This window comes from Cavia porcellus, unplaced genomic scaffold, assembly GCF_034190915.1.
Source record: "Cavia porcellus strain 051 isolate PalLab524CR breed Dunkin Hartley unplaced genomic scaffold, mCavPor4.1 scaffold_21, whole genome shotgun sequence".
NCBI lineage: Eukaryota > Metazoa > Chordata > Mammalia > Rodentia > Caviidae > Cavia > Cavia porcellus.
The window spans coordinates 56,536,037-56,680,215 of NW_026947504.1; the positions used below are offsets into that span (position 1 = coordinate 56,536,037).

At 41.7% G+C, this 144,179-nt stretch overlaps 1 protein-coding gene and 1 long non-coding RNA gene across 5 annotated transcripts; one reads left to right on the forward strand and one right to left on the reverse strand.

The window, feature by feature from the left end:
- Window positions 1-11,579: 11,579 nt before the first annotated feature.
- Window positions 11,580-104,450, reverse strand: LOC101789122 (uncharacterized). Of its 3 annotated transcripts, XR_010041804.1 has the most exons (11): window positions 102,037-104,450; window positions 48,009-48,247; window positions 45,883-45,921; window positions 42,298-42,435; window positions 34,291-34,397; window positions 25,941-34,101; window positions 14,497-14,642; window positions 13,339-13,488; window positions 12,440-12,548; window positions 12,128-12,205; window positions 11,580-12,001 (listed from the first exon to the last, which is right to left on the reverse strand). It is a non-coding gene; the product is annotated as an uncharacterized LOC101789122 (long non-coding RNA). The 3 variants fall into 3 exon arrangements; XR_010041802.1 differs by lacking the exons at window positions 12,128-12,205; window positions 34,291-34,397 and having other exon boundaries at window positions 25,941-26,085; window positions 102,037-103,103; XR_010041803.1 differs by lacking the exons at window positions 12,128-12,205; window positions 34,291-34,397; window positions 42,298-42,435; window positions 45,883-45,921; window positions 48,009-48,247 and having other exon boundaries at window positions 25,941-26,085; window positions 102,037-103,086.
- A 2,841-nt stretch (window positions 104,451-107,291) lies between these two features.
- Window positions 107,292-111,933, forward strand: LOC100734106 (protocadherin-8). Of its 2 annotated transcripts, none has more exons than XM_003477452.5 (3): window positions 107,292-110,150; window positions 110,324-110,531; window positions 110,972-111,933. In XM_003477452.5, exons 1-3 carry the CDS (start codon window positions 107,520-107,522, stop codon window positions 111,343-111,345), a joined length of 3,213 nt encoding a protein of 1,070 aa, XP_003477500.1. In that variant the 5' UTR covers window positions 107,292-107,519; the 3' UTR covers window positions 111,346-111,933. The 2 variants fall into 2 exon arrangements, with proteins under 2 accessions (XP_003477500.1, XP_003477501.1); XM_003477453.5 differs by having other exon boundaries at window positions 107,292-109,859.
- Window positions 111,934-144,179: the final 32,246 nt, after the last annotated feature.

The window sequence follows — 144,179 nt, forward strand, 5'->3', positions numbered from 1 at the left end:
GCAGGTGCCCCTCCATGGCTTCCAGGGACATGAAAAGTCAAATCACTAAGGTTGCCAAAGACACCAAGGCTCCACGAAGGTCTACCCTTGGGTAACAGCAAGAGATTGGTAATAGCCCGTAGGGAGCCACTCCCCAAAATGTGTTCTGGATATACTTGGAAGGTGTACAGGAACTAAGGAGACATCTCAAACCCTTAAGAGTAACAATCTGACAAATTTCAGGGCATCCTTAAATATTATCAGGTTTCCAAAGTCCCAGAAACAGAATAATGACCTGGTGACTTAACTCCATAGAGCAAAGTCCCCATCAGAAAAAGCAGAGTTGAGCTGATGATGCCTTACCTATCCCACTAATGACATCTTCTTCCTTTGGAGAACATTTTCCTCTGGTTTATTTCTATTGAGCTGCCAATCACAGGCCTTCTCCAGGACATCTAGACCATGAACTTTGATGAGCAGGGAAACCAAGCAGTTATAGCTGTTAACCATCAATCACACTCTAGAGGGATCACCCAGTTGCTGAGGCACTGAGACTTGCTCTGATTTCTACCCTACCCAAAGCCCAGATGCTCAGTGCAAGCCATTTGGAAACTTCCAAAGATGCATTCTTGCTTAAATTAGTTGAAAATTGTTGTCATTGAATAATTCACTCATTTATAAAGGAAATGTGAGCCTGGTAGGAATAGTCTGTATGGTCTTGGGCTGGTCCAAGATCAAGTCCCATATGTCACTACTTGGAAGTAATATCTTGGTGGTATATCTTGCCAAACTCAAGATTTTGGGGACATTTCCAAACTCAGCAAGAACTAATGGCATATCTCCTACATGCAGTTACCATCTTGTTAGAAAACTCCATTCCAACATTGGCAAAACAGAAGTACCACTTCCTCTCTTATGCAGTGGCATTCCTCCCTCTCCACTATCTTTACACTCTCTCCAACCCTCTCCTCCTACTCCATCAAATATTACAACCTGAGCACAAGGGATCAAGATGCTTTTTCCTAGGATGGGGATGTAGTTCAGTGCAGAGTACTTGCCTATCAGCATGAAGACTAAAGAAAGCTGTATAGTATGTTCATTTTTGCAACCCTGAAAAATAGATGAAATACTCACCATTTTATCCATGGTATCTGAGCCAAAGAAACATAACTATTCAGCAGTTTGCACAGCTGGTGGTAGCCAAAGTCCAGCTGGACAATTTTTGCTACATGTATCAGGCACATCTCTGCACCTGCCCAGTCTCCCCTGCCTACCAGACCCAGCACCTCTTGCCTCACCCCAGTCATTCCCTTGATAAATCATTTCCTAAAACCTGAGTAGTGCTTCAAGATCAACCAGCCACACATCCTGTGTCCAGGATCCCCAGGTTCGATAATTCATTAGAGGATTCAGAGGACTCAACAGCTGTGACTTAAAGCAATAAGATACAGAACAAAGTCAGCAAAGATAAAAGGTACAAAGAGCAAAGTCTGGAGGAAGTCGGGCATACGCTTCTAAAAGTCCTTGCCTACGTAGAGTCCCCTGGGACTGGCTCACCTCCTCTAACAATAGATGGTAACAATACATGTGAAATGCTGTCTACCAGAAAAATGCATTAGTGACTCAGGGCCAGGGAGGCTAGTATTAGGAACTGACCACATAGGTTACCTTCCCCTTGCCAACATGTATCAAAACGTCAGACTCCCAGAAGGAAATCAAGCTTTCAGCATACACCACATTGCACCAAAGGGACACTGAACCATTCTTACTAGGGAATGGTAGGCACCCTCTTGAAATTCAAGTTCCCAGGTGCCAGCTAATGGGAGGCAGGCAGGCAGGCTTTTTGCAGGAATCGCTGTATTTTACATATGCAGTCTGTGTGAACTATCCCATCATTGTACATGGGCTTATATTTTCTGAGTGGCTTTAAAGAGTCAGATAGGGCAGACAATAAATATATGAAAATTCTCTCCGCATGGGGTTAAATTTTGACCCATGGGCAGAGGAGGAGGTGGTATATCTTCTATTATGAGACATGGCTTTCCTGTCTGATCTGCCCAGAAATATCCTGCATGGTTGAAAACGTGTATCTGTTAAGCATCTGGCTATTTGTTGGGGTTTTTTTGCTGCAGTTGATGTGGGTGATGGTGGTGTGTGAGTTTGTGCACCCACAAACACCACTGTGAAGCAGTGACCAGCACCAGAACACACCACCTTCAGTTTTCTCCCTCTGTTTTTTCTTCCTTTACTTGTTCTGCCCTAAGATTACTACCTAAACCTTTCTTCAACCTCAATTCCTAGGAAACTTTAGGACACCAGACTCTGGCAGGGATATATTATCACAATGCCAATCACCCAGTTTCATCTCACTCTGGATGGATCGCCCAGTAGGCTCAAATGGTCTGGATGTCTACCTTAAAGAAAGGTGTTTTGTACAGACCTGTCCAACCCACAGCTTGCTTCCCACATTTTAAAAATGCTATAATAGGGCCTGGGATTTAGCTCAGCGGCCTAAGTACCTGCCTGGCAAGCACAAGGTCATGAGTTCGATTCCCAGTATCAACATAAATAAATAAATAAATAATAAATAAATAAATTGCTATAATAACAAATATAAAAAATAAAGGAACTTTTGCTACTTATATACATCAACTATACTTTATATGCAAGCCAACACAATTGAGTTAAGATAACTCAGTGTAGCCCAAGAAAGCCAAAGGATGGACATGCCTGTAAGAATTACTCATTTATATTGCAAATCACCAAACTTGGCTCAAATGCCTAGCTTTGTAATGACCTTGGGGAATAACAATGAATTGGGTAGTCATAGTCCCTCCCTTGAGGATCTTTCAGGCTTGCAATGGAGAAAATTGATTAACAAGGACGTCCAAGCTTTGAGGTAAGTGCTAAGATAAAGCCTGCCACAACCTCGGTGTGATAGGAGATCTAATTTTGTCCAAAGTTGAAGAACCCTCTTGAAGTAAATGCTGCTTACATCTGCTAAGATGTAAGATGAGCAGAAATTAGCCAAGAGAAAAGCTCGTGGGAGATATCTAAGCTGGAGACATGGATTTAGGAATCTTTCCATAGATAAGTAATTGGTGTCAGGGGAGAGGTTAAGATGGTGCAGGGAAGACTGTGCCTGGCATCGATCAGGCACTTAACCGTCTCTCCCTTCTCTGATCTCCCGAGGAAATCTCTGGACTGCCAAAAATTTCTCAGTGTCCATATTTATCTGGGTTAACATTTCATCTGCATGGGTTTATGTCTGCAGCCAGGTTGTGGTCATCTTGATGACAGAGGAACCAACCGTCCCTCTACCAGTGGGAACAAGGTAAGAGGGGGATATTTGATGGTCTGACTGCCCTGGAGAGGGAAAATTCCTTGAAGGTTTGTATACTTTTACTTCTTCATTCCACTCATAAGAAAAAGGCAAACAGCAATGAAAATTTTGCCAAAGCCTAAGATTTAGCATATTGTATTACAAGTGACCTGTTTCCCTCTTGTGTTAGTCACACAACACAATGTGTTGCTGTGACAGAATAGCTGAGAAAAGGTTTATTTTGGTTTATAGTCTCACAAGTACCACTGCATGGTCACCTGGCGCTACTTCCAGGCTTATGGCAGAGAGCAGGCTTATGGTGGAGTAAGAGGGAGAGAGGAAGGGGAGTGGCCAGGAAACAAGCTGCACCCCTCAAGGACACACCCCACATAACCTACGTCCTCCAGTGAGCCCCATCTCCTAACAGTTCCACCACCATCAGTGGCACCACCAGCTGGGTGTCAAATCTTCAACCTGCACTATATACAAACCGTAACGCTCATTAACCTCTAAAAGCCACACGACGGAAGGGCTTGGCTGTATATTGCACGCTCTCACATTCCCGGACCAGCACAGTGTCCTGGCACACAGCACGTACTCTTCACGTGTTTTATGAATAAAGGAATTCCTAAGAAGCTAGTTCACACAGAACTCAAGCCAGGAAGCATGTCGTGCAAGGCTGCCCAGTGGTGCGGCCATCAAGACTCTCCCTTCCTCATCTCATGCATGAAAGAGGTAGCTTTCGGAGGCTGATAATCCTCCTGTTTGCACACCAGGCACCACATTTACCCTTCCCTGGCTGCGGCTCCAAGTTGCAGAAGTGTGATGAGAAAGTACTTTAGTCCAAGCACAACATCTAACTCTGCCCGAAAACTTGACTAGCACTATTGATTTGTGTGGGGTTTTCAGATGGAATGAGTGGCTGATTTTCTCCAAATGGCACATTTCATTCATGATGCATGATTGTAATCGTGGCTGCCTGAAGCCTGCAGTTCTCGGCTCGGCAAAAAGCAAAAAAAGAAATGGCTATTTTCTAGAGTGAATACACTGAAAGGGCAAGAAATCCATATTCATTTTTCTTGCCTCTCGGCTGGACTCTATATTTTGTAGGCAGGTGGAACAAAAATCTTTAAATATCATGCTGATCCAGGAAATGCTTGGCAGTATTTAAAGAGCTCTGTGTGCCCGCCTCGTGGCCCTCTGTGTTCACAGGCTGACCTCACGTCACCAGGCTGGACAGCCACTGCTGCTGTTACTGCGTAACCGCTCCAGACCCCGGGTCCAGATTAACTGGCACATGACCTTTACAAAGTACTGTAGTTTATAGGAATGCTGAATTTTTCAACAGCTTGGGAGGACTGGCACTAGTAGGAAGGAAGGCATGGGAAATGACTCTGGGCCATTTAAGCCTCCAAGGGGGAAAATGAACTGGCTTCGACTTTGACTTTAATTATGTCCATTGCCCTCAGAGGCGCATAAGAAAGACAATGGACTGATACCATTAATAACGACTCTGCTGCCCTCGCCCGCAATAAATAACTAGAAGGTATTCAGAATAGTTAGCTTCTTCCTCCTGCCTCCTCCAACACCGATTTAATTTTGCCTTGGCAGATGGTTGGAAATCCCTGAGCCCCCCACTCCCTTGACCTCCTGCAGATGTTGAACTCCAGATGAAGTGGGACCAAGGACTGCCAGGACAAGGCCAGAAAGAGCCTTAATGTGCCATGTCAAGGCAAGCCGTGGGGTGGCCCGCTAACTGCATTTTTATGATTGTCATTTGCAGGCTCTGATTTGGCTGCTCTTAAAGAGTGATGTCAGCAATTGTAGAGGGCCTCAAAGGGGACTGAGGCGAGTGAAGGTGAAGTGGTATAGGGAGGCAGGTCAAATGGCGATGAATAGACGACCGTGAGGAGGTGCAAACGGCCATCCTTAGGGACGCCATGACAAACTAGACATTGATGTATTGTCCTCTCTGTGATCCTCCAACAGGCCATTATGGCTCCCCTAATGAGATTATCATGCATTTCTCCTTATACTGCTATTAAAATCTTGTCTACATCTGCTGAAGTTTTCCTGGGGAGGGGCATGAGGGGTCAGCCAGAGAAAAGACACTCAGTATTTTGCTCTCTTCAGCATGATATGGCAGAAAGAGCTCTGATTGGACCTGAAAGCAGCAGACAGATCTTCCAAAGGAGCAAAGGGTGGGAGGTGGGGCTGGTCTAGAGGAATGTGGGAGGGGAGGGTCAGCAGAAGCCTTGACAAAGGACACTCCTGATCAAAGGGCCTGCTTGGGATGGCCAACAAAGTGCCACTTGTCCCATCACTTCTTTCTTACTCCAGATGGCAAAATAACACGCTCTGTGATTTTCCTTCACTCAAAAATCTCTGGATGTCAAAGTGTGGGTGGTGACCCAGCCTATTCCATTTAAAGCTGCTCTATGCGGTGCAAATACTTCATTTTTTACTACTAGATGGGGAAAGTTTGGAAGAAAAAGCACCCAGCCACATTATGATTCATTTCCATACAGGCCACAGGATTTAAAAACACTCAAGGGACCATGAGGGTGCTAGGGGAGAGTGAGAGCACCGCACGAAGACATTCACAGACTTTAGGAAAAACCTGCTTTTCAGTCTAAACTACACCCTTTCACAAGACTCCATTGCCAAAGGCCTTGCCTGAGACTCTGCCATGACGAAGCCATTTGTGCTCTCCAGTTCAGCTCTGAGATGTGTGACATTTACTGTCAGCTTCCTGGGAACAGATCTCCATGTGCACAGTTGGTTTGAGATAAAAAGCATTTATTTTTATGATTTTTCCCAACTGCAACAACCAACCACCACAAAAATGCATTTAAATATAAGCAGACTGACTCAGGATTGGTATAAAACATCGCCAAAGCAGAGTTTGTGATGAATATATCAGGTGCCTAGAAATAGCTCTGCGAGAGGTTATGCAAAGAAAGCCCTCTCTGCTCTAATGAGACAAGTTGCAATGGGTGAATACATTTCAGTACACAATCCTTCAGTGTCTGGTTTGTTTTAGAAAAACAGCAACCCTTTTCCCCTTTTCCAGGCCAAATACAACACAATAGAGCAAAGCCACATGAATCTATTATGTCTTATAGGGCTTTTAGCAGGAGTATGACTGTTTAACCAGGCAGTGACACGAGAAGAATTACTATTAGACACTCCAGATGAAAGTAGAGGTTTTATTGATTCCCCACACTGGCCTGCCTTTTTATCTTTGATTGAATGGCTTTCATGAATCCAAAAAGGTAACACTCTTGCATTGAAAGCAGCAGCAGGCAGTCCAACCCAGACTGAAACCATCTGTCAGTCTAAAAGATGAAGGTACTTCCCAAAGTACCATCTATCCATCCCTCTCCCCCAGGACCATCCATCGCCTACCCTGGTAGAGGACCCAGCCCTTCTGTCTTACAGCTCCTAAAGTCGGCTAAATCTTGACAAAGGGTTTAGTGACGAGATAAGCAAAACACACCTTTGTATAATTAGGACACTAATTGCACCCTGAGACAGAGTAATTATGTCCCCCCTTTTAGGAAAGCAGTTAGTTCTGCACATTTCCACTCTCCAGGTTTTTGTGATCATTATTTTTTATTGTTGCTGGGGTCTCATTTAGAAAACGATCGGATTTGTCTCTCTGTTTACTAAATATCAAACACGATGTACAAACATCTTTCAATTAGGTGTTCAGCGAAGAACCCACCCTCCCCCTCTCTATTTTAAACAGGACTCATTTGCATTCATGGGCAAATTAGAATGCAGAAAAGCGTATGAGCAATGTGCAGGTTTACACTTCAGTGAATATTCATAAAGTACTGATTCTCCTTGCAACCATTTTCCTGCAAATGGCCCTCCCACTATGTGCGCTGTGTTTGTCATTCAGAGGCCTTTTCATTTGTTGTAAAGTGGCAGGTTTGGAGACAACACAAATGTATTTGGGCAGGCCTTGTGAGAGCCGGAGCTGAAAGGAAATGGTATTTGTGTTTCATGCCACAACCGAGCACAGTGAATCCTCACAATTGATAACATTGCCTCTCAGTGCCAGGTATAAGGGAAATAATCCAAAGTGACAAACGGATCATGAGGGAACTAAAGGAAAGACAAGTTCTTGTTCTGCAGCACAAGCACTGTTCTCGAAACTTCTAGCAGCACAAGATCCTTAGCATGCACTATTCTAGAAGTAGGGAATCTCCCATGCATCCTTGGGCCCTGTCTTCTCCAAGTCGTGGTCATCATGGTGGCATCATTTACATAATTTGAGCTTTATAAATAAAACCCAATTCCAATTGTATTGTGGTGATCAGATAAAATATAAAGTAATTGCACAACCCGCCTCCAAATCAAATAAGATCTTTGCAATTCCAGAAAACGCAGGAATCAATAAGCAGAATTAAAGGTAGAAGCTCTATTGCAATCATCTGTACTCTGGGAAAGAAGCATATTTTTTAACTAGAGCTGTATTCCCAATCCCATAAATCCCTGCACTTAAGGGGAGGAGTCAGTGGCAAGAACAACAGGATGGGGTTGGGGACAGACTATGGGGATAAAAGCAAGACCCCATAAGAAGAATAGGGTCCTGGGCCCTAGGAGCACAGAGTGTCAGGCCACTGAACACATCCTTCTGTGTTCTAGAAGGGGGTGCTAAGCAAAAGCTTGCACAAATGTGATGCTGGCTGTGACCCTTGTAACAGCCTCCAGAAAGAATAGAGGAAAACAGCTAAAATTAAAAATTAGAGTGGGAGGAATCCAGAGAACCAAAGACCCCTGAGACACTGAGAATGTCATGGAGCTTCTGCTCGACTGCCTCTTGGCTCTCATGGGCAGTTGTCGGTCCAGAGTTGTCGGTCCACATGATAGCACCCTGGATAGAGTCCATGGCCTGCAGTCAGTGACCTGGCTACTCTGCGTGTGGTGGGGGGGGGAACCACTTAATGTGTTTTGCAGACCCACACTGGCCAATCAGTCAACCAGACTTACATCTTGGGGGTGAATCCCTGTAGGCTGCGCAAAGACTCCCACATGACCTACTACCAGATCCCCAAAGAGGAAACAGTCACTGCTAAAGGTTTTTACCAATGGACCAAGGCCACCTTCTCCTACTGCTCAGATCTCAGGGATGGCCTGAACTGGATGGATAATGCTTCCTGAACTGGTGACCCTGGATGTGCAGAGCAGCTCTCGGGGTTTGCCAGTGCTGTGCTGAGAGTCACACTGTTGGCACGGGGTGAGGAATAGAGAAGGAGAAAGGAAACACAGACATTGAAATATGAGCCACAGAGAAAAACCTGCAAACTCAGAACCCTGCAGATCCCAACTTGGGAGAGGACAAAGAGAGCCAATTGGGCTGGAATTTGTCCTTGCAGATATTCACATACCACCAGGGAACAGGGGCGTGAGATCATTTTGGAAAAATGGGACCCAGAGATATTTTCTCTCTAACATTCATTTTCCTTCCAAAGCAACTAGGAGAAATAAGATGGCATTGGGGTAACTGGATGCTGTTCTATAAAGCTGGGGTGGGCACAGTGATGTAGATGTGTCCTGGGCTGTGGTGACCTGTTCTGCGGCCCCTCGTGGGCTTGTTGCTGATGGTCTGGGGTATTTTCCTAACTCTAATCCTCATTCCAACTTGAGCCCAGCCCAGAATCTATGGTCGGCAAGCTTCATGATAACCCCACTCTCAACTTCCCCTACTTGGTCCCCCTCCAGCCTTTTAGCCACTCCTTGGACTGCACCCTGTCTCTGTGCCAGCTCCTCTGCTGTTCAACACACTGGAAACCCCAGCCCTTACCTGAGCTAAGCAACACTCCGGAGAGGCCACCTGTGCCTGCTGTACTTTCTTGGAGTCCTCAAAGTGGCTAATGCCTCTCTTCTGCACATCCCAGCATCTTGCTCCCACCAAGAGGTTGTTTGACTCCTTTGTCCTGAAAATCTCTTTTCTGCACCATCTCTCCCTCCCTTCTCTCTCTCTCTCTCTCTCTCTCTCTCTCTCTCTCTCTCTCTCTAAGGCTGTGTCCTGCCTCCTTCCCCCTCTTATGGCTACTCAGTCCCTCACCTACTCCTACATTCAACTTTCCAGCTTCTGCCAGCTCTTGACCAACTCAGCCTACACTCAGATTGTAGCATCCTGCTACCTGTTCAAGTCCTTTTTCATAGTCCTCATTTTCCTTCCTTTCCAAGTATGTTGAAAGAAGTACAGACTTCTGTTGCCTCACCAATCCATCTCTTTTATTCCTTATCTTCTGGCTGTTTTCCTTGTCTCACAGGAATGACCTCCTATACCCCACAGACAAAACCTTCCTTGCTGTTCACCTGCTGACTTCCACAGAAGATGTGACCTATGCGCCATTCTCTCCTTCTTCAGATCCTGTTGGTTTTCCTGCGGTGGCACCAACCTGGGTGTCATACCACCTCTCTTGATTACTCCCGTCTTCACCGCTTACATTGATGTCTCTTCCTCATTCCCTAAATCTGAGTGGCCCTTTCTAGTGGCCAAGCCCTTTGCCCCTCCTCTTTGCAGTAGCGTAATCATCCATCTCTGTACCTCTCTCCTCTGACTGAAGCCCCAGACCCATGTTTGCAGTCTCTTCCTGGACACTCTCACCTCGGTGGCAGCCATCTCCATCCAGAATGACAGCCCAGCTTTCTTTCAACATAATTCCTTCTGTTTAGATGTAAGGCAATGGCCTAAACACTGAAAAGAAAAAGATGAATAAGATCCAAAGCTTGCCCACGAGGCCTTCGTAATCTAAAGGAAGGGATACATATAATAGGACATTTGTAGAACAACATGGAAATACAGAGCTAGCCACAAGACACCATAAGCGTATTGAATTCGCTCAAGAGAGAAACCCAGCTTAGCCTGGGAAGGAAGGAGTCTGGCAGCCTTTTGGGAAGACAAAATGCCTTAATTGATTCCTAGAGAATAAGCATGAAGTTGTGACTATGAGAAATTCTGAGAGCATGTTATCAGAAACGTTAATATCTTATAAACTGATTATCTGTTGGCAGCAACCAAAAGAAGTTGAGGATGACACCCAAGATTCTAGTGCCTCCAATGTCCTGGGTACCTAGAACTCAAAACCTCAAACTTGGCTTCTTCTTCCCCAGTGTATTCAGTTAACAGTTCAAGAAATTATACCATTACACTGTCTCAAAAGTCATCCTTACTTGCCTGCCCTGGTGCCACCCTCTTAGCTCAAGCCGCCTCTGTGTGCTTGCCTGGTTTTCACTCTTCATCAATCTAACCCTATGCTGCTGCCTCAGTAGGCTCCTCAGGAGTAAAGCTCCTTCCTGCTAACCCTTTTATCCTTGGTCAGAAATACTCAGTGCCGCCCTTCACTCCTTGTCAGTCAAGGCCCTCTACAATGTTGTCCTAACCGTCTCTGTTCATTCTCTCTTTCTGTCTCTCTCTCTGTCTCCCTCTCTCTCTATTTCTTTCCAGATTCAGAACTTAATCCATCTGCAAAGCTTCTTCTGCCATTTGCCATCTAGGACACGTAACCACAGGTTCTGGGGACACATGTAGATGTCTGTGAGGATGAGAGAGGATTGTTCTCTCACGGGGAAGGGTGAAGGGGTGAAGAAAGAAAGAGAAAGCAGGAGAGATTCTATCCAGGTTTCAGGACTCCTCCTCCACAATGCACTTCTCAACTGGATCTTCTCTTGTCTAACTCTGAGCTCCTGGCACCATTTGCTTCTCTCTTGTGACTTTCCCTTCTCTCTTAGCACATCCAAAGCCCTCTGGGGCAGGAAATGTCCATTTCTCATTTTCCTCTGCAGCTACTCAAAGTTCTTTGTACATAGCTGGGCTTGATCATAATTGGGAAATAGGATTAAACTGCTGCAAACCTGGTTTCTCCGCCTGAGTCTGCCTTTGTGGCCTAGGCTGACAGCCTTAAGATTAACTACCTAATGAATAAAGTTGCTAAGTTTGGTCCAGCTGTGTCATCAGAGTGTGCTTGGGTTTGCTTTGCCAAATGCAAATGATTGCCCATCACCTGCGTTTTACAAACTGGACTGGCTAAGAGCTGCAGCTGCAGAGGCAGTCAGCAAGCCAGTGACTTGGGCTCACCTGCCTTGAGTGACATAAGACAAAATGACTGCAAAGCTGCCAGCAACAGGGCTGTGGAGGCCCGAAGCAAGGCTCTCACCATCACCTGCTCCGTTCCAGATGGCCTCTGTCACCCCTGCTCCCACCACTCTGATGTACAGTGGTGGAGACGCATTAATAAAGACACAGTTACACATGCTCCAAGGGTTTTTGATGTCTTTCTCATTAGTGAATCCAGAATACACACAATTTCAGAAACATCAGATCAAATATGAACACTCAAGAGGAGCCTTTGCCACACTATGAGGTTGCAGGTGCTTGATTTGAGGTCCAATAATCAGTCCTTGGAGGGAGCCCCAGGGCTGGCAGCTGGCCAGTAGGGCTAATGTCTTTGGATGAAGCTAGCCGGAAATCCCACAACAGGCAGGAAGTCATGATGAAGACGCTCCAGTGCAGTCCCTTTGACACTGAGCACAGCTCCAGAGCAGAGGACCAAAGGACCCTGCTGCTGACCTCCAGCTGGTCCCGTCTACACCCTCTCATGATCTCTCTCCTCAGCCTCTGGGCAGGGTAGAGTGCCATCACCTGGGGCCCCAGGACCCTCTTCATTGGATCTCGGTCCCCTGAGGATGAAAAGAGAAACGAGATTTCAGTGTAGTGGTACTGTGAGGCTCTTCTAAAAGAAAAACACTTCATATATTTGAGATTTGTTCATTCATTTATTTAGCAGATAGGCACTGAATGCTTACTGAGCCAGGTGCTCTTCTGGATGGAGAGGAACACTGGTGCACAAACAGAAACAAAGTCCTGCCCTCGTGGACAGGCAGCTGAAATAAAATGGGTAAATAAGGAAAATAGGTGGCATACAAGACAGCAATAAGAGCTCAAGAGAAAAGTTATACATAAAAGGTCATAAGAAGGAAGGAAAGAGCTGCAGAGCTGAAGGGGCATGGCGGGGTACTGACAGACTCTATTAATTAATGCAAAAGAAAGCTTTTAGAATCAACACTAATCCGCTTGACTTTCCAAGTCCCTGAGTCCTGCTGCTCCCAAGATTTTACCTTCCAGCTTTTGCTTTTCTTCCCAGTTTCATGGCTGCTCCACTGTTTCGACTGCCTGGGAGATGGCTCATCTGGGTTTCAGGAACTGCAACCACACACACAGGCTGAGCTGTTGAAGAAAACCATAGCACGTTTTCTGAGGATGATTCCTACTATCAGAGGAGTCAGGAAATAGCTGGCAATGCCTTTGCATAATCCATTTAGGCCCAAAGCAAAAGAAAGCTCAATGCATAAAATGCTCACCACAACACCCAAAAACCAGGAGACAACTAGGGCTCATCAAGGTGAATATGTGAAATAGGCAACTTTTCATAAAATTATGAAGTCACTACTTTATGTCACTTATGACATTTTGAGCCAGATAATTTTTTGTGGTGGTCATTGCCCGGTACATTACACAAAGAGGGATCAAAAGATACAGTGACTATTTAAATAAAAAAAAAATTACTACAGTAAAACATACATTTTCCTCAATTATTCTTAAAATATTCCCCCTTGTTTTGAACACATTGATCCCATAATTCGTGCCACTTTGTAATGAAATTCTGGAAGTTCTCTTTTGTGAATGCTTTTTAGTTGTGCTGTTGCAGTTACTTTGATGTTCTAAATCCATTCAAAATGTTTATGGCAATTTCTGTCAAATAAAAACTTTATGGTGTGTCTTCATCCAATTTAGTCACTGATTCTGGCAGCATGACCATAAAAGGTAAATGTTTGGAATAGATTCAGGGCGTTGAGGCCGCTACAACTACAGATACTCACAAAAGAGGACTCCAGGATGGCTTCAGAAAGTGGCAAGCATAACGAGACACGTATGTTCAAAGGGGAGGAGAGATTTCAAGGAGTATTTCAAGGCAATGTGTCTTTCAACATAATATTTGTTTTTAATGTATATTTACCTCATAAGCCGTGGGGCACCGTCCGCACTAGAGGTTGGCTGCTGCATCCCCTGTTCACCACAATTCAGAACGTCTGTAGACCCTGTTAACTGTTTCCTACAAGACAACATTCCTGCTAGTGAAGAGTCACTACACAATAAATATGAAGCTCTGCAGAAATACGAAAAATGAATAAAAATTACAAAAAGATGACAAAGAATTTCTCCTTAATGCACCAATTTGTTTCTACTACCTTACAAAAGCATGCAGTGAAATCACATCTTGTTGTATATTTAATTAATTTGGAAATGAGAAACAAGTGAAAACAGGATTGTTCTCAAAAATATGAATCAAACTAGAGAAAAATCATATTTTTATTATAGAAAAAACAAGCACATAACACAAGAAAATCCTAAATTATATTTAATCTTTAAATATAGTGAGATAAGAACATGAAAATCTAGAACAGTTTGATTTTCTGGGAAAGCAGGGCTGTAGTTCTCCTGCATTGGGGATGTCATTACAAAGCTATATAGAAAAATAATTACAGTTTTTATATCTCTTTCTGCAAGGAGTCTCTGTGGTGGCAGCAGTGATAGAGAGCTCTGTGTTTTGTGGGCATCAATGAGACTTTGTTCGTTACAGAATTCCATTCTTGAAACTCTGGAAACCTCACTCTCCTTCAAAAGCGACTTGCCAGGCAGCAGGAGGTACAGGGGTAAGTCTGCAGAAAAGGACTCACCACCCACCTTCAGCAAGATAAAATTCACACTGGACACAGCGATACATACCTGAAACCCCAGCCCTCGGCAAGTAGCAGGACTAAATTTGTAATCCAAACAAGGCAACGTAGCAACTTAGCTAACTTAACTAACTTAAATTTATGTATTTAAAAAATAAAACATTTTTAAAAGCTGAGGATGTAGTGTGACAGTCCTCAGTCCAATTCTAAGTACTGAAAAACAAATCTCACCCCTCAAGGTGACCCTATGGGGACTACATTGGAACACTGGGATCACATCTCCCTGGGCTCTCTAGCCAAAATCAATGTTTATTTCCTTTCATAAGTAACCCAAGTTACTCTTTCTCCTTATCTCTAGAATGAATCAAACAAACTCTTTACTAATGCCTGGGGTAACAAAATAGAAAATCATAAAACATACTAAAACTCTAGGTTACCTCACAAAATATTGCTTGCTGCTCATCAGTTGGCAGAGTACCATAATAATCACCTCCTGCATATCTCTCTGTCCCCTTAGCATGACAGCTACGCACCTCCACATCCCTCGTGCAGGGTATAATCATAGACATCAGAATTCTTCAGTCTAGCGAGTGGAGACAAAAGAAAAAGATTGAGTTCTCTCCATTCAAATGATTTTGTTTCTAAGCATCTATGTCTTTCCAAAATGGTAGCCGCCAAGAGTAATCTCACCATATGGACAAAATCATGCCTGCCAGGTGGAACTATCTGAGCCTCTCAGCCCCAGCAGAGTAGCCATGTCAGAACATCACATGACTCAGTAATCACAGGTAGCAGCAGGGTGTGGCTGCTCTGCAGCACACTGGAAAACAACCTGGCATTGTTTCTGTGCTCACAGTCCACTGGGTGTTATCACATCCTCTGGCACCTTACAGATGCTCACCACTCTCATTCCAACAGAATACCCAGCAGCAGTGAGTCACTATAGACCAGCAGTGAAACAGTGCTAGAAGGCAGGATGACATGGAGCATTCAGCACAGGGCTCACCATGACTATCCTGGAACCAAGCAGCTTGTGCTCTATCCTGCCCTCGGCCAGTTACTTAATATAATTTCACCTTTTGGTTGGCGTCTTGTTCTCAAGTGTGTAAAGTGGAACGGTGATAATTGCAGTGACAGCAATACGAGAGTTGTAGGCAACAATCAAACCATGCAAAGCCCTATAGTTTACAATTTAAATTCCGTTTTCACCAGACAACACCTTCCACTTTTGAGCCAACCCCACTGTATGATCTCATTTAAGCCATGGGCAGTTCCTGCACCCAGTTCCTTAGCTGCAAAATGAAGTGACATTCAATGCTTTCAATTGCCTTGAAGTAAATTTATAACAATCATGGTTAGACTCTACAATTAGCTCATACACTACCTAATCTAAAAGAATTCCTGTAAGAGGCCAGGGGTCTCAGTGGTGAATAACGCCCTACTTAGACATGAAGCTCACAGAGTGAGCTATCAGAAAAGACATGGAGAACAGGGAATTAAAAATACATTGCTTTTAAAAAATATATGTAGCTTTGTCTTCTAAGTACAAAGAGATTTCCAATACAATAGAGTTGGAACAACCTCCTTACTTGGTAGAGTTTTAATGCTTCTCTGTCTTGGATTTTCGTTTACCTTATCCATGCCTGTCCAAAATGTCTCCACAACTGCACATATCATCTGTCATTCTATGACACTGGACCTTGGGCCCCTCCTTATTTCAGAAAGAATCAATTTTGAGGAGGGAATTAAACTCATGTACACTGTAGTTGCAAAGACAGAAATCACAGCAGAATCACTCTAATTGTGAGTGCTTGTCACATATTCCTACCTCAGATCCCTCCCTGATTTTGGCCTTATATATAAATTCTGAGTAGTTTTAGCCTAAGCTTATCTGTCCTTGCACATAAAATCTAATAGCCATTTCTTCTGTCTGATGCTCAAACCCCTTTACCGCATTAGATGAGATAAGTCTTCCCTGTATCATATCACACGCATCTATGAGTGAGAGGCAAGTCATATGACTCCTTGTTTTGCTTTGGAATGCCAGAAGAAGAGCCACAGAAATGGCGAAGGCCACACTTTAACACACATCTCCATATCACTAAGAGTGAGGAAAAGAAGATTCTGCTTTGGCCTTCCCCAAGCAAACAAGCCCTGTGTAACTGCACAGTACAGCAAGAGACAGGCCCCCTCCTGCTGGTCTTCAATCATAATAACTCCCTGAGAGCTCCCAGAGAAAGTCTCAGCCCACCCTTTCATCTACTTCTCATCGCTTTGAGTTTATCTCTCACCCCATATCTAGTCCTTGGCTAAGTCTTTTTGGCCTTTCATGCTCACTTCTACTACCCAGGGTCGCGCCTGGACTATATGATCAATGAAAACTGCTTCAGCTTCAAAATTACTCGCTCCAGCATCTCACTTCAAGGTGAAACCACTGCTCTATCCAACCTGCTTGTTCATGGACTTCTGCAGGGCAACTTTTCAACCTCATTCAGTGCTTTTGTTTCTTTACTTCCTCCTCCTCTATCGCAGATCCATGGCCCTTCAGGGCAACAACCCTTTGTCAGAAACTTGCACTTCCTTGCCACTCTATTTTTATCACCCCCATTTTTAAAAGCCTCAGTATTCCTAAATGAATTGTTACTAGCATCTTAGGCAGGATAGCTTCTCCTGTGTAAAGCTGCTGTGCAAATCAGGGTGCTCAGCAGCATCACTGTACTTGGGTACTCAGGCTCAATATTATCCATGGTGCAGACCCTCAGCAAAGGCAGGCTGGGACTCAGGCAGGAGTTGATGCTGCTGTCTGTAGGTAGAACATCTTTCTCAGAGAAACCTGAGTTTTGCATTTAAAAGTCTTTCAACCCAATGGAGCCCAGCCAGGTTATCTGGGACCATCTTATTTACTTACAGTAAATGGATGATAAACTTGAATCACCTGTACGAAATGCTTTCACAAGGCCCTAGCTCAGTGTCACTTCTCAATCCACACTGTCTCCAACACCTATGAGTTCAATCCCCATCACTAGATGCTCAAATTCACATCTCCAGGTAAAACCTCACATCTAAGCTTCAGTCCCACATTTCCTTCTGCCTTTTCAGCACTAACTTAGATGTCTCAAAAGTTTTTAAATTCCATGTGTCTGAGTCTGAAATTATGACCTTCTCCCTCAAAAACTGGGTTTTCCTCCACGGTCCTCTGACAATGCCACTGTTATCCATCCTATCCCACTAATTAGAAACAAAGGAAGTAAGCTTTCTTTATCACTTCCTGATCCAAGTGATTTTCCAGAACAGTCTCTTGTTTCAAAATTATACCTTGTTCTAAATAGCATTGTTCTGATCTCTCACTGTGCTGTTTCATCCTGCCCTGGGGCATGAATCAGCCCTCCATCCAGTGTATTCATGCTCTATGCACTACCCTCCTTTTATCATTTAGTATCCATCTCAGTTATTGGGTCAGTTAACATGGTATTACAGTACTTGTGTCCAAGTAACCCTAATTTTAATTAGTAATTGCCCTCCAAAGACAATAGGCTGACAGTTAGGATATGCCATTGAGAAATAAGAAAGTGCTTCACACAAAAACATAAAGTTCTTGACCTAATAAGAAAAAAATCATAGACTGAGGTTGCTAAGATCTAGAATAAGAACAAGCATTCTATCTATAAAATTGTAAATAAAAGGGAAAATTCACACCAGTTTTGATGTCACATTTCAAATTGCAAATGTCATAGGCACAGTACATGATAAATGCTTATTTGAGATGAAAAACTCATCAGTTTGGCATATGTATCCATAGGAGAAAACAATATGCTTAGGTACACTAATCACTTTCTATTATTGGAACAGAATACCTACAACCCCAGAATCTTAAAAGAGAGGAGGGTTATGTTGATTTACAGTTAGAGTCCAAGATCAACTGTCTCCAAGACAGAACAACACAGCAGAAAGACGTAACAGAGGACAGCTATTCATCCTGTGGCAACCAGGAAGTGGAGGGAAAAGAAAAATAGAAACAGGAACACACCCTTCCAGGTCATGCCCCCAGGACCCAACTCCAACCAGGCCATGTCTCCTAAGAGCACATCTAACTATGAAGTCACCAATGGATGAGTCTACTGATGACCTCTATGATCCAATCACCTTCCGAAAAGCACGCCCATCTAAAATACACTAGAATTTCAGGGGAGATTATATCAACCACAACAGCAGGGTTCAGTACTGTCCATGTTCAAAATCTACTGGGGATCCCCATATATAAGCAGGGACTCCAGTACCCTCTCATAGCACCATGCTGTTAGCCATGAGGGCGGTCAATGGATTTCAGAAATATACACTCACTATAGTGCAGATACTGGATCGTCCCCTACTACACTGCTAGCTCAGAGAGATCAGGGATCATGCTTCATTTTGCATTCTTATTACTTGGCACATTGCCGGCCGAATAGCAGGCGAATAAACAAATGAATTTTAAAAAACCAACTGAATGAATAATTATTAGAAGCATTCCCTATTCATTGCCATTTTAGACAGGAAACCAAGCTGAACATGTCAAAGTGACGTGATTGCCAGCACAGCAAAGCCAGGATTCAAATCTATCTTTAGGTGTTAAATCAAACAAAATATCTTAGTGACTACACAGAGTATTACTTTTTCTGAGGCTGGTGGCATATGACTGACAGTAGAGAGAAATAGAAACATTGAAAGAGCTCTTCTCTCTGAAAATAAAAGTTCTAGACCTGGGCACTGAATTTGTACTAATACACTCCACATAAAAGATTTCCAACAGTAAGTAATAAAGGCTCAAAAGATTTCCACTCAAAAACAGTATCTCCCTTTTCAACTTAAAAATAGCTCCTCTCCGGGGCAGGTTTGGGTTTTTTTCTCTGTGGTCCCTAATATCATCTCTCTCAATCCTTTCTGAATGGAGCTCCTCCGTGGACTTCAAAAAGAACTGGGAGTTTCTGTTAGCCACAGAGGCAGAGTCGCAGAAGCCAGGGCTTGGTTTTGTAGCAGACAGCTCCCTAGCCAGACAGCTGTGTGGGTGGAATAGCCCGCCTGCCTCAGGCTGTTTGGCCAATTCTGCTGAGCCCTAAGCAGGGAATGACTTCTGAGCTACCACAGGGCATGATCAAAAAATTCAGCGAAATTTGTATTACCCTTCAAGATATTCTCCTTCTCTTGGACATGCTTATCCCGTTGTTCTTACCGCTCTCTGAAGCAGTTCTGAAAGCTCTCTTTTGTGAGTGTCCTTAATTGTGTTCTCAGTACTCTAATTCATTCAGGTCTTTTCTTTTCATGGTCATTTTGACTTGAAAGGCCCCAAAGTCCCACAGTGCTAGATCCAGGAACTAGGTGGCTCAGATACATCATCATGTTTCCATTTGACAGAACTTGCAGTAAATGTGGGATCAATGAGAAATGATCATAAAATACAGTGTTTAAATTTTGTAAATTACAGTAAAAGATGCATCACCATTAATTCCTCTCAAATCAAGAATGATTAAAAGAGATAAAGAAGGTCATTACATACTTGTTAGGGGAAAAATAAAGAGGAAGAAATCCCTCTCAAAATGCTCAGATTACTCCACCATGTTCTATTTATCCCATCTTTTTTTTTTTTTTTTTTTTTTTATCAGTACTGGGGATCGAACTCATGACCGCCTGCTTGCAAGGCAGGTGCTTATGCCGCTGAGCTAAATCCCCAGCTCCTCATCCCATCATTCTTGACAATATGTCCTTTACTGTAATTTTTTTAAGCTTAAACATTCATTTTATCTGGTGTTTTGTGTTTTGTTTTGTTTTGTTTTGTTTTGTGTGGTGTTGTTTGAGACAAGGTCTGTCTGTGTAGTTCAAGCTATCCTTGAACTCACTGTGTAACCGAGGCTGGCCGCAAACTCATGAAGATCCTCCTGCCTCAGTCTCCCAAGGGCTGGCATTACAAGTTGGTTGTATTTTTTAATTACTCCTTGTATATGTTCATTCAGAAAGTAATGGGGTGATTTCCCAAAGACTATCTCTGAGAAATAGGAAGAGCTGGGATTAATTTGTAGAAATAAAGATTTGTGGTTTGTAAATGTGCTATAGGTGGCAGGACCAATGGACTCAGGAAACCATCCTTCCAGTCCTGGCTCTGCCACTGAACCTGAGCAGCCTTGGGCAAAGCTCTTCTGCCTGCAGGATGTTGATTTTCCCTACCGTAAAATAAGGTACATAGGAAAGAAAGTTCTCTAAGAATCTAAGGTTATACTTAATAATGTGCCTTTATGTAGTAAGTTGGTGATAGCATTTCTATAGGTCCCCAGAAGTACGTTGGTATCAAAATGAATTATTGACTTAAGAATTGAGTTACTTCTATTGTTTGGGGGTGAGATGGAACCTCAAAACTATAACAGACATTGCTTATTAATCTTCATGAAAAATGGGATAATAAAAAATAGATACATATTAAGGTTGATTTAAATAATTTTATAATTTTCTCTCCATGATGGCCAAAGTTAGGGATGTCTTCCCAGTACACACCTGTTTCTCTGGTAATTTCTCCTCACTTGTAGCCTCTGGTGAAGAAGTATGTATTAGTTTCCTGTTGCTGCTATAATAAAACTTTGTAGTTTAAAGCATATAACTTTGTAGTTTAAAAAAATTTACTGTTTTATAGTCTTGGAGGTCAGAAGTCCTAAAAACCAAAGTGTTTTTGGGACTGTACTCTTCCTGGAGACCAAGGGAGAATCTGTTTCCTAGCTTTTTCCATTTTCTAGATGCTGCCTGCATTGCGTGGTTTACTGCCCTAACTTATATCTGCAAGGACCATCACACTCTGCTTCTATAATTTCTCCTACTCTCTAATTCCAGTACCCTGATCCCTCTCTCACAGGGGTCACTGTGATTACATTGGGTCCATATGAATAATCCAGGGCAATTCCTTTATCTCAAGATTTGTTATAGGTAGAATTACATCCCCTGACATTTATATGTCAAGGTTCCCAACGCCAAGACATAATGTGGTCTATCACTTGTAACTATTAAAAATGTAGTCTTATTTATGTTACTTAGAAAGAGGATCATTGAGATAAAATTAAGACAAAATCTTAACTAAAATTACAGTAACTCATGTACTGCCACTGAAGTATAGTGGGCTTCTATTCCTAAATGACTATGTATTTATAAAAAGCATCAAATTTGCATACTGACAGCCACACAGATATACACACAGTTGCAATGAGAACATGAAAGCAGGGATGTACCCACAAACCAAAGACTGCAAGCAAACCAACAGAAGCTTCAGTGTCCTCATGACCCTCAAAAAGGACAAACTTCGCCAGCATCTTGACTGTGGATTTCTAGTTTCCAAAAGTCACCCAATTTGTGCTACTACATTACACCAACCCTGAGAGACTAATACAAAATCCTTAATGTAATCACATCTGCAAAGTCGCTTTTGTCATTTAAGATAATATAGTCATGAACTTGGAGAATTAAGTCATGGATATCTTCAAGGTATATGGTGATTTAACGTATCATAACATGCTAAACATCTATTTTATATTACATGACTTTGGCCATAATTGATTGGCCCAAAGGTTGAAACATGACTCAAGAAGAGCCAACTCATTGATTTGTCAGGGACCAATCAGATTGGGTCCCTGAGAACAGAGTCAATGAACACAGAGACTAATACAGTTGGTGACTTGTGAAACATGTAAAATTATCAGGAGGCCTGGCACTTTGGCAAGGCCTACAAAAACCAAGTAGAGAAATTGAACACAGGGCAGAAAGGAAGAGCAATGAAAGACCCCAACTCTCCAACTGGATGAAAATCAGAGTGGCCTTTGGAGTATTTACTAGCCTATCTGTTCACTGCAGATCTGTTTTCACCACCCTTCACTTCTTGTCCCCCACTTGGCCCCAGGCAGAAACGCCCACTCTCTAATCAGATGAATCTACATCTCACATTACACTACCAAACACCAGTTCCCTACTGGTCCTCCTTAGTTGGTGCTCTAGGTTGACAGTAGTCTCAAAAGACACATTTACCCAAAATCTATGAATGGAACCTTATTTGGAATAAGGGTCTTTGCAAATGTAATGAAATGATCTTAAAGTGAGACCATCCTGAATTAAGGTAGAAAGTTAAACCAAATGGCAGATGTTCATACAACAGACAGCAAAGGATGAGACACAGGGAAGGAGGCTAAGCACAAGAGGCAGAAACTGGAGCTGTACCACCGCAAGCCCAGGAACATCTGGGGCTACCAGACAGTGGAAGAGGCCAAAAAGAATCCACATCAGGGCCTTCCACAAGGACATGTCCTTTCCACTCTGATTTCAGCCCGCAGGCATCTAATTTTGTGAAATATTAAGTTTCTGTTGCCTTAAGGCAATACATTTAAGGCAATTTGTTACGTCAGTGCTAGAAAACTAAAACAGTACAGACAGTGGATTTCAAATGCACCAGGATAAAAATGTAATGGAAGGACAAAGTGTGGAAAGCTGAAAGAGTCAGCATTCAAGTGGGCAGACAATCACACAGGTATGGAGACTGATTCCATGCCTGGAAGGTGTGAACCAGGTCCTGCTTCTTCCAGAAACCTGGGCCAGGAAACAATTCACCTGTGGCTCTTAAGTCTCAGGACTTCCAATGTCAGTTTCCTACATTTCTGTAAAATGCTCCTCTAAACAACAAGCTATTAGACTTTAGGGACCATGAAGTCTTACTCCACTTTGTGCTCCTGCTGTGAGTTGAATGTGCCTCCCCAAACTCACGTGTTGGAACTTACACCCCAGGGCACAGTGGTGAGAGGTGGGAGCTTTATGAGGAGCTCAGGTCATGAGGCCTCTGCCCTCATAAATGGACCACTGCCATCATGCAGACATGAGTTTCCAATAAAAGTAAAGGTTGGCTTCTTCCTCTCCTCTCCTTTCTCTCTCTTATATGCTGTCCTGCTCTTCCATGGAATCACACCAAGGTCTTTGCCAACGATGGACCCCTAGATCTTGGTTTTTTCAATCTCCAGAACTGTAAAAAATATAACTTACTTATGTATGTAAAACATGTGTTAAATAATTTGAAACAATAAATACCTAATTGGTGATAACTGCCTCAGGAAAGGAGCAGAAAGAAGGGAATTAGACTAGACATATTGGTTAAAGGGGCCCTCATTGTAATTTAGCATTTGATATCTTTTTTCAAAGACTGGGCAAAAAAGATGATAAAATGCTAAGGGATTTTAATTCTTGGCAATAAGAACATAGATATGAGTGTCTATTAAATTATTCTTTATACTTTCCTAGTTTTTTGTTCTCAAAATTAAAAACAAGCCAGGCATAGGAGTGCATGCCTATCATTCCAGCACTTGGGAGGATATGGCAGACAGCCTGCAGCAAGTTCAAGGCCAGCCTGGGCTACAGTGAGGCCCTGTTTCAAAAAAACAAAAAATTAACAACAAAGTATGGGTTCCAGGTACTAGCTCTCTATACTCTGAGGTTGGCCCTGCCTTTGTCTTTTTCTCACCAAAATGCTTCCTCCCTGCATGACCAGCCTCTGTGACTTTGCATGATTCCCTTTCCGGTGCTGCCTCCCGAGCACCACCATTTCCTGGCAGTGTCCTCTCTCATCCTTCAAGGCTCAGCCAACGGTCCCCTTCCCTTGACATGCTCTCCATCCTGCTCATACAAAGCCGGTGTCCCATTTACACCAGCCCAGTCCAGCCTCGTACTGGGCACACTGCCTGTACTCTATGGTATCCTTCAAATAAATGAAGCAATGAAACAGTGCACAGCTAGTTTCCAATAAGCATGACTTGTAAATATATATGAAATGTCAGTGAGGTCAAACAAAGCTCTCAGGGACACGAACGCCGTGGCCCCTAAGCTCTTGTGCATCAGATAAATGATTTACAAAAGACTGAAGTGGCCATCTTTGAATATATGAAAGGAATTTGAATGGTGAATTGAGAACTGTTCCATTTCTGCCAAGCACTGAGATAATGAGTTTAAATTATAGCTAAAAAGATACTGATTAGATATTGAAAAGAAATTAATAAGAGCAACATACCATACTGGGAAAAGGCATGGTTTTGGAGTTAGACAGACCTGGTAATGAATCCCAGCTCCTCTGCTTGACAGCTGTTTAACTTTGGTCATGTTACCTAATCTCAATATCCTCATTTGCAGAATGGTGATAATATTATCTTCCTTACATATTAATATGAAATTAAAAGACAAAATACGTTAAGTAGCTACTTCTGCTAGATCATCATAGAACTCAAAAGAGAGACCTCAAGAGGAGAGACCTCTCTCTTGAAATTTTTGAAGTTAGATCATGCAATGTATTTGTTTAGCAGAAGCTATTACTTGTAGAAGGAGGATATGACCCAGGTCCCCTACAGGGCACTTGGATCCCCTGCAGTCTCTGTGTCATAGAACCCTGAGGAATCCCAGAGGAAAAGGTTCTGAAATCCATCTTTAAAAGTCAGCCTCCCCTGAAACGAGGTCACTATCTGAGGTACATGATATATGTCGTGTGTGTATTTGAGGTACATGCTAGTGGCGAGGCCAGGCATTCCACAATGGTGTTTTTCTTTTATTTCTTTAAAAAGAGATGTCACTTGTGATCCTGATAACAGCCTAGGTTAAACTGTTTAGCATTTTCATTTTAAAAAGTGATACTTAAATTGTCTTTTTAAACTTTCATTACAAAAGGTGGTAGTTAAACTGTCTTCCTTCAGCCCTAACATCTACACCTTCCCTGCTCCGGTCCTGATAAGGAGCTCCAAGCTGGGATTGTGCTTCCATTTCATTTCTCTTTCTCATCGGCTTCCAGTTAGGGACACAAAGGACGATTTGATCAAGACTCTTTGAGAACTCTTCTGCTCCAATCTGTTCTTAGCCCTTAAAGATATGATATCAGATCATGGTTTGGGGGGATAATGAACCAGAAAATGAATTCATACTATGATGCTCACAGCCTTTGTTTTTAAAGAGATCTTTCACCTATGCTAAGTAGACAATCTGTCTTTCCTGGACAATAAGATCAGAATTCATCTCTAATTTAAAAAATGTATAATCCCGGATCCATAGGTTCAGCAGGGCCGGGCAGCACACCTAGATTAGGAATCTGAATGATACCCAGATGTACACCCCAGAGTGTGACCCAGCCCACCCAACTCCCTCCTGCCCCCTGCTCATCCCCTTTCTCTCTCCCATCTTCCCTAACCTGTTTTTAGCAATGGACAGAGATATTTTTCAATCACTCCCAACAATGCACTTTACAATTCGTACAGCTCTTTCCCTGTGGACTCGTAGCACTATTTACACTTGGGTCTCTCAAGGAGTCACAGAGAAGGTGCTTTTTCCTTCATGGGATGTGACAAGGTTCAATACATAATGAACAAAATGTCATAATCGCTCGATAAAGGCGTTTTGTAAAACACATGGAACAAGTAATTTTTTTAAAAAACTCTAAATGAAGATTCAATTCCAAAGGGAAGAATGCCTTTGGGTTTTTTGACAAAGCAAAATATTCTAAACTTCAATTGTTTAATAGGGTTTTCCCCAGCAGCACTTGCACATATTAATTCTCATTTCAAGGCAGCATGTTTATTTTAGTTCCAACCTATTTTCAAGGGTAGGTAATTAGAGAAACTAAAAGTGCATATCTTATTGCTTAATTTAGAGTCTACCACTGTGTTTTCAGGCCTTTCTTGGGCTATGTTTTAATGACACAGAACAATGAAAGATTTTTATTCAACTGTAAGTGCTTGAGAAAGGCAATTAATAAAAGTCAGGTTATATATTCTGATTTTTAAAAGAAATCTCATCCTATTATTTTAAATACCAGCTTTTGCGCATGCAAGCTAAGTCTTTGTGTAATAAATCTCACCAGAATTTCCCAGGGCTCCAGATATAATTGCTGCAGTCGTTTCTCTGAAGTCTGGGCACTTGTCACAGGATTCCCACAGTCACCACCAATAATAACTGTCCTCGCTGGCCAGCACAGAAGCCACACGTGCTCCTGGAGCATCTTTCTAAGGAGGAGAAACCAGAATCCACATCCAAGAATTGTAGCTGGACAATTGCCAGCTGCCCACATCAGCACAGACTCATGGGAGTCCAGGAGTCACGCGTGCCCTTCTGAACCACACGGGTAATTTTTTTAGAGTAGCCACACTTTCTAAAACTGACACTGATTTCAACAATGTACTTTAACCCAACATTTGCAACATGTCACCGGGCAGTTAATATAAAAAGTTGCTGAAATATTTTAACTTTTTCATCTAAATCCTCAAACTCTCATTTTTTCACACATCTCTTATCTGGCTGCTAAATTTTCAATTATTCAGTGAAATGCAATCCTATCAAAACGAAGCACAGTTAGTGGGAAAAAATTTTGTACTGCTTCAGTTTTTATTTTAAATTTTAATTACAGTTAAAAATTCAGTTCTTCAGTTGACCCAGCCACCTTCCCAACCACACTGCTTGGCGCATGACTAAGCTGCCTAGTGGGACGGTGCGGAGCAGTGCCCACAGACCTCTTTTACTCTGAACCTACAGCTGGGAGTCCCCCCAATCCACCCCCATCTCCCGAGAGATGACTCAGACAGTTATTAGCTCTGGTGTTTAAAAAGCTCTTTTTTACACTGAGCTGGAAACCACTGCCCTGACATTTCCATCTTCAAATCTCACATGTTTTTCACAATATCTGTCCTTCCCTGCAGAGCAATGAGAGAGAACTGACCATTCCAGCTGCTCCAGGGCTCTGGCAGCCCAGGCAATGTCAGTTCGGGTCTCTTGAGGTCTCCTCACTATAACTCTGTCTGCCCAAAGGGCACCACGTCCATCACGGAAGAGCCAGGCTGTTTTGAGAAAACTCTCTCTTGCACCAGCGTCCACTTGATGGGACAGGCAGGAGGGAAAAGAAGGGCGGTTAATAATGGCTTTTCCCCGTGGTGAAGTATTCTGCTCTTTCTCAGCTTTATGCCATAAAGAAAAGCTGCAGAGCAGTGACCTTAAATACTACAGAAAAAGAGCCCACATAAAACTGAGCGTTTGGTACCTGACACCAAGACAATTTTTCAGAGACACTTTTGGAGGAAAGATGAGCACAGTGGAACTGTTAAATTTTAATGTGCGTAAAAATATACGTTTTGTATAAATAGAGTGATCAGATAAATGCTGTTGTCATGGTACTTTACCCCATCTCACATCAGCATCTTCACCCATTTTCACAGCCCCACTCCTGAAACTCATTTTAAGAACTCAGAGTGTGTCCTATGTGTTCCTCGGGACCTATGCAGTCCAGCCCAGCCCTTTAAACACACCTATATAGTCTGAGCAGCTTGTGTTGGCTCATTCTACAGACAGACATGTTATGCACACTTTCCTGCACCTTCCTTTTCCCAATCAACTCTCGTTAAGCTGGGTTTAGAAGAGCAAAGCTTTCTGATGCTCTCCCACTGTTCTTCTGTCTCAAACTGCCACGTTGGCAGACACAAAAGGCCAGATTGCTGCTCGGTCCTTGCCACCAAAACAAAACGCACTCCCCTGGCAGAGCACAGGGCAGACCATCCCAAGCACTCCCCCGGCCTCTGGGTGACGGGTATGTGATTCCCTTGTCAGCCACAGGGCAGCCAGGCTGTCTCTGGGAACTTGGTGCCTCCTCCAGTCCCGGGTACCCGGGAGCACCTCTGCACCTAACTTTACTGTTCCATGTTGGCAAAATACACAAATGCTTCCCATCTGAGGAACTGAAAATCAAACCAGTAATTGGAAACCTAGCAGGTTTGTAGGTGTGAATGGAGGTTTTTACCAGGTATACTGACTTGACAGAAACAATTATACGCAGCAGAACCAGAGAAAGGCCTCTTCTATCTTGGAAATCACTCATCACTGTCCAGTACTTTGCTCACTTCCTTTATCCTGTCTCTATCCTTCTTCCCACACCTGAGCAGCAGCAGGACCCTCAGAGGACTGGCCCAGTCCTTTAGCACTGCATGCCCTCAGGGCAGGAGTGAGGAACTATGTTCCCCAAAATATTTCATGTTTCAGTGCCCCAAGTACGTCCAGAAATCATGGGGCAATGTTCCCTGCATCTATTTTTAATTGCTGCAGACTCTAATGACATTCTTTGGAAAATAACCACCTTCCTGAGATTTTTTCAGGCCCAAGGAGGAGGATGGTGATGTAAAGCTTTCAGCTAATAGCTTAGTTTATTCTGGTGTCATTTCTTTTATTTCCTTTCGACTTGTTATTTATGGTTTAAATTTTTTGCACCCCGGTGGTTGGCCTGCTTTCCTCAGGAGAATAATTAAAAAAAGAATTTAGATGTTCAGCCTTTTTTTTTTTTACCATTGTGTTGGAGGCAGTCGAGGTGTTTCACGGGAGTGAAGGAAATGAGAAAGGAGTAAACATCACTGCAGTCACCCCCAAAACCCCAAAATAAAATCTGTTGTCTTTAAAAGGCATTCAGGTGTTATTCTTGTGATCTGGGATGACACAACACATTATTCTGGTAGTCACTGGATTCTGTTGGCAAGTAACTAAATGACTTATGCGTGTGGCCAAATTATGGTAGAATGAATTCGTCTGTGACCAAACAGTTCTGTAACAGAAAAGGGATCAAGATTGTCCAAAGTCTGTCTCCCCTACAGCTGGCCAGATCCTGTTACATGTCTGTGAGCCTATATAAAATGAATGGAATCGAAATGGAAAGGAAACAAAAGAACACAGCTCCCATTACAGAAGAAGTGTGTTTAATCAGGCAGGGGCCATGAATTGCAACATAAATCAGAGGGGAAAAAATAAAACTTTCTTCATGAGTGATTCTTTCTACCCTTGAAGACAATGATAATGAAACTGACAAACACACCTTGGAGGCCAGCTTCAAGAATCGAATCGATTTATTTAATAATTTAGGAATCACTTCTAGCCATCTCTCCCATTAAAATCTGAGGGGCCATTGTATTCTCTATTTCCTCGGTTCCTTTCCTTTCTCTTAGTTATGCCTCACTGACTTTAATAAATAAGTAATACAGAGCGGGGAAAACACTTATCTGGAGTACCTTGCCTCCACCTTCACGCTGCAGGGCTCTCTGATTCTTTTCTACTTGTAAGTAAATGGAGTCAAGAACAAGCTTCTCCCGTAAAGGCTGGGGCAGCGGGGTTAGACCCCTAAGTATGGTCACAGCCGCTCCATGGCCTGGAGCGCTGCTCAAGTCTACAAAAGAGCAGCACAATAAATAACACGCTAGGACAAGCTCGGAGAGGCGAAGGCTCATTCCAAAAGCAGAGCAAGGGCACACAGGCGACTCTGCAGCCCGTAAACGGCAAGAATCCACGGCGACCAGCAAGGGGGAATTCCAACAGCATCAAAGTAAACTGTGATCATTTGTAGTTTATTGCTCCAAAGCGAGGGCTGCTGAACCCAGCTGCAGTTATATTTCCTCATGATGTTTGAAGAAAATGGGAAAGAGATTGCAATTACACTGTGGGTCTCAGAAAGCAAACTTGCTGATGGAGCATGGTTGTGTCCTCACTCAATAGCACCTCCTCCCAACTCTCCCCACTTTGGGCAACCAGCACCTCTTCCTCGCCTTTCTCTTCCTTTTATGGGGGACCCATAAGCCCAAAAAGCCACTGTGCACCTTTACACAGAAAAGATCTTGCTCTCTGCAGAGCCAGCCTAATGATGGAACAGGAGCCATGCTGGCGGTCTACAATGTTGACTCCATCTGCCACCCCAGCCTCAAGGACAAAACTCAAACCTTAGGCAATACCAGCATCCCCTTCCCACCTTGTCTCAGTCCTTTGGGGCCCCTCCTCAGCTCCAATGGCTTCCCCTCTTCTCGGGTCTTTTCCCTGGTCTTTTTAGGGTTTCAGGGTTACACCACTGGAAAGCACATACCTCTACTCTTCCCTATCTATCTCTAGCTAAATGATTGCTTTCTACCTTTTAGTACTTGGTTCAAGTAAGAGCCCTTGTCCCCAAGAATGTCCTCACACTGCTGCCCACATCACTAGAGGACGTGTGTGCCTGGCCCCCAATCACCTGATAATGTAACAATCGTGTTGCCCTGCCTGACTATCGTTACCACGCTGCATCTCATTAAGAACAGAAGCACGCATATCACTCAGGACACAACAGGTGTCTAACACGCACGTCAACCAAAAATTAAGGAAAGCTGTGTTGACTCATTGCTGAAAGGCAGTGGGCATTTGCCCCTGGTCTGGAACTAACTGGTGGTTCCTGGGTTTTTCAGTTAGGAGAAAGAGAAGCAAAAGGGGAGATCAAGTGCCTGTTACGCCTGGAAACTAACACCCCAAGTCTTCACCCCGAAGGCTCTGGAATGGTGACTCATTCCTGTGAGGAAAACATGCCCCACGCCATGCAGCAGCTTCTTTCCTCCACAAATTAATCATGATTCTGGTGTTAATTCCATAAATAATTCATGAAGTCAAATATAAAGTACTGCAAATACTTTCACCAACCATACAGTGCAGTTTCATTCACAGGAAAAAAATTTAAACATAAACCTGGAAGTTTCTTTGGTCTGCAGGAGTTCTTATGTGGCTACATGCACATTAAATTCCACCAAATACCCTTATTAAATAAATATTCATTAAGCTCCCTGTCTGTGCTAGGCATGGCACTGAGCAGAAATAATTAAAGAACACAGTTCCCTCTGTAAAAGACACACCTCTCCTCTACAGACAAAGAGAAACAAGGAAACACAGGTGACAAGCATTGAGGAGACACCCCATGAGGCACACAGTGTAATGGTTAAGTCTCTGTCCTCTGAAAACAGACCTGGGTCCAGCTCTGCCTCCTGTCTAAAGGCCTTTGAAGCAGTAAATGTCTCTGACCCTCAGCCTTCTCTTCTTGTATGATGACAATTATGCGACCTACCTGAGTGTTAGCCTAAGAAAAAGCAATGCAATAGGAATTAACATTATTAATAATACAATATTAATATTATAACACAGGTTAAGCATCCTTAATATGAAAATGCAAAATGCTCCAAAATGCAAAATCTTTCTGTATCTATATGATGGATTTGTAATCATTTTCTTTTTAACCCCTCAATACTAGGAGTTGAATCAAGGGCCTTTACGCTAAATTATATGCCTGCTCCACTTTTTTTTTTTTTTTTTTTTTTTTGAGATAGTCTCCTTAAATCACTAAGTTGCCTACTATGGACTTGAACTTTTGATTGTGCTGCCTCAGCCTTCCAGAGTATGGAAATGACAGGCGCACACAGACAGTAAGTCCCTGTGACTGAGACAAACACCTGACAGCTCAACACCCACTATTTCATGTATTAAAACTCCTGACACCATGCTATAAAATTTCCCACAGTTTCTGTGTATAAGATATATATGAGATGTAAAGTAATTTCATGTTGAGACCTAACCCCCTTCCTAAAATATCTCAGTATGCTTGTGTAACTATTCCACAATCCTAATCATTTCGATTTTGGAGTACATACCCAATCTACATACGACTCACTTTAGGAAAAAGTTAAAGGATTCTCGGGTAAGCTGTGCTCAAAAGCACACATGGGGAAGAATATCTAAGTTTTGGGGAAGGAATAGGCACCTGATTGGTTGAGCCCAGTCCAAAATGAATGTGCAATCCTTTTTCAAAAATTTATTAAGACATCAAGGGGAGTAATAAGAAAGCAGATGCAGCGTCCCTGGAAGAGAAGGTGCTGGGCAACCACTCATGTCAGAGCCCTGAGTTCCCTACCACTGGAAGCATGTGATTGACACATGAACTTCAGCAGAGTTTCCTAGAAACCAAATTATTAGCCTGAGCCATTTTCTAAATGGAAGATGCTTCTGTCTACAGTTTCAGAAGCATACCCTGGCTGCTAACACCAGGTTGTGCGCATGTGTAAATAATATGCATGCACCTCCCTTCCCTGTACCTCTAATGCTATCTGACATTCACAAGAAAATGCACAAGACTACTTTCCTGGCCTGAGATTCCTGGGGGGAAAAAATCACTGAGTCTGAGAATCAGGAGTGCAGATATCAGCCCCAGTTCCCTCTGCTCAAGGCAAGTAAACTGACGTCTCCAGACACCAGTGTAAATTGCAGCAATAGAGTCGCTGATCTCTAGGGTTTCTTCTGAATAGAATATTCTACATTTCTGTGCAATAGCAGCAGGAAGGAGAAAATAAAAGTCTGCAGCACCAGAGTAAAGTAATAATAATTTTAAAACAAGCTCTATGCCTGCTGACTTTTTAATATACCATTTCTGTTCTAGAAAAAAAAATCTATATTATGCAAAATAAAATGCTTTTGAAAACGCCTATAATGTCCTTGTGTGTGTTTCATTTAGCAGGTGTGGTGTATTTCATGCCATTAAGGCCTTGTGTAATAGGGTCTCGGAAACCCAATCACTGGTAACACTCCATTTAGACCACTCAGCATGGGGAGCATATATTTCCTGTACATCACTGGCTGGTTTTATTGCTTAGAACATTTGCATAAAGCCAAAGAATTATCCCCAGGGGGTAGATCATTTGCTCCTGCTTTTCCTCACCTGAAGCTGCCATCCTTCAAACCTCCTTCCTGGCATCATCTCCCTGACTCCCAGTTGTGAAATTATCTACTGAGTAACAAGCTTCAGAAACTTGCGCAGATCCCCAAAAGCCTCCAGATCTGGGGGCCTTCTTTGGAAATTCATCTAACGAATTTGGATCTTAGGACAGCCATTCTCAAGCTGCAGTATGCATGGGAATTACCTGAAAGGCTCCGTACTGAGAGGGCCAGGCTCTACTCCCAGTTCCTGACTCAGTAGGTCTGGAACAAGGCCCAAACATTTATAATTCTAACAAATTCACAGTGATGCTGATGCTGCTGGTCCAAGAACTATACTCTGCTAACCACTGTAAGCAGTAAGTTCCTACACAATAAAAAATAAAAAGATGTCTAAAATATGGTCCACAGAAAGTTTACCAGTGCAAAATGAATGAAAGGCAGAAAACTAAGAAATCCTCTGAGATTGCATCAATCTAAAATATTTCTCTGCAGAGAGGAATGTTTTCCTGTTGGCCATTCATTCCCAGATACCGGAGAGTTCATGGGGGAGAGAAACAATGGCTTGCCACTGACTGGAAGTCTTCAGACTGCTCAGGCTCCAACAGAAATACTTTTCCCCAAGGTTCCATTGTTCCTGAAATCCTGGAGCATCAGCACCACAGGGGCTGGTTAGACATGCAGAACATTAGGTTCCACCCCAGATCTACTGAGCCAGAATCTATGCTTTCTCAAGACTCTCAGCAATTTGTGGACACATTGGCGTTGCAAGGCAACTTATCCAAGTAAGTAGGAGGTGGAGAGGAGCACCACTGATACCAAGGAGACAGATCTTTTCAAGGGTGGGTCCGCATTCTTGTGGCCTAAGCCTGGTGGGAGTCTAACCCAGAGCAAGAGACAGAACATGCACATACACGAACACCTCTCTGCACCTCCCAGCCATGTCTGTCACTGCTGCCTGATGCACTTGTCAGGACCAGGACAGAAGAGGGGCTGCAAACTCAGCATGTGAGGTACCAGGCAGGGAGCTAGTGACTATGAACCAGGCCTGAGATGAGGCAAGAACCAACAGCACATTCTGTCCTAACGGCCTCTGGTTTTGGAACTCTGGAAACAAGCCAAAGAGAGGTATGAGCCACTGGGTGCTGGCCCTCAGGCTGCCCAGTTGTCCATCCCTGCCCTACAGCAGTAATATTGACTAACACGTATTGACCACTTACTTCAACACAGACTCTGTTACCGTTGTCACACCACCCGTATTTTAAGCAAAAGGCTCAGATAAGATCTGTGAAATCAACCAGGTCAGAAATGGTCTGATGAAACCTGATAAAAATCAGGCTTGATTTGGGTGGGTCTGTTACCTGGGAACGATTGCCTAGTCTTCTTCGAGAGATTCCCACAGCAACTCTTGGTCCTCCCCGCAGATACATAATATGAGTGCAGATGCCTTTTTGTTGTGTGAGGACCTCAGTCTGGGCAGCAGGTCCACGCAGGCAGTGATGCTGGGGCACGTATGGTCTTGGCTCAGCCTCTACCTTCTGCAGCTGCCGGCCACTGTCATCCCCCACAGGCCCAGCCCTCCAGATGGCATAGAAAGCCTAATTGCCATTGTTAGCACTGATGGTGCATGGCAGACAAGGAGAGAGGGACAGGCAGCAGAGGAAATCCTTCCCTCTCTGAACAGCTCCTACCTGTGCCGCTACCTGTGCCAGCTGTGTCTGAGGGACACCCTGGGCCCCTTCTTGCTGCAGAATCCAAATAGAAGCCATCGGGAAGCGTGCCCTTGACACTGATTGGCCTGACAATGGTGAAAACACATCAAAAATTAAAAAGTCTGACCAGATCAAGTATTGGTGAGTAAGGACTATAAATTGAACTATCACTTTGGAAAGCTACCTGGCATTACTTAGTAAAGTCAAAGGTATTCATTTTTGTGACCACGCAGCATTTCCAGTGAGAGGACTACCTACACCTGAGGACCTAAAAACATACTTGACCTTGTGTGCCAAGGTATACAGGTTAGAATGTTCACAGCCATGTCACTTATAGATACCACAAACTCAAAACAACCCTATTCCCACTAGCAGTAGAGCAGGGAAATAAGTTAGGGTTGGGTCAATCAATACTGTCACTATTGTTGTTACTCAGAAAGAAAAAATAAGCAATTTAGTCTTGAGCAAAAATAAAACAGACCAAAGATAGATAGTGTAGGATTAATGTTCCAAATCACCAAAAGTATTTACCACTACACCATATTATTTTGGGATATGTTTGAGTGTGGTAGCACACACTTGTAATCCCAGCACCCAGGAGGCTGAGGCAGGAGGATTGCTTTGAGTTCAAGGCCAACCTGGGCTCCATAGTGAGTTCAAGGCCAGCTTGGACTCCATAGAGAGACCTTAACTCAAAAAGACAACAACAAAAAAAATTAAAGTAAAGTAAAATAAAATAAATCAAGAAAACTATTACCCAATGTCAATATGATATAGATAATTCTAGTGAAAGAACTTATTTAAAAAGGAGAAGGATTTTATATATATATACATTGCAGGCAAGATTTGCCTTCTTGATCTGAGAAAGGTGGTCACACAGGTGTTTGCTTCTATGCATATACACTTTTGTGTATGTTTCTGTATGTTCTATTTCTCGCACGTGTGCAGCGTATGCACACACACACACACACACACACACATACACACACGAAGGAAAATGTTAAGTCATCTGCCCAGGCCTGACAGCAGCTGCCCCCTGCTGGAATCCAAGGAAAATGCAGGTTCCCTTGAGGTATTGGTGGGTGAAAAGAGATTTGAAAGGAACTAGGGAACTGCTGCTTCAGAAAAGTTATACCTAAATCTCTTCCGGAATTTTTCCAAAGTTTTATTCATGAGATGTTAACCATTTTGTTTAGCAAGTTGGTTTATCCCAGCGACCTCTGTGGTGGTGGCAGATGGCTCTAAAGAAATCCTCCTAAGTGCTACATTGGTTTGTTTGCTCACCCTCTGCTTGGTAGCAGCCCCTCTTCCCAGGGCTCAAAAAAAGTGGCCTAAGAAAGAGGAGATGGGAGGGAGGAGAGGCTGGGGCTGCAGCAGGGGCATCCTGAAGGCAGTGGTGTAACGTGGTGCTCACAACAAACAGCAGTCCAGGACTCAGTCTTTCCCTCTGCTGTACGAGCTGTGCAAATGCACAAATGTGGAAGCCTGGGAAAGACGAGCCACTAGATACATCCATCCATCGGGGCAAAAGCAGGGGTGTGCAAAAGAAAAGGGGCATGGGGAGCACTAATTTGTATGAAAATCCAGTAGAGGATTGTGTGCACATGGGGTAGGAGCCTAGAGAAAGGAGCGTTTGACACCCTGATGTTTTCAATAGTCCATCTGGTCCTCAGGGGCAGGGGGTAGATGGGGCCTTTTCCAAGCCCTGACGATTCTTCTGAAAGGGAAAAGCTAGAGCAGACGTATTCAGGGGCTTAAGTCCTGAGCAGGGCAGGGAGAAAGGGAAGGAATAAAGAAATGAAATGAGTCACATTTCTAGCCTTTAATATTTTGTAAAATGCCATAATGCAAATATTCATTTATCAGGTTGCAATGTGATTTTTCTCCATGTCTCAGATTAGTGACAACTCAATTTAATAAAAGAGAAAAAATTATAAGAGTCATCAGGTCTGGACTTGGAAGTGACACTTTTGAGTCTCTTTCTAAATTTGAAGATGTTTAGATTTTCACAGTCTAACAAAGGCCTTCCTACAGTTCCTGAAAGATTGTATCAAGGACTTCAGAAGTCATTTCTAATTTCTTGCCTTGAAATAATTATCCCCAAATAAAATGACATTTCCAAAACAAGTTTTCAGGAAACTACTCTGATTCAAAATTACTTATAAAACCAGATTGCAAAAAAAAGAATAGATCGCCTATTACCTCTCCAATTATTCAACGAATAATTATAATTGTTTGAGTACTGTATCTGTGATTCAACTAACTTTAGATAGAAAGTATTTCCTCCATAAAAATTAGTCTGCACTGAACATGTACAGATTTATTCCTTTATTCCCTAAACAATGCAGTCTAACAACTATTTACATTTATATTGTGTTGGGTGTTATGAGTAATCCAAGATGATTAAAAACATTTGGGAAAGGGGATTTAGTTCAGCAGCATGAGTGCCTGCCTGGCGATCACGAAGTTGCCAGTTCAATCCCTCATACCAAAAAAAAGTATATGGGATGATTGCAGGGGTTCCATGCCAATGCTACATTGTTCTATAAAAGGACTTGAGCATCTGAGGATCTGGATGTCCACAGAAGGTGGAGACATCCCCATCCTGCTGCTGCCACTGTAGATCAGCTGTGTTAAGTGCTGACTAGATAGCAGGCCTGGAGCTCGACACTGGTTTATGTGATCTTATGTCTGGGAGGAAGGAGAGCAGAGACACAATGTGATGTGGGGAATGAAGGGCACTGTGGGGACACTAAAGGTGTCCATCTTCCAGCCTTACAGGTTAGAAAAAGCTGCCCAAGAAACCGACACATGTTGCGATCCAGGGGAAGAGCAGAAGCTGTCCGGGAAAGAGGCAGAGAAGACCAACGCTCTGGCTGCTGAGAGGAGCGAAGGCCTGGAGAGGGAGGAAGACGGCGTGGCAAGGCTCAGAACCGGGAGCTGAGCAGTGGTGAGAAACTAAGCAAGAAGAGAGAGGTCCCCATGAGGGACCTCAAAGGTCTTTGAAGGATTCAAACTGTGTTCTAAACTCATGGAGAATCTCTACATGATGGTGGACCGGTTTTCAGATTAGAAAGATGCCATTGGCTATTGCATACAGCCTTGGATAGAGGAAAACAAGACAGATATCACGAAGACTTGTTGGGAATCTGCTCTGATGTCCTGATGGAAGATGATGTTATGTCCTGAAGGAGATGGAAATGAGGGAACCCAGAAAGGAAGAACTCAGACCTATTATGTAACTTTGCTTCCCACCCATGATGAAAAGAAATACGTGAGCACACAGAGCAGTTGTTTCCAATACAACTACGTAGATGTGACCATCCACCTAGTCTTCATCAGGCCTAGACCAGAGCTATGGATTCAGCAATGCCAATAGGATGCTTGCTAGGCCTGCAAGCATGGTAACGCTCTAGCAGACAAAGCTTCTGACATCAGACCAGCCCGCTTTCAAATTCAGCTCTACTTACTGTCTCTGACCAGAGACAAGACATTTATTGTCTCTAAATTTATTTCCCTTTTTATAAAGTAGAACAAAAGTGGCATCCTTTTAGATGGTAAAATTGAATGAATAACATGTAAAGAATATGGTACCAAGCACAAAATGGTTGCTTGCTGGTATTGTAACTGTTGGTGGTGGTGGTGATGGTGGTGATGTTACTAATAAAATTTTTCATATTGCTTCATAGTACAATTTTTCAAACCCACATTTAGCACAGCTGGTGAATGCTGTACAGGAATACAAATAAAGTTGCCTACATTTTTCCTGTGGTTTTTATACAGGTGACACTCAGTGCTGTGGTCCCAAGTGTCCAGCTGACAACACAGCACAGTTCAAAAGAACCTTGATTAGACACTCACAGGAGAGAAGATGCCACCCACACCAGGACGGCCACCTGAACATGACAATGACAATGACATCTTTGAAATATAGATAACTCTTTACTCTCAGATCTCATACCCAAGAAGAAATCCAAATGGGTCCACACAGCTTCACTGAGCTAACACGAGCCTATCTGCTAACAATAAGATGAAGAGCATACCCTGGATTGCAAGAAATGCCACACACAAGGAGCTTGAAATATTCTCCAGGAACACATTGTTGAGAGCTGCCCTGAATGCTGTTGCCTAGGCAGCAGAGCATTCAGTGATGGATGTGGAACAGGGAGACAGGAAAACAGATCAAGAAAAAATGGCATGACCTTTGGGAGCCTGAGAAGCAGAATGAGGGCAAAGCTGTATTTAGCTCCCAACTAAACCAACACTTTATAGACCAGGAGTGTCTGGCTTTCTTTTTAGCTTCACTACCTGCCTCTTTATTTTATTTTATTTTTTATTTTACCAACAACAGGTCAAAACAGAATCATCCTCAAATGCACCAACCTTAAAGCAAAGCAATCTGCAACTCAGCCCCACAGGGCTGAAACCATATGGAGGATGAAATAATAACTGCAATGTAGTAGAAAAATGTTTTGAGATATTTCAACAATATTCTCATGCTCTGCACTATCCTCATTCCCTCCGCACACGCCCCTCTCTCCCAAGGCAAATACTTCAGCTTCTAGCACTTACTGCCTCGGGAAAGCTATGCCATGGCAGAAATGCTGAGAGAAAGTCAATTTTTAGTTTGGGAGCTCCAAATTTGAAAGCCACAGCTGAGTTTAAGGCAAAGACATTTGCTTTCTAAAAGCTTAGCAGAAAACTATTGTCCCAATAGGTTGGGTGCAGTGCTCGCTTTGATAGCACATATACCAATAGGATGGGCACAGAAAAGTGAGGACAAAAATCAAGGGGGACAAAGGTAGCTACAGCCCGCTGTGTAATCCCACAACCAGCCCGAGAAAGCACCATAAAGAAAGCACAGTGAAGACCCACAGGTACTCTTAGGAGAGTAAGAGCTTTCCAAGAGAAGCCAACAAAGGGTAAGACCTTGGGGTGGGACAGCTACCTAGGAATTGTGGGCAGAGAGCGCCTTGGAAGCTTCCCTATTCAGGATAATGTGGAGAGCCACCAGATCTTCCAGGTGACCAAGGTAGGAGCGAAACCAACTTAGTAAAAAATAGAGCTGGTAAAGACTTGCAGGTCGGAAGAGAAAATGGAGCTGTCATCTTTGCAGACAGATGTGAAGGGGTGGAGATGGGAGTTGGGGAGGAAATGGGAGATCACAGCTACCAAAGACTGCGTGTCTTCTCCAGATTTAAGTGGACTGAGACCCTGAGTTCACTGAGATTAAAATTTGCACTACCTACTGAAATGGAAGCTATTGGGGAAAAAGAAGAAATTAAATCTACATGCCAAAGAATAAACCAAAAAACCTCATAGTTTACATTTCTGCACATCTCATTGTGTGGCATTAACATAATGTTAACATCACCATCATTTATCATGAAAATTACAGCTAGAGGGATCCTGGGAAGATGGTGGATTGATAGGTACCAGGGTAGAGAGCCTCTCTGAGAAGAACTCAGATGCTAGAATTTAACACCGTGGAGAAGACCAGATGAAAGGAGAGGGATTCTTACAAGCCAGGAAGAAACTGAGGAAAAAGAAAAAGGGCTGGGGATTTAGCTCAGTGGCATAAGCACTGCCTTGCAAGCACAGAGTTCTGAGTTAGATCCTCCGTACTGATTAAAAAAAAAAAAAAAAGAAAAAAAGAAAGAAAGAAAGAAAAAGAAAAAAAAATGAAGGAAGGAAAAACCTGGACAAAAGGCTGGAACCAGACACACTCTCACCGGAGCTGGTCCACACTGTATCGGGCATGCCTCGGAGTCAGACAACACATGGTCACACCGAAGTTGTGGTAGCACCAAAATTGGGGGTTGGTGAGCCCAAGGTCCTTGGTGGGAGGATGTGGAGCAATAGAGAGAGGAAGCAATGTGCAGAGCTGCACTAACCCGTGGTGAGTGCTAGGAACTGGGTCCCAAGGACAGGGTGACTGGCTGGACAATACATTGGAGTTGGGCAGAACGGGCCTGAACCCGGAACCACAGTGGCATCAGTCCACCGCTCCTGGCCCAAAGAGGACTGGTGGGATCTGCTTGGGCTGGGTCATGCCCCTGGTCAGGACCCAATAGCCAGGGACAAAACTGTCCCAAATCTGTGAGGTCTGCACAGCACAGACTAAAGGGGTGAAGGTACTCACTGGTTGACTGGCTCAGAGGAGAGATGCCAGCCAGCATCTTCCCTGCATGCACCTCAAATAACAGCAAACTGGAGAAGGCAGCAAGCCCCCAGCTAGCACGCTTTAGATAAACCGTAGGCAATACGGAGAGGGCCAGAGACCTCCACCATACACCTGTCTGAAAGCAGCCAGAAACATGACAAGAGAAAGAAACAAGAAAAAGCCTCCAGCCACTGACCCAGGATAAGTTCAGGAGATAAATAAGTCCAGGAGAGGTAAATATAGAAGAGATCAAGGACATCAAACATGTAATATCAAACACAGCATCTGCACACCTCATGACCTCATGACCTCATAAACGAACTTAAAACTGAAATTCTAATTCAAGTAAAGCAAGATATAAAAAGATTAATAAAAGAAAGGCTAAGCACCTCTCAAGAAGACACAGATGGGAGAATGGAGGAACCCAGAAAAAGGAGAAACACCTTTGATGAAGAATATAAATAAAATCTAGAATACATGAAACAACAATGTCCTCTGCCTTCCTTTTTTAGGTAGAGGACATTTTTAATAATGTATCAGGATTTAAAAGTCACATTAGTCTTATCACTCAATTTAGTTTGATTTTATTTTGTTACAGTCTGTCTACTCGTACTAGAGTTGAGGGCACAGACAGCTATCCCCAAAATAGCAGGATATACTATGGTAACTTAATTTTCTATTAACTTAATCTGAAACCCTGTGTTACTTACACTGTCTTACTATGACTGATCTTATTTGAATCTGGTTTGTTAGATTGCTGTTTTGTCTTGACTGATTTTATTCGAATTTGGTATGCTTGACAGTATCAAGTCTAAGAGTAGACACAACTACTCTGAAGATGACAAGTTGCAATAGGATACCAATTCCAGTTTGATTATTAACTGCTGTTGAAGTCCTACAATGTCTCCAATGTTTTGTTTTTATTAATATTGCTATGTAGTGCTATATTCAATTATATTATGCCTGATGATATAAACAATTCTATTGAAAATAACAAGAGATATCATAGTAACTACTGTAGATCACCTAGAATTGTGGTTTTATGTCTTTTTCGTTTCATGTTTTTCTAGGAATTTGTTTTGTTGTCTTGTGTGTGTGTGTGTGTGTGTGTGTGTGTGTGTGTGTGTGTGTTTCTTTTTTATCCGTACTGGGGATTGAACTCACGACTACACACTTGCAAGGCAGGCGCTTATACCGCTGAACTAAACCCCCAGTCCCTGTTTTGTTGTCTTGTTTTGATTTGTTTTTCTCTCTAATACAGAAAGGATAGGTATACATATAGAGATTCACACATGTGTACAACTTCTAAACAGTTTACGAGAATAGATTATATAATGCACTATGTAATGAAAAGATACTCTGAAGAAAAAGAGACACTAACATGCCCAGTGCTAATTCTGTATCATCATGATACAAAATCTAGCAATACTATTATTCTCTGTCCAGAGTGATATTAGCCTATTTTCTTTTCTTTAATTTCAACATACGTAAAGATATGGACAGCTATTTGGAAGACAAAGAGAAACATTATGGCAGCCATTGTTGACTTCCCTATTGTCTGGTCTTGAAGACCTAAAATGCCTTCATCATCCTGTTCTGATCAGTTTAGCACTATTTTGTTCGGTATGAATTCACTGTGTGAAGATATGAACAACTATTTGGAAGAAAATAAGAGACAATATGATAGGCAGTGAAGCTCTCCGGTGGTCTTGCTTTGAAATCTGTGTTTCTTAAATTGTTTTCTTATGATCTGTTTTGCTCTGTTTTGTTATGTTTATTTTTACCCCCTCTAAAATAAAAAAATAAAGAAAATTACAGCTAACCTTTGGAAATCACCTACTAAGTGCCAGCCATTGAAGTAGTGGCACATTGAACCAAGCACTTTATAAAGTTGCCCTTCTTTGGTGGCACAGTCCTGTAACCGCAGTGCTCCAGGAGACTGAAATGCTTGAGTCATGGATCTGGAAAACAATAAGCAGCAGAGGTGAGAGGAAGTGATGCAAAATCCTTAGCATGGTGAAGGCATCAGGACACCAGCAAGGGCTGTGCGCCATCCTTGACCCTCATAAACAAACTGATCCCTCGGTGGGCCAGCGCACCAATGACTCAGAGCCGGTGGGAAATGTGCCCTTGCCAGGATCTGCTATGGGTTCTGTTACTCTTCCTGTCCATCTGCACACACACACTCATGGCCAGCCAGCTGCCCAGGCATGTGCCCAGCCTTGCAAGCCTCCAAATGGCCCCGGCATCCCCACCCGGCACAGGGTCCACTCGGTGCCCAAAGTGCAGACCCAGTGGAAGTTTTATTTGTGTTCTAAACCCTATCACAAGTCCCTGCTCAATACGCCTGAGCTCTTTCTGAGTTTAGGCTTTTCCTTCTGTTGGGTGGAACTGATCATGACGACGGGCAATGCAGCAGAGCCCGTCAGGAGAGGGAGGAGACTTTCAAATGAGGAATAAGTAATCCTTCAAGTTACAAAGTTTAACTAAAAGGACAACTTCCCCTAAACTGAGTCATTTATATACATGGCTTCCACAATGCCCGTTCCGTCCTGATGAAGACCAAGATTCCAATTAGGACCTGGTTTTCCTCACCGTGGGCTATGTGAGGCCATCAGCAGGTTGGAGTCGGCCCGCATGCATTCAGTGCTTAATTGTCACTATATTTAACAGTAAATCCTTTATCTCCCAAATTAAATCCTCCTTTTTAATCCTAAAACCAATATCTTAAATCCTTGTTATTTTTTTCCGTTCTCTGCCCCCTCAAAATCCATATTATGTTGATTCTTCCTTCTCAGTAATCCCTAAAATTGTCTCTTCTCTGCTCCCTAGTTAAATCCCGCATTCAAATATAAATCTTTCTCTATAACAATCGATCTGTCCTCTGGCGTCTTGCTCCTTAGTTTCACTTCAACTTTGTAAGCAGGACAATTTTACCATCCTCCAGTGCCATCAAAGCCCAGATAAGCAAACAACCTAGTTCTAAGAAAGAAAGACAAAAGAAAAAGAAAAGAAAATTTAACATGGTGGTTTGCTTTTACAACTCCTCTATTTCCTCTGCCTTGAACTATGGATTCATTGTTGGTAAATGAAACAAATTTCCCTCCAGGATTCATAGTCCAATAATATCAGAAATATATATTGAGCACCTGCTTTGTGCTCACAGTGTTTGATGCTGGCTTTGTAAACATGCGTTAATGCCAGGATTGGCGATGGATTTTCTGGACAGCCTCACACCCCCCACGTAAGCACATAAGAGCATGCAGCCTTAAGGGAGGACTTAGGGCTCAGCCTCCAGGTGCCCCCAGTATGAGCCTACGCAGTCGCCTTACAACTGTCAGAGGACCCTCAAATATCCCAGTGAGCAGGAAAATACATCCATATTAGAATCCCACATCTTGCGAGGAGGGGAAATGCATTACAGGAGCCAATGGCTGTCTATAAATGATTCTGTTTAAGGAATATGAAAATAAAAATAAAAATAATGAAACACAAGCTTACATTTAATGTGCAGAAGATGAGAATGTTCACAACAGCCCATAAACACTTCTACCTCCAGCTCTCGCAGCTCACAAAGATAATATTCCTCACCTCTTATACTTGCATTTGTACTCACTCACAATGAACTGTAATGGTCTGTGGCTCACTTACCCCCACCGCACCCCCCGGGCATGGAGTTCCTTGGATGCAGTCACTGCTTTGTTCACTATTGAGCGCACAGTGCTGGGCACGGTGCTTTGTACCACGGAGCAAGGCTATGAATGTCGGATGGATGAATGAACAAATGAAGTGGCATAAGAGCAAATGAAGGGACTGAGGAGAGATTTAGAATAAATGAGGCCTGATAGCAGCAAAGACTTGGAAAAGTGTAAGTTCCCTGGGCATTGGTGGAGTGGCAGGTAAAAAAAACAAACACACTGATGCACTGGGTGGGTCAGTGGCAGGAGAGCAGACTGGAGAGAGTCAGGTTGTGGAGCGCTTCATGTGCTGGGGAGGTTGGATAAAATCCTGGGCAAAGAGAAGACTGGTTTTGTGTCTTCCTTGAGTCCTCCAGGCCCCTTAAATTACTCATCCTGCCAGGCACATCATCATCTAGCCACATTTTAGTAAAAAGAAAATGTGATGAGAATAAGCATACCTATGGCCTATTCAACAACAAAATACCCAATTTATAAAACCCAATTTAAAAACAGGCAAATGATTTGAAAAGCCATTCCTCAAAAAAAAAAAAAAAAAAAAAAAAAATATATATATATATATATATAGCCAATAAATTCAAGAAAGATGACGAATCCACAGGGCAAGGCCATTCAAAACCACAATGAAAGCCAGGCACGGTGGCACATGCCTGCAAGCCCATAACTCTAGAAAGCTCAGGCAACAGGATTGCAAGTTGGAGCCCAACCTGGACGAATTAGCAACTCAGTGAAAACCTGTCTCAAAGTTCAAAAAAAATTAAAAGCCTGGGGCTACAACTCAGTGTGAAGGCTAGTGCTATTAAACAAAAAAAAATAATGAGACACTACTTGACACATTTATCAAATAAACAGAAAATTGTAAGTATCGGTAGGGAGAAAAATGGTAAGGAGAAAATTGGTAAGGAGAAAAATGGAACTCTTGTGCATTGCTAGTGACAATGCCAAACAAGTAATACTACTGTTTTAATTACTTTTCTTGTTGCTGAGACAAAATATCCATTGCCCAAAGTTAAAGGAGGAAAGGTTCATACTGGCTTACAGTGTGTAGAGGTTTCAGGCCATAGTCCAGTGGCTCCAAGGAGGGGCAGCGTGGCAGAGGGACATCAGAGAGCAGAGACAGTTCACAGCATGGCAGGCAGACGGCGGCGGCAAGCACCAAGTGGATCTTCCTTCTTTTCCCCTTATATTCCAACCAAGGTGTCAGTCTATTGATTGGTGCCACCCACATCCAGGGGAGGGTGCCTATTAGCCACCCCTAGAACTCTGCTACACCAGCTACACGCCCTTAATCCCAGTACCACACACTGTAGATGCAGCCACTTCTGAAAAACCACACTTATGAGTGCATGAGGCTTTGGGGGACATCTAGACACAAACCATAATAGCGGATTCTTAAAAGTTTAATTACCATATTATCCAACAGTTCTACTTCTAGTATATACTCCAAAGAACTGAAATCTGAGACAAGAGCAGATAGTTGTGCACAAATGTTCACAGCACCATTTTTCACAAGAACTAAGAGGTGAGAACAACCCAAATATTCATTAACAGATGAAAAGACAAACAAAATGCGGCATATATATGCAATGATTCTTCCATGAAAAGGAAAGAAGAGAAAAAGGAAACTCAGATACATGCTACAACATAGAGAGAATCTTGAAAACAGTACATAAGATACAAAAGGACAATTAATTATGTGATTCCACTTACATGAGATGTTGAGAACTAAGAATCCCATACAGATAGGCACTAGGGGTAGAAAAAATGAAAAGTTATTTTTTAATAGGTACAAAGTTTCAATACAGGATGTCAAAAACTTTATGAAGATTGTGATAGTTGTACAACATTGTGAATATTCTTAATACCACTAAAATAGACACTTAAAATGGTTAGCTTTACATTATGCAGGTTTCACCTCAAAAAAATTCAAATTAAGCTCTAGTACTGAGTCAGTGCCATTCGCAGACCGTGGGGGAGCGAACGAGGCCTTACTAAACAGCAAGCCATCCCTGCGAACCAGCACCACGCGTGGGCCACTGCCAGTAGGGAGACAGCCAGACCCAAGCCCCTTCCAGTACTCGGGCTGGCAAACAAAAACCAATCCCCAATCCCCACCATCACCACCATCAGCAACTGACTGCCTGGAAAAACACAGCCTGCAATGATAGCGATTGAGGTGAAATGCAGTTCAATGCTTGTAGTGTTCTGGTGTTTCCCTGACCTTGCAAGTCTAAGGCCAGTGGACTGGTCATCTACACAAAGGATAGCGGTACACAATGTGGCATCTAGGGGGGAATCTCCTTCTGAAGGTGTAGCCATTGTTAATTTCTTGTTATGTTGTTTTGAAGTCCTGTATCATTTTCATTGTTTGATTTTGTTATATCCAATGGCAGGGCAGTTATTTCAAAGATAGCAAGATATCATATGGTAGGATTTGTATTTACTATTGTCTTGTTTTGAAGTCCTTTATTGCATTCATGGTTTGTTTTGTTTTTATTGTTTCTACTCTATTTTTTTCTGTTTGATTTTCATTATGTCTGAAGGTATCTGCAGCTATTTTGAAAACAACAAAAGGCATTATGGTAACAATTATTTCATATTTTTTGAGTCCTGTATCACTTGCACTGGTTTGTTTTGATTGGTTTTATTCTGTTTTATTTTCCTTGGTTTTATCCCCTTTAAAATAAAAAAATTAAATTTAGAAGTTCTAGTACTGTTTTCTTTGCCTCCACAAACTTAAAGAATTCCTCTCTCAAATTCAGTTTTGAACATGTTGAGTTGGATTTTTCCTCTGTCCTCCTTCCATTCTCTTTCCATGACATATTTAAATCATCCCTTACCCCTAAAAGTTTTGCTTAAGATTCAGAGTCTCCAGAAGGCCGTTATGGTTTGAATGCATCCCCTAGAGGTGTGGTTCAGGTGCTGGGAGCCCGGACCCCAATGTGGGGGTACTAAGAGGTGGGACAGCCCTAAGAACAGTCCTGCTGGGCGTGGCAGCACACACCTGTAATCTCAGCACTTGGGAGGCTGAGGCAGGAGTGTGAGCTAGTTGGGACTACATAGTGAGATCCTGTCTAAAAAAAAAAAAAAATCAAACAAAAAAGGAAGGAGGAGAGATGAGTCCAACTGGTGGAAAGTGATTAGGCTATTGGAGTCACCACCTTTGGAAGTTTTCATGAGATATCAACCAGTTCTCTCAAAAGTAGATTGTTATTTTTTAAAAAATCAGGACCAGCTTCTCTCTGTCCTGTGGGCTCCTGTTTTGCTGCATGATCATTTATGCACCCTGTGGTTTTCCTTCTTGTTTCTATGCTGTATTATAATGCAGCCACAGGGGTCCTCACCTAAGACCAAAATGACAAGGCTGCCTGGTCTTGTTTTGGGTTTTTTTTTTTTTTTTTTTTGGTACCAGGAATTGAACTCGTGACTGCGTGCTTGCAAGGCAGGCGCTTATACCACTGAGCTAAGCCCCTGGCCCTAGGCTGCTTGGTCTTACACAGTTAGCCTCCAAAATTGTGAGCTAAAGATAACAAATCCCTTTTTAAATAAAGTTCCTAGCCTCTACTATTTTGTTACAGCAACAGAAAACAGACTAATAGAGAGAAACAGCATCTCTCATGGTTAAGTTTACCTGGCTCCCACTAAGGTTTTTACCTAAATTATTACAGACATCTAAGACACTACATTGTTAGTGCATGTTTTTAAGCACATGAAAATAACAGTCATCACCTCACACACAAGAAATGTGATTTGCTTGCCTACCAGTGGGTCTAACACTATCATGAATCTGTGAAAGAAAGGCTTCTACCAACTTGTAAGAGGAAGAAAATATTCACCTTGTGCTCTCAATAAGTGCCATGTCCAGGTAAGACTTTTTTGAGAGCATGAGCCAATAATAGGACAGATAGGGAGTCCAAGAAAGACCCCTGAGGGCCAGGAGCACAACGAGGCAGTTCTCTATTCTGAGTACTTGTCAGTCACTGGTCACTGGAACACTAACGGATGTTCACCAGTATTTCCTGTAATTGCCATTCTTTTTGCCACAGAATTCTTTTCTCATTTCCTCAGGGAAGATCTGACAAGAAGAAAATGAGAGCAATAGCTTCAGAGAAAAGGTTTTTGAGTTTCAAAAGTCTAGGACTTGAGGCATAAACAACAGATTTGGAATAAAGTGTAATCAGCTGGAGCCAGTTTTCCCTGTTCCCCAGAGCTAGATAAGGGTTTCTTCTCCTGGGGAAAGGAGTAAGAATCAGAGGTTTAGAAACTGCTAAGCCTCTCCAAAGAATGCTGGTCCCTGCCCTACTCAAATCAATTGCTGCCTGTGTCCTTAGGGAGCACCAGCCCCCCATTTCATGGTAGCAGAGCCCAAAGCTGCAGGAGGACCAAGTCCCACAGCGCAGAGGCAGGATTGGAGACACTGGGGCTGCGTATAAAGGTAGGTGGTGTCAGTCTGCTTTGTGAGCTTCCTGCAGCCCTGGAGTAATCAGAGAGCAGCATTTGTGTGCAAGTACAAGGGAGAGCCTGATGGCGCCTGGAAGGGAGACCCAAACTAAGCGAGCAGATGGGTGACACACGGTCCCACGGGTAATACAGGCTGACAAATGATTGGTCACCACCTAAGGATGAGGATGACCTGGCCAGTGTATGCACAGAGGATGAGCTGGAACCAGAGCACCTCACTGCTATAACAGGGCACACAGCAGCCCTCACCCACCAGCCCAGGCTTAAACCTGGGAGACAGAGAGCAAACCGTGAAGTGACTTAGGTAGTATTTCTGCCTTGTGTGCATCACAGCTTCAACTCAGAAATTCTGCAGCTGATGGAAGGAACAAAGTAGTTGTTCCTCTTTAAAAACCTGAATTTGTGGTCTCTGATTCCTGCCTGCCACATATTGATGTGTTTGTTGCTTATTAATATCCAGTAAAATCACATTTCTCTCAAAGAATTCTAATATCAGTCCATGATGTGAAAACCACATATATTCACAATTACCCCCTGAAAAATCTCTTAATTTACTCATAAAAATGTAGTGCTGTGCCATAACTCAATTCAAAGCTGCCAGCTTCTCCTCTAGCTTTGAAACAGATTGCTACTTCTATTTTCCAATTGAGAGCCAAATATAGTAACTAGCTTTTGTTTCAAAGTATGTTGTTCAAAAACTTAAAAATAAGTGTTTATCTCTTCAAATTCACATAGTTTACGATTTCATCGCACAGAGAAACTGAGACCTGCTAAGGGTCTCACTCTGGGAAACTTCTGGTTGAATGCAATGAAAGGTGACTCTCACTCATAACCAAAACTGTCACCTCCCTTTCAGGGCGCCTGCTAAACTCACGGGGTCTTCCCACATGTGTTAGTGTCCCCTTTCAATCTCAACTTATTGAGTGCTGAGACTTGTATGAAATGAACATTCTGGAAGCCATGTCAGCTGTAACTTCACAGCTACCCTGAGGCTGGACTGACTACCACTTCACATTCACCAGAAGACCCTCTCAGGCCAGAGCATTCATCAGACATGTGTTCTGGAACATTCTATAGGTGAGTCAGAGGAGAAGTTGACTTCAGAGCTTACACAGCTTCACAGCAAAAGTCCCCATGAACATGCCTGCACAGCCTCTCTCCCTTACCACCATCCCCTGACCTGCACTTGGCCTCCAGGCTCCAGCCTCCCAGCCCTCTCCGCCCCCTTTCCACACCTCACCACTCCGCCTTTGGTGTATACTTCATAGATTCGAACTACACACACACACACACACACACACACACACACACACACACACCAACAACAACAATCAACTCAGCAAAAGGATTACCTACCACAATCCACCCCACTGAAAGGTAAAAAAAGACACATTACTATTACACATTTACTCATTCTGAATAGGATCTGAATTTAATTTAGTATCTTAACAGCTGCCACTTACGAATGAGCTAAATGCTAGACACTTTATATGTGTTGTCCCAGTAATTTCCTATAACAACCCCTGAAATGTTCTCCAGTTCACAAATAAGGGAACTAAGGGATCAGCAAAGTGAACACTAAACATTCAAGTCACAGCTCAATCTAAAATGCATAGTTTGATTTGCATCACTTTGTCTTCCACCTGAGGAGAGTGACACAATTTTCCTACCTAAATTCCTATTTCATGTTAAGACAGTCAAAGTTTGAGATAATCACCTTGGAGTAGGAATCAAAGTAAAAATACAGCCACAAACCCTAGTGTAATCATGCCCAAGAATGCAGACTACCGTCCAGCTGATCCGAGCTCACCAATACACCTTTCTGTTGGAGGGATCACGTAATACAATCCCAACCAGTGAAACATAAATGGGGTGGCACTGGATGAGGATCCTAGGAAAGCACTACATAAGGGAAAGATCAATCCTTCCTTCTTGTTCTTGTCTGAAATACAGATGCCATGCCTGGAGGTTCAGCAGAGCCATCTTGTGTCACAGAAATAAAAGCCACCCGCTAAAAGGACAACACGGAAAGTTAGACCCCTGACACATGGCAGAGACATGTTTCAACTATGATCACCTAACCCTCATCTACTCTTTAAGAAAAAAAAATAAAGTGTTGAAGAGCTGCATACTAAGGCCTTTTGCGATTTGCAGTCAAACACATTCCGTCACTTACAGCTACTAAATGGTCTCTTTCCCGCTACAGGATGCTCCACAACTGTACCCCAGCCAAAGACTGATTGCTGCCTGCTTCACTCAGACATCTATCAGAGTCTTTCCTCCTCGAATTTACAAAAGTCAAACTTGTCCTACCTGGGGACAGATAGAGCATTTAGCAAATACAAATGAGTGAATCAAAGGTACACAGGTTGGACCTTAGGGAGTGGATGATTAAAAGGATTAAAATAATCATATGCTCTTGGGGAAAGTTCTTCTCATATTTCCATATTTGGTTTTTAATAACCAACTCTACCTGGCTAGGAAATGTATCTGCTGGGTCTCAGAAAGGCTCCTGATGCCCAATGAGATCTGAAAAACGGACTTAAGGTCGGAAAGAGAAATTCTGCTGTGTCACTAAAAAAAAACCACTAAGTGAGTTCCCTAATGATTCTGGGTTAGGAGTTTTGAACATCTGAAAACCAAAGGAGACACTAAGTCTGCTGAAAACAAAGGCGCTCGTAGGTGGATTGGCAGCCACTGTTGCCCCGTGAGTGTTGGTGAGGATGTTAACAGGAGTGAATGTGACTGCAGTGGGGTTTGTCAGATTAATACCCACATTAAAAGGCACAGAAGAAGTCATGGCCTTTCTGGACCACTGTTTGTCACTTAGCAAGCAAGAGCTTCATAAAACTTGCGATGTTGCAAAAACCCCTATACGTATCAAAAATTTAGACATTAACCCCTGTTTACAACATTTGTTCACAGCATACAGCCGAGAACCTTTTTAGTAAATCACTTGAGATAAGCTGTCTGGCCCCAAATAAAAGATGTTTGCCAATTTCTTGGTAAGGCAAAAGAAGAGCTCTTTATCAAAAGCATATTAGCATATTTTGCCTCATTAATAACTTCACTGCAGCATTAATTTGCCTAATTATCACATTTGGAATTCAACATGGTGTCTAATTAATTCCAAACTCCAAAAACAAACCCAGACTCATAAAGCACACCAACATGCTCCTGCTTCAGCAGCCTCCTCTCCTTGGCGTGTGTGTCTATGTAAGCCTTCCGAGTCTGCTCGGTGAATTCATTCCTTATTGAGTCCTATGTAATAAAAATCCATTATTTTAATAAAACTGTGTCTTGTAACGAGACGATTATCCTCCAGGCCTAGCAGGTTTTGTTTTCTAAATCACCTGCAGCTCTCTTTCTCTCAGCATTTTGTTGCTGTTGCTATTTTGTTGTTGTTAGCCTTTCCTAAAGTTTGCAGGAGTATACAAGGGGTAATGGAAACATGTGAATATTTAAATTTTTAAAAATGTATTATGGTAGAAGACCCATTGCCAAGAATCATGTGTGCTCAAAATAAAGGGGCATATTTTCAGTTTGAAGGTGCTAATGGCAATGTTTTATTTACTATAATAAATTTTTAAAACATTTTTTAACATTCACTGTAATTTCTGATCACACCTCTTCTACATCAAGAACTGAGGGATCATGCTGGTTTTTGTTTTTGTTTTCTTAAAGAACTGTGTCATCTCCTTTCTTTAGCAGTCAATGCCTTCAGCACTGAGTAAACCCACAGTATTTGTTCACATTTCTCTTCCACGGAAGTCTTTCTACCCAATTTTCAGAAGCCCTGAATAAACACTAGTCAACATTATCAAAAATAAACATCGGAGCATATCTGGTGCCTCCCGAAAGGCTCAAGCTCTGTAACAAATGAAACTGAAAAATTCTGGTTTCCAGGCTCAAAACAGCACCTTTTTATTCAATAGCATCACTCTCCTTCTCCCCTGAGGCTACTTCCCATAAGAATATTTGATTGTCACAATAGACCGCATGCATCTTTCCATTATAGTGGAAAAATACAGAAAAGACCTACATCTATATTACAGGAAGGAAATAATTGTTTAAGTAAATGCTGTCTCCCATATATCAGCTTTGGGGTTATTTTTAAAGCATTAAAGTTATGGCCAAGAACAGTCATGTCGAGTTGGTATACTGGGAATATTTTAGATTCTATAAGTTGCTGATGACCACCCAATGGGAAATGCCACTTGGGAAATCTCAGACATAAAACGTGGAGACTGCCATCTTCCAGTAATTTATTCCAACTCAAAGAGCAGATATTTATAGATTACAAGGCACATTCTGTTATAGGTCAGATCCACACCAACAACAATCTTCCCTAGGCAGATAATTTTCCATATGAATGTACATTTTAAAACTCCTAAGTTTAAAATAAGCTTAGTGTTTGTCTTCCTTTAAACCACGCTTGTGAACAAGAATAGCCTGAACTCAATAATTCAGCCCATGAATGTCACCAGTGGCTGAGGGCAACGTGTAGCTGCTTTGCGAGTTAAGTTTTTCTTTTCTGGTAAACCTAGCATCAACATCACTTTGGGCCTTCTGAGACCCCTGCCAGTATACCCATTATGAATAAGCTTAAAATGAATCCAGGAAATTTTCACACTACACAATCCTATGATGGGTGGAAGACCAGTCAAGGTCTTAATATAGCTATCTTCATAGCAATGAAAGTAGATTACAAATTTCTCGTTTACAGGGAAAATCAGGCCTCAGAAAATCATCAGCCACCAAGCCTTCAAAATATAATTAATCTCTTTCAAGCCAATCTATGAAATACCACTACCATTCAGCTTCTTTTACCCTGGCCATGAGTCTGTCCATCTGTGTTGCTGACCATGGCACACCTGCCTTTACCCCTTGCCAAAAGGAAGATAGAACAGAACCAGAGACTCACTGGGCCACCAGCCTTCCCCCACTGACAGACATAAGCTTTGCCTAAATCACGGGCAAAAGAGAAAACACATGAAAAAGGTCTTTCATGTTCCTCTGAAAAGAGACACGAATCCACATCATAAAGCTGCCATGCCATCAGAAAAGATTTACTAGTTTTCCAGGAGATACAAAGGATGAGAATGACAGGGTTCTGAGGTTAAACAGAATAAGCAAGGAACTCTATGAGCAGCACTGGCCACCTCCTCTCCCTGTATTCTTACTTTTCTGAGCTCAGGAAGTGTGGAATACCTTTGCAAACCTAAAAAAAAAAAAAAAAAAAAAAAAAATTAAGTAGGAAGAAAAAAACCAAAAGCATTTTTTTAATCCTTCATGCTCAATAAAGACTGTGCAGACATAAAATCCTTCATTTAAAGGCCTGCAGTTTTAATATAAAATATATTATACAGGAAAAAGATTTTATTACCATTAAATGCTTGCTGCAATCCAACAAAAGAGGAAACTGACCTTGATTCTAAACCTCCAGCCTTTTTTCTCTTTACTATTCTTAAGTATTTACTGAACATACTTTCATTATTTCTTTTGTTTTTGGAGAAATAATGATTTTTCCCTAGAAGTTTAAAAAATGTACATTGTTTTCTCAAGACAATCCAGCACACTGTTTCAGAAAGAAATGCTAATGCAAGAATAATTCCTACTCTGGAGACTAAAGAAAGTCAATGTTGAAAAACAATGATGGAAACTGATTTCCTCTGGCCTTGCAGACTCAATTTAAGGGAGGAAAAAGGAAATTCAGAGAGCAACTGCTAAGGCAAAAGGAAGGTGAAAGATGAAAATATAACCCATCTGGAAGTTATAAATAAGAAATTCTTAGGAGAAAAAAAGAGACAAATATAGGATCATTCTTCCAGTAAAAATAGTCATGGATGGGTGTAAAACTAAGACATTATGATACATCACTAAGATTATGGATGTCAGTTAAAGTTCCAGAAGGTAACAAATGACACACTCAAACTGGACAATTGGAAATGAGTAGTGATTAGACACAGAGAGGAAAACTGTGGTGAGGGCAGGAGTTTCAGCATTCAAAAGAGAACCCATCCTGCTAGGCACGGTGGCACACAGCCATTATCCTGGCACTCCAGGAAGCCGAAGGAGGAAGATCACAAATTGGAGCCCGGCTGGGGCAACTCAGTGACACCACGTCTCAAAATAAAAATTAAAAAGAGTGGAGATCTTGGGTTCAATCCCCAGGACAACAACAACAACAACAAAAAGCGTACAGTGGAGGAGAATGGAGAGAAGATGTGTAAGGACAAAGGACACCCAGAATGTAAAGGCTGAATAGTTTAAACAAACAAAAAGTACAATTCCATCAAACCAATCATTTAGAAACCTTCATAGTAAGATGATGAATTCATGTACACCTCTGATGTCAGGTAGCTCCTGATTCCAATAGAATTCAGCTCAGCCAATAAGGGTGAAAATCTGACAATTGAGCTTGAGTGTTTCCCACTGTAAAACAGGGAAACAGTACACACTTACTTACGAATCAAGCTAGGAAAGCATTTCATAGACTCTTGATAAATACTGGTTCCTCCACCTTGCCCATTCATGCTCTTTCCCTCTCAATAGGCACAATTGAATTCATATTGCAAAGCAAGTTCAATTAAGCATTTTTGTGAGTGTAGACATAGCTGTGTGCATCAGAAAATGACTCCATTAAGTCCACTATTAATTTCCATGATTTTGCCAAGCAGAGGATTAGCCAGGCAGTGAGCCCAAAGTGGCCAACTCAGATCTTTGAGTGATTCCCTCTTGTACCATGGACTCTCAGGCAGGCTCACGGGCAGTGGGACTAGATATGGTGAAATTGCTTTCTGGCATGTCATGTGCTCAGATTACAGTACAGCTAACAGATCTGTATCCTTCTGGACTTGATTCCCTTCATCCACCTTGAATCAGAAGCAAGTGAGTACTACAGCAGAACTGATGCCAGGTTACACACAAATTCCTTCTAAGAATCTAATGGTAAGCTCTTTTTAAAAAAGAACAATTCTTACCTGTTTCCTTTAGTCTTCTGAGACACTCTACATCTCATTCCCCAGGGCCATTCCCCCAGCACAAAATTTGCTACCACCCTCTTAACTTTCATGAGACACAAGGAAAGAAACTTTACAGCTCTTCTGCACTAAAATGTAATAACTTTCTCCACACGGCTGCACAAAGGATTTCTCTGGGAACAAGGGACCAAGTTTCACAGTTGCATAAATATAAACTAAAGTAGAAATCCATCTTTGAGTATGCAGGCGTGCAGTCAGCGTTCCCACTTTTCAAGAGTCTCAAGGTTATTCTTCACTGTGTGTTCTTTCGACTCGGCTTTAAAGTTAAGCTACTTTAATAATTCATGACATCATACCCATTAAAATATGAGTATTTTCTACCAAAGGAAGCAGCATTTTCCCCTCCTTTTGTGGTAGAAGAGGCCCAGACAAGAGCCTGCAGAGAAAAACAGTGACATTCTGCTGAAGCACTGATGAAGTTTCAGAGTGAGGCTTACAATTTCGCCTGTCACTGCACACAACCAGTTTTATCATGAAAACCCAGTGCCATATGCCAGAGGAGACAGGTTAAGCCTCTTAAACGTCCCTGACAACAATGAGCTTTCATTTGTAAAAAAGTAAACATCTGTCTCATGGGGAAATAATCCACAAAACAATGGGGATGGTTATTTGTTTGATTTATTGTGATCACAAGGAAGCAAGCAAGTTTCAGACATGCACGATATGTCAAAAAATGGAAAATTTCTTAAACATTTTAAAAAACAATTTGCAATCTTCTTTCAAAGACATCATAGAGGAGCTCATGTGCTATAAATATGTAGAGAGAGGAACTGCTGACTTCAAGTAAGACCAGCATCCATGCTTTGGCTCCGCCACTGCTAGCTACACATAGGGACAAAGTATTTAACTTCTCTGGGCCATATTTGCCATATCTCTAAATGAGAGTCAAAATTAAATCTATTCTACAAGGTGAAAGTGTTATGAGGCATTGATGATTTATGACTGGAGCTCTATGTAAACTGTACAGCAAAACAAATGTTAAGACATTTTGCTCTACACTTTTAAAAGCCAATAGGCAGAAGATTTATTACTCACATAGAAAAAGAAATCTCCTCTTACTTATGGATCTTTCCTGGAGATGCCTGCAGCCCCCAGCTTATCTCACTATAGCTGAGTGTACACATGAAGATGGTCACTTGAATGTCGCTTAGAAAAGCAGGAACCAAATAATCACTGCATGCTTGGGAAGAAGTAACAACTGCCATCATCAGCATCATCATCACCACTGCCATAATCTGTGATTCACCAAACCTCATTTGGGCTCTGCACTTCCTCCCTTACCCTAGGACATGGTACACACAAGAAGGGTGAGTCTGTGCTCTGAACTCCTTCTACTGTCCCCCCAGTTGGCAGGGCCTGCAAGAAGAGTGTAAGAACACATGCATTTGGCAGGTGGGCCAAACCAGAACCCCAAGGCCCAGGGCAACAACCAGGCCCCAGTGCACAGGTGCATATATGCCTTTGGGGGGCAGAGTAATCGGTGAGACCAGAGTAAACAGTGAGATCAGTGTCTGAAGCAGTAGTGAGGAACTTGCAATTGGATTTCGGAGAACTCAACCAACAGAAGACCAGTCCCGCATATCCAGAGACCAAGATCAGCTTCATACCCAGCACATTTCCAGGTTCTAAGAGGGACACTATCAAGAACTGTACACACCAGAGGTTTTACTACTTTAAATATCCCTCATTGGTCTGATTAGGTATCCATTTCCTGTCTGGTTAGATATCATCTTGTTTTGTTTTGTATTCTGTGGTTATTTTTGTATTTGAGTTTTTTATTTTGGTTTGTTTTTCCTCTCTCCTTCCTTTTTTGGCCTCCTTTTTCTTTCTTTCTTCTTTTCTTTTTCATCCTCTTTCTCTTTCTTTTTTTCACAATTTATATCTCTTACTTTTCTTTTTAGTATTCTTCTATTGATCTTTTTTCTCTCTTTCCTCAACTACTTGTTAAATTAAACTTTCAAGCACATAACCATTGTCTTTGCCTTTTATGATTACTCTTTTGTATACTATGTCATTCTTTCCCTCTGTGTCCTCCAGTTTCCCAAAACTTGGGTGATTATCCTTTGATCTCCAGCTTTGACTCTACTATATCTGACCTCATTCACCACTTTAGTCTATCCCCTACCCTTCTTAAACCTCCCCTATCCCCACAGTAGGGTAAAATCACTCCACTAAGGGAAAAATCATTGCGTAAAAGTGCACAACACTTGTTTGATTTAGTTATATTACCTTAAAGTTTGCTCTTGTAGACAGAGGTAATAGGTTAATAGTTGCCATTTTTGTCAGTAGTTAAGCTGTGCTTGAAACTACTGTTACCACTAACTGTATCCCTTTAATCAGGATTCCATACATATTATAAACAAGTTTTCTCTCTTGCATGACAATACTATGATTATCACTGCTGTAATCACCATTGCACCCCAGTATCAAAGAGGTGGAATGTAAGCCAAATAGTAATTTTGCATGCTTTACAAATTGAGAAGATAGGTTCTTGGGATAACTATAAAGAACTACCTACATCTAGAGGACATCCCTGAAGAACAGACATCTCCCAGGGAAGCCTCAATACTAGTGATAAAGTGTGTATCAAGAGAAAATGGCAAGCATCAACATAGAAAATGAAATAAAAAAGAAAATATAAAAGGATAAGATGCAGAATAAAATTGCAAACCCAAACCCCTAGCACACCCAGGACAAGCCTAGAACTCAATGAGAAAGATGAAATTGCAAATAAAACACTGGAAATTTCTGAAATGATAGAAACAGAAGTAATTGTTTAATTACTTGTTTAAGTGGGAAACATTGCAGAGTAAATAATGTCTCCGGAACAAATAAATGATACTTAAAATCAAAGATATTAGAGAACACATGGATTAAAAAATAGATGAGCTTAGAAAAGTGATAGTAGGGCTGGGGATTTAGCTCAGCAGCATAAGCACCTGCCTTGCAAGAGTGCGGTCATGAGTTCAATCCCTGGTACTGATGAAAGAAAGAAAGAAAGAAAGAAAGAAAGAAAGAAAGAAAGAAAGAAAGAAAGAAAGAAAGAAAAGAAAGAAAAGTGATGGTAATAAAAAGTGCCCAACATAGAAAAGAGATGGAATCCATGAAACAGATTCAAACAGAAATCCAAAAGAGTAAAATCTCCATTGAAAGTATACAGAGCAGGTTGAATGAAGGAGAAGATAGAATTTCGGATCTTGAAGAAAGAATTGTAGCTAGTGATCAATAACGAGCTCTTAAAAATACCAAGAAAACATGAAAAATCAATGCAGCAGCTATAAGATGAAGCAAAGGAAAATAACATAAGATTTATTTGGGTCAATGAGAAAGCTGGAGATAGCACAAATGCCATTTAAAAAACTTCACAGAAATAATCAAAGAAAACTTCCCAAGTATGACATATGAAGTATGCTTCATTTATTTGTATTTAACATACAAATAAATGAAGCATATAGAACTCCAAACAGCCATGACCAAAAGAAAACTACACCAAGACATAACAATTGAGATTCCAGAAATTTATGACAAGAACAGAATATTAAAAGTTGTTACAGAAAAGAAAGAGGTCACCTATAAATGAAAGCTGATCAGAAGCACATGAGACTTCTCAAGAAGGAGAAGAGTTTAGAGTGAAATATTTCAAGTTCTGAAAGAAAATAACCTCCAACCCAGACTGATACACCCTGCAAAACTATCTTTCAAAATTAATGGAGAAATAAGATACTTTCATGACAAAGAACAATTAAAGAAATTATCACCACCAAACCAACTCCACAAAGATATTCTAGACAGAGATAAAAATGACAACAATTCCAAGAATAACAACAGAAAGAAACCAGTAGGCAGGGCAAACAATTAAACAGAGGGGAAGAGCAGGGGACCAACAGCAGGAAAACACCATGACAAAAGGTAAGCCAAATGTATGTCAGTTATAACCATCAGTGTAAATGGCCTCATTTCACCAATCCAGAGAAACAGACTGGCAGAAATGGATCAAGAAATAAAACCTAACAATATGATATATATAACATACTTAACTCAGAAAGAAATTCATAAACTGAAAGTTGGAGGACAGAAAACAATCTTCCATGCAACAGGAACCCAGAAAAAAAGCAGTGGTAGCAATTCTGTTTGCAGATAATATGGGCTTTAAACCATGAATGATGAAAAGAGGTAAAGAAGGTCACTACATACTGGTTAGGGGAAAACTTCAAGGGAGATAACAATCATAAACATATATGCACCAAATAGAGGAGCACCCAACTATATAAGAAAATTATTAATAAACATGAGAAATCAAATAAAGTCATAACACAGTTGTAACAATAGACCTTAATACCACACAGTCATAAAGAGATAGATCAACTAGACAAAAAATCAGCAAAGAAATACCAGAATTGAGCCAAAACTGAGAACAAATGGACCTAGGAGATGTTTTCAGTGTTACATCCAAAGTCATAAGAATGCAAGTTCTGGGGCTGGGGATTTAGCTCAGCGGCATAAGCACCTGCCTTGCAAGCAGGCAGTCGTGAGTTCGATCCCTGGTACCAGTAAAAATGGAAAAGACCAAAAAAAAAAAAAAAGAATGCAAGTTCTTCTCAACTTCACGTGGAACATATACCAGCCCACAAAACATGCTTAAGTAAATGCAAAGGATTTGAAATTATTGCATGCATATTATCTGACTATAGTGCAATTAAATAGGAAATTAATGGCAAAACAAATTACAAAAGCTCAATAAACACGTGGAATTTAAATAACACCATCCTAAACAACCAATGGATTACAGGTGAAATAAAAGAAAAAATTAAACAATATCTACAACTAAATGAGAATGCAGATACTACACACTGGAACTTACAGGACTCAGTGAAAGAAGTCCTAAGAGAGAAATCTATAACAATGAATTCTCACATCAGGTACACAGAAATGGCACAAATAAACAACCTAATGTTATGATTCAAGTTTCCAGAAAAGAAAAGAGCAAGACAAACCCAAAGCCCATACAAGTAAGGAAATTACAAAGATCAGAACAGAAATGAACACAATTGAGACCAAGAAAATAATATAAAGAATTAATGCAGCAAAAGTTGATTCTTTGAATGAATAATAAAATTGGTAAGTCCTTAGCCAACCTTATGAAAAGAGAAAGAAAAGACTCAAAATCATGCATTGAGGAACAAAAAGGGTGAAATCATTGCAGAACCAGTGAAAATTCAGAAGATCATCAATACTTTAAAAATCTTGACTCTCATAGGATGGAAAACACAGAGGAAACAGACAGATTCCTAGGTACATATGAATTGCCAAAGCTGAATCACAAAGATACAAAAAAAATTCTGAATAACCCAATATTAGTTAATGAGATTGAAAATGTAATTCAAAACTTACCTGCAAAAAAAAAAAAAAAAAAAACCCAGGTCCAGATGGATTCACTGCTGAATTCTATAAGAAATTTAGAGAGGATTTACTTCTCCTAAACAGCTTACGAGAATCAATTATATTATGTGTGATGAAATGAACAGCTATCTTGAAGAAAAAGAGACATTATGGTATCCATTTCTGATTTCCTATCATCATGTTACTAAACTCAGGAAAGCTTTTATTCTTTGTTTAGAGTGGTTTTAGTCTGTTTTGCATTATTTAATTTCAACATACATGAAGGTATGGACAACTATTTTGAAGAGAACTAGAGACATTATGTTAGCCATTGTTGATTTTCCTATTGTCTGGTCTTGAAGTCTACAATGACTTCATCACTCTGTTCTGATCAGTTTTATACTATTTTGTTTTGTATGAATTCATTGTGTATAAAGATATGAACAACTATTTAGAAGAAAACAAGAGACATTATGATAGCCATTGTAGATCTCCTGTTGTCTTGCTTTGAAATCTCTGCCACTTACATTGTTTTTTTCTGATCTGCTTTGTTCTGTTTTTTTCATATTTAGTTTTACACTCTTTAAAATAAAATTTTAAAAATAGAATTTAATGCTAATATTCCTCTAACTCTTTAATGAAATTGAAGCAATTGTCCCTAACTCATTCCTGGAAGCATGTATTACTCTAATACCAAAACCAGAGAAAGACCCAACCAAAAAAGAGAACTACAGGCCGATCTCACTAATGAACATAGATGTAAAACTCTTCAGTAAGATACTAACCAACAGAATGCAGCAAATCATCAAGATTATACATCATGCCCAAGTGAGATTCATCCCAGGAATGCAGGGATGGTTCAACATATGCAATCAATAAACATAATACATATATCAACATAATCAAAGACAAAAATCTCCTGATCATCTTAATAGATGCAGAAAAAGCTTTTGATAAAGTCTGGCATTCATTCATGATAAAAACCCTACAGAAAATCAGATTAGACTGTCTTTACCTCTGTCTGATAAAAGCCATCTATGACTAAACAATAGCTAATATGATACTAAAAAAAAACGTACATCTTTACTCTAAAATCAGGTACAAGACAAAGTTGTCCACTATTAGATGCAAACAATTCTGGAAACATTAGGAAGAGCAATTAGACAAAAGAGAGAAATATAAGGAAGAGAGATGAGAAGGTAAAAAGTTAAACTACCATTATTCACAGATTACATGATACTCTACACAGAAGACCCCAAAAACTCCTAGATTCCTAGAGTTAATAGCCAAATTCAATAGCATTCTTGTACATAAACAACAAACTCACTGAGAGAAAAATTAGGGAAACAACACCCTTCACAATAGCATCCAAAATAATGAAATACTTAGGAATCAATCTAACAAAGGAAGTAAAAGATTTATGTATTAAAAATTACAGTACTTTGGAAAAATAAGATATAAGAGGATATTACTCATGGATAGGAAGAACCAACATTGTGAAAATGGCCATCCTCCCAAAACTGTTATAATGATTTAATGCAATCCCAATCAAAATACCATTAGCATACCTTGCAGAACTAGAGAAAACATTCCTAAAATCATCTAGAAGAGACCTAGAATAGCAAAGGCAATCCTGAGCAAAAAAGGCAAAGCAGAAGGCATTACAATTTCTGACTTGAAACTATTCTACAAAGATACTATGATAAAATCAGCATTTTATTGACAAATAAAAAGCAGGTCTGAGGATCAGTAGAACAGATTAGAAAATGCAGACACAATTAAAAATACACTCATATTTGACAAAGGGCCAAAGATGTTTACTAGAAGAAAGACAACCTCTTTAATAAATGGTGCTGGAAAAACTAGCTCCCTGCATGCTGAAGACTAAAACTAGACCACCAGGCACTAAACTGAAGTCAAAAATGGTTCAAAGATCAAAATATTAAAACAGGGACTGGGGATTTAGCTCAGCGGCATAAGCACCTGCCTTGCAAGCAGGCGGTCGTGAGTTCAATCCCCAGTACCAATAAAAAAAAAAAAATTAAAACAGAAACACAAATTCTATTGGAAGAGAACATAAGCAGAAATCTTGAAGACATAGAGGTAGGCAGAGAGTTCATAAACAAAATGCATGGGAATTACTTCAAAGAATCAGCAACTTGGATCTCATCTTAGTAAAAAGTTTTTACATATCAAAAGAAATCACCAGCAGGTGGGGGGGGGGATTTAACCAACTGTCCCTCAAAGGACATGCACAGAACATATAAAGAATTGAAAGAAATAAAAAAGACCCTCCAAAATTCAAAGACCCAGTCCAAAAAATGGGCATCTGAGATAAATACACATGTCTCAGATGAAGAAATAAAAATGGCACACAAATACTTGAAAAAATGTTCAACATCATTGGTCTTTCAAGAAATGCAAATTAAAGCAATACTGAGATTCTGTCTGACCCCAGTCAAAGTGGTTATTATCAAGAAATCAGCCGATAACGAATGCTGGAGGGGCTGTGGAGAAAAGGGACCCTTCTCCACTGTTGGAGGGAATGTGGAGTGATACAATCACTATGCGAATCAGTGTGGAGATTCCTCAAAAAACCTAGGACTCGAGATTTGAGGATGACAACGTGCAATGTATGTACCATTGTTGTCCCCAATTGATGTGTTTTGAAATTTTGTTTTAGTTTTTTCTTTATTTTTTTCTTTTTATCTTTGAAATAAGAGGGATTTGAGAGGGGAGAAGAAAACAACCAGGATTGGAGGTCTTGTTTGACCCTGCTATTCCCCTTCTGGACATTTTCCCAGAAGAATTGAAAACATCATACCACAACTACATCTTGGAAACAACCCAAATGCCCATCAACTATGGAATGGATAAAAAAAGATGCAGTATATTTGTACAATGGAATACCACTCAGCTATAAAGAAGGATAAACTTGAGACATTTATAAGGAAATGGATACAACGTGAGGCCAAGGTGAAGTGAAGTAAATCAGAGTTGCCTATGTTGTAAACATCATATTGTCTTTCTAGTGTAAGAAGCTGAAAGAGTAAATAAGATCCTTTTAAATGTACAATAGCTATTATAAAGTTGGAAGAAATTATTCAAAAGGAAAGAGAAATTGGGATGGGGGAAAGGAGAGAAAAGGAAGGGAAAAGGAAAAAAAATACCCAAAAAAGTTAACACAGTTATACTATGAATTGCTGTTAGTTCACTGAAAAGAAAGGTTTGTGCTTGTTGTTTAATTTTTCTTTTGTAATCTGAGCAACTACTTTGAAGACAACAACATTGTGTACAATGTACTAACCATTGCTACTCTCCTAAAATCTTGCTTTGAAATTTTGTATTGTTGTTGTTGTTTTTCTTTAACATAAAAAAATCTTTGAGATGCCAGTCCTCTCCTGTGAGTCAGTGATATTCACATACTGCAGGGAAGGAGAAAAGTTAAAAAGAAGCTAAGGCTTCCGGGAGTTGAAGCCATGCACGGCCGACTGGGGGAGGGCCAGACACCAGCCCTCTCTTGTGAGTTGGTGCCATTCATGGACAGTTGGAAAGGCAAACAAGAAGTCAACAAGTATCTAAGACCTCCTGTGAGTCGGCACCATGTGGGGTTGACTGGGGAGAAACAAAATGAGAGCCCCTTCCAGCACGTGGGCAGAGAGACAAGAAAAGGCAATGTGTTCCCCACCACTGTAAGTGACTGGGCTGATCCAGAAAAACACAGGCTGTTACGATAGCTAAAGAGGTAAAATACAATTCAATGCTGTTTCACTGACTTTGCAGGTCTAAAGTCTGATCATCTATTCAGGAGATAACGCAATTACAGCATCTATGGGGGATCTCTATTATCTTGTTTCAAAATACTATATCAGTCTCATTGTTTTATTCGGTTGGGTTTTGTTCTGTTTTGTCTTGTTTAATTTTGTTGTATCTGATAGCATGAGCAGCTATTTCAAAGATAACAAGACATATTATGGTTACCATTTTGAATTTACTATTATCTTGTTTTGAAGTTTTTCATTGCATTCATTGTTTTGTTTTCACTGGTTCTATTCTATTTCTGTTTTGTTTGATTTTACTATGTCTGAAGGCATGGGCAGCTATTTTGAAGACAAGAGGCATTATAGTAACCACTGTTGATTTCCTGTTACTTTGTTTTGAAATCCTGTGTCACTTACACTCTCTTGTTTTGATTGTCTTTATTGTTTTATTTAGCTTGGTTTTATTCTCTCTAAAATAAAATTTTTAAAAATAAATATCTAAAACTTCTTTTAGATATTTTTAATCTGACACTCATAAAAGCTTTAAGTAGATGGCTTTATTCAGAAATGAGAAAACAGATTCAAAGAAGCTCTAGATTATACAAAGTTAACAAAAACAACACCGAAACTCAAGCCCAAGGAGAGAGAAATAGGCCCTGCTGGGCCTGTAAAAAGACCTAGCATGGCCCCTGTAACTCTCCCCCTTCCCTTCTCTGCCTGTCTCTCCTCTTTTCCATTGTGAGAGGACCTGACTCTTGATTACCTCTGACCTCTCTATCAATCCTGACACAAGCTTGGTGCACAAGTGTTCCTAAAAGAATTTGCTAAACGAATAGGAAAAGAAAGTAAAAAGTAGGAGGTAAATGATGATGTTTGGGGTCTTTTTTGTTTTTCCCCTTAACTTACCAAAAAACCTTTCTACTTTTAAATTTTCATAGGCTATGGGAACATGTCTCTCTCTTGGGCTCAATTATGGAATCTATAGTTAGTTGGAAGGAAGCTGGTGAGTGCAAGCTACATTCAGGGATGCTCCAGGCATGTGCAGCTGGTTGGGAAGTAGATATGAAAAGGGAGAAGGAAAACAGAAAAAAAAGCCTCCAGAAATAATTCCCCTCTCAGGGACACTGAAGTAAGAGCCTGCCCAACAGGGCTGCCTCAGCTAACACAAGCAGTCAACACTAAACGGGGTAAGTGAGCAAGAATGCCACAGCCTCGGAACAGCAAGTGCTCTGTGACTTAAACCTTCAAGCAGGTAATCAAATACATCTGTGCTTAATGACACCTCTGAAGGAATAAATCAGCCAGTTCAAGCAAACCATTAATTAACAGGGCATTCTGCATAAAAGGTTGCTGAGATGTAGCAAACTGCACTGGTGTATCCTTTTCCTGTGCTCTTCCCAACTACACCAATACATGATCCAGATGTATAATCTTGGTGCTTTTTTTTTTTCATTTTTCCTTTATTTGAATATGCCAAGCCTTTTGCAAAAGTATAAAAGATATAACATATCCTCATGGGCTCAGAATCTAACTCAGACATTGATTATATCATGGCCAGTTTTGTCACTCACATTCTCTCTCTCTAACCCTCCCTTGATTGTTTTGGATCAAATCCCAGACATTATTTCAGCCATAAAATCTTTCAATATAGTCAAACACAGTGGGTTTTTTTAAAAAGTCTTTTGGCTTTTTTTTTAAGGTACTAGGGATCAAACTGAGGGCCTACACTCCCAGCAATATTTTTTTTGAGACAAGGAATCTTGATAAATTGCTAATTTTTCTAGGCTGGGCTCCAACCTGTGATCCTTCTGCCTCAGCTTTCCAGAGTGCTGGATTACAGGCATGAGCCTCTATGCCCTACTGCTGGTATCATTTTTAACATTCTTAATCTGTCATATCCAGTTTATCACTAACTCAAAATAGTTATTTTGCCCATTGTGTTTTTTTCAATTTGTTTGCATTTCTACAAATCACAACCTGATCTTAGTTCTTAGCTTAGAAGACTAAAAACACTTTCTACTCAATGTGCTGACTTTTATTACCCCATGTTCAAAAATCCATGGGATTGTGAGTATAATCAAAATAGATTATATGCAGCAAGCCCCAAATTGAGTAGAATTAAAACGTGCTATAATAAAAAGGCAAAAAGAGAAAGAATCCATGGTTAGAATTTCCTTTTTGCTTGGTACTAAATTAACCATCCTGCCACAACAATTTAAAATTGGACAAAACATAAAAGGAAACTACTTTCACAAATAACATTCAAAAATTACAAAGCTAAATGGCTGAGAGATGTGAGATTGACAAGTTAGGCTTCTCCCTCTGCACCAGAGGAAAGGCTTCCAGCTGTGTGGTACTAAGCCAGAGCCCAAGCAAAGTGCAACAACCCTGTCAGCTTAGTAGGCAAAGATCATACTTTCAAGCAGCTGAAGTGAGTGGATTTCATTAGACAGAGCACAAAATTTAAGAAAGCTAAGCAGAACAGCCCGCAGAAGTCCATGTAGGGATCTCCACAGGTGCTTAGGCAAGGACTGAACAACACACATGTAAGGAGATTTATACAAGGCTAGTTAGAATGTGGTGGTTATAAGGTTGAGAACAGCGCAGATTCTAGAGGTTTAGCAATGTTTGTGTATAGTAGCTGTCCATCTCAGCAAGAGGGACTTAGCTCAATCCAACTAAAATACCAAAAATGCCACTATTTTGGATTTAGATTCATAACTCAAATAAGGCTTACAATAGCTACTCTTCCAAAATTTAAAACAGCCTAAACAAATTGAAATACCACCAAAAAAATGATTAGACATTGAACCTACAAGTTAAAAGGACTTTCCACAGCTACTCATTAGGAAAGCAAAATGCAGTACAATATGATATATAGGTAATTCAATTACCAACTTGAAAAATAAAGAACTACCAATACTCATTCATGATAAGAACCTTACAGAAAATTGGAATACAGGGTCTTTACCTCAATATGATAAAGCCTATCTATTACAGACCAACAGGCAGCATCATATTAAATGGCCAGAACTGAAGGCCTTTATCTTAAAATCAGGCACAAGACAAGGATGTCCCTTATCACCACTCCTATTCAACATAGTACTGGAAATACTACCCAGATCAATTAGACAAGAGAGAGAAATAAAAAGGGTAAAGATAGGAAAAGATGAAGTTAAATTATCATTATTTGCAGATAACATGACACTCTACATAGAAGACTCCCAAAACTCCATTGAAAGACTCTTAGATATAATAAATAAATTCAGCAATGTAGCTGGATACAAAATCAACACTCAAAAATCAACAGCATTCCTATACACTAACAAAATCATAGAGAAATAAGAGAAGCCACATCCTTCGCACTAGCATCCAAAAAAATGAAACATTTAGGAACTAATCTCATGAAAGAAGTAAAAGATCTATACAGGTAAAATTACAATACTCTGAAAAAAGAAATTGAAGATGATCTCAGAAAATGGAAAGATATCCCTTGCTCATGGATAGAAAGAATAAATATTGTGAAAATGGCCATTCTCCCAAAACTGTTATACAGGTTCAATGCAATCCCAATGAAAGTAACATCAACATACTTCATAAATCTAGAGAAATCACTCCTAAAATTCATCTGGAACCAGAAGAGACGTAGAAGAGCAAAGGCAATTCTAAGCAGCAAAGGCAAGGCAGGAGGCATAGCGATCCCTGACTTAAAGTTATACTACAAAGCTACTGTAGTACTGGAATAAAAACAGATCTGAAGATCAATGGAATAGATTAGAAGATACAACCACAACTACCAACACACTCAACCACCTTATCTTTGATAAAGGGGCCAAACATGTTCACTGGAAGAACAACAGTCTTTTTAATAAATGGTGCTGGAAAAACTGGCTCTCCATAGGCTGAAAACTAAAACTAGACCTATGCCTATCACCATATACTAAACTAAAATCTAAATGGATTAAAGATCTGAATATTAAAACAGAAACCTAAATCTGTTGGAAGACAAAGTAGGTAAAAATCTTGAAGACATAGGAGTAGGTAGAGAATTCATGAACAGGAATCAAACTGCACAGGAAATACTTCCCAGAATCAATAGCTGGGATCACATCTTATTAAAAAGTTTCTGCATGTCAAAAGAAATCTCCAGCATAGTGAAAAGAAAACCCACAAACTGGGAAAAAATCTTAGTGAACTGTCCCTCAGACAAAGGACTTCTGTCTAAAATATATAAAAAATTTTAAAAAATCAGACCCCTGAAACTCAAGGACTCAATCCAAAAATGGGTACCTGAGATGAATTCACACTTATCAGATGAAGAAATACAAATGGCACATAAATACATGAAGAACTGTTCATCATCAATAGTCATTAGAGAAATGCAAATTAAAACCACACTGAGATTCCATCTCACTCCAGAAAGAATGGCCAGAATCAAGAAAACTACCAACAACAAATGCTGGGGAGGCTGTGGGGAAAAAGGAATTCTACTGCACCATTGGTGGGAGTGTAGACTGGTGCAACCACTGTGGAGGTCAGTCTGGAGATTCCTCAAAAAGCTGGCATTGGAAGCCCCATTTGAACCAGATATTCCACTCCTAGGCATATTCCCATAAGAACCAAAAGCATCATACCACAGTGATATATGTGCACCCATGTTTACAGCAGCACAATTTGTAATAGCCAGATCTTGCAAACAACCTAAGTGTCCATCATCTGAGAAATGGACAAAAAAGTTGTGGTATTTTTATACAATGGAGTACTACTCAGCTATAAAGAATGGTCACATTGAGATATTTGTAAATAAATGGACGCAGCTTGAGACCATACTCATAAGTGAAATAAACTCACATGTATAAATATCGTAAGTCTCCCTAGTGTAAGAAGTGGTAAGAGCACATAAGAGTTTATGGTAATCACGATTCCCCATTACATTGCTTTGAAGCCTTATAATGATTGCATTCATTAGTTGGAATGGGTTTATCCTGGTTTGTTTGATTTTATTATCTGTGATGGTATGAACAGCTATTTTGAAGAAAACAAGTCATTATAATAGCCAGAGCTGATTTAATATCATCTTACTCTGAAGTCCTACCATGCTTTTGTTCTTCTGTTTCCATTGGTTCTATTATGTTGTATCTTATTGGCTGTATTATGTGTGATAATTTAAACAAATTTTCTATAGAAAATGAGATAATAGAGTAACCATTGTTCATTTTCTGTTATTTGGTCCTGAATGCCCTGTAATACTTTCATTCTCTTGAATAGTTTTATACTATTTTGTTATGTTTGATACTATTGTATATGAAGTTATGCTCATCTATTTCAAAGAAAGAGACATTATGGTAGTTACTGTTAATTACGGGTTGTCTTGTGAAGTACTGTGTTGCTTACATTGTTCTGTTCTGATCTGATTTGTTATGTTCTGTTTTGTGTCAATCTCTTTAAAATTAAAATAAATAATTAAAAATGAGGTATCACAAAATAGTCTCTATCCTGATTCACTTACAATATCCAACATGCAATAAAAAATTACTAGACCTACCAAAAGAAAAAGTAATGCATAGACAAGAAATAAAGAAGGCGTCAGGGTTATAATGCAGTGGCACTGTGCCTGCCTGATAAGCACAAGGTCCTGAGTTTGATTCCCAATACCATAAAAAAGGGAGAGAGAGGTAGCAGAAACCAACCTGAAGTATCCCATATACATAACTTACAAAAAAGGCATCATAAATACATTCAAAGAATTAGGGCACCATGCACAGGCCGCTGGGGGCAGTACCAGATGCCATCGTCTTCTGGCACACAGGCTGGGAAACCCCTAGTTCCGGCTGCAAGCAACCACCTGTTAATCAGGAGAAATGCAGGCTGTGATGATAACTATTGAGGTAAACACAGTTTAATGCTTGTACTGTTTAGTGTTTAAATGACTTTGTAGACCTAAAGCCAGTAGTCTGGTCATCTATTCAAAGGACAACAGTGTGCAATATAGCACCTATGGGGGATGTCCTTCTGAAGGTGGTGACCATTGTTAATTCCCTATTACACTGGGTTTTTTCCTATTATATTGTTTTGAAGTCCTGTATCATTCTCATTGTGTTGTTTGGTTGGGTTTGATTCTGTTTTATCTTCTTTGATTTTGTTATATCTACTGTCATGGGAAGCTACTTCAAAGATAACAGGATATATTATGGCAATCATTTGGAATTTACTCTTACCTTGTTTTGAAGTCCTGTATTGTTTTCATTTATTTTGTTGCATTAGGTTTTATTCTGCTTTGTTTTGTTTGATTTTATTTTATCTGATGGCATGGGCAGCTATTTCAAAGATAACAAGATATATTATGGTAGTCATTTTGGAGTTACCAGTATCTTGTTTTGAAGTCCTTTATTGCATTCATTGTTTTATTTTTATTGGTTCTATTCTGTTTCTATTTTGTTTGATTTTTACTATGTGTGAAGGTATCTGCAGCTATTTTGAAGACAACAAGAGGCATTATGGTAACCATTGTTGATTTCCTATTGTCCGTAAGTCCTGTGTCACACTGATTTGTTTCGATTGTCTTTATTCTGTCTTATTTTGCTTGGCTTTATTCTATTTAAAATTAAAATTAAAAGAAGCTATTTCAAATCATTAACACATGAAAAGATGACTTTCAGCAAAGAAAATGGAAAATATCAAAAATAAAATCTCTAGAATGAAAATATAACTAAAATGAAAAATTCACTACATGGGCTTTCAGTAAATTAAAGGTGGCAAAGGAAAGTTTAGTGAATTCAGAGATAAATCAATAGACTGTATACAATCTGATGAGGAGTAAAAATGAATAGTGCCTCGAAGACCTAAGGACAAAATCAAATAGAAATATTTAACTGGAGTTCTACAAGAAAAAGTTAATATTGTACCAGAAAAATTACTGAAGGAAATGTCAAAAATTTAGCTGAGCTAGGAGATGGATCTGAACTGCTAGGGACTGGAGGAGCCATATAACAATCTAAAAGTAAGAGCTAAGTCTTTAATCATATATTGTGATAGCGTAAGCAACAGCTAAAACTGTAGGCAACACTGACTCTCTTTTGTTTTATTCTGCGTGTGAACTAGCAAACCAGATGAGGCTCAGGTGGGCCAGAACAAACACAGAAATTGGTTCACTTTTGACAGCACCTAGAAAAGAAAGTCCAAGCAGTCTTACTATAGGCAACTAAGTTAGATAAAAATTAATGTACAATCAGAGAGGGACTGGGCTCTCAGGAAAATCAGCACAAAAATAAAGGCATCAGAATTATGGCTGAAGATGTATTTAAAAATGGCCAAGACCTAAAATGAAATTGCAATGACCAAGCCTATATGCCTGCCTAAAAGATAAACAATAATTTGAAATTATACTGTAAATTAGCACCACCTGGGCTGGTGGTTTAGGTTAGCAGCGTAAGTGCCTGCTTGGCAAACGCAAAGTTGTGAGTTTGATCCCCGGTACCAAAAAAGAAAAAAGAAAGAAAGAAATTAGCACCACCTAGTCTATTAAGTCCAGATAGGCTTCAATTGTCCAGGTGAGTGACCAGACTATCTAAACCCATCTCTTTCCAAAACAATGCCTTTGTTCTTTGCATGTACCCTTATGATGCGACTCGTTTCCCTAGTGAATCAATGTTAGCTGAGGAGCTACACTTGTAACTGTACAGGTTAACTGTAGTTTGATCCACATTGTGAATTTGCTACACAAATGGCCCTTGACAAAGGGCCTCAGTAGCCACCCCATTCGAGACCTCTCCTGAAAATCCAGGACCTATTCTTTGCCCCTTCCTTCCAATAAACTCTCCTAACTTTTTCCTTTGGTTCAGGATTTCATTTCTCAGTGTTGTGGGGCAACACACTCAATACATTTAATATCTAAGAGATTGGGAGTCTATTTCTCGTGTATCAGTTTTGCAGACCTGAGGGTTGGGGAAAGTGGGAAGAACTAGGAATGGAAAATTACTGAGTTGGAGTCAAGACAGCATCTCCATTGTTTCTCCCTTTTCCTCCCAAGAAGGAGGCCTCACTGGAGATGTCTGATGACGACACCGGCGCACAACTTTAAATCAAGAGACTTAGGAATGAAAGCACAGGCACAAGCACAAGGCTGCCATGGGGCAGGCAGCTTCAACTGTGAGGCCGGAGATGGCATCCTGCTCATTCATTACTTGTGATCAGGCCTGAAAAATCATATGCAGTTTTTACCCAGTAATCAAACTCTTTAGGAAGAATAGTGGAAAATTTCTCACATTTCATGAAAAACTTTTAAATCTAAGAAGCTCAGTGACCACAAGCTGGATAAATACAAAGCATATTATACCTGGATAACTCATTGTCAAAGTGTTGGAAAGGCATAGTAAAGTAGATCTCGGAGAATCAGGAGGGAGCTGATAGGAATACTAGAAATTGCAGAGAAGTTACAGAAATGGAACACAAGGCAGCAAAAAGAATGAAGCAGTCCGGGAAGTTCCTCCCAGCTACTACAGAGGTGGATCTGTCTCTGCGGACACAAGGTAAGCCTGGGGAGGGTCAGCAGTCCCAGGGAAACAGTGGACTGGGGCAGCAGCACCAACCGCAAGAAAAGGCCACAGTAATGGAACTACAAAAACAGTGTGGGCTTTTACTCTGAAAGTGATTCCTTCTTCAAGTTAGGCTAGTGATGGAGAAGAAATCCAATACAGTGCCTGCCATACCGAGGGGATTTAAGGAGATGCCATTTTGGGAAAGGATCGATTGTTTAAGATTGAAGATACTTCAGAGTTTCTGGTGTCACCCTACCACAGTAACTGGGTAAGAAATGGTTTCATTGAGGAGAAAGTCAAAACTAAAACAACTGAATTATATGAAATAAGAAGAGACCAAAGCTAATCAATGAGATCTCAGTAAGCCCAAAGATATACAACTCAACAGATAGGGACAAAATAAAACAATCAGTGAGCTTGCAGAAAACACTAGTGAAGTTATCTGGGCTAAACAAAAATTATATAAGACATGAATGGTTAATTTAGCAAATAGAGGTACCAAAGAGAAGTTAAAAAGAAAAAATTCCATTGAAAGTATGAACCGAAGTGACCGATGTGAAGACAAATTACAAGAACTAGAAAATAGGACTGATGCAACAGACCATACACTGAGAAATATCTTAAAAATAACATGAGAACATAAAAAATGGATTTATTAGCTACTAGATGACACAAAGAAGACTAATCTTAGATTAGTTGTAACTAATGAAAAATCAGAAAACAGCACAAATAGCATTCAAAAACTTGCTTATACGTATAATAGCAGAAAACATTGCAAAAATAAGGAAAGAATTTAGCATACAGATAAGTTAAATATTTAGAAACCAAGATAACCATGATCAGAAAAGAACTCCTCCATGACAAACAATCAAAATCTCAGAAGTACAAACAAGGACAGAATTTTAAAGACTGGTAGAGAAAAATAACAATCACCAATGAAGGTAAACCCACTAGAGTTAGCAAATTTCTCAAAAGAAAATCTTAAAGACTACAAGATTTGGGGTCCTGTATTTAAAGCCCTACAAGAGAATAAATTCCTACACAGATTGATATATCCTGCAAAAAAATCTTTACAAATTGATGGAAAAAGAAGATAGTGATGAAAAATACTTTAAGAAATTCATGACCACCAAAAACTAGTGCTCAAAAAAATTCTCAAGTGTATTCTACCAGGCTGAGTGAGCAGTAAAGCAGAAGAGGAAAAAAAGGAATCTGCAACAGAAAAATAACACAATGAAAGGAATAAGTCAGTAAGTCTCAGCGTGAATCATCTCAACTCCCCACTCAAAAGAAACAGATTGGCAGATGAACAAATATCCAATGGTATGCTGAATGTAAGCAACACAATTATAGCCCATGCAATGGAAGTCCAGAAACAAGAGCAGCTATCCTTTGCAGCCTAAGTGAACTTCAAGCCAAAACTGATAAGAGGCAAAGATTACTACACATTGATTAAAGAAACAATTCAACAGAAGATAACAATAATAAAAATATATGCACCAAACACCAGAGCGGCCAACTTCATAACACAAACACTACAGGACATGAAAGATCAGATAGACACCAACACAATTATAATGAGGTATCTCAATATTCCATTATCACAAGTGGAAAAATCAACTAAATGAAATAATCAAAGATATATCAGAGTTGAACTACATCTTTGAAAAAAACGGGCTTAATCAGTATCTGTGGAGTCTTCTACCCAACAATGGAATATACGTTCTTCCAGCTGCATATGAAATTTCTATAAACTATAGATGCCTCACTAACCCACAAAGCATGTTTAAGTAAATACAAAAGAATTAAAATTATTTCATGCAATGAAGTTAAAATCACTAGCACAAGGAACCACAGTAATCATGTGAATACACGGTAATTAAATAATACACTCTTTTTTTACTTTTTTAATTTTTACTAGTACACAATTGGAGTATATAATGATTATATGCATTGCAAGGATTTGCTATATGTATGTAACACATCTCAATAATTCTTTTTAGTTCCTTTTACCTCTACCCTGAATTTTTTGGCCAATGTCAGATTTATCTACTTGTTTTATGTCTTTATCAAATTATTTATTGTAAACAGATTAAACACCACACTAACAAGCTAAAAGCATATAAAACACATGAAACACATAAATCAAGAAAAACTTTAAGATACAATACTTACAAAACTGTTACACAGATTCAATGCAATCCCAATCCAAATTCCAATAGCATATCTCACAGGATTAGAGAAAACAAACCTAAAATTCATCTGGAACCAGAAGAGACCTAATATAGCAAAGGCAATCCTAGGCAAAAAAGACAAGGAGGAGGCATCACAATCGTTGACTTGAAAGTATACTTCAAAGCTACTGTTTTTAAAACAGGATGGCACTAGCAAAAAAAAAAAAGATGCAAAGATCAGTGGAACAGATTAGAAGATGCAGAAACCACTGCAGACACACTAACCCAACTTATGTTTTAGAAAGGTGTCAAACACATGCACTGAGAAAGATAGCCTTTTTAATAAATTGTGCTGGAAAAAACTGACTCTATACAAGCTGAAGATTAAAACTGGACCCATATCTTTCATCATGTACCACGCTAAAATCAGAATGGATAAAAGATCTTAATATTAAAATAGAAACATTAAATCTGCTGGAAGATAGAGTAGGTAAAGCACTTGAAGACATTGGTGTAGGCAAAGATTTTATGAACAAAATGCCAATCTAACAGGAACTCTCACAAAGAATCAATAATTGGGATCTTACCCTATTGAACAGTTTTTATACAGCAAGAGAAACCACCAACAGAGTGAAGAGACAACCCACAATGTGGGAGAAAATGTCTGCCAGCTGTACCTCAGATAAAGGATTACTATCAAGAACATATAAAGGACTCAAAAAATTCAATCCTCCCAAATTCAAAGACCCAACCTGAAAATGGGTATTTGAAAATGAGATGAATACACACTTCTCAGATGAAGAAACACAAACAGCAAATAAATATGTGAAAAAATCTTCAATGTCACTAGTTATTCAGAGATGCAAATTAAAACTACACTAATATTCCATCTCACTCTAGAAAAAATGACTATTCTCTAGAAATCAGCCAATAACAAGTTCTTCAAAGGCTGAGGGGGAAAGGAATACTTCTCCACTATTGGTGAGAATGCAGACTGGTGCGACTACTGTGGAAATCAGAGTAGAGATTCCTCAATAAACTAAAACTAGAGGTCCCATTCAACCCACCTATTCCCCTTCTGAGTATCCTTCCAAAAGAATTAAAAACATCACACCACAATGCTATATGTGCACGCATGTTTATAGTAGTGCAATTTGTAATAGCCAGATCTTGTAAGAAAACAAAAACCTAAATGCCCACTGACTGAGGAATGTATAAAAAAGATATATTTTTGTACAATGGCGTACTGCTCAGCCTTAAAGACTGATAAATTAGAGACTTTTATAAGTAAATGGATGCAATTTGAGACCATATTCATTAGTGAAATAAATAAGACCCACATGTGTAAACATTGTACTGTCTCAGAACAAGAAGCTGAAAGAAACAACATATGCATATGTGTATGCATATGTCTATGTATATGTATATAAAAATAGTTAAAAGTCAAAAAATATACTGACCATGCAAGAAAAAAAAATAATTTTTTCTCTATTTTCCCTATTGCCTGTCTTTTATTTATACTTTAACTACACATTAGGTTTCTCATGTAAGAGAAACCATGCAATATTTAAGCTTGTGTCTGTGACTTCTTTCACTTAACTTTAAGATCTCAAGGCATACACGTTTTCCTACAAATGACTCAAGTTTATCCTTCTTTATGGCAGAGTAGTACTCCATTAGCATAAATACCACATTTTCTTTATCTCTTCATCTGTTGATGTACATACAGGCTGCTTCTAAATTTAGCTATTATGAATTGTGCTGATATAAACATAGTTATGCATGTATCACTGTCATATGACATCTTTAACTATTTTGGCAAGATACCTGCAAGGGGAATACCTGGGTCAAATGTAATTTCTAATTTTAGCTTTCTAAGAAATCTCTGTACTGTTTTCTTAGTAGCTTTACCAATTTACACTCCCACCAACGAGGAAGTGTTCTTTTCCCCACACAGCCTATCCAGCATTTGATATTGGTTCATTTCTTGAAGATAGCCATTCTTTACAGAGTGAGATGAAATCTCAGCATTGTTCTCATTTGCATTCTCAAGTGGTGATTGATGTTGAGCATTTTTCATGTGTTTATTGGTCATTTGTACTTCCTTCTATGAGAAATGTCCATTCATCTTAGATGGCCATTTTTGTTCTTTAAATCTGAGGCATTGAATTCTTTTAGCTCCTTACATATACTAGATAGTAGTGCTTCCAGTAGCTTACAAAAATTTTACCATTCTATTATAAATAATACACTCTTGAATAATCCACGGCTTACATAAGAAATAAATGAAGAAATTCTATAGTTCCTAGAATCAAATGATAATGCCAGTATACTATACAAGAACTTGTGGGACACAGTGAAAGCAGTCCTAAGACGAAAATTTATAGCTGTAAATGTCTACATCAAAAAGAAGAATGATCCTAAATAAATAACCTGCTGATGCAAATAACCTCAAGGCCCTAGAAAAACAAGAAAAATGCAATTCCAAAGCTAGTACAAGGAAGGAAATTAAAAGATCAGAGCAGAAGTTAATGAAATTGAGACTAAAAATGCAAATAATAGATGAAAGAGCTGGTTCTTTGAAAGAATAAACAACATAAAGAAACACTTAGCCAATCATACAAAAAAAGGAAGGATAAGACCAGATGCAGTGCAATTAGAAATGAAAAAGGAGAAATCACAATGAACACTGCTGAAATCCCAAAGAGTATTGTAACTACTTTGAAAATTTGTACTCTAATACACTGAGAATCGAGTATCATATATATGGATTACCATTAATTACCAAGACTAAATAATAAGATATACAAACCTTGAGTAATACAGTAATAGGTGATGAAAATGAAGCAATCACAGTAATAATAATAAAACCTACCACCTAAGAAAAACCCAAGACCCAGTGGATTCGCCACTGAATTCAGCAAGAACTTCAGGAAAGATCTAATGTCAACACTTCTTAAACTAAACTCTTTAATGAAATTAAAAGGGAAAGTACACTACCAAAATCATTCCTGGAAGTTAGCATTACTCTGATTTCAAAACCAGACAAGAACCCAACTAAAATAGAGAACTACAGACCAATCTCTTTAATGAAAATAGATTGAAAAGTCTTCTCCAGAATTCTAGTAAACAATGCAACATATCATCAAAAATACTGTACATCATGACCAAGTATGCTTCATCCTACGAATGCATGAATGTTCAATATATGTAAATCAATAAATGTAATATACCATGTAAACAGAAGCAAATACAAAAATCACAAGATCATCTCAATAGAAGCAGGAAAAGCCTTTTACAAAAGTCAACATACATTCATGAAAAAAAACTAATGAAAATAGAAATAGAAAGATCTTATCTCAGGCTGATAAAAGCCACTCATGATAAACCTACTGCCAATGTCATAGGGAGAAGGCTGAAGGCTTTCCTTCTAAAACCAGAAACAAAACAAGGATGCCCACTATCACCATTTCTGTTCAATATAGTAATAAAATATCAGCAAGAACAATTAGGCAAGCTACAGAAATGAAACAGATACAAATAGGAAAAGAAGTTGAACTGGCATTATTTACAAATGACATATTCTTTTTCATAAAAGACCCCCAAAAAATCCATCAAAAGACTCCTAGAATTAAAATCAAATTCAGCAATGTATCAGGATACAAAATCAACACACAAAAACTAGTAGAGTTCCTGTACACTAATAATGAACTGATTGAAAAATCTGAAAAACAGTATTATTCTCAATAGCATCAAGAATAAATGAACACTTAGAAATTAACCTAACCAAGATGGTATAAATCATGTAGGTGAAAACCACAGTACTCAGGGCTGGGGATTTAGCTCAGCGGCATAAGTGCCTGCCTTGCAAGCAGGCAGTCATGAGTTCGATCCCTAGTACCGATAAAAAGGAAAAAGACAAAAAAAAAAAAAAACACATTATTCTAAAAAAGAAGATCAAAGTGGACATCAGAAAGTGTAAAGATATTCCCTGTTCTTGGACACAATAAGTATTGTCCAAATGGCCATACTCCCAAAACTGATATATAGATTTAATGCAATCCTAATCAAAATATAGTCAAACTTTGGATTGTGAGTAGTGTAACTTAGTCTGAGAGTGTTCTGCAAGATGGACAAATGGAGCCAAGCATGGTGGCACACACCTGTAACCCCAGCACTCAGGAGGCTGAGGCAGGAGGATTGTTGCAAGCTCAAGACCATTCTGGGCTACAAAGTGAGTTCAAGGCCAGCCTGAACTACATAGTAAGACCCAGCCTCAAAAAGAAAAAAAAAACAGATGAGTAAATGGGTCTAAGAAAATTTAACTTGACAAATGAGCAATGGCCTACAACACAAGTAGTACATGATGCCAATGTCACATAATCACAACCAGTCTCTCTCTCTGAGTCTCTTTCTCTCTCCCCCCACAACTTTGATATATGTGTTTTGGATTATGAGTAGAATTAATTTTCTCACAAACCAAGGTTTTACTCTCCCAGAAGCATTCTTCACAGAACTAGAGTAAATAATTCTAAAATTAATATGAAACCAGAGAAGATTCAGAATAGCAAAACCAAACCTGGTAACAAAAGCAAAGCAGGAGACAGCTTCAAGTTATACTACAAATCTACATCAATGAAAACAGCAAGGCACTGGAGCAAAATAGACATGTGGATCAAGGGAACAGAACAGAGCATGCCATAACAGCCCCAGGCATGTCCAATTATCTGATCTTTGACAAAAGGGACAAAAGCATACCCTACAGAACAGATAGCCTTTTAACAAACTGCATTGGGAAAACTGGCCATCCTCAAGAGATTAAATTTAGGCTCATCTCTATTGCATGGACTAAACTAAAATCAAAATGAATCAAAGACCTAATTATTAAAATAGAAGCATGCAGTATGATAAAAGATTAAACAGGTAAAACTCTTGAAGGTATAGGTACAATATAGGCAAGAACTTTTTAAACAGCATCCCAATTGCACATAAGTTATATTTTTTAAAATTAGCAAATGGGATTGTTATGGTTTGTGTTTAGATGTCCCCCAGAGCCTCGTGCAGTCGTGGAGGCAGCTGAATCTAGCATTTGTGATTGGTTCATTATCTAGCACTGGGATTGGTTGTGTGAGTGTTACACTTGCCCAATGGTGGGTAGCCACCATACAGTATAAAGGAAGGAAAGAGGCATAATTTTCCCCTTTGCCCTTTTTTTACTCTTGTCACTTGCAGCCACCATGAACAGTTGCCCCTCAGTCATGACACCCTGCCTTGGAACCAGCTGATTATAGGTTGAAACCTCCAAACACTACATGCTAAATAAACCTTTCCTTCCTTCATCTTGGATGTCAGATGTTTTGTCCCAGCAATGAGAGAAAAATAACCAGACAAGGATCACAACAAAGTAAAAAGCTTCTGAATAGAAAAGTAAAAAACCAACAAAGTGAAGGGACAGCCCATAAAGTAGGAAAAAAATTTTGCTAGCTATACCATGGGCAGAAAGCCAGTATCTAGAATAAATAATGAATTAAAAAAAATAGCCTCCTTCTTTAAATAAAAGACCCAATCAAAAAATGGGAAACTGAAATGAATAGACACTTCTCAGAAGAACTGCACATGGCCAATAAGTCCATGAAAAATATTCAGCATCTCTGGCCACTAGGGAAATACAAATTAAAAGCCTAAGATTCTGCCTTGCTCCTAAAAGAATGGTTATCATGAAGAAATCAAATAATAACAAATAAGGGTAAGGCTGCTGGGGGGATCTCCTTATAATGTTAGTGGGAATGTCAACTTGTACAATCATTAAGGAAACAGTATAGAGATTACTCAAAAATCTAAAACTAGAAATTCCATTTGACCCAGCAATTCTCCTTCTAAGTATCTTCCCAAAAGGATTAAATAGGTCATACAGCAGTGATACATGCATAGCCACATTTACAGCAGCACAATTAGTAAGAGCTAAATCTTAGAAGCAGCCTGTATGTGCACAGACATGTATGACTGGATAAAGAAAATGCGGTATTTATGCTAATGGAGTACCACTGTGCTACAAGGGAGGGTAAATTTGAAGAATTCGTAGAAAAATGGTTGCATCTTGAGACCACAACTTAGGTAAAATAAGTCAGACACACAAACTTAAATATTACATGGTTTCTCTTAAATAAGAAACCTAAAATATAAATAAAGAACACAATAAAATATATATAATAAAAAACAGGAAAGTGGAACTTTTACAAAAGGAAGGGGACAAAGAGGTGGAGGAAGAGGGGAGAAAGAGGAAGACAAGGGGGTAAAAAGAGAATGAATGTGTGTTGGGTACTTGTAACAACTCCCCCAGTGAATGTAGTCATCATGCACTGCTCATGTGTTAATTTAAAAAACTGAAAAAATTAGAAGTGAAATTAGACATTTAAAGAAAAAAAGAAAAGAAAATAGACATTTTTAAGTAAAACAAAGCTGTTAGAATTTGTGACCCGCAGATTTGCGCCATCAGAAATGCCACAGAACAGTCCTTGGGTCTTGGACAAGGTCACCAGATTAAGCAAGAATGAATGAAAGTAAATAAGCAAGAACATTTAAAACACTAGGGTTTTATTTTCTCATGATTCCTTTAAAAGAAAATGATTTAAAGCACAAATCGTAATACCACAAAGTGGAATTTACAACGTATGCAGAGGTAAAAAACATACTAACACAGTAGGAAGACAGACAGGTAAATAGGATGGGACTGACATAAGATAATCAAACGTGTGAGGTTGTAAACAGGGAGTCTGAGTGTTGGGGTGTGAAGCAGGAAGTGAGAAGTAGAAATCCGGGGAAGCAGCACAGTGCTGACTCTGACACCTGATAATCACAAGACTGCATAATAAAATTTTTAAAAGGTCTAGGCCCCCTCCAAGAATTTGTCTAACAATTCCTGAAAAGCACTGAGATTAAAAAGTATGACTCTCCTAATGAAATGGTGAGCTATGAAATTTGAAATTTGGAGCAGGAATCTCCACTAAGTCAGACAGGTGTAGGACTGCTGGCTCCACCGACAGGGGTACCAGGCCTAACTCGAGTTTATAAGTTGCTGTGATCATCAATTAGCAGAACTTCCTGGCCTTATGAGTATGAGACATACAAGAATATACTGTTTTACATTTCACTGCCTATTGTCATGTATTCTTTTGCACATTATACCTTGGTAATGCTTTATGATAATATGTTTAAAAGAATACGTATTGTATAAGTTCTCTTTTAATCAATTATACATTATTGTTCCAACTGCAGTTATCCTCAGTATTCAAGAAGAATTGGTTCCAGGATCCCCCTCAGATATTAAAATTCCGAGAGGGTCAAGACCACCATCTAATAGCATTATATCTGCACGTAATTTATGCACATCATCCTGCAGACTTTAGATCATCTCTAGATTACTTATAATATCTAACACGGTATGAATGCTATAGTTGTAAAAAATTCCTGCACTGCATTGTTTAGGGAATGAAGGCAAGAAAAATGTCTGTAGGTGCTCAGCACAAATACGATTTTTTTTGAATATTTTTGATCTATGACTCATTGAAACTGCAGATGCTAAACCCACAGACACAGAGAACCAATTATGTTAGAATCATGGCATTTTCTACTGCAAGTTTGGGGATAACAGAAAATTAGTAAACAGTGGAGCAGTCCCAAGAGCCAGCACAGAAAAGGACACCGAGGATTTTTGACGTTAGGAAGCTAAGCCTTTTACCTGATCAACATAACCTGAAAAGAACAGTGATTGGGATTAGTTGCAGTAAGTGAAGACTTGAAGAATGAAGCACTTGTAAGACGCCATGCACAGGGCACCATCTCCTCTCTTCTCCTGCTTCCTCTTCTCTTCCCTCTTCCCACGCCCATCACCTGCCTCTGTCTTGACATTCTCATGGGTCCCTTAAGTCATTTTTTTTGTACTTCCTATAAGCTTTCACTCTAAGCTCATTTGGGGCCAGGCATTATTCTTAGAGCCTGGCAGGCCCAAGTTAGTTATGAAAGCCCCATGTGATACGCCACCATGAAACAGAGATGTAGGCTTTATCATGCCACTTTACTCTCTGTCTTTGGTGACTTTCTAATTTAGAACTGGTGAATTCTAATAACAGTCTATTGATGCCTTGATGTGTTTATTGTTCTGATGGGTGAAAGAGCTACAAACACTGTATAAATAGCCCCCTTGATGTTGCCAGCTCTTAAATTCCGCAGATGTCAGGAATCCTGTTAAAATAAGTTTTGATGGCCTGAGCCTGTTATCACATGGGGCGTCAAGTTTGGACCTTTGCAAATCAGTCAGCAGGGTAGGCAGTTCCGTGTTCTCACCTTTTTAAAGCATTTTTCTGATGATACTGCCTATTTGCTCTTGCTAGAGATCTTCACACAGCATTGATATTTCTGACAGTGGCTTGTCCCCATCGTCCCCAGGCGTCTGGACAGCTGGCTAGTCAGATCTCCCACTCTGCTCTTTGTCTCCCGCTGCTTGCTGCCTCTGCTTCTGAGTCAGGCTCCTCCCAGCACAAAGAAAGATGGAGTGGAAAGAAGGCTGGCAGAAATGTCCCTTCTAATCTATGCCTCTTATTTCTTCCCTGTGCACAATGTAAACAGCCACTTCAACTCATTTTTTTCTCCTGTTCAATAATTCCCTCAAATATTTACTGAGTTCCTTGTATGCAGGGTCACTGGGTAGCAGCAAATCCTAGAATTTAAAACATACAGGGGTAAAGGGTGGCAGACATTAAACAATTATTCAATTAATGACTTAATTACACGTGTGAGAAGTATTGGATAAGAAAGATACGAGAAAGTGCAAGGAAGGACCTTATCCAGTCCTGCGTATCAGCAAAGGTTTATATGAGACACAATTTTGAGCGAAGCAAAAATTAAGGAGCAAAGTGGTTAAAGGAAGAGAGACCAAAGAAATAAGATGGGTTATCTCAGGAGACAAAAAGAAAAGTAGCCTTTGGGGACCCTTAACTATGGCACCAGGGTGATGCATGTGCAGGGGACAATCAGAGAACACCACAGGGCCAGCTGCCACGGAGCCAGCACACACGTGAAGGGTGTGAGAGGTGAAAGATTCCTAGTCATCCATGTCTTCAATTTCAAAGTCAGTTCAGCAACAGAAGGAAATAAATTCATGCACATAGAGACATTGCCCAAAATCTAAAGCCACTGATGGAGAGAACTAGACCTTTAGCATCTGCAGCTCTGAGCTCTGCTGCCCTGCCCAGGAGCATTCCCCATTGTATAACAGTAACCAAAACACTATACTCAGATATAGTGCTGCCTGACTGGACTGATTCTGGTCCAACCTTCACCAGGGATAAAGACTTCCTTCATGCAATCACCCCTCAAGAAATCTAAGTCCTCTCCTCCTATCTGCAGATACCTACCAGCATGCCGCTGCTATTTATAAATGATGAGACAGACTAACTTGGCCTCAAGATGAGCACAAAGATAGGCAAAGGCTGACAGCTGACAATGAGTGGTCCTTTCTGGGTGATAGTGACACCACCCAGGGGCTCATCTTCCATGCAACAGCCCTGGAAATAGTCCCTTGTTGAGGTGGAGACTGTGTTTCTCACTCCCTTTCATCCATATTTTTGCCACCACAGAAGTCCATATGGCTCACTCTTCTCTGGGTTCAGATCTTTTCCATCCATATCACCTTTTCAATTAGGCAGCCCTGAACCTCTACTTAAAATCACACCATATTCCATATTTGCTTTCAAGGCTCTGTTTATCTCCATACCAATTGTCAGCTTTTGACATGCTCTCTGAAGACTCACTTTGCTTATTGATTGTACACTTGCACACATTTGAATGCTTTATGACCTGTTTCCCCCTAAAATTTTTGTCTTAGTTGCTATTCTATTACCAATAACAAAAATCCAAATTTCCATAGTGGTTGTACCAGTCTCCATTCCCACCATCAGTGGAGAAGGGTTCCTTTTTCCCCACAACCCTTTTTTCCCATTTGTTATTGTCTGGTTTTTTGATGCTAGCCATTCTTTCTGGAGTAGGATAGAATCTCAGTGTAGTTTTAATCTTCATCTCTCAAATGACCAATGATGTTGAACATTTTTTCATATATTTATTTGCTATTTGTATTTCTTCACTTGAGAAATACATATTCATCTGAGATGCCCATTTTTGGATTGGGTCTTTGAATCTGAGGGAAATCAGTGTGGAAATTTCCCACCCAAAAAAAACTAGGATTGGAGGTCTCTTTGATTCAGCTATTTCCCTTCTGAGTATTTTCCCAGAAGAACCGAAAACATTATACCAGGGTGTTATACATGCACCCATGTTTACAGCAGCACAACTTGTAACAGCTAAATACTGGGGAAAATCCAAATGCTCATCAACTGTGGAATGGATAAAAAGATGTGGTATTTTTATATAATGGAGTACTACTCAGCTGTAAAAAATTAAACTTGACACTTTTATAGGTAAATGGATGCAGCTAGAGACCATCCTCACAACTGAAATAAGTCAGACTCATGTGTAAACATATTGTTTCCCTAGTATAAAAAACTGAAAGAGTATATAAGATCCAAAATGTACAATAGATATTCTGAAAATAAAATGGGAAGAAACTATTCAAAATACAATTGCGATGGAGAAAATGAGAAAAGAAAGGAAAAGATTGTATATATATGATAATTATACTACTAATCGCTATTCATCAAAAAGAACAGCTTGTACTTTCATTGTTTGATCATTTTCTCGTATCTATATCTTGTAATCTAAGCAACTACTTTACACATAACAATTTACAATATAGTAACTATTGTTAACCCCATATTATTTTTTTTGAAATTCTGTATCGTTGTTATTCTTTTTTTGTTTCAAAAAAATTTCATATGCTGTGTGTTGAACAAACAAAATTCAATTTCGAAAGGACTTTGAAGAAGGGAGGGAAGTTCCAAAACTTCTGATCTAGCTCCAGATGAAGCCACCTCTAGTCAAGCCCCACTCTGTACAAGGGTCGTCCCTCTCTGTGATGTTACGCAGAACAGGGAACATAAGCTCTGTGAGATGGTGTCATTCAGCAACACCCAGTTTGGCTGCAATTGTGGGCCACTAATGGGTTACCTTCCCTGTCTGGTCTCCACTTCAGAAGCTGAACCACACATTGGAAGAATAAAGCTCTCCTTGATCTGGGGACATGCACATGACCTCCCTGATCCTGAAAGAGGGGACACAATTTAAGCAGATATATCCATTCACACCCTATGTTTTGAAAGCTCCTGTTACTGGCTAGGCTTTGTGCCAGACACTGAGAAACCGAGGATGAATAAAATACGATCCTTTTCCTTCAGGTGCTGACATCCCACGCTGGATTCCTATGAGGTGAAAAGACATTCTCTTCTTCAGGCCACAAGCAACACACTAGACTGCCTTTGCCACCATGACAGTGTGCTACATCTCTGGATACGTAGAGAAGCTTTCTAACTCGGGACAGGCAGGTCTTGAAGCACATCTACAGAATGTATAAATCAAAGGCCTTGGCTACTGTAGTATCCTTAAGAGCCAGAAAGAGAAAGCCCAAGTTCAGTAAGTCACCAACACATCCTGGAATCAATAAAATCATCTCTTGGGCTCAGCCTCTGCAGAGTCTCTCCTGAGTAAATGATTGTTGGGCAAGGGAATGAATAAGTGAATTGCCATGACTTGTGTCTAGATGCCCCCAAAGCCTCATGCAGTCATGGGTGAGGCTTCTTCAGAGTCAGTTGGCTGTATAGTGTATGATGCTGAGATTGATTCACGGTACAATGCTAGGATCAGGAGTGTTAGTGGTACCTCCCTATGTAGTAAGGGAGGGCCACTTGTTGCCATGTTACCTTCTGCCTGCCATGAACTGTTTCTCCTCTGCAATACCTGGTCTGCCCCGCCACCCTCCCTTGGAGCCAGCCAACTATGAACTGAAACCTTTACGAACTGTGAGCTAAATAAACCTTTTCCCCTTTAACTTTGGGTGCCAGGCATTTTGCCTCAGTAACAAGAGAAACTTAAGTAACTAAGACACGAATCAATGAGAAAAAAAACAAAAGTGGTTAGGGTGAGAGCAGGTTAAAGTCACAGGTGTTTCCAATAGTCACTAGTTCTTTCCTTACTTTGAAGTATAACATTTGTACCTTTGGGACCCACGAGTCTTCTGGATGTCCGCAGAATCTGTGTTGAGCTAAAGGTAAGAGCCAAAGGAGGGTTCAATGCCAAGAGAGCGAGGTCAGTGCTGAAGAGCAGAACAGAGTATAAATCAGTAAATTTGGTCCAGATTAGCTATTTGGACACTCAAGTGTCAGTGGAACATTGATTATTCATTAGATAATGCAATTCCACTCAGCAAAAGACACAGCAAGGGCCCTGAATGGTTTTAAATAGCAGAATTGGCTATTTGTGTCCTTTGGGAGCCTCTGCTCTGTGAGAATTTAAAGGTAGTTTCTCAGGAATACTGCCTAGGCACGGCTTGTTAGGAGAGCTATCAATTTGGCCCAAAGACATCATTCTTTTCCCAGATTCTCTACTAAATTTCAGGAGCTGTCTCTACAAAGCTCGAAACTAAGAAAGAGGATCAAGGATGCAGGTTCCAGGATGGCAAAGAAGTGAGCAGGTCACCTGGGGTGGGGGGGCTTTGTCTGGTGACACACAGGCTATCTCTAGGCTGCTGATTGATGCCTCTGCTATTTTTATGAGTCATGAGCTGATAGATTCGCGTGTTCCACAGCAAAGCACTACCAGGAACCTGGTTATGAAACAACCTATAGAAATGACAATTTTCAGCACAAAGCAGGTGTGTGCTATTTCTGCCATTTCTTAAACATATGTGAAACTTACAGGGTGTCAAAACCTCAAAACCACAGCTTTAGGAGACATATTTTTTCTGATTCAGTTCTAATTCCAAAAATAATGGCTGGTACAATCCTCATGAAATCAATCCCAGAAAGCTTCTGTCAACTCCATCATAGTGGCTTTCAATCCTGACTAGGTCCAGAAAGAACACTATTTTCTTTTGAACAGTCTGCCAACTGGTCAGAGAAAAGCAGGCGTCGATCTTTTTTAAATGCCATATGTACACACAGGCTTCCCTGCCACGCCTCTCTTCCTCCTACCGTAATTTTGCGGAGAGGTTGTGGTAGTAGCTTTGTTTTGCTTTGTTTTTTTCTTCTACACAGTTGTACCCAAGAGTACTAGGAGTCAAAAGGAACAGCTATCAAAACAGAAGAAAGCTTTAATGCTTGTCATTTTATCTTGAAGGTGGGTTACGAGAACTCTCTCTTCAGGAAATCCTGTCTGTTTGAGGATTTATCTGACCCGGGAAAAACGTTCACACTGTTCTGGCAAAGGATAGAGGAAGCTGGACCCCACCCCACGCCCTGCAGAGAAACTGTGGACCGATGGCCCTGCATTATCTCCACCGTTGGCTAGCCGTACAGCCAAGCTCGCTTTGTGTGCTCCTCCATGCCTCATAAAAGCTAAAGCAAGAAGCGAGGTAAAGTATTTGTTTGTGGCCTGGGCATCACAACCATCCTGTCATTGCATTAGCTTTTCCATTTGGTGCAGGAAGGAAAATAAAACCCGAAGTCCTCAGCTATTTTTGATACACGCCAGGAATAGAAACTAGAGGGAAAACAGTCCCAGGCCTTCCCATTGCTCTTTCAGGTAGAATCCTATTACATTTAAAAGTATCCTTTGAAATTCTGATTAGCCTGAAGCCTTTGAAAGCAGATAGTTATGCAGCCCCTAGTTTGAGGCAAAATTTTCTTGCTGTCTGACAGCTCCCCAGCCTTTTGACCCTATACCCTCTGGAAGCCTCTGGCCAGCCTCCTGCCACACAGCCAGATGTTTTGGAGCCCACTGAAGTACGAGCCCCCCTGAGGGGCGTATGAAGCTGAAGGCAAAGGGCAGATCAGTCATGTTGGGAAAATAGTTACATAAATTGGTATGAGAGAACAGAAAACATCAATACAGATGCAGCCAGAATAAATTACTTCGCTGGTTCATTCATTCTATCTGAGCACCTATTATGTGTCTGGTACTCTGCTGGCTGGTCAGAATATGAGCCAAGTAAAAACAGACATAGTTCCTGCCTTCTATGAACTATACAGCCCAGCAGAGGAGACAGAAAGTAATCAAATGATCCCATAAAACGTGCACAGAAATTGCTGGAACTAAAACAACAAAGAAAGATCTCCAGGGTCCTCAGTATATTTGATAAGAACCTTCATCTAGTCAGGAAGAGTTCCAGAGGACGTATTTTTTATTTTATTTGGTGGCGGGGGGGGGGGGTGTTTGTTTGCTTGCTTGCTTGAAGCAGGGGTAGTTTCTTGCCTGAGTTCCAAAAGATGAAGATGTAAAGGAAGAATACCAGAAAAGACTTTGCAGTGGAAATTGTTCTGGTCCAAGACAGAATGGACACACAGCACCGGGTACTGGGCAAGTTGCTTCTGGAAGACCAAATGTCTGACCTGCCTGAGGACCCTGAGATCATTTCTGTTATTTCATGTCTTCTCAGCATATACACTGAGCCAGACCCTAGATCAGCCCTTTACGAAGATTAGCGCATCCATTCCTTACAGCATTCCTGGCAGGTCAGCAGGATTACAATCAACATTTCATGAAGAATGAACTAAGATGCAAAGAGGTTTAGCAACATGCCCAGGACCAACCAGCAAGCGAGAGACTGTTCTGAGGTGTGAACCCAGGTCTGTGGGATTCTGAGAGCTGCATCCTCACTGTCCACCCCACCATGCCATCTCATACACTTCTCTTTGTCTTCCCAGGATAACAGTTCATTGTTTAGAAAGCTAAGATTTTCCTCTTGAGGTCTAATCAAAATTGTTCTTATTTGAAAATAGTCCTTAAAAAAAAAAGAATCCTCTCTTCTATGAAATAGAAGCAACAATTTGCCCACAACTATCTCATTAGACACACCCACAGAGGCACACACTCTCTTTTAAATGCTTAAAAAGACAGTGTGCAAATGCACACCACCACTGGCTTTATTCTCCAGGAATAAAAACCCCACTGGCCAGGTGGGCTGGGGATTTTGCTCAGTGATTCAAGCACTTTCCTGGTAAGCATGAGGTCATGAGTTTGATCCCTGGTACCAAAGCGGGGGGGAAAAACTGTCTCTAGAGAACAGTAGTCTGTGTCCACAGCATTGCCTGGAGCACAAGCACAAACAAAGTTCCTAGCAAGGTCAGCAGCAGTGCTGTGGCCACTCTCTGGCAGGAAACATTTTTGGAGTCAGAGACACAGACACAGTGTTTTTCCATAACACCTTAATTTTCAGTTACCCCTTGTTCTTTCTGTCTGTATGAAACTCCCAAGCCTAAGAATGAGCTTGTGAATCTCCTGCACAGTCCCACCAACCCATGAGACTAAGTCATCAAAACCATTCCTCCAGAGCTGCCCAGCGTTTCCCAATAGCGCTGCTTCCAGAGACAGCTTCTGACTGACAGCCAGAAAGAAAGATGCTAAAGCTCAGTGCGCTTGCTTTGCACCTTGCGAATCTCATTAGTATGTGTCAGAGCACAGGGCGCCACTGCACAGGGCAGCACAGCCCCGCTGCTGGGGAAGCATCCGCCTGCACTGACTGTGTTAGCCCATGAACCACAATCAGTCACTGTGGCTCTCTCTACCTCGTGGCTCACAGAAAGGTCTTCTTTAAAGCTTTGCCTGTGTCCTTGGCTAATTGAGATGAGCAGACAATCCTGCAAAGTATAAAACCACATGCCTGGACAATGTAAACTTACTTCATTCCTGCTGGAGCTTTTATTTCATACTTCTCAACTTTCCAACTCTTGTGAGCTAGGTTCACATTTGCAACTGACAGGAGAATAAGCAAGATAAATACTTGTTTCTCTTGTGTAAATGAAATCCAAAGGGCCTGCAAGGCAGCTCTATAACAACTAAGAACTGAGTCTTACTGTTTCCCTGCCCTCCTCAATATATAACTTTCACCTCACGATCCAACAAGGCTGCTAGCATTCCAGCTATCACTTATGCATTCTAGACCAATGGTCTCCCATTTACCATCCACAGGCCAAATCCAATCCTCCATCTGCTTTGGTAAGTAAGGTTTTTATTGGAACATTGCCATATCCATTTGTTTGCATATAGTCAGTTGCTATTTTAGCAGTTAAACAGCAGAGTTGAGAAACTGGAATACAGAACATATGGCCCACAAAGCTAAAAGTATTTACTGTCTGGCCCTTTGCAGAAAAAGTTTGCCAATTCCTATTCTAGATGGTTAGAAGAAAGACGAATAAGGCCCCAGAAACCCAGGCCATTTTCCAAAAACATGTTGACAATTCTGTTTCCACCTCATTTTCAGAATTTACTCCCATAGCCATACCTAGCTGCAGGGAAGAATCGAAAATGTGGACTATTCTAGACGATCAGATGCCTACTGAAATTCAGTGATCTCTTCTTAAGGAAGAAGAGAGGGATTTGAGGAGGCAACTTGTTACTGAAGGGCCTTTCAGTGCTCTTGGCTCAGAACACTTTATTCCATCCCCAGATCCACAGACAGACTTGACACTCGAGTTTTAGCTCTAAGGAAGAGAAGGTATGGAAAGTGATCCACGTGAGGTCTTGTCCTCCCCTGAATGAGCACAGCAGACGTGACCTCAAAGAAGGGTTTCTTGCCGTGAACAGAGGGGTTCCCTCTGCAGGAAAGCAACCCACACCCACATGACTGCAGTACCCATGAAGGGTGGATGAGGAGAGAAGCAATCACAAAGCCGTGAATCTACAGACAGAGGCAGAAATGGGGGAGCAAGACAGAGACCTGGAGAAAGATTTAAAATACGCAGTATTTGTTCAGTTAAAAAACACACATTCTAATCCACCGCCCTACTGAGCTAGTTAAAAATGCATTGCAGTCAGTAAGGAGGCTTCCTCTTAGATACAGGCAACTGATCAGCAGGCCACACCGTACGGCCCTTTCAGATGAGGCTGGGAAACCTGAAGAACCAGAGTCCTGGGAAGTGCCACCCCTGCCCCCTGGGAGAGGGAGCACCTGTTCCTTTCCTGAGAGGAGATTCAACCAGACTCCCGCACATTCCCAGAACCATAATCCTTTCCCTGTGGCCCCCACTCCCCTTCCAGCAGCTTCTGCTGTTACCCAGTAAAACTTCTATCATCAAGAAAATACCAAGATCCTGACTAGCTATTGGAATGGAAGGTAGAAAAAGATATTTTACACATAGATAGGCAGATAAATAGGTAGGTAAAGTGCTTATATAGAGATCGAAATCTCGACACATAGGACCAGCTTTAGCCTGGTTGACCACCTGCCAGATTTGACATCTGTGTGCCTCCCAGCCTCCAATCCACTTGTGTCTCGGTAGGTCCATTTAAATCAGCACTTGGAGCTAAGTTTCCTCCTGAAGGGAGTTTCCAGGTGGATGAAGGAACAATCGAAAGGGTTGGGCCACGAGGCCATCTTGAGTGTCCCCTGGAGGCAAGTCTGCAAATAGCCTAAACCTGCTCTGATGATTATACCTGAAATGAAGCCTACCTTAAACAGTTATTTCCTTGTTACTAGTGGAAATACAGTGATTGCTAAGTATCAGAACTATTCAAATCCATGATGAGTAGAGTTGGAGCAGCCCCTCTTTAAAGAGTTCTTTAAAATGGAGTGAGCATAGTTAATGTTCAGCCTATAGGAACCGGAAGGCAGTGTCAGTGGTTAAGATGATAAAACACTGTCACCTTGCTTGGTAAAAATCCAGTGCTGTGAACCCCAAGTAGTACCCTAACATCTCCCCAATGGCCTCTCCAACTTCCCACAACTTAGCAATTAAAGGGTAAATGCGGGGTGCACAAGGCAGTTGGTGGATCCTGCTCCCAGGGTAAGACAGCGTCCATTCTGACTGGTCAGTGCCCACAACCCACACAGTGGTTGAGTACCTTGAAATCACGCTAGATGTGGGTGTTTTCAATGGGAGTCACATGTGGAGGGAGAGGAATCTCTTCCAGAGCCACCGCGTACACCGCATTGTGTAGCCTGTGTGTCACACACGGTCTCATGAGTGAGGGACCCAGTGGGAACGGAATTCCAGCCTAGAGTGTGGAACTGCAACCACCCAAAGGGAAGGGCTTTTTTCGTGTGCACAAAGGTTGTAGCAACTGGCTCACTCACAAGCCTTTTCAATCACCCAGAACTGAGTGGAAGAGGGCCTGACCTACGTCCCAGGCATAGGATGGAGAGTCAGAAATAGTGTGAATAAATTGGGGACATGACACAATCCTTTAAAAAGTATATAAAAGTCACAAGGGCTGAGGGAGAAGAAACGTAAATCTGATTCCCATCTGTGCTACTGACAGGAAAAAAGAAACAAGTTGAAAGAGCGATGGGATGCATTTTGTTCGTTGCCTGACTGGGAATTATGGGTAAGCACCCAAACGAGATATCCAGCTGCGCACTAGAGTCAGGACGCTGGAGTGCATCGGGGTGCATGTGGAGGAGACACTGGGGTCCTGCACGTGTGCACACCTTCAGGGCTTCTGAGAGAAGCCTGGGAATTAAAGCAGCCCTTCAAACAAGAGGGTGGGGAAATAGTAGCACGATCCCATGTCATGGAAAGTACGTGGGCTCCTGCTCCGTTCCACTGGAGTGCAGGCCTTCCTCACGCTCACCAGCTGGGAGCCCTTGAAGACATTAACTTCGCTGAACCTCAGTTTCTTTGAAAATTGTCATAATAAAACTTCCTTTACAGGGCTGCTAAGGGAATTAAATTAAGTATGTGAACTGCCTAGCGCAATATGTAGCAAGAAGCAAGTGCTTCAATCTGTAACCATTATTAGAAATGTTATTACTGTTACTTTTCAGCAGAAGGCTGCATTCAGGGCCTTGGAGAATGCCTACAGAGCAGGGCAGAACCAGTTAGAGGAAAAGGAGGTACAATAAGTGGCAACCCCCACCAAGATGTGTCCTAGGACTAAGCCTCTTCCTCCTGGTGTCAGAATTTATATATGAATGTGATTTTGATAAATGACCTGTAATAGGTGCTTATCTGCGAAAGCACTAGAATCACATCCCAGCTGGTTTGGGCAACAGAACAGCTGGAGGCTGGAAAGGAGGGAGGAGTGATGCCACAGAGGGCCTGATGTACAAGAAAAACTCATCAAACACCGCAAGGTTAAAGCTGCCTTGGAAGGGGCATTTGGGAAGCAGCCAGCCTTGTCTTAAAAACCCTGAGACCATCAGGGTCTCTCTGGAAAGAGAGGTCAAATGTTTCCACTTACGGAGCTCGGAGCAGGGAGAACAGGCTGAATGTTGTTCGAATCTGCATCCCTAGCATCAGGAGAGCCTAGTTGTGCTGTCCAGAGTACAGCACCCTCTTGCCGTGGCCTGGCCAACCTTGACATGCCCATGAATCTGCACTTACAAAATTACCTCTCCACTCACAGTTGCTGAAATTAAGCAAAGGCGTTCCCAGCATGCGTGCAGAGGAAGGGCACAAGTGAGGGGGATGTTATTTCAGAAGAGCTGAGATGAAGAGATCAAGAGCCTTATATTACTCCTTCATTCACTCATCCCAACACATATCAATTAGTGACCTCTTGAGGCTGCGCATTGCAGATAAAGCAGTGACATCCTCTTCTATAATCAGTGTCCAGCCTCTGGCCCACCCTGTACCCAGTACACCAAGAGCTACTCTTTTTCTTTTGCACTTTTTTTTTTCTTTTCTTTTTACCGGTACCGGGGATTGAACTCACGACCGCCTGCTTGCAAGGCAGGTGCTTATGCCGCTGAGCTAAATCCCCAGCCCTGCTTCTCTTTTTCTTTTACCACTGCCGTCCCACCCATTGTTTAAAGTCTGGGCTGCAGGTCTAGCCTCTCTCTTGCCCCCAGGTTTTTCTTACCTTGCTATCTACCACCAGCCACAGTAGTCTCCGCAACACTGGCTCAGCATCCTGTTGTTTAAGCATCCTCATCAGCAGTTCATCTTAAAGTGTATCATGCTCTATGGTCCATAAAGAGAACGAAACTCTTGCCTCAACTCCAAGAGAGAGATAGAGTAAGAATTATCCACCTCATTTAATCAACTTGGAAATGAAGTATTCCGACCAAGATACCAAAATAGCACCCCATTCTCTAAATTTTGTCTTAAAATGTTGTTTTATACATTCCTTATGCATTACCTACTAACAGAAAAAACACGAACATTACATTTATCTCTATCCAGAGTTATTTTAATCCCCAGCTTTTTTGGAAAATGGTGATTATATTAAATTCAGAAGAGCGTGAAGTATTCCAAGCCCTGAAAGAGAATAACCTCCAGCCCAGATTGACGTACCCTGAAAAAGTGTCTTAGAAATTAATGGAGAAACAAGATGCTTCCAAGATAAAAAGGAACTGGGGGAATTCGCAACCACCAATCCAACTCTCCAGAGAAAACTGCAGGGCATTCTAAAGAGAGAGCAAAGCACCAGGCTTCCAGGAACTGTAGCTGAGAGGCCCCAATGAATGGTGCAAAAAGGGAAATTAAGAAGACAAACAGACAACTAATGACAGAAAAAGAGCACAGCAAAATGAGGCAGAGAAGGTTGGATATAATTTCTAATATAGATGGTCTACATACACTAAATTAAGGGAAAAAAGAGAGAATCGCAGGCAGAGTGGATCAAGAGGTACGGTCCACCAAAATGCTCTTAATAGGAAATAAAATTAACCTGATGAAGGGTATATGGGCTGAAAATCAAATATGAGAAAACAGAACTCTATGTAATAGGAAACCAGAGAGTAATAGGAACAACTGGACCAATATTTGTAGATAGGTTGGAAAGACAAGTTTTAATAGGTAAAGGAATACAACTACAGATCAAGCCCAGGAGTGAGAAAGTTTGGAAACACTTAGGTAAATAGCAGGTTGCCCCCCAATATAAAACCGAGGGTGTTGGGGAGACCCAAAAATGCACAGCACACCCCGGGGAGTGAAAGGGGAAGAACAGTCCTAAAAAAAGACAGCAGAAGGTATTGCTAATAGTGTATCAGGAATTAAAACCCACATTATGTGCATCACTCTGCTGAGATAGAACTTATTCCGTCCCAGTTTGTATACAAGCACTAGATCTGAAGACACAGACAGCTATCCCAAAAATATCAGGATATAGCAGAGCAATCGTCTTTCATTTTCCTATTAACTTAATCTGGATCCCTGTATAACTTACACTGTTATATCATGACTGATCTTAGTTAAATGTGATTTGCTTGATTGCTGTTTGTTATTGACAGATTTTATTCAAAATTGTTAAGGTTGATAGTATCAAGTCAGAGAGTATAGACAACTATACTGAAAATGACAATGATTCACTACGTTACCCATTCTGGTTTGATTACTATCTGTTTTTGTAGTTCTACACTATCTACAAAGATTTATTAATACTGTTATGCAATTATACTTTATCTGATGATATAGGCAGTTCTATTGATGATAACAAGAGACAACTAACTCAGTAACCATGGTAGAACTCCTTGTACAGCAGTCTTATATGTCTTTTTAGTTTTATGTGTCTAAAGGAATATGTTTTGTTCTGTCCTGCTTTGTTCTGTTCCACCCTCTAATATAGAAAGGATGAAAATACATGTTAAGACTCATACTTGCGTAAAACCTATAAACAGTTTATGAGAACTGATCTTATGACACATGATGAAATGAACAAATAATTTGAAGGGAAAAAGGGTACTACAGGGCCCAAAGCTGATTCCAGAGTGTAATGATGTGAAATCCAGCAATACTATTAATCTTTGTTCAGAGTGATTTTAGTCTGCTTTGGTTTGTTTAATCTCAACATTAATGAAGATATGGATAAATGTGTGAATGTTTAAGTGTATAGGATTGATAGCCATATTACTAAGATTTTATTAGATAGTTGAACAGAACTATTTGCAGTCTCCCTGTTTGAATTCCCATCTATATGTTCCACTTTTGTATCTTGAACAATTATTTTTAAGAGGACAACATGTAAATATCAACTAGTGATTTATTACTGTTCATTTTTTTCTTTGAAAGTATGTACAATTTCTACCCGTTTATGTTTTGTTTTGTCTTTCTTTAAATAAAAATTTTTTTAAAAAGGAAAATGGTGTTTATAACAGAGCTTTGGAGCATGCACAGGGGCAACCATTCCTGCCCTATCCTTTCTCCCACAGCTGTTTCAGCCTGACAACAACCCTTCCTTCGCACAAGGAGCTCCCTGGGCCAACTCCTCCCTTTCTTAAATGGGTTCCTAAATCTGATTTACTTTCTTGAGCAAACCTCTACTTATAACTAGCCATGTTCCACTAAATTTCTACAATAGTGTGACTGCTGTCCCCACCATCTGAAACATCCTAGAGCCGCAGAATTGATGCCCCAGTGTCTAGCAGCATGAACAACACACATAGTAAGGAATTACATTCTCCTGGCTTGGTACTTCCTAGGTGCATTTCATGGTACCTTCTCTACTGAGTACCCTGAAAAAAAATTCTATTTCTCAGCCTTTCCAAAGTGCTACTATTCATACTCATGGTGTTCTCTGTATTTATTTGGTGCCTTGAATATTTCTAATCACATGATCGTGTGATATAAACTCTTAAAAGGCAGATGATTTAAACCAACTACAAAGCACTCAGCGTAGCCTCACTGCACACTCTGGAAGTTGCTTAGTTTTTGACCCTGGCGATCAGTTGGTGGTGGTAAAAATAAAAGCCATTAAGACTGTGATTCATGAAGATGCTTTATGCAAGTTTTCCCCAAGCAGAAGTGCACGGACGTGTAATCCCATTACCAATACTCAATCTTTCACTTTCAGGAGATTTCCTTACTAATTAGTCTGAAGCTGTAATTTAGCTTATACGTTAAAGAATGTGTCACATGAGGACACTTCTAATTTATTTCTGACCTTCCTTGAATTTAGAAACACATATGTCTTTGACTGGCATTTCCCCCAACTGTCATTTCTCTGTCACCAAAAAAAAGAAAGAAAGAAAGAAAGATTTGTCTAAAAACTAAGACAGAAAGGCAAGTTCACAATCCTTGTCTCAGAACTCAATTTGCCTAATGGTTTTGTCCAGCTGTCCTGCTGTTTCCTTAAGATTTTCTTGAAATGGCCAGCTTTTTACCATGTCACTAGGACTTTGAAATAGGAAGAAATGTAATCAGAAATAGGTGTAAATCTGAATGAAAATTTAAGAGTTGGTGAAAAACCTGGACACACTTTTCTTTCTACCACAGCAATGGAAAATTTCCAAAATGGTGGCCACACTATCAACCTGAGTCCTCCGCTGAAGACGGCAGGCACACATCCTCCCCAGCCAGCTTGTGGTAGACACACAGAGTAGGAAACAATAAACTGCAGTTCAAAGTTACTAGGGCCTGGGGTTATTTGTTATTGAAGCATAATTTGGCCAACCCTGAATAATGTAATTATCCTGTTAAGAAAACCCTACTCCTGACTTCACAAGGTATATTTTCCTTGAAATTTCTCTTGTGTCTTTACAGCCACTGTTGACCTCTCTGGTCCCTGCAGATTCCATGACTTTTCCTTAGAATTTCTCTCCAAAATATCCTACTCATTACATTCCACTCCTGAAAAAACTTATTGCATGCCTGTTTTTCTAAAATTCCAGCAAAAACCTCCACAGTGGTTTGATGGAAAAGTGTGTGATCTGTCACACATTCTATATTGTTCCTTCCTTCCAGCTCTCAGCCTTGAAGGATTCAGGCCCAACAGGGCCCCCTGGCCACTGAGGGAACAAGAGTCACCCAGTCACTGTGTTCCGACAGCTTGTCACATTATGTTTCCCCTTGGGGGCTCTGATCCCTCTATCTAACCTTCTTCTCAGCCCTTGAAACTACAGGCAACTATATAGGGCTCCCAAGGGAAAGCCAAGCAAGATTGATGCCCTACAAATGGCCTTGCATGGGAGGGCTCCAAGTTCAATACAGGGAACAGGCCATTCTTCCCCAACTCAAGTTCCCACACTGGACACCAAATAGGGACCAGGATGGCATGAATTCAGCCTTCGTTCATCCCCCAACACAAACAATCCAGCACACTCGCATAATCGCTCCAACTCCAGCCCTCTTGCTTTGGCTGCTCAAAATGTATTTAAAGGTGAGCCAGGCCTTTTTAGACTGTAAGATTCATACTGCTCTTTGGACAGGGGACCTACAATCAAAAGAGGATGCAAAAAAATAGGAGGAAAATACACTCATTTAAATATCAGTCAAAGGCAATTGCATCTCCTGTTCTGCATCCTAACCAAGTGTCTGTCTCTCTACTTGCCCCTATTAAAGCAAACAGTTTTGAGTGCTATAGGCCAGGAAACTCTGCTGAAGGATCATAAATTAGCATCACTGCCTATTTGCATGAACAGTTCCCTGCCCACACAGGTAAAACTTCCTAAGGGCTCAGACCTACAGTAAATGCTGCAGGACTTCTGCGGACTGTGGAGCAATACATATAAGAATGATTCCATTTAAATTCCCTGGGAGGTTTCATAGACCAAGCACCTCTGAAGGACAAAGAGACAACCGTAACATTACTTGAAAATAAATGCTTCTAAAGAATGTTGAGGGAATTCAAGGTGAGGGGAATCCAGAGGCTGATAACTAACCCATAAGCTCATTTTTTTATCCCACATCTGGACTTTTTTTCCCCAAGTCTACAGCCTGTCACTGAGCAGTTTATCAGCTGTCACTCCATCTCAATTCTAGGTGACATGAGATCAATGGCCTAAAACTCCTCTCAGAACTACAGAGAAATTTATAATGCCAGGCTCTACCATGGCCTGGGTAGGCCTGGGTCCCACAGTTCTGAGAGTGAGATAACTGCGTAGACTTCATTTCCATTTCAAAAGTGGACTGTGGCCTGCTTACACCTGAAACCTTTAGGTGCAAAGGAAGCCCTGAATCAGAAGTCTTCTGCAGTTATAGAACAATGAATTTGTTGGAGGGATGGAGCTAATCAATGTTTAAAATCTTCTCTGCCTTGAAAAGCCTCTAGCTTTCTGTTTTAATTGCTTTTAAATCCAGTGGGATTTATTAATAACAAAACCTTAAACTTGTAGCAATATATTTTGGTCTCTGAAATCAATCCATTCATTCAATTTACCTCTACAGAACTCTCGCACATGGTTTAAGCAGAGGTGTGTGGCTCCTTTGCTCCTCCCTGAGGGCTCATTTGTCTACAAATGAACTTTTCCACTATGAACTCTGTAATCTGTCCTAATTTCACCTGAGGGTACCCCTAAATCCAAGATGAAGCCTATATCCCAACATCTTCTAGCCAAAGACTCCTGGGAAATTCATGATTCTGTTCTACCAGGTACACACATGCACACACTGAATTCATGGGGCTTTAAGGGGAACATCCTGAGCCACAGACACCCCATCCCTCCATAATTTGTCCTGCACAAACGCTAAACAGACGATCCACTGAGGTGACTAGACTTATTTGTTGATGGGATCCAGAGAAATGACCACTTTCAGAGTGAAAAAAATAGCTCTTTTCCACATCTATCCATTGTATCCTCCTTGGGACTAAACACACATTAGAAGCTTCCTTGGAAGAGCTCCATTCTCCAGGAACTAGCAACTATAATGGCTTGAGCATCCCGAACCAGCAACCCTGTATTCCCTGATCCATGATGTATTCCTTGATACTGGCCCTGATCGTCTGTCTGAGGTATCGTATGACAGGTTTCTCAAGATAGCTACTCTTTGGTCCTCATCTTCACACTGAGATCTTTGGAAGGAAATCACTATATACAACCCACATTTAGAGTAGGTAGTTTTCTCTTTTCTGTTTGCTTATTTCATGCAATCATTTACTTATATTAGTATAGATCATTTGTTTTTAATCTGTATTCCCACAGCACCTCTCACAGTCTGGCAGTTAGTAGAATGACAAAGTAATGAACTAACTTCCGTCTCTCCAAATTTCATACTTTGAAGTTCCAACTTGTAGTGCCAGAAGATGTAACTGTTTAGAGACAGGACCTTCAAATAGTCAATTAAGGATAAAAGATGGCAGATATCACAATAAAAAAAATAAACTGTATGGTGCACAAGTACCAACTCTCCAAGGTGATTGTAAAATGTATATACTATAAACATTCACTAATAAAAGAAAAAAAAGAGGTCCTGAAGGATTATTCAAATCCAGTAGGATTGGTATCCTTTTAAGAAGACAAAAGAGAGCCAGGTATGTGGCACAGGCCTGTAATCCCAGCACTAGGAGGCTGAGGCAGAAGGATCGTTGCAAATTCAAAACCAGCCTGGACTACAAAGTGAGCTCAAGGCCAAACTGAACTGCATAGTGAGACCCTGTTTCAAAAAGACAAAAAAGCAGCAGGAGGAGGAGGAAAGAAGGAGAAGAGGTGCCAAGGATTCATGCACCCAGAGAAAAACCCTTCAAGGTCACAGAGAGAAAGTAGCAGACTGCAAGAGAAGGGAAGAAGTGGGGCAGCTTCAGGAATGCTGACCTCACACTTCCTGCCCGCAGAGGATCCTGCTGTTTAAACTTTTCAGGGACAGCTCTAGTGGACTGACAGAGCGGAAGCACAGGGCTCAGTGTTGGTTGCACACTGTTCAGTATAAGTTTTTGGAAGTCGCCTGATGCTCCTGGGTGTCTGTGGCCATTCATCTTGATACAGCAACTGAATTGGATTGAGAAACACAAAGAAAAGTTAGTAAAGCACACTCCGAGGTAGGTTATAGAGTTGTGGCCTTGTGCGTTACATATAGTGTCTCCCAGTTCTGTCACTGTTCCTCCCACCAGAGAAAAATAAACTAAGCATTCTTGCTCTGTTATGCCTTTCCTAAATGATGTTTCTGCCTTACAGCCAGCCAGCCATGGACTGAAGCCCCTGAAACTACGAACCACATTAAACTTCTCCTTTAATTTACGAGTGTTGGGTATTTTGACCCAGCAATGGGAACACTAACTAATATAATAGCCTACAGAAAAAACTCCTTTGGAATACCCCTGGTCCTCCAGAACTGTGGGTTGCTGTCCATCAGAACTATCTGTCTAGGTGATTTTAGGCATGATATTAGGCTTTCATCGAAATAGGTAAGGAAAAATGAAAGCTCCTTTTAGTGATCATCTCTGATCACAACTAGAGAACAGTGCATGAAAATATTTTGAAACAACCGTAGGGCAATGAGGTTACTTGAAGACTCCCATGAAAATCTTCTCCTTCCTTTAGGAACTACCTACCTAACATTATATCTACTCTCTCTAGAAAATGGGAACACAAAATCAGAAGCAAAGAAACAGACCAAAAATTAGGAGAGTTGGAGTTTTTGTTGTTGTTTTGTTTTTTGGTTGATTTGGTTTGGATTGGGTTTTTTTGAGAGAGATGGTTTAGTCCTAAACAAACCCCTCACCTATAATAAGAGGTTTAGATTACATAGTGCCTGATGTTTGTTCTTACGCTTTTAAACTTAAATAACTAACATATTCCTTAGCATCTGGTACTATATCATCTTACACACTACTCAAAACAACCTTAACAGGTACTATTATTACCACACCCCCTCCCTTTTTTTTTTTTTTTTTTTTTTTTTTGCTGATTTGGGAATTAATATACAAAGGGAACAAGTAATTAGAGAGGATTGATGATGATAATATTTGAATTCAAACAGAAGAGTTGGAAGCCCGCAGTCAACAACCCCTGCTTCTTATCAGGTGAAATAAGCCCCTTCAGTGTCTTCTGGCATAAGGAACACACAAAATGCTGTTTGGTCACGTTGTAAATGCAGCACTAGAGAGGCTGAGGCAGGGGCCATCTTGGGCTACAAAGTCAGTTCAAGGCCAGCCTGAATCACAAAGAGACCTTGTCTCAAAAAGCAAAAAGTGAAAATTAAAAATTACTTTATCCACTAAGACCTGGGAAAAGTCCAGGGTTTGTGAACATCTAACATGTGGGAACAATCCAAAATCAATGTTTGAACAATAATTACCTTCACCTCCAATTTGTCTCATTGTCTGACTGCTGAATTTGAATCAGGCTTATGGAGAATGCTGTTCTGTGGTTTAGTATAAAGTTTAAAAGGCACAATGTGGGTATTGACACCCCAGTACACACACACACACACACACACACACAACGTAAAACTTTTTTTAACCAAATATTTGAAAAGTAGGAAAGAGCTTCGTTGCATTTCTAGAGTACCAACGCTAGCAAAATCTAGAGATTTAGGAAGTCTGTGATTTTTGCAAAATGTGGTTTCTCTACAAGAACAAATTGAACGTTCCTAAAGATCTGCCTCTGTTCTTTGCTTGGCCAAGCATTAGCTGCATGCAGAGTTCCTTGCGAGGTTTATTCAACAAAACGAGAGAAAAACATGGCCCTGTGCTTTTGGTTGTTGTTGTTAAAAGGTTAAAAAATAGCCCCTTTCTCCATCCATTTTTAGAATTACACTTTTCAACGAAGTCTAGTTCCTTTTCCTGGTAGATATAATCCTAATTAAAAATAAATTACATGCTGTATAGAACTTGAAATGGAAAAGATAATCCTATTACATATGAGAATATATCCTGATTTTCTCTCCCGCTAAACTGTGGGAGATACCAGATCAGGCTGAGCCCCCCATTGTGGTCGCTTTGAAAACTTTCCTGGAGCCCTAATCCGTCACGTGACGCCCGTGTCAATCTCGGTGTCTGCACGCGAGCTGCACAATGCAGCATCAGGCTCGGGACCGCGAGCAGCTCGGCGGAGCCCGCACCATTTGCATTCCGAGGCAACGCCGGCCTTTGTGGAGCCGTTTGTTCTGGGCATTGCCAGACAGTCGCCGTGAAGTTGCTAAAACCCAGAGAAAGGGGTTCTTTGAGCCAGCCTAGGCCTTTTGGTATGGTAACGAGGCGACCCGAGCAGCTTTGTGGGGATCAGCGCCAGCCCTCCCCCACGCCCTGCTCCCCCCCTACGCCCTGCTCCCCCCCCACGCCCTGCTCCCCCCCCCACGCCCTGCTCCCCCCAGGCCCTGCTCCCCTCCCCCCCAGGCCCTGCTCCCCCCCCCCCGCCCAGCCCCCCTCCAGGCCCTGCTCCCCTCCCCCACGCCCCGCTCCCCTCCCCCACTCGCCCACCCGCACCCCGGACCGTTCTGCTCCCCTGGGGTCCCGTGGCCCGGTGCGCTGTTTCCGACCGGGTTTCCGGCGCAGTAGGCTTCGGCGAGGTGCGGGGTTCGCTGCCCCCCAGCTTCGCGCCCCCCCGGCAGCTCGGCTCCCGGTCCTCCCGGAGCTCCGCGCCCTAGCGGCGGCGCGGTGGTTGTGCCCGGGGCCTCGCGCCCCTCCTCCGGCCGCTGGGCTGCTGTGCTTACCCACTCTTCCCTTTCCTCACGCCACTGTATTTCAGTCTTTAGAATGGGCTTGCAAACGAAGAAGCGCCGAGAAAGAGGGGAGGAGGAGGGGGAGGAAGGGAAGAGGGAGGACAGAACAGAGGGAGGAAACAGCATTAACCAGCCCAGAACTTCGAGGCTCGAGGCTCGGGGGGCGCAGGGCTCAGGTTCCACGTCTCCCAGCCACCCTCGGCCGTGCTCCCTGCAGCGTCTGCTCCGGTCACTGCTGGAGACCCCCGGGCGCCACTTCCCCCCACCCCGGCTCAGCGCCACCTCCGCGTGGACCTCACTTCCCAGACCCAGCAGAGCGGAAGCGCTGCAGCCGCTGTCCAGCGGCCGAGTTCTGAACCTGTCCCCTCCGGCCACTGGGGAAAGTCGGAGGCCAGGCCTGGCCCGAAAGGGTCAAAGCACCCAGTAGGCCTGAGCCCGGTGCTGATGTTGCAGCGTTCGGGAAGAGGGCAGAAAGTTCTTTTGGCTGCATATAACTCCCACCCTAAGAATATCTCTTCGGCGAGAGCCAGATAGCAAACAGTCCTTGGAAGCAGGGGAAATGCAAGAGAAGACTGGGAACGGGGGTCCTGTAGGGGCCTTGGCGTTCCCATGTCCCCGCGTGGCTGCAAAGCCTCTTGCTTTTAACAGTCTCGGGGTGATACAAAGGAGTAGATGGTGACGGGAATCTACAGGATTTAGGGAGGCCCTAATTTACCCACAGTCTCTCCCATCCCAGGCCTAGGCGCTGTTATCTCTGGTGCCTGGCTCTGAATTTTCTGCTGCCTGTCAACTCGGGGCACCCTTTTCATCCTCCTCCACCCCACTGACCACCCAGCTTTCTGAGTGGTCTCATCACACCTGCCCCTCCTCTGAAAACACCTCAAAACACATTCCCTTGACTGTAAAGATAAGAAAAACACAGTGACACCAGGACCAAATCAGCATTCAGAAGAACGTTGGCTGGACGCGATCTGCTTATTAAACCTATCGCTTTTTTAGGTTTGGGTTGCTTTTTACATCTCTTCCTTCTCGTGTGTTTACATAGACTGTTCAATAAAGCCTTTCAGTAAGAATCAATAAGAATCTGTCTTCTTCCGGTTGACCTCTCATGGGAGGGAGATACCTGTGGACGCCACTCAGTGCCTGGCAAGCCTGACACTCGCCCAGCCCAGAATTTGGCAACGCCTGAGCTCCATGCTTTTGTAAGCAGATGGTTAAGTTCTCCCAGGTTTGTGCCAGGTTTCAACGTCATGCTGTGATTTTGTTCTTCTGAAACAGGACGAGATTTGCTTCCCAGAGAGGCCTTATTAGAACAGAAAGAAAATCCTCTAAATAGGCGGAACAAGACATCAGGAGGGAAAGTTCTCTAAATGCACTTTAATACAACCGAGTATTGTGTAGAATTCAGTGCCCAACACCGTTTAGCCCGAGAGTTATGGCAGTGATTGGGGATGAATAGAGAAACATAATGGATACATGTGGCGTTTGCTCATTATATTCAACTTAGCCCAACGTCACTGTGGAAACTGTTCAACTTTCTCTCCCCTTAGCTTGTCATATGCAAAAAAAAAAAAAAAAAATACAGACATTGGGGCCTCCAATGGGATCGCCTGCCACGCCATTCTATTTCCACTGCTAACGAGGGTTTCATAAGCCTTTGATATAGCCTGATCTTTGAAACCTTTCCAAATCTCCTAAAGCTTATGCTAAATCCTATTTGCAACCTTTTTTTTTTTTTTTTTTTTTTTTCCTTGCCAGCTAGCTCCAGGACTTAAGAAAGCCATTTGGACAGTGACATGCATACTAACATATCACAGGACTCTTTCTGAAAGGGAACTGACAGCTCTGCTAACCGAGGCTCACGCGAGCAAAACACAATTGCGTACACAAATTTGAATAAAATCAATTTTCCTTCATCCTTTGGGTTTTTTCATCGACAGGCTATTCCCGGCGCCGTGGGAAGCTGGGAGAGAAAAGGAGCAGAGCTCTGTCCACAGAGCAAGTTTGGAGCCCTGAGAGGTGCAGAATGAAGAGGCGCGGGGAGAGGGCGGGGTGGAGGATCCGAGTCCCTAGCGAACTGGTTTGCACTTAGTTTTAGCAGAGACCACTGGAGTGGGGGTACGGGCCAGACCGTGCAACTAACAAGACCACTGGCTCCTTTTATTCCTGGAGCCTTGGCCAACGCCTCCACAAGCAGAATGCTGACAGAAAGGGGGAAGAAACAGAAGGAGTTTTTAAAACAAAGAAAAGATTCCCTCGTTTCCTTTCTTGTTTTCTCCTCCTAAGCCTTTCCACATTAAAAGGATTGTCAGAGGCTGGCAGAGGAGCGGCGCTAGTGCAAAGCGACCATTGGCTGCCAGGCTCGGGTGATTTGCATAGCGGCTGCTATAAAGGCGGAGGCGGCGCGCGGCGGCGCAGCTCTTGCTCAGAGAAAAGAGGAGGAAGAGGCACGGAGTGAGGGCGGGTCTGTGCATCCTCCTCAGAATCTGCCCGAGCCGGAGCTGCAGCCAGCAGACTTCTCCCGCGCAGCGCTTGCAAAGGACCAGCTCCTGGGAACCTGGGACTCAAGACCCGACCTGCAAACCAGCCAGGACTGTTCTCCTTGGCCTTTAGGAATAACATCTGGGCTGGCGGCATGAGTCCTAAAAGGCGCTGGGGTAGCCCTTGGCTTTTTCCCTTGCAGCTCTTCAGCCTCTGCTGGGTGCTGTCACTGGCCCAGAGCAAGACAGTCCGATACAGCACCTTCGAGGAGGATGCACCCGGCACAGTCATCGGGACCCTGGCTGAGGACCTGCATATGAAAGTGGCGGGGGACACAAGCTTCCGCCTCATGAAGCAGTTCAATAGTTCTCTGCTCCGGGTGCGCGAGGGCGATGGGCAGCTGACCGTCGGGGACGCAGGCCTTGATCGTGAGCGGCTGTGTGGCCAAGCCCCGCAGTGCGTGCTGGCCTTCGACGTGGTCAGCTTCTCACCGGAGCAGTTCCGGCTGGTGCACGTGGAGGTAGAGGTGAGGGACGTCAACGACCACGCGCCGCGCTTCCCCCGGGCCCAGATCCCCGTGGAGGTGTCCGAGGGCGCGGCAGTGGGCACGCGCATCCCCTTGGAGGTGCCGGTGGACGAAGACGTGGGGGCTAACGGTCTGCAAACCATGCGGCTGACTGAGCCGAACAGCCCCTTCCGCGTGGAGCTGCAGACGCGCGCGGACGGCGCCCAGTGTGCCGATCTGGTGCTGGTGCAGGAGCTGGACCGCGAGAGCCAGGCCACCTACAGCCTGGAGCTGGTGGCCCAGGACGGCGGCCGCCCACCGCGCTCTGCCACCGCAGCGCTCAGCGTGCGCGTGCTGGACGCCAACGATCACAGCCCGGCCTTCCCCCAGGGAGCCGTGGCCGAGGTGGAGCTGGCGGAGGATGCGCCCGTGGGCTCGCTGCTCCTGGACCTGGACGCAGCCGACCCGGACGAGGGCCCCAACGGCGACGTGGTATTCGCCTTTGGCGCGCGCACCCCGCCGGAGGCGCGCCGCCTCTTCCGGCTAGACCCGCGCTCAGGCCGCCTCACTCTGGCCGGGCCGGTGGATTTCGAACGCCAGGACACCTACGAGCTGGACGTGCGAGCGCAGGACCGCGGTGCCGGGCCACGCGCTACCACTTGCAAGGTCATAGTGCGCATCCGCGACGTGAACGACAACGCTCCAGACATCTCCATCACTCCTCTGGCCGCCCCGGGCGATCCAGCCGCCTCGCCCTTTGCAGCCGCTGCCGCTGCGGCTGCCCTCGGTGGTGCGGACGCCACCTCCTCGGCGGGCCCGGGGACGCCCGAGGCCCGCGTCACCTCGCTGGTGCCCGAGGGGGCTGCGCGCGAGAGCTTAGTGGCGCTGGTCAGCACCTCGGACAGGGACTCGGGCGCCAACGGGCAGGTGCGCTGCGCCCTCTACGGGCACGAACACTTCCGGCTGCAGCCAGCCTACGCCGGCAGCTACCTGGTGGTGACCGCGGCGTCGCTAGATCGGGAGCGCATCGCAGAGTACAACCTGACGCTGGTGGCCGAGGACCGTGGCGCGCCCCCGCTGCGCACCGTGAGGCCCTACACTGTGCGAGTGGGCGATGAGAACGACAACGCGCCGCTCTTCACGCGGCCAGTCTACGAGGTGTCGGTGCGCGAGAACAACCCGCCTGGGGCCTACCTGGCCACGGTGGCCGCCCGAGACCCGGACCTGGGCCGCAATGGCCAGGTCACCTACCGGCTGGTAGAGGCCGAGGTGGGCCGTTCCGGGGACGCAGTGTCCACTTATGTCTCTGTGGATCCCGCTACTGGGGCTATTTACGCGCTGCGCAGCTTCGACTACGAGATGCTGCGCCAGCTTGACGTGCGCATCCAGGCCAGCGACAGCGGCTCCCCCCAGCTTTCCAGCAGCACATTGGTGCAAGTGCGTGTGTTAGACCAGAACGACCACGCGCCGGTCTTGGTGCACCCCGCCCCGGCCAACGGTTCCCTAGAAGTAGCGGTCCCCGGGCGCACGGCAAAGGACACGGCTGTGGCGCGCGTGCAGGCCCGGGATGCAGACGAGGGCGCCAACGGGGAGCTGGCGTTCGACCTGCAACAGCAGGAGCCCCGCGAAGCCTTCTCCATCGGCCGCCGCACGGGGGAGATCGTGCTCACCGGAGACCTCTCGCAGGAGCCCCCAGGTCGCGTGTTCAGGGCTCTGCTGGTCATATCCGACGGCGGCCGCCCGCCTCTCACCACCACGGCCACGGTCAGCTTCGTGGTGACAGCAGGCGGCGGGCGTGGGTCCGCTGCGCCTGCCAGTGCCGGAACCCCGGAGCACTCCCGCCCTTCTGGCTCTCGGCTCGGGGCTTCGGGGCCTGCAGTGCAATGGGACACACCGCTGATCGTCATCATCGTGTTGGCTGGGAGCTGCACGCTGCTGCTGGCCGCCATCATCGCCATCGCCACCACCTGCAACCGCCGCAAGAAGGAGGTGCGCAAAGGGGGGGCCCTCCGGGAAGAGCGGCCCGGGGCGGCGGGCGGCGGAGCCTCGGCTCCCGGCTCCCCGGAGGAGGCCGCCCGGGGAGCTGGGCCCAGGCCCAACATGTTCGACGTGCTCACCTTCCCTGGCAGCGGCAAAGCGCCCTTTGGCAGCCCCGCGGCCGACGCGCCCCCACCCGCGGTCGCTGCGGCTGAAATGCCGGGCTCGGAGGGCGGCAGCGCCACTGGGGAAAGCGCCTGTCACTTCGAGGGGCAGCAGCGGCTCCGCGGCGCGCACGCCGAGGTGAGGCCTTCCTTCAGCTGGGCGCCCCCCTGGGTGCTCCGCGGACAGGCTGGGGGAAGGGAGACCGGAGGTGTACGGGGTGGGCTTTCCCGGGGGGACGCCTAACTGGTCTTGGTTGCTTTTTTTTTTTTCCATGCCCAACCCTCCCGCCCCTTTCCCGTTCCCTGCTGCAGCACTACGGTGCCGCCCCGGGCTTCGGAAAGGAGCCGGCGCCCCCTGTGGCGGTCTGGAAGGGACACTCATTCAACACCATCTCTGGCCGAGAAGCAGAAAAGTTCAGCGGCAAAGACAGCGGCAAAGGGGACAGTGATTTCAACGACAGTGACTCCGACATCAGTGGCGACGCCCTGAAAAAGGATCTCATCAATCACATGCAGAGTGGTGAGGACCCTTCGTCCCTCCGACCCCCGCATTCTCCCTCTTCCTTCTCGGGTACCTGTCTCTGTGCCCAGCCCCTCCCTCTTCCCCAGCCTTTCATTCCTCAGCTGTCAGATCCCGGCCAGCCTCACACCGTCACTGTCAAAGTGCCAAGGGGAGACCATCTCCCACTCGAGTAAAACACACCCACTCCCCACCCCACCTCGGCAGAGGCGTGGGTGTCAATCTAAAGAGGCAATTCTGCTGGTCAGTTTTTTTTCCCCAGCTAAAGCACTGGGCCAACTTTTTTATAAAGGTGTCTTTCAGTTCCTAAAATCACACGTTTATCTTTGTTCACATTTTCCTTTTCAGCTGTCCTGACCCTTGCTGAGATACTAAAAGTGGAAATTTAGGTGCGTGTAATCTCGGGGATAATCATCATGCTCTTTTCGCTTCTGTGCTAGGACTGTGGGCGTGCACTGCAGAGTGCAAGATCCTGGGTCACTCTGACCGCTGCTGGAGCCCGTCCTGTGGCGGACCCAATGCTCATCCCCCGCCTCACCCGCCAGCCCAGATGTCAACCTTCTGTAAGAGCACGTCCCTGCCTCGGGATCCCCTGCGCAGGGACAATTACTACCAGGCCCAGCTTCCCAAGACAGTGGGCCTGCAAAGCGTGTATGAAAAAGTGCTGCACAGAGACTATGACAGGACGGTCACTCTGCTGTCCCCTCCCCGTCCAGGGAGGCTCCCAGACCTGCAGGAGATCGGGGTGCCCCTCTACCAGTCACCCCCTGACAGATACGTGTCCCCGAAGAAGGGAACCAATGAAAATGTGTAACCCTATGCTGCATGTCTTCACACAACAGGTCACTCTGAGAAGTCCCTAAGTTATTGACCGGTTTCAGTGTTGTATATATAAATATGCAAGATGTGCCTTAAAATGAAGCTGTTGGAAGCTATTTCCAATCACATTGGTACTGTTTGGTATTTGCAAACAAAAAAAAAAGTAGTTTATGTAATTTTTATGAAATGTGTGCAGTATTTAATTTTTCTTATCATGCTATTGATTTTAATTTCAATTGCAGCTTGCATTTTCTTAGTGTTTTTAACCTGTACATGGTGTAATGTAATGTTTGTATATAATGAAATTTTGTTATATTTTTATATAATAAAAGCTGAAGTGGAAGTTATTGCCAAAGGAACTGTCTGTAGGACAAAAAAAAAATACATTGGAATTATTTAATGGAAATTTATCTTTCACCAGAAACAACCTAGTGTTTGAGAAATTTTGCCTTGCCAAGTATAACTTGTATACCTTGAGTCTGTGGTAGATTTCAAGTTCAATGTTATTTAATTACATTTGGTTTTCTGTAAACCATGTCACTTATAAGCACAGTAATAAAGGATTTGTCATGTGTTTGAAGAATCTGCTAATTGCTTTTCACAAAGTTGCCTATGCTCAGACATTCACAAATAATTTCAGCACCAGAATTAAATCTTTTTTCAAGTGCTAATTATTTGGGCATTATAAATGTTCATGGCAATTTTGAACCTATGGAATGTCAAGTACTGCAAAATCTCACCTAAGTATTAAAAATATTGTTTGAGCTGAAGATTTATAGCTCAATGTAGAGTGCTTGTCTAGCACACTGTAATCAAATCGTTGATTCCTGGGCTCAGTCCCCAGTAACTGCACACAAAACACACACACACACACACACACACACACACACACACTCACACGTTTCATGAAATATGTAGATCTCTATATACATTGGTGACTATAAAGTCCATGCCCTCATTTATTCACTCAATAAATACTATCCTTCTAGCAAAAAGTGGAAGAAAGCTAAGTTTGGGTTTTTCACTGACTAAACAGTTGTAGAGACTTTGCTGGTGACCAGTAACCTTGCTCAGCTGGGGCTTGAGGTGAAGAAGACTGTTACAGTTTATTAGGATGTTAGTAATGACATACCTAAAAGGACTGAGGATGCTGTTTGGTGGTAAAGCACTTGCCTACCATGTGAGATGAATCCCTAGCACTACTCAAAAAGAAGACAGATTTGTGGGTGAATCGACGTGATGCTTGAGATTTGCTTTAAAATAGTCTAGGGGAAAAAGCCGTGCAGCTAAATCAGGTACAAGTGCATACACCTTGTAATCCCAGCTGCCCTGGAGGCTGAGACAAGAAAATTGCACAATTTAGTGAGAACTTATCTCAAAGTAAAATAAAAGAAGGGACTGGGGATGTTGTCCTTTCCTAACCTTCAGGAAGCCCTGGGTTCAAATCCCAGTATCTGCCCAGCATGGTGGCACGTGCCTATAATACCAGCATTGGGAGGCTGAGGGTGTAGGATCACTGCAAATATGAAGCCAGCCTGGGCCACAATGCAAGTTCAAGGCGAGCCTGAACTACATAGTGGAACTCTGTCTTAAAACAGGAGAGAGAAAGAAAGAGAGAGACAGAGAGAGGAGGGAGAAAACATGAAATAAGAAGCTATTGATAACTGTAAGCAGTGGCATGGGTACATGTGGGTGTATGTGAACTACACTAGACTCTCCATTTGTGTTTGAAAATATACACATTACAGAAGCTTTTAAAAAGACATCCAAGAGATCTTGCCTAAGACTTCTGTGCATTTCATTTGAAATTAAAATAATGATAATAATGAGAGCTAACAGATCCCAAGCTAGCTTTTAAATGAGCAGAACTTTTGGCAAAGTGCTCTGCATGAATTATCTCATTAATCTTCAGATTACATCTATATGATGCGAATTATCACTAGCTCCATTTTGCAGAAAGAGAAACAGAGGCACAAAGCAGTTAGATGAAACACTGAAAATCACACAAGTAATAAATGGCCAGTATGAAATTCAAACCTAGATTTTCCAGGACAAAAATATAAGATGAAACAATGAAAGAAGTTGTAGGTTTACTCATTTTACTTAAAAGCAACGAAGAGGTGGGAATTCTCAGGGCTCCCCCTTTACTGCCTGATTACTGTTCGGCCCTTTGTATTTGTGAGGTCTGTGCTGATTTATTACTAATGATAGAGTGTGAGGTGCTGTAATGAATAGAGGGCTCAAAGCTGCCTGCTGAAGTCATTACTGAAACCAGTGGTGGTTCCACACTGAACAGCAGGTCGGGCACACACAGTGCTTCACCCCCCCCCCCCCCACGGCCGGGGCAAGGCAGTGGCTCCTGGAAGGGACTGAGCTGCACATGCGCCTGACAAGCTTAGGGCCCAGGGCTCCGGTTTTGAAAGAAAATATGGGCTGCGGGCAGGTTCCCAGGCAGCTCCAGAGGCAGCAGGACCAGGCCCAGGGAGGGAATCCCCAAGTAGACCTCCCATTATAGCATTCGCGGCAGTTAGCTCTTAGTCAATCCCAGCAAATGCAGAACAGAGGATGAATGAACAGTGAACCCCACCTTCCATTCCCATGCAATCCAAAAGCATCTAGACTCTGAGTGTGTTTGCTGCTGCTTTGAACCTCCAAAGCTGAAATAATGTTATGGTCATTAATTTGTACTGTGCAAACTACTTTATTTTTCCAAAGCTTCAGGTTTCAAAACTTCTATGGTTTCGTTGTCATTTTCTTTCTTTCTTTCTTTCTTTCTTTCTTTCTTTCTTTCTTTCTTTCTTTCTTTCTCTTTCTTTCTTTTTCTTTTTCTTTCTTTCTTTCTTTCTTTCTTTCTCTTTCTTTCTCTTTCTTTCTCTTTCTTTCTTTCTTCCTTCCTTCCTTCCTTCCTTCCTTTCTTGTGTGTGCGTGTATATGTGTGTATGTGTGTGTGTGTCTGTGTGTGTACATGTAGCAAAATGACCACTAAAAGATCTACTTTAGTTTGGAACTTCTACAAAATCAAACACACAATTCAGTCCTTAAAACTGAAAACAAAGGGGCTGGGGGTGGCCATTTAGCTCAGTGGCATAAGCGCCTGCCTTGCAATCATGAGTTTGATCCCTGGTACCTGTAAAAAAAAAAAGGAAACTTCAAAACTGAAAACAAAAAATCTCTTCGAAAGGCCGGCAGGGAATCCCAGAGAAACAGGAACTGCACGGAGGAAATTTTCTGTTTCTCTCTAGAAATGTTACTTTCAAGTACATTTCTAAGAAAATATACTTTTATTAAATTAAACGAGATCGCATACACAATAATACAGACTACCTAGCACCGTGCCTGGCCCCCAAGAAGTTCCCACTACATCTTGGGCTACTTCTTTCTTTGTCTTCCTTTGGAGCAGGGTCTGTGACAACTCTCGGCACAGCCCGCTCACTAAGGAAGAGGAAGTCGGCCCACAACAGCTGGCCTCCTTTGAACCATATTTGCTATTTCTTCCACTTTCATCAAGTACATCAGAGCCTCATGTGTAATCAACATTGTAAAAACAAGTAAGCTGAAATGAACCACACACTCAAACTCACAAGCCTTACAAGTTTGTGATGGCAACGCAAACGCCTCTCTGGAGATGGAAGCTGACAAACAACCTTTGGGCTTCTTGGCAGTGAGCACAGTGATATGGAAAGGTCTACAGGGAGGAGAAGGTCACTTTGAAAGAGAAAGCCGAAGCCAGACTACCTGTTTCATAGCTTTGTCTCTGGCCCCATTGAATTGGATGTCCTCTACTTCTTCCTATAATAAAATATCCATCAAAGAAACCACTTCAGAAAATTAAAATGTAAGTGGTTTCAACATCTATTGAAAAGTGCATTCTGAAATAGAGCAAAAACAGGATGTATGTCTCCAAATGCAAATATATATGCCTGTGGAGACAAAAATATATGTAATCAGGATGGGTTGCATGCCATAATTAGCTAACTATCTGGCTTATTTCACTTGGCAAATGTAAGTTTATACCACCTAAAACTTCCATTTTAGAAGACGAGCAAATCCACTCTAGCACTGAATTCAGCAACAACAGTCTAATTGGAATGCCGTGTGTTTTAAAAGCAAGCTGAAGCAAAGTAATACCATATTCAACGGGCCACTGGGCTGTGCAACAACTCAGGGCAGACTTTAAAATGCTATCTTGGTTTTCAAGAGCTATGCAATAACTCAAAAGATTATTTATTATTCTCTTTCTTCAGAGGAGACAATCGGCAATAGAATTCACCAAAAAGTTCACAATCAACTAATAAGTGAACAGCAGGTAGAAAGAGACACCAGGCTACTTTAGAAGTCATCACTTAAACCACTAGATTAAAAGTGCTCTTCTAGCAGGGAGCAAAATATTCCTTCATTATCAGAGTTAGGACTTGCTTCCACAACACCCTGTTCAGGAGATTTCAACACATCAAATTGAAGCCTGCATAGTTTAGCTCAGAATTAGGAAAATTCCATTTGCCAACCCAGTATGACTCTTGGCTATGTCACTGACACTTCTGTCACAGTATGTCCAAGGGAAAATCATTTTTCCCCCATCATCCTCAACCCCAAAACTAACCATCTAGCAATTGTTTTAAACTCAATAAATAGGAGTGCAAATTCAAAAATATTAAAGTCCTTCTAAGAGTCCACCTAATTTCTTACAACACCTAAGCAACTCAACAAGACCCATAAATTCTGTCTTCTAAATATTGTTTAATTGAGCCGGATATGGTGACACATACCTGTAATCCCAGCACTTGGGAGGCTGAGGAAGGAGGATCATTGCAAATTCAAGAGTAGCCTGGGTCACTGGGCATTTAGCTCAGTGGTGTAAGTACCTGCTTGGCAAATGCAAGGTCATGAGTTCGATCCCCAGTACCAAAAAAAAAAAAGACTAGTCTAGGCTACAAAGTGAGCTCAAAAAGATGAGAGAGAGAGAGAGAGAGAGAGAGAGAGAGAGAGAGAGAGAGATTAGTTGTCCCTCACTGTAGCAGGTATGTTTCCTCTGCTGACCTCTGAGACCACCTCAGACACAGTGTACTTCAACAGCACCCATCTGGAGCACCCATCTCTGCTGCTTGAGACCCCATGTGAAACTTCTTCAGCCTATGCATAGGACACTCTGGAAATGCTGGGGATTAAGAACTGCGGTCATCTCTCAACCATCAAAAGATAGGAGCTGGCAGATAGATACCCCCCTCCCCCCCCAAATTCCCAGTGATTTTGAGTCCCAGTAGTCCCTAGCAGCAGCCACCCAGCATCACACCATTACTGGCTTTCCACCCTTTTTCTGCCTGGCTTTGCTCATTCCCTCATGTGTGCTTGCTGGGATCACCTCCAAGGCAAACTAAGCACATTGGCATTGACCAAACTGAGGACAACTGTGGCTCCAGCTGTCTTTGTTCCTTACCAGCTCCTGGCATCATAAACTGCATTTTTCATCTTTATATCCCTAGTGTGTGATCCTTGCTTCCAAGTCTGCTTTTAGGATGACTGTCCGAGCTGAGCAAGAGTTCATGTGTTGGGAGCCTGGTCTCCAGCATGGCAATGCTGGGTGTACAAATGAGACTCAGATTAAACAGGACAAATTGAATAGCAATCAATTAATATTTATTAATAATCGAGCTCTATGGCCAACAGTAGTGTCTGCTAACAATGGGCACGGTATGCTCCAAACAACTGGCCTGGAAGTGAAGCTTGCATCGCTATTTAAGGCCTAGTGGGGGGTCTGCTGGTAATATGTATAAGAAAAAGGTTTTTTTGTTTTTGTTTTTGTTTTTGTTTTACAGTTTGTCCCTCTGGAACATGTTTACCTCGGTTTCCAGGGCAGTTTTCAGGACAGATATTTCCTGTTATTTACTCCTAGACCTAGTTTTAGTACGACCTAGTTTCGGCAAGAAGTCCCTAACCACAAAGTTTAGTCACAGTTCAACATAGCAGCAATTATGCTAAGCAGACCAGTTTTATATGCTATGAAACGTAACCTATAACATGGGAAGTGATAGCGTCTCTAAGAGAAGGGACCTAGTACAAGGTAATTGGGCAACCGAACGTGCTGCCCTTGGAAGACGCCAGTTAACCCCTAAAAGGAACCTCAGTTAGTTCTCAAGAGAGTGGGCTGTTATAAAAGACCCTCTTCTTGTCCCCTACCCTGTGCTAATTTCTGTATTGCCATGTGATCTCCTCCTCTCACATGATGTCACCCTTCATGATGTGATGTGGCCAAAGGGACTCTCACCAGGGGGCAGGTCAGGTGAACCGCTCAATCTTAGACTCTCAGCCTCCAAAACTGTGAACCAAATAAACATCTTTTCTTTATGAAGTACCCAGCCCCAGATGTTTTGGTATAGCAATAGGAAATAGACTAATATAAACTGCATAAGAATAAGAATATTTATTTATTTTTAGTATGTACTGTGATCTGGTCACTTTATGGGTATTATATCAACTAATCTTCACATCCTTGCATTAAACCATCTTATATATGGGACAGCTTAGAGGTAACGTAATTGGCTGCAGATCACACAGTAATATTAAAAGAAGCGAAATTAAAACTAAAATGTATTTGGCTTCTTATCAAAATCCTCATGGCTTCTTTCCTGGGCTCCAGCACAAAGCTCCGATCTATTTCTCTGCATTCACCACTGTCCTCCTTTACTCTGACTTCTACACTGCTGCCATAAAGATCCTTTTCTACATGCCTGGTCCTACCAGGCTTCTTGCCTCCTAACTTCACATCTCCTTTAGGATAAAGTCCCAAGTGCGCTCTGCGGTATGTCAGAGCCTTCCTGCTCCGAGCTGCCTCCCTCCCCAGCCTCAGGCCAGCTGATGCCTCCTCTCCTGATCCTCTCTTCCATACATGGGTCTTCCATCAGAACGACCTACTTGTGTCTTACCTCTCCGTCTTGGTATTGCAATGGTATTGTATTTTCTCTCCTCTATACACTCCCTCTTTCTCTTCTCTTCAAAACTAGTCAAAAATCCCTTCACCAGAGAAGACTTCTCTGTGCATGCCTGCCCCAGCCCCTCCTCCCAGGCATCAGCCAGGGAGGTCAATGTGTCCCTCCTGTGCTCCTCCTCAGTAGTTACCTAACTGAAGACAATCGTCGCTTCACTCGTCTTCCCTCATCTCTCATGAACTCAAGGACTGTCTGGTTCTCTAAGTTTTACACCCCAGCATCAGGTACATTGGTTAATACACAATAAGGATTCAATAAAAAGTGCCAGATTCACAGAGCCATGCACAAAATGTCACAGTTACACATCATAGCCAAGAGACTGTACTACAAGTGACCATATCTCCCCACAGGAGGTCTATGTTAATTATGCCTCTGACTCAGACATGGCCAATAGATCCAGCATTTCATCCACCTCAGCTGCTCTAATGACTCTGGGGTATGTGGAGGAAGCAGAAACAGCATCAGTCCTGGCCCAGTATAATTATCTGCTGAAGGTCAAATCCTCCCCTGTTTCACTCTTAAGGCAGCAACACCTCAAGAGAGTCAGGCAAGTTTTTGGGCACTGTGTATCTGCAAATTCAATGTAATCTTGTCTTTTGGGTACCTAAATGCACACGGCTAACTAATCTAGATACATGCCAGATCTCCCCTTTGTTCTTTGCAAAGCACAGCAAACACTAAAGTTGATGAAAAAAATCAAATCATTTTCTATGCTAAATTTGGATACTCGTCTCTTACTTTACTGAAGCCTAATTTTAAGTAAATTTTAAGAAGGTAGCTGAAGAAGGGTGAAGATTTTCTTCTAAGGAGAATCACTAGATCATCAGAAGAAGGGCTGGGTTCCTGGGAGGACAGAAGGGAGGAGAATCTCATTTTCATTCAGTAACTGGCTTTCAGCCATCACTTAACCTCATTGTGATTCATTCTGCTTATCAGCCAAAAGCCCTTAATCACAACCCTCACTGGAGGTCTAAGAAGGGACTAATGAAGATGCTTAAGTGCCTCCAGGAATGCTAAGGACTCAGTCAGCCATCTCCTGCACTAAAGAAATTCAATGTCACCACTGTGTCACTGATATTCCTACTGGTGCAAGACACAGCACATCTCCCAAACTATGTTACATACAAAAGCTAGTTTTAAAAAAAATCACATTCTTCATAAAGATCTAGATATTCTCAGCTACACATCAGAGGCCATTTAAGTATCTTCATAAACACTTTAATTTGTCCCTTAATTTTAGCCGAGGATCTTCAGTTCTTCAGAAACTCAGTTCGAACTGAGGATTTTTCTGAAAATTACTTGCTGAGAAAGTGCTTACAGAATGTGAGAGGAGCAAGCAGCACGGGTCAAGGGAAGAAAGCTCCACAGGTTAAGGTCTTATTTTCAGCCAGGTTGATCTCTGATGCTGAAATTGGTCCTCACTTGAGGCAAAGCACTAGCCTTTTGAACTCTATCAAAGTAAAATAACTACTCTGATTTAAAGAAAATAGGAAAAATTGTTTAATTTTAGCTAAATATAAGAGACCCAAGCCCCATGAACATGGATTCAAGTTACCCTGAACGAGATATTCTTCAGTGGAAGAGGTTACATGGGCTTTATAGCCACAGAATAAAGAAAGTCATAAATCAATACGTTCAGTGAGTATATTGCTGGAGAGCCAGGCTGGGTGGTACATGCTTGTACCACACTTGGGAGATTGAGAAAAGAGGATCATTGTATGTTCAAACCAGCCTGGGCTACAAAGTGAGTTCAAGGCCAGCCTGAACTGCACAGTGAGACCCTATCTCAAAAAGACAAAAAAAGAAATAAAGGATTTCTGGGGGGATTTGGTAGGCAGACTACAGCAGAGTGGGAAATTTTTTCTATCAGCTTCCGATGTTACTTTATATCATTTCTAGCCTTAAGATTGATGGGAGTTATAGGTCAGTACATTTTAGAATAATTTCCAAGAGATTTACCTATTTGGTCAGATACAGAGGTTGAAGGTAAATGATCATTAAAGAAACTAAGGTAGTCCAAGATATTTTTGATTCTCAATTTATAACACTCCATACCTCTATAATTAAGATGCTCAAGTCAGTCAAGGTCAAACAGTTGGCAGGGTCTTTCATATATAGGCAATTTCTTAGAGAACTTAAATTCACACCACATCAGTCACTGGCCTGTAGATTCCAGTGAGAGGTAGAAAACACTGCATTGCATTACCTTCCCTGGAAAGGGCTTCCTTGTCCACCTAATGCAATTCTCCCAGGAAAGAAGCCACCAATATCATTGGCAACTAGTGTTCACAGTAGCTAGGAAGAAGTTCAGAGGTGCCTTGGGTGCATGTAGCTAAAACAACAGCAGCATCTGTTCTACCAGTGGCTCTCAAATCACAACCACCTAGAAGTGTTAAAACACAGAATGCACGAGTTTCTCATACAATGGGTTTAGGGTGTGGGAGTTAACCAAACTCAGAACCTATCACTTGCTAGGCAGGCACTTATGCTTCTGAGCTAAATCCTCACCCTAGAATTTGTATTTCTAATGAGTTCCTAGATGATGTTTATATTGCTAGTCCATTAACCAACCTTTGCAAACTACTGTGCTGTGGAGACTATGCACTCTGGGCCAATACATACCTTCTGGCCTCTATTGATTTGGTCAGATTTTACCCAAAAATATTTCAGCTATATAATATAGTCTTCAATCACTGTCTCTAGAATGCTTGACTCTGGGTTTGCTATAAATACGATGACGAGGCATAAAACACCTAAGTACAAAGGAAGTAAAATGGTGAGTGGGAACTTTAGAGTTTAAAAGACAAAGTCTGTGTCTCTTCTACCTAAGCATCCTCAACTCCACAGTCCTGCCTCTGCGCTCCTCTCTCTGATACCTGCTCCCTACCACAGTATGCAGGCGGAGGAATGGGAGGAGATAACAGAAGCATGGAGAGAGTCTAATGGTAAGCAGTCCTCTCTTTTACACGATGGTCAGGCCCCTTATGGACAGCCTTGAGTGGTTCACCTTGTCAGAGAATCAGTCCAGAGAGAACAGATGAGGAGACCAGGGACTAGATTCAGTCGTGTGTACTGGGACAGACTTGGTAAACAACTGATGATACAAGATGCTTAAAATTGAGATGGACTCCCCGAAGAGGTGGCCATTCCCTATGACTGGAAACTTTCAAGCAAAGGCTACGTAATCAGCTGATGGGATGACAGGGAGGGAGGAATCCAGATTGGGAGTTGGATCAGGTGGCTTCTAAGTTTCCTCCCAAACCCAGGATAGTGGTAGGGTCATCTTGACTGAGCTGAGGAATGACCAGCCAGATAGTGAAATATTATCCGTGGCTGTGTCTCTGAGGGTGTCTCTGGAATAGATAATGAATCAGCTGACTGGTCAAAAAAAATCCACCATTGCCAACAAAGGCTGAATTCAATCCCTTCAGGGCTCGAATACATCGTGGTGGCGCAAGAAGGGCAAATTGTCTCTTCGTAAACTAGAACATCCCTTTTCTCCTGCCTGAGAATCTCAGAGCTCCCGGTTCTTACATAGAGGGCACTTGCCACACACCCCACACTTAGAATCACACCCCACCTTCAGACCTTCAGTCTCAAGTTTCTCAGATCCCGTGGTCACTTGAGGCAATAATAATTTCATAGTAAATTTCCTCTTAAACATGTATCTGCAATCAGCTACATAATATAATCTTTAATCATTGTCTCCAGAATGTTTGATTCTGTGTTATTACAAACACAAAGACCAGGGACAGAACACCTGAGTAGAAAGGAAGTAAAATGGTGAGTGGGAACTTCAGAATTTAAGACAGGGCCTTTGTCAGGGATGTGTATGTATCCATCACCCACTGGTTCTGCTTCTCTGCAAAATGAGTAATGCAACAACTATGTGCAAATTCTTGCCGGCCCCCTCTTCCACTCTGTAGGTGGCTTGGCAACCTGATCCTGCTTTACCTGGCTCTCTCAAATGATAGAAAATTTCTCTAGCTTTTAATCTACTTGGCTCGGAAGAGCCCCTAGATTCAGCTCAGTTTTCTGAAAAGAGTAACAATAATACGTGTTTCCCTGGTTGGATGCTTAACTGATCTAAGAAACTAAGTTTGTTATTTTCTCTCTCTGTGGTAGAAATCCCAATTCTTTCCCTGTGAAATTGGCTTTCATAACAAGATATTTTCCAAGCCACTTCCAGTCGCTTCTAAGACATTCTGCTCACAACAGTCTTGCAGAGGGGAAAACTGAGACCAGGTGATTATCAAGGTCAGGTTGCTTCCGGTTCCTTCCTTAGCCCGTCCTCCTCACCTCTCCCTTTAATGCTTATTAAATAGAGATAGTTATTCAGTGAAGGCTTTGAACTTATGTTCACTGTAAATCATTTAAGGACTGAGTCACCAGGGCTGTGTTTTGGCCGACCTCCCTCATTCACTCACCTTAGACTGATGCTCTGGAATACAGAGGTGCTGTGATTCATTTCTGTTCTTCAGTGTCACTGATCTGAGAAGCCCATTGCTCTTGCCACTCGCTGAGTGACAGAAGGGAAATTTCTAGGCTGAGGGTGTTAGATTCAGATGCAGCTTTTTAAAAGAAAATGTCACTAGGGGTCTGATTTACTATGCTGTAGAGATGGGGGAGCAAAACTAGATTATTTGTGCTTGCGTTTCCTCCTGAAGCTATGGGCACAGATAATCATCATTTGCTGGACCGAGTCATCCACGTGAGAACTGTGAGGCTCACACATCTGTAGCCAGACAAGCAGAGATGGAAAACTAATTTGGAAAGAGTATCCAGACCCCACGAAATGCAACTCAGTCCTGAAAGATCATCATTTCCGCAACTCTCCTGTGTGTGATTGGCATATTGGAGGAGGGCAGAGATGGGGAGAGGGCTGGTTACTAACGCTGCCTCTGAGAGGCAAGGGGATAGTCTGCCCATGCATTGTGCTGCTTTTGTTTGCTGAATGGGCAAGCAAGTGTGAGGAAAGCTGAAATGCTGGGAAATGGAGCGATTATTCTCCTCTGCCCTTTCCTCGTATAGAGCTCCACCATTCTTCAAACTAAATATGAAATGAATATTTAAAGAATATAGGCTTAGGAGACTTGAATCTTATTTGTAATGCTTTATTTCCTTTCTTTAAATAGGTCTACAACAAAAATGACAAAGAATAACATCTGTCAATTCTGGTTTGTGGGTGCACAAGTGCTTGTTATATTGTCTTTATTTTTCTACATTAACTACAACAAAATAGGACTGCTTTGTAGACCCATTCCAATTATTGGCTTTCCCATGATTTCCATGAGTCTGTAGCTCATATTTCAGTATTACCAGTGACCTTGGGTTCCCACCCCATCCTGCACTTCTTATCTAAAACGGAACACTCTTCTGGGTAGAATAAAGATCAACACTGAGTGGTTATCATAATTGCAGAGTTGAAGATAGTAGCCAATGAATACCCAAGTCAGAGAGAGAAGTACAAGAGGTATTGGGGTGGATAAGACATAACTCTGCAAGCCCACCTCTCCTTCAGGATCCATCTCAAAACCAACAACATCACTCCTATCCATCCGTTCACTGTGCAGTGGATACCAAGCCGAGGGAAGAAGCAGCCGTGTTCACACTCCAGTGGGTTTGGAACTAGCAGGACTGGGAAAACTCTGACAACACAGGATGAGACTCATTCTCAGGTAGCGGACTTAGGCACCACTTTATGAGTGCAAGCTGTATGATGTACATACCCAATATAGCCATGTCCCTGCACATAGTTTCTTTTTCACTTTAAAGGGCTTTATCCTTTCTAGATCCAAATATCTAGGGAAGAGACAGAAAGGGAAAATTCAGATTGTGACCACTGGGTAAGTCAGAGAAGGAACTGGCTCTTAACTCAGTAGGTTACAAAATGTTGTAAATGGGCTTGAGGTATCTTTTATGAGACATAACTTTAAAGCAGTGGTTTTCAAAATAGAATTACTGAGCCCCTGGGTGTGTTCTGGAGACTTCTAGAAGACCCATAAGGGCAAAACAATGCTCAGAATTGCAATGGTTTGAGTATGATTTATTCCTTGAGGTTCCTATGCTTGGTCTCTGTTTGTCAGTGTAGTTGTGGTGTGGCACCCTTCAGAGGTGGAGCCTAGTGAGAGGTCTATAGAACGTTGGGAATGGGCTCTCACAAGGAATTGTGAAGCTCTAGCCTCTCTGGCTTCCTGTTGGCAATGTGATCTTTTTCTCACTAGCATTCCCACCATATGCATGGGACCCTTATCAGAGCCAGGGATGTGGTTTAGATTTTCAACCTCTAAAACTGAGCTAAGCAAACCTCTTTTCTTTATAAAATTGGCCTGCCTCAGGCATTTCATTATAGTAAGAGAAAACTGACTAACACAAAAATACTTTATTTCTATTTGATATTTTCTCTAATGAGGCAAAAGAAATAGTGGGTTCAACTACTGGTTCTTAGCACAAATCAAGGCACAAGCACCAAACTATTAAGCATTGTATTCTTTGCACTCACAGAAAAAGAATTGTTATAGCTTGTATCTAGATGTCCCCACAAACCTCATCTACTCATACGGGAGGCTTTTTGGAGGTGGCTGGGTCTAGGGTCTGTGATACTGGGATTAAGAATGTGTGACAATTAAATGGATTTAGTATAGTTCTGGGTATAGATAATGGGAGCTCTACCGTGGGTGTGAGTGGCACCAATTAATGGAATATAAAGGGAGAGAGGAAAGACAGGCTTGCTGCTGTGTACACTGCTGCTGCTGCTGCTTCCTGGCCACCATGCCATGGACTGTTTCCCCCCATCCCAGCAATGTCTCTTTGGCATACCACCCTGCCTTGGAGTGATCTGACTATGGACTAAAACCTCTTCAAACTGTGAGCCAAAATAAATCTTTCTTCCTTCAACTTGTGGGTGTTGGATACTTGGTCTCAGCAATGAGAAAAATAACTAAAACAAGTATCCTTAAGATGACCTTGAGCCAAATGAGGTGACTCGTGGTCATAATACAAGCACTCAGAAGGCTGAGGCAGGGGCATCCCTGTAAGTTCAAGGCCAGCCTGGGCTACAAAGAGTTCAAGTCCAGCTGGAACTGCATAGTGAGACCCTATCTCCAAAATGATAAATGAAGCGGAAGAAGAAGAAGAAGAAGAAGAAGAAGAAGAAGAAGAAGAAGAAGAAGAAGAAGAAGAAGAAGAGGAGGAAGACGAAGAAACCAGAAATATGTATTACTTTTATTAAATTTCATCCATTGTTTGTCTTTTTAACGTTCTGGGTAACAAAATGAGAGATATACATAGACATGGGTATTTGGCAAGCATTGTCTTGAAAATGAACTGAATCTGTCACTTTGAGGAAAACCATAATACTTATTTCATTTATAAATTTTGATTTTTTAAGAAAATAATTAGAATTTGGGGAAATCTGGATGTCTGACATCTGTAACACATACTTTTTCAGTAAGGCTGGAGGGGATACTAACAAAGATGAATGTCTCAAAACTTAGCTGATCTACAAACTCAGTGAGTCAGTGTTTTCCAAGTGATCCATGAATGATGTAAAAGTCACGCCTGGCTAAATGGTCCATCCCAACTGCAAAATAGACCATGGATTTTACTATAACCAAGGGTGAAAAGTTCATGGATTCTGATTCTACATTGCAACTAAACTTTAAGAAACTACCACTTAAAAAAAAAAAGAAAGAAACTACCACTTGCATACTTTTGGGGTAGACGATAACAAATGGGGCCATAACCGTATGTAAGTCTAGTAAAATAGTCATCCCTTTTCCAATTATATATCTGTAAGATACTAGATTTTCTTCATATACTTAAGCTAAAACAACATCTTGCAACAGTTTGAACACAGGAGCAATTATGAGAATGTAATTGGCTTCTATTATAATGTTGGCATCTATTATGTCTTCTAGGCATTAAAGAAATTTGCAAAAATGTAAACCAATATCCCTTTCTCATAAAATTTTTTGTTTTGCATTTTTCACAATAGTTATGTTGTTTTTAAACATGTGTTGGGCTTATGTTATTTTTTAAATTAGTGAATTAAATTTTTTAAATTTTTAATAGTGCCAGGGATCAAACTCATGACCTCACATTTGCCAGACAGGCACTTGTGCTGCTGAGCTATATCTCCAGGCCTTGTAAAGATAGATATATCTTACACAAACAAAAATTCTCAATAATTTTAAAGAATATAAAGACCTAAAATATTTAAAGACATTAATAGCATTTGAGGACTGAGTTAAAATATATAAACTATCTGGTCTATAAAAATTGTTCAGTTATAATACTGATAACCAGCACATATTAACCATGTGCAAACCCCCTACACATGTTTTTGTACTCCTTACAACACCTCTATGAAATAAGTGCATTATGACCTTTTAACCAGTTCTAAGATGGGGAAATAAGGCACAGAGAGGTTAAACAGCCCAAGGTTAGACAGCTAGTGAACGGAGACCAGGCTTTGAACGCGGGTAGTTCAGCCCAAGCCTGGACTCCAAACCTTACATCGTACTGTCAGTATTTGTGGGGGTGATGATTGGTTATGGTGTACACTAGATTCTACATTTCAAATTACTTCGTTGTCCTCTTCTTAATCCTTTTTATAAGGTCTGATTTAATATTTCAAATGAAGCTTCTCTGTGGCTTGAGATCCAGGACAGGAACACAGGGATAACACTGATGGAGGAAATAGTGCCCTCCACTGCTGTGGCAGAAACAGGAGAAATCTTCCTTCAGACGGAGACCCATCTCTGCAGCCAGGGTTAGAGAGCTCTAATTACACTAATGTGACAGTTCCTTCCTATATGTACCCTGGTTCTCAGAAACATGACAATGTAATTGAAGATTACAAGTCTTTAAAATAACAGCTAGACCAATGACAGTAGCTAATTAAATGCTAAGACAATCTGAAACCAGATTGAAGTTTTTAAAAAAACTTTCTCTTAAATGATTCAGAAAATATTTTAGGGTCTACTGTGTCTCTGAGTCATATTTAAGACCAGCAATTATTATTATTATTGATGTCACAGAATTCTGAGTTAACTTGGCAATTTGGCCTTTTGTTTTGTTTTGTTTTGGGGGAGTTTGGTACTGGGGATTGAACTCACGACCATGTGTTTGCAAGGCAGGCACTTATGCCACTGAGCTAAATCCCCAGCCCCTTTTTTGTTTTGTTTTTGTTTTTGTTTTCTCTGTTGGTAAATCTGGATTTGATTCTCAGTCTCCTCTACCCTCACAGAAAGTGCTTTTTTTCATATCATGTTTTACTAGGTTGGCATCAGCTACCAGCCCTACACCAAAGGAAGCTGTCCCTGTGGACAATTAAGATACTGCTTTGCTATAAGCCATGGAGTTCGTGTGTGGGCCAGACCAGTGAGGTACTAGTACCAACACTGACTTGATTTCTCTGGGCTATTGGTCTATTTTTCTTTCATATACTTTGTGGATTGTGTGTAACTGATTTCCTTTCTATTTTCACATGTGGATATGTAGATGTTTAGAATCACTTTTGTAGCTGACCTGTTGCAGGTGGTATTTTTGGGATACGTTTCTGTTTTTATATTACTCTTAGCTCCTTTTGTTCCCACTTGTAATTTTCCTCTTTTATATTTCAATCACCCTTGAAAACCCAACTTAAATCCTTGCAGAAGTAGGCGGGTTATAAATAACTGCTCTGTTCTACTCTGCTCTCAACCTGCAACATGACCTTGAATAAGTCCTTCAAATCTCTGGGCGTCTTACCTATAAAATCCTCCCCCTGTGGTATCTTCCAGCTCTTACACTGTGGTTCTTAGTAATGCATAATGAAGAACTATGGCTGTGTTAGCTACTTTTCTTTTGTTGCTGGGACAAAATACCCAATACTCACAATTAAAGAAGGAAAGTTTATTTAGCTCACAGTTGGTGAAGGTTTCAGTCCATAATCAGCTGGCTCCAAGGCGGGGTGGCATGGCACTGGGGCAACTGTTTACGGCAGCAGAAGATACCAAAAATAACAAAAACTAAAGGGCGAGGCAAGCCTCTGTCTCTCCGTTATATTGTATGCAAGCTTCCCACCTTAGGCTGGATGTAGCCCTCACAGGCCAATGCCAGCACTAGAGAATGAACCAAGCAGAAACACGAGATTCAGGGGCCTCCAAAATGACTAACAGGATACTACTGAGGGTGCTTACAAACCCACATGTGCCCTGAAGATGTACATGCTGTGGTCCTTCTTCTGTTGATGTTACCAACCAATAGATATCTGGGAAAGTGTGCAAAGACAGGAAGGTGAAGGCATTACTTGCAAAATAATTCCCTCTGGTCCTTAACTGGGGCAAGAATACTTTTATAATGACTAGTGAGCACTTACTTTATTCAAGGCAGGGGACCTGGAGCAGAGATGCAGAACAAAATATGTAAGATCTTGTCCCTGCACTTAAGAAGCTCAGAAAGAAAAAAAAAAAAAAAAAAAGAAACAAACTCTAGGCTCAGAACCTAAAGAACAGAGCGAGGCATATGGAAGGTGAGAAATGCCACGTGCAGACTTGAGCTTCCTTAGCACCTCCCGAATTTAAGCATCAGTGGAGGAGAGAAAGCACGCTGGGCCAGGGGCCCTGTTCCAGGCACCCTTCTCTGCAGCAGCTGAGAGAGAGACCTCAGGGGAAGGAGGAGCTCACGCTGGGCAGGTGCTGGGGCTCTGTTCTCACAGCTCCATAATAATAATGACTTCACACGTGAGTTAACTTGTCTTTCCAGGCTCTGCCAAGTTTATGTGCCAGATGGCTCTTGCCTCCCACATCTGATTTACTGTAAGGCAGACCAGCTGTGCCTCAGCCCAGGGCAGGCCTGCATCTGGCAACCAGTTGGTAAAATTCTCTCCATATGACACTTGTGCCCTCCTATCGTATTCCCCAGAGCAACTCTATTTCTATCTGTCAAGGGTTTTTTTTTTTTTTTTATGTTTTTCTCTTCTTGGCTTATTTCTAAGACTACTGTTGAATATCTGTCAGCAACGGATCTACTTAAGCACCTCTATGTCAGAGAAAAGACTCTTTCCGTAAAATATAAATAATGCCAATACCATATTCTGTAGGGGAAACACTTCTAGATAAAGGAAAAACAAAGAGACAGGTGACTGCATACCCAAGAATTATTTCTCCTTTTTCCCTTTTTCCTGTGAAATCAAGATACTGATTTTGTTTGGGGCAGTAACTCACTCCTGGGAGGACCTTACCATCCAGGCTCAAAGAGTATAGAGTGAATGTCACAAGGTGACGTATTTCCCCTTTTTAGATAGTCAGTTTGGAGATGTGATTGTGACCTAGGACTGGCCAGTGATACATAGCGAAAGTCTGCTGGCACTGGGGGGTTTTCTGAAAACGATTTTGCTCTCTGAGAGAGAGTGTGTGGGAGAGAGACACTATAGAGAGACAAAGAGAAATAATTCAAGAGGAAATAAGTGATACTTCCACACAAAGACTTGTCCCTGGGCACTGAGTCCCTGAGCTAGCTTTATTCATGCAGCCCAGACCTGGAAACTAGCAAGAAGAGATCAGATCATTGAAGGTACTACCCTTAGAAGAAGTTCAGATCCTGATTCATTCTCAAGAAAGTCATCGTGCAAGACCAAGTGAGCTCTCAAGGCTGTGGTTAGCTCTCCAGCGAGAGTCACTATACAAGAGCAAGACTTCCTCTCCCCAGGCTCTGCCTTCCTGTCTTCTTGTGTGATCTCTCACTTTTGCAAGTGCTCTTGCCAACATAACATTGGTTGTGATGTGGTACAGCTTGGAGGGACCTCACCAGAGCCAGCATCATCTTCCTGAACCTCTAGAATTCTGAACCAAATAAACCTCTTTTCTTTATAAGTCACCCAGCCTCAGTTATTTTGCTATAGTTTGAGAAAATGGACTAATACGGTAGTCGTGGTAGTTGATCCTAGGTGATAAAGATAAGACCACTCCTCTTTCCAGAGGTAGGTCTAGGAACAGCCATGTGACCTAGTTCAGGGCTAAGGAACCAGGAAGGGAAACGTACCTGGGAGAATTTTAGAATATTTTCCTTACTCCTTAAAAGGTCACAAGAAAAAATGCCTTTTTTTCTGAACCTTTCTAGAACTAGATATGTCTGTCTGGAATTGCCTCAACCATTTGCCATCATAGGAACTGCCTTTGGATTAAGCCTGGCAGGAGAAAAAAGAAAGAGGGACCCTTGGTCCCTAATGTCATTACATAATACTGAAGGTACCACACCAGAAACTAGACCGTTGGTAACAGTAGATAGCAAATGTATTCTCTCTTCAGTGTATCATGAGTCATCCATTCTGCTATTTACAACCAAAATACGTGTGTGTGTTTGTGTGTGTGCGTGTGTTCCATTATTGAATGGTTTCCACCTGAAAAATTTTTGTTATTCTTCTTATGGACAAAAGTTGATGCTACTTCTTATTTTAATTTGTATTTAGTTTTTATTAATAATAAATATTTTCACATTTATATAGCACTGAATTTTGTATTTCTCCCACAAATTGCCTATTCACACCCTCTGTCTATTTTGCTGCTAGGTTAGCTGTTGATTTATGGATGTTGTTTAAGCATAATACGCATTAACCTATTGTGTATTCTATATCTCACAAACATACCTTCTCATGGCAGAGTTCTGTGGTTTAGAAGTTTTTTTTTAAAGTGTTACGTACTCAAATCCATCTATCGTTTCTGATTTTTCCAGTCTATGTATTACATAAAGCCTTCTGTATTTCAACGTATTAAAAACATTCCTGAATTTTCTAGCTTAGATTATACAACTAACTTTTTAATCCATTATTTTTTGTGATGGCACAAGGTTGTATTCTAACTTTACTTGTTAAAATGACTAGTTTCCCCAACACTTTCTGAAACATCATTTGATCACCAACTTAAATGCCATTTTTATCAAAACCTAAAAGTGATTCATCTGTTCCTGGATCCTCTATTCCGTATGATTGATCTATGTCAGTTTTAGTGCTGACACAACACTGTGTCAGCTATCGAACTTTGATACCATGTTTTGGTATCTGGTACAGCAAGACTTCCCTCTTATTAATGTATGTCCTAGTTAATTTCATGTTCTTTTCTTTCCAGATTACTTTTAGAATAAATCCATCAAGTTCGGAGCTTTTTGTTTGGATTCACTACATTTGTAACCTGATCTGGGGAGAGAGGTCATCTCTACAGTGCTGAGTAATTCCACTCACGAAATGTTTCTCTTCTTGTTCAGGTTTTTGTTTTCCTGTCTTTTTGTCAAACGTTCTCAGTTTTGTAGAATTTTTAGTATTGGACTTGTCCATTTTTTAGGTTGGTCATCTCAGTATTCTTAATATTTTGTATATTTTTTGTTATTGTGAAAGTGATTTGGACCCTTTATTCCTTTCATTTTCCAAGTGAGTGTTGCTAAAATACAGAAAAGCTACTCATTTGTGTGTGTTGACGTTACCATATCAGCCTGCCTCACAGGTTGTAACACCTTTTGGTACGTTTGCTTATACTTGCTAACTAGGACATCACACTTTTGATTCCATTGAATACATTTGGCCCTGAAATTCTTTTATCTGGTATTAAATGTATCACACTTGTGCATTTTGTCCATTCTCTGTTTCTGGAAAATATTTCCCCATTCCCTTCTTTCCAGCTGTAGTGTGTGTTTATGCAATAGATGAAGATTGCTTAATTTAGATTTGTTTTTAAAATAGGATTGCTGAAAATCAAATTGTAGAGCATCTATGTGTTCATTCATTCAATCAATATTTATCAAAGGACTCAGCAGAGAACAAAGCCAGCTGGGATTCCTGCCTTCATGGTGTTCGTGTTCCAGAGCATTCAGTTACTCATACATTTACTATGATCCCTGTTACATTTAGATTTCTCTCTATCAGCTTGTCTTGTGCCCTTTCTTTCTGTGTTTCTTATTTTCCTTTTATTTGATTGGGATTTCCCCCTTTTATAATCTGAAAATTACACATCTAATTTCTATTTTTCTAAAAACTATCACTAAATTTTGACAAAAACTTTTTAATCTGAAATGGATGTGTAGATGTGGTGTCTGCAGCCTCTCCCTAACAGTGTGAGACTATTCACTGACAGCATTTCCCTTGCACTGTTCTCTCCCATGACTGCCGTTTAAAATGTTGGTTCCAGGCTATCATGCATCTTTTTATATTATGCGTCATCATTATTCAGTTCAATTATAACTTCCACTGATAACTTTGCTTGACATAATTTTCCATATTCCATCTTTCTGCTTCATAAACCCTCTTTCTTATTATAATCTATGTCCAAGAAATTCATTCAGAGAAGTTCTGTGAATGGAAAACCTTTTGAGTCATAATAATTCCTATCTCTTTATTTAACCCTCACACTGGAGTGGTAGTTTGAATGAATGTTGAATTCTAGGTTCGTAATTATTTCCCCAGAACTTTAAAGATTGTTCTTTCTTATTACCTACCGTTTCATGGGCCTGGTAAGAAAGCTGATACCTGGCTTTCATTTCTTTGCAGGTATACACTACACAAATTCAATCCATACTAGCATTAAAAAAGTAAAGAATTTATTGGTAAATCAAGTGGTGTATTCAGCCTCCAGTCTGGCTATATCCAATGGCCCAAACAACATCACTGGAGTTCTTTGCCATGTCACGAGACTGTGTTTATCTCAGAATGGTTTGCTCATTTTGTATTACTATAACAAGCTCCTCTCTGCAAGAAAGGTGCTACACACAGCTGGAGCTAACATCTCTACTGTCACATGACCCTACAATCAAGACTGACTTCCCTGCCAACACTGGAAAATCATGGAAAGGCTGTGAACATCCCGTGTTAGGTCTGGCTCCCACTTCTTTCCACAGCTTATGTTGGGCTGGGCCAATCTTGAAATTCATGATCCCATATGAATGACATAGAAAGATTTTTTTAAAAAAAATTCAGAAGGAAGGAAGGAAGGGAGGAAGAGAAAGAAGTTGTACTGAAATAAGGGAGGAAAAATAATAAATAAGAAAGGTAAAATTTAAGATTACTTTTTCTCTCTGGAAGCTTTTCAGACTTTCTTTTATCTTTGGAACCTGTTCAGCTCATCAGGATTTTCTGGTGTGGATCTTTTTACATTAGTTCCACTGGCTTTCAATGGTACCTTTAAAATAAATGATCCTTGTCTCTCTTTAAGCTTGAAGAAATATTTCCTCTATTATTTCCTTCCTGCCTTCGTTCTCTGACTCTGGAATTTCTATTCAATTGGTGTCTTGGCCTTCCTGGACTTACACTTTTTCTGTTAACTTTTCCCTGTATTTTTTTTTTTTTATCTCCGTATAGATTTTGAAGGATTTCATGAGCCTTATCTTCCAGATCATTCATTTCTTGTCCTGTCACTCAGTTCCTCTGTTGAATTTTTCATTCCGGACTTCAGTCTTTCTAGAATTATTTGGTGCTTTCTGGTTCTAAGTTTTTTAGGGCTGCCTATTTTTATCCCTACCTTAGCAAGTGCACTTCCCTCACAGTTGTTTTTTAATTTCTCTTCTCTTACTTGAATCCTCTCTTACTTGAGTCATCTCTTTTCCCTCCGAGACTAGTAGTTCCAATTAACCTCAGTGTTCATGCTGTTGGTTTTCCTTAAATAGCTGGTGTTCACTGTTGGCCCTTTCCCGTAGAGTCAGTGTGGGTAGCTGGCAAGTATTTCTTCTGCTGCTGTGACCACTGTTTCCCAAATGTCTTTTCCCCTGGAGGGTTCTGTGTAAGGGGAATGTCCCAACCAGAATGTTCAGGCATGGGGCAGACATGAGGCCACCTGCCAAAGTAACCAGGGCTCTGTTCCAGCAATAAGAAATGTCATTAGTTACTCTCTAGGGAAGAAGGCGTTTCCTTCTTTGTTTTTTTCATCTTTTATAGTCCTGGAATTTCCTTAAGGTCACCTTGTTTATTTCCTTCCCAGGCCCTCCTTCCCATTGTTTGAGAAATGCCCCCACACACACACCAGGCACTTTTCCCTCCTGTGCTGCTGCTGGGAAAAACGTTGAATAAGGGGTGCAACTAGCCCTTCCCGCCTGAAGGCAGCTCTCCATTAAGCTCCTAATAACTGTCCAGGACCTTCTTCCTGCTCACTGTAAAAACTGAGGCCAAACCCAGGGTTTCTCAGTTTGGACTTACTTTACGGTTGTCTTCTAGGTGGACTTTACACCAGGATTTGCTTGTTTCTTTCCAATCCCATTCATTTGAGAAATTTCTCTTAGTTTCTGTTATCAGTCTGCTTCCATTACATTGAGAGAACTGGAGAGAAAAAAGTAGCCTCCTATTTTCTGAGCATTTCCCACATGTTTTCCAGATCATTCATTGTGGAATTGTTTTATATATTGAATTTCTTATGGAATACTGCAAAAGTCTGTGGGAATCCAATTTATATATAAGGGTGATATTAATTAACTTTTAAAAATTGCTTTTAATATGCAGTGAGAGTATGACATATATTTGTTGCTTTATATGCATTTCGTCATTTAACACAGTATAATATAATTCTCCTAAAAAAATCTCTGTGAACCTGAGAAAAGGATGAGATGGAGGAGATAAAGGAAATAATGGAAGGTGCTGGGGATTTAGCTCAGCGGCATAAGCGCCTGCCTTGCAAGTGCACAGTGGAGAGTTCGATCCCTGGTACTGATAAAAAAAAAAAAAAAAGAAAGAAAGAAAGAAAGAAAATAACGGTAACTGAACCTAATTTGCCCAAAGTCATGTAACCAGGGAGGCACAAAAACAGAACCCAGACCCAGATCTCCCCAACCTCAAGACCTAATAATATCACACTCTAAATATAATATCTCCAAGCAAATGACCAGATTGTTTTATTACAAAATAAATCTACATCTTGAATGTTGACTGAAATAAACGAGCCAATATACATCTGCTATGCTGTACTTTGATCTTTTGCAACAAACCTTAATAGAGTCTGCAAAAAGACCTTCAGTTATCCGATTTGAAGGAGAGGTGGACCATGCAATGTTGGGAATTAAAAGCAAATTAAGTTCTTTACTTCCTCAGGGATTTTGCATTATGGGGCATGTACTGTCCTCTTTCTCTGCTTCACATACTTTGCACCTCATCTCCTCCACCACCTTTTTCATGACTGGTCTTTTCAAGCTCCACTAAGAAACCAACTCCCTGGAGCAGTCCCCTCACACCACGTCTAAGATAGGTCCCTTCCTCCCCAGTCTGTCTTTTTCTAATTCAATATTCTGTTTCCTTTCTTAACACAACTTATTTATGTCATTATTTTGTTTAATGTTGAGTGTTTTTGTTTCTGTCTGTCTCCCTGTTAAATTGTAGCCTCCAGGAGAGAAATGCACATTCCTTATATACTCTCATTTGTTAAACTAGAATTTAAACAAAATAATTGTGTTTAACTAAGTGAAATAATCTTTCCCAAGCCAACAGGCAGTGAAATGGACAAGGTTAAGAAAAAAAGAAAGATGTAAAAGCAAAGAATGTATGAAATTATTGGTGATAATTTCATAAGCAATCAAGAGGTAAATATTGAACCAGATTCCATTTCTTTTCCTTCTCCAAATCCTTTTCTCAAGAAACAGCTTCTCCAGACTCCTAAGCCTCTGGCTAAAGAAGATTGACCTACAGGTCCAGCTGAGTGGACCATGCTGGTGGAACCAACTTGGCCAAATGATCATCTTTAGACCTATTCTATCTGTCAATCAGAGTTGCTTATTTGGGGAATTTTGTTTGGGGACCATGTGATCCTCAATACATCAGGGAAGATGCAGATATGTTTGGAACATGTGTGATTTAAGAAACCCAGTCAGTCCAGGGGAAAATAAAGAATCAAGCTGGCAGAGAGAAGGGGAAGCCCTGAGACCTTCTGGGGGCTGGGACCCTCACTCAGCCCCTCCCTGCCCTCACTCCCACCCCAGGAGTCCCGCTGTCACCTCTGCTCCTCAATGCCATGACACAAACTTTCCTTTTTGCCTAAACCAGATTGAGCAAATTGTGACCAAATGGTCTGTTATTAAGACGTGTAAACTGTTTTGTCAAGACTCCTCCTCTGTGTGTGTTGGAGTTGGGGCTGGAAGTGTCACTTAACCCCTTCCTAAAGGCCTTCCTATTTATATATAAAGATGATAAAATTCTATCCTAGAGCCAGGTTCCTTCTTACTCACAACAATTAAGCTACACGGTGTGATTTCTGAGGCACCTCAAAGGAGCTTCACCCTCTTCTAACCACCTGTCACTTGCGCCATTATGGGTTGGTTTGTGTGCATCCACACGCAGCAGAGACCCTCCCTATTCATATTTGAGTCCTTCCTGTACAAAAGATGGTCCAGGGGACGAACCCAGCATATACTCCTGATGTAATAAATAAACTCAGAAAATTAGGAAGAGGGAAAAAGAATGTCACATTCAGACATGTTCAACTTCACCATTTTGAGTTGAGTTGGTTCCAAGCATTGGTGAGTTGTAAGATGACTTAGGAAGAAGTGACATTTTCTGAACTAGGTGGCACATTCTACATCTGTCTTTGCAGTTTCCTGTACTTTAACAAACATCAGTGCCACCTGGCTAGGTTTGTTAAAATGAAGAAGAGCAGAAAGGGTTACATCTCCCAGGAAATCCCAGGGCACAGAGGGGAAAGGAAAAAAAAAGAAACTTGCCAGCCAGGAAGGTGGAGCTGTCCAGCTCTCTCCCTCCTGCTTTCCCTTCCCCTATCATTGCTCTGTTTCACAAGTTTTACTGCCATCCTGGTATTAACAAAATTATGATTTGAAATTCATTCAAGCAGATGAACTCATAGTTCGTTGGTAGAATTATAAAATTTGGAAAACAAATTTAATTTCTTTCTTCAGAAAAAAATTTGCTGTGTTATAAATGCAACTAAGGGACTGTTTGTGGGCACCCAGTGACTGGAACAAACAGATGCCTGGTGTTAACAGCTACTCTCTAAGCCTGGAGGTTAGCCTCCCAACAGTACCCAATGGGTTCTGCACGATCTTTCCAAAGCATTTCACTAATGAACTGCCATCTTCTGCACAAACTGCCCTGGAAGAAGGAAACTTATAGCTGTTCCATTTACAAATGAGAAGATTGAAATTCTAAGAAAAGAGATGAGTTTTCCCAACAGTAAACCTATAACAGGCCTCAATGCCCTGAGCTCTGTGCACTTGATCCTAGGAGCAATGTTACAATTTTAAATGAAACTCCTTCACCACAATTAATTCTTAGATCCTAACATGAGTAGTAGGTGGAATAGAGGTAGAAACTCTGAAAATGGAGATAGACTTAAAGCATATGATATACAATATCCATGCACATATCCCAATACAAATCTATTTTTCCACATGGTTCATGGGCAAAGTTTTGGGGCTTTTTTTGTTTGTTTGTTTGCTTGCTTGCTTTTGTTGTTGTTGTGGGGTTTGTTTGTCATTTTTGTCCTTTTGGATACACGGTTTCACTATGCAGTTCATGCTGGGCTTGAACTCATTTTGTAGCTCGGCTGGCCTTGAACTCACAACAATTCTCTTGCCTCAGTCTCCTGAGGGCCGGGATTACTGGCACGTGCCACCATGGACAAAGATTTTAAGAAAAATCATGGCAGTATCAGACAGAATTTTTTTTCCTAATAAACGTAAATGGCACACTATTCCACATGAGTATAGGGCCCAAAGAGCATTTCTGTATGCTATTCTTGGTTTATTACAGGATGTGAGTATACTTGAGACTGTTTTGATCCACATCTGGAATTTTCCAACGTGTAGCAGATTGCCTAATTGGCCCCTTGAGTTAGTAAATGGTTGCTATTTTAATGACTGAATTTTCCTACCTGTAACACATTTTTTTTTTACTACATTTAGTTCAACATTCATTGCAAGGGGCCAAGGTAAAAACTGGATATTAGACAAGAATAGAGAGAAAAGTTGGATAACAAAAATAAATAATATCCAGCCTGTTGGCACCAAGAACATGTAGCTTATATGTATAAAAATATTAACTTAATTGTGAGGTAAATGGGATTAGATATTAGAAAATTCAAAAGAAGCCAGGCATGGTGGCATATACCTGTATTCTCAGCACTCAGGAGGCTGAAGCAAGAGGGTCATCACAAGTTTGAGGACAGTCTAGACTACAAAGCAATTTCAAAGCCAGCCTGAACTACATAGTAAGATCCTGTCTTGAAGGAGGAGAAAGAGAGAGAGGAGGAGGAAGGGATAAAACACCAGTGGAGACACTGCATGCTAGTCCGAGGTAACAGTGCATCAAAACCTTGGAAACAGAAAGCTAAGAGTTGGCAAGTCAGAAGAGTGGGTCTTGTCAGATCATGAAGGACCTAAGACCGAGTTTTCCAGCAATTGAGAGCTACTAAAAATTTTCTAATAAGGAAATCAAGCATTCCCCTTGCCAGCCCAAAACAATCTGGTTACTTCTAAGAGAAATATTAACTACTATCCTATTAAATCGCTGTATTGGAGCACTACATCAACTTAATTTATCAAAAACTCACTTTATAAATAAGGAGTGTGAAACTTAAAATAATCATCACGTTACCATTCTGTGGCTAAACTAGGCCACGACAAGAAACTCGAGCCTGACATTTCACTATCACAAGAGGTGTGATGATGGCCCGGCATGGCGGTGCATGCCTATGATCCGGGCACTCAGGAGCCTGAGGCAGGAGGAACTCAGAGAGTTCAAGGCGGCCTGGGTTACAGAGTGAGATCAAGGCCAGTCTGAAGTACACAGGGAGACCCTGTTTCAAAAATAACAAACCAAAACAAAAAAGATGTGATGATATTGTTGATGATGATGGTGGTGATGGCAGTATGATGCGCATTACTGAGGTTCTTTGCTTTTAGGGGTTTCATTTTTATGCCTCGTTTTCTTACTTTTTTACATTTTAATGTAAAAATTTAGATGAGGTTATCCATGCAATCACATTAAATCAATTACCTGTGGGTGATAACTTCCATGCAACTCAATTAGTGAAGCTGCTTCCCAGGCTAACAGTACCATGGCATCATCTAAAAGTCACCTCAAAGACAGAACAATTCATTAAAAATCACTTAATGTCTGCAGGGTTTAAAGATGTAAAGTGTTCACTTGGAGATTGAGGAAACCATGCACAATGACTTGCTGTCTGGGTTGGTCACCCTGTGTCCGTGGGATGACTCACATTGCTAAAGCCCAAGTTTAATTAACATGCTTATTCTGTGCTGCTGCTTCCATTCTAACAAATTAAATATTTAAACAGCCCGTACAAACATTTAGATCTGAGTCAAAATTGTTTGCACTCTGCCAGTTTAGTCATTTAATTTATTATAATCCTTTCTATAATACATGCCTTGAAAGTTATTTTTTGCACTGAAAAATATCGTTAGTATTTCAACTGATATGGACTCGCAGACTGTCAGAATGTGATGTGAGAACTAATTTGGACAGTAGATAAGGGCAATAAATGAGATAATAAATGAATCGTCATCTGTCTTGACTTCCCCAATTGATCAATACTAATGATGGGTGCCAACCCCACGCCTGTCTCTACCCTCCACCCCTCCCCCGTAACTCTCGGCTCATGGTGAGAGCTGCTGAGACAGGATGAAATAAGGATCTTGCACGATTCTCAAGCATTTCATCTGAAGAGCCTGTCCCTGAATCCTGACCTCTTCCTCCCTGCAGTTATTTTTTTTTTTTCACAATATAGATTTTGCTAGCTTTCAACAATTTCCCTTTTCCTGGGGCTAAAGAGAGTGAAAATGCACTGGAAAGGAAAACTATAACAAAAGCCCCATTGAAGCAATGCTGACCTCGCTGAAGGAGAGCTCAGGCAAGCAGCCAAAGCAACGGACAGACAGACGCGCCGGAGGAGCGACCCCTTGTGGCCCCAGCTGACCACGAGGTGGCAATGGATGGCTTCTCCCCACCGCCCTACCCTGACCTGGGCTGTCCTGCCTCCTCCCCACCAATTCCTGAGAAGCAATGTAGACACCAGACCCAAAGAGCTAATGCATTTACGTTTTTAATAGAGATAACTTTCCTTTTTAAAATTCTGATAACATGGAAACTGGAAAATGGTTGGATCTCCCTTGCACAGCTCTTGCTTGAACAAAATGAAGCACAGTGTTGGGACTGGGCAAAAAACTAATATTGTTCACCCCGACTCATTAAATACCCACTTTCTCGGCTAGAGAATGAGCATTTGTTTCCTCTGACCCCTAAGATATCTTACAGGAATCCTTCCAGGCAGGGAAGAATGATCAAAGTCATCAAATTTGAGACAGGGTGAATTTTTCAGGGACAGCAATTGCTACATTGTTATGTACTAATCAAGGTCACCCAAAACTGAAATCCTGAACTTGTTCATTCTCTGGCTCTTTAGGTTTCCATTTCCTGCTTGGAAATCATTCAAGGTCTTCCACAAAACCATCCAGGTTGCTTATACCTTAAGATTGAATTATCCTGAGTGAAGCCCAGTCAGATTTCATAATGAAGCTATAGCTACACAAAAATTGGCTGGTGGCAGAAAGGAGGAAATAGTTGAATTCAGCCAATTTGTTATTTCTCAAAGCAACTTAACTCAGATCAATGCAGCTTTATTTGTTTTTCCAGAAAGTGTGGGTAGCTCGGGCATGGGAGGGATTTCTGCAGAAGCCAGTTCTAGGAACCAGTTGACTGCTGTCTGAAAAGCGAAGCCTGCCCCTCATCACATTCCTACTGTCTAAACGCCAGCAGGGAGAAGTGAGCAATAAAAGACAAAATTTTTTCTACTGAATATTTATGCTGAAACATTTTTAATGTTTTTAGTCCCTAAGGGTTGTAATTAAATGATGCATTAGTTAACTTTTTAAAACCATTTTTAAAAAATTAATCATAATTAGAATTATGATTAAAGACTTACTATGTTCCAGGCAGTATGTCAAGTATGTTGTATCAATTCTTATCATGATCCTATAAAGAAATGACCGCTTTTTCCCATTTTAGAGATGCAGAAATTGCGGTTTTGAGGTGATGACTCCTGTCCAAGGTTACGCAGCTGGAGAGCATATCTATGCAGGGCTAAGTGCAGAGTCCCAGCTCTTCAAAGCAGTTCATCCAGCTCCAATTCTGTTTTTAATTTTTTTCATAACCCTTGAGAACCTAGGGAATTTAATCCATTTAATGTTTATAAAATGAGACCAACTCATTAAAATTTGCAGTGAAAAGCCCAGACTCCTTATGGTGGAAAAGATACCAGAGGTCACGTAAGGTAGCTGACTTTGTCCCTGCCGTTTGCAGTCTGGCTGCTGGCCCATGCTCTGCGCCACATTTACCACCCAGGGAGATTCTGCCATCTTAGATGTAAAACATCCACCCCACTGGCCTCAGCCACCACTTAAGCGCCTTACCTTAGTGCTCAGTAAACACAGAGAACAGCCAGCTCTTCTTTGTGCAACTGATCTCAATGCCTACCCAGGGAATACACAATTCTGACACTGAACTTGAAGATTATTAATAAAGTACACAATTCTCGTATCTTAAATGTCTTCAAGAAGTCCACCAGTCCTTTCTCTACCTCCAGATAGGGATTATACAACTGAAAATGAACTCAGCTGGGGTGGTGGTGCACACCTGCAATCCTAGCACTCAGGAGGCTGAGGCAGGAGGACCACAGCAAGTTTGATGCCAGCCTAGGCTACAAAGTAAGTTCAAAACCAGCGTGAACTGCATAGCAAAACTGTGTCTCAAGAACAAAAACTCAGAAATCACAAAATATTAGCAATCATCACTAACTCTTGGGGCCCTCAGTAGAGTACAAAGGGCTTTGTCAGTATCAACTCGCTGAACACTGGGAAGACTGAGGCATCAAGAGGTGGCAGTGGGAGAGACGGAAAATGATTCCATTACACTGAATTCTATTGTTAAATCCTTACTCTCTTTCCCTGGCCTAGATTGAAGTCAAAGCAGATACCTTTCTGTCTTTTGGGTCTTGAATGTCTACCAAACGTCCACATGTGAAAGGCTTGGTCCCAGGGACGTGCTAGTGGGAGGCAGTGGAACCTTTGGGAGAAAGGGCCTTATGGAAGATCTGAGGTCCCTGGAGGTATGGCCTTGGATGGGGTTGTGGTACCTCTGTCTCATCATTTCTCTCTCTCTCTCTTTAGCTTCTTGCTGTGAGGTGCACGGTTCTGCCCTGCCATACTCTCCTGCCATGATACGTTGCCTCACCAGAGGCCCAACCATTGACCATGGGCAGCAGCCTCCAAAATTATGAGCTACAATAAACCTTTTCTCTTACAAGTTACATGCTCAGGCATTTTGCTTCAGTACTGAAAAGCTGACTAACACACATTTGCAATAGCAGAACTGTGGGCAATGCATCCAAATGGGAGTTAGCACAGATCCCTGTGTCTTCCTGCATCTAACATTTCCGTAGTGAGTCTCCTCCTGTGACTGGCCTTCATCCTTAAAACTCACTAAGTGCCCTTTTAATCTCTGGAATTCTAGGATTTAGGCATAAGAAAGCTAACGGAGGAGGAAAATGGGGCAACACAGTAGCAGATAGAAAAACCAAGAGATGAGCTGGTGGAAATAACTGTCCCGTTCATTCTGCAGGAAGTCTGCACTGGCCAGGAACTTTTACTTCCTTTCTCCACATTATGCATTCTGCATCAGAACTCTGTTTTATCTTCAGCATGTTAGTATTACACATTTATATTTTGCCAGTTATCTCTTCTATTAACCTGAGCACTCTGCAAAATGACTTGTCATTAATAATGTGAACCGGCATTTTCAGTTTAGACAGCAAGGAAGATACAGAATTGAAGGAACCACGTTATCTAGTGCATTTTCAAAGAGATTTGTTTGGAAAGAGTGCTTGTTAGAAATATCTAAGCAGAGAACTATAAATCTTTGACAAAATATATATTAGAAATGTTGCTTAGAGGATTTTCAGGGATTAAAGTCTACCAGCATGCATTGCTCCAAATTTTCTGATGAAATTTTAGCAGCACCCACATTAGAATCTTAGAACCACACTCATGAATGTCAATGCTCAAATCATATATGCCATCCTTGTTGGGTGTGGATTTTGAAGGTATTTTTGCTCAGGGAGATATTTTTAGTTTTATTGTTTATCCTGCTTGCTTGCCTTTTTAAAGACAAACACAGCATTCTAGAATTGGGAGAGATCAGACAGATTATTTCCAACCCCCTTATTTTACAGATGAGGAAATTGGGCTCATGTGAAGCAACCCCTAAGGTCCTAAACTACCACAAACAGCCAGGCTCTGACCTGCAACGTGACTCCTACTATCTCCCTTTCTCCACTGTGTTATGCAGAGGTCATGTTCCACAAAACAGCAAACCCAGAAAAAGCAGAGTCTCCGAGGATCCTGCCATTAATCAAGTATCTGAATTTAGAGATGGGTGCTCCATTGTGTTAGTCAGAGCCTCTAGAAAAAGGGGAACTTCTATAGACCATCGGTAACAGCTAGCAACTAATAACATCCCATGGCTGATTCAACTATAGGGTGATTAACTTAGAAGCAGGGATTTCTAGGGAACATGCATCTTACAGAGATACCGGATTCTTTTGTTCTGCAGTGCAGTGGGGAAAGGGTGGGATGCTGGTCACAGGATCCTTGAGCATGAACCCCAGCTCTGTCTCTCACTATCTGAACCTTATACAATTATCTCTCTGAGCCTCAGCACCTCCATCTGCAAACTCAGGTAGCTTTGTGTGCTGTGCAACCCTGAATTTGCACATTTTAATACTGTAATTTCCATTTGTCTTTATAATGCAGGCAGCAACTGGCCAGCCAACCATGATTTGTCTTCTGTCCAAGGACACAAACAGCAAGCTTTGAC

Coding starts and splice junctions, on each gene's coding strand:
- LOC100734106 (XM_003477452.5), top strand. CDS start 107,520: ATGAGTCCTAAAAGGCGCTGGGGTAGCCCTTGGCTTTTTCCCTTGCAG. Junction 110,151..110,323: donor TCCGCGGCGCGCACGCCGAG/GTGAGGCCTTCC, acceptor TCCCTGCTGCAG/CACTACGGTGCCGCCCCGGG. Junction 110,532..110,971: donor CATCAATCACATGCAGAGTG/GTGAGGACCCTT, acceptor CTTCTGTGCTAG/GACTGTGGGCGTGCACTGCA.